The following is a 144,179-nucleotide window of genomic DNA, read 5'->3' as shown; positions in this document are numbered from 1 at the left end:
CTTGGTTTGGGCGGAAAAGGTCGGCATTCGCCGTTTGCAGAAAGACGAGGACCACAAGGTAGAAGGTGTAGATGGTAGACCACTCAGCTCGGGTCTAATCACCCATACCACACCTCCGATGCAGATGAAGATCCTACATCACAACGAAACCATTCAATTCGACCTCATCCGAGCAGCTCATTTTCCAGTAATCCTGGGGATCTCTTGGCTTCGGAAGCATAACCCGACCATGATTGGACAAAGAACCAATTGTCATTTACCTCAACTTTTTGTCGTCAGTCATGTTCTTCACAGACCCTGCATATGTCTGTCCACATTTTACCAGATATAACCTCCAGTTTAGATGTGTTGAAGGTAAACAGCATCCCTAAAGAATATCTCCGCTACCAGGAGGTGTTTACGGACGATGGCCCGCAGGAGTTACCTCCTCATAGACCAGAGGATTGTCAGATCATTCTCCAACCCAATGCTGTTGTTCCTTTTGGACAAATGTTTTCTCTTTCCCTCAAGGAAAAGAAGGCTCTCAAGGAATATCTGGATTCTAATTCACATCATGGCCTGATCCGACCTTCATTCTCCCCTGCAGGGGCTTCACTTTTTTTTGTTCCAAAGAAGGGTTCCAATGAGCTTCGTCCTTGCATCGATTATAGGGGCCTAAACCAAGTCACGCTTAGGGATAGGTATCCCATGCCACTTATCGGAGACATTCTGGAAGCAGTAAAAGGAGCAAAAATCTTTTCTAAAATCGATTTAAGAAGAGCCTACCACCTTTTGCGGATACGATCCGGTGATGAATGGAAGACTGCTTTTCGCACTCCCTTCGGACACTACGAATACTGTGTCATGCCCTTTGGCCTAGTCAACGCTCCAGCAATATTTCAAAGATTCATGGATCGCATCTTTTCTGATCTACTTTTTCATTGTGCCGTCGTCTATCTTGACGACATACCGGTCTATTCTAAAGACGCCCAACTCCATTCGGATCACCTCCAACAAGTCCTTCAAAGACTGCAAGACAATCTACTTAAAGCCAATGCTGATAAGTGCATTTTTCAAGCCTCCGAGGTCAACTATCTTGGCTTTATCCTGTCTTCGGAAGGAATCCGCATGGATCCCGCTAAGATCGGCGCCATATTGCAATGGCCTACACCCCATTCCATCAAAGACGTCCAAAGGTTTCTAGGGCTAGCCAATTTTTATCGCAAATTCATCCAAGGTTTCTCGGATCGAGTTCTTCCCATTACAAAGCTGTTAAAAAAGTCTTGAATGCCCTTAATCTGGTCTTCTGAGGCAGACCAAGCTTTCCAACAACTTAAGGAGGAATTCTGCTCTGCCCCGGTACTTCATCAACCAGATCAGAATCTAAGATTCATTGTGGAGACTGATGCCTCCTCTGCGGCGATAGGTGCCGCTCTTCTACAGGAACATGAAGGTTTGGAACATCCAGTTGCCTACATGTCCAAGACACTGAATGACAGCCAGACACACTATTCAGTGATAGAAAAAGAACTCCTGGCCATGAAATCTGCATGCGAAGAATGGAGACATCTTCTACAAGGGGCTAACCATCCCTTTGAAATCAGAACTGACCACAAGAATCTTAAAGTACTGCAAAAGATGGAATGTGTCAACTCCCGTCAGGCTCGTTGGGCGCATTTTTTCTCCCAATATGATTTCACATTGACCTACTTACCAGGTTCCAAGAACATACTGGCTGATGCTCTTTCTAGAAGGCCTTATTCAGACATGCCTCAGAAAGAATTTCCCAGTCTCATGCTTCCTGAAGTCAAAGTAATCTGTTCGGTGGAGTCTTTCTTATAAAGGGTCCGCAAGGCCACGCGGTCCACCTCTCCTCTCTCAAAGGATCTATCCCTTAAAGATGGTTTATGTTTTAAGCAACAGCGATTGTTTCTGCCAGACAGATTCACCCGTCAATCGGCTTTAAGGTGGTGCCATGATGATCCAACGGCAGGACACAGAGGTGTTAAGAACACTTTGGAATTACTTCATCGCAGGTTCTGGTGGACCGGTATGGCCAAAGATGTTTCAACCTACGTCAAGTCATGTCCGGTATGCTGTCGATCCAAACATTGCACTCAAAGTCGATTGGTTTTCTCCAACAACAGGACCTTCCCAAGAGACCCTGGAGCCTTATTTCCACAGATTTTATTGTGGATCTGCCACCCTCGGAAGGTTGTTCATGCATCATGGTAACTGTCGACTGCTTCACTAAGATGGCGCATTTCACTCCCTTGGCTGGTCTTCCCACTGCCGCTGAGATGGCGGCTGTATTTGCCAGAGAAATATTTCGCTTACATGGTACTCCGGACAAGATTATTTCTGACAGAGGTTCTCAGTATACTTCAAGGTTCTGGAAGGAGCTTTGTGAGAGACTGGGAATGGAACGGGCCTTATCATCTGGCTTCCACCCTCAGACTAACGGGCAGACTGAAAGAACCAATGCCACGCTGGAGCAGTATCTTCGATGCTTCACAAATGCCCAACAGGATAATTGGGTTAGTCTGCTGGTCACCGCGGAATTTGCCTATAACAATGCCGAGCATAGTGCCACTGGTCTCAGTCCTTTCTTTTGTTCCTATGGTTTCCATCCCAGCTTTATTCCTTCTCTCTCCTTTCCTCCTTCTACCACTCCATCTGTGGATGCCTTACTTACCAGTATCTCGGAGGCTCACAAGACCGCCACGGGAAGTTTGCGGGCGAGCAGTCTTCGGTATCGATCATACTGCAATCTTAAGCGCCAGCCCGTTCCAGCTTGGCGAAGGGGCACCAAGGTCTGGTTGTCTACTAGGTTTCTGCCTCGCTGGCTTCGCCCCTCTAAACTGTCTCCCCGGTACCTTGGTCCTTTCCCTATACTTCACCAGATCAACCCCGTGGCCTTCCGCCTTCGGTAACCCAAACACATGCACCGTCTCCATCCTGTATTCCATTCCTCTCTCCTGAGGGAATGCAAGGGTGATCCCTACCATCGCCCTTTGCCACAGGACCCGGTCCCCAAGGCAGTTCCTTCCGATGAGTATGAGGTGGCCTCCGTTCGTGACTCCCGCTATCGGCGGGGTTGCTTGGAGTATCTCATCCACTGGAAAGGGTATCCACACTCGGAGGACTCCTGGGAACCGGTGTCTCATGTTCACGCTCCAGCGTTGATTCAGCGGTTTCACCGTCTGTTCCCGGGGAAGCCGGGGGGGTGTCCCTTGGGAGGGGGCATACTGTCATGCCGCCGTCTTTTGGTGGTCGCTGGCGGTTATGGAAGGCTTGGCGTTGGCGGCGCCATTAGCATGTTCCGTGTTTTTTCTCTTCACTTCCTGGTTTGACGGTCTAGTCTTTTTCTCTTGTTCCTGTATTTAACAACGCCCTCCACTGGGCTCTGTGCGTTGCAACTTTGTTTTCCTGTGCCTTACTCCTGTTGCCATTTACCGCGACCTCTATCGCGGTATCCTTTCGCTCTATTTCACTCCTCTCCTTCCTTTCTCCCGTTTCTGGTTCTTGGCGGTATCTCCACTCCGGTCTCTCGCACTGCTCCTTGTTCAGTATCAGCTTCACCGGATTCTCCAGCCTACTGCTGCACCGAGAAAACTTACCTTGATATCCTGCTCCGGTTTTTTCTGCATTCCCGGGCTCACAGTCAACTCTTCCTGCTCAGCATTGGTACCAACTACATCCGTAGAGAGGTTTTTTTAAGCGGCTGCTTTTTTCCTCTCATCTTGGTTTCTGCGGGACGGGGGCCGGCTGCTTCCCTGTTTATCAGGGGATCAGGGTGGCTTCTTCCCGCGGACGGCCGTACCTCTTCACAAAGAAGAAGAAGCCCCAGACCAAGACCTTCAGACGAAACCCCGTTCCGGAAGAGACAGGTGAGGAGAAAGGGGAGGTAGACATTGATTTATCAGATTTGGAGGATAATACACTGGTTCCCAACACTCGTGACAGAGGTGTACACCACAATTGACCTGGGAAATTGGGGTGAAGGGGGTGGGAAGCAAGATGTTAACAGCCCCCCTGCACCTGCAAGGCTGTATGTGATCCCGGTGATGTAGTGACGGGTCACGCAATGCTCAGGCACCCCAAAACTGCAGTAAAACCGTGCACGCAACCCTGCAGCCTGCGTGCGTGGATTCAACCTCCCGCAGTACGCGGTGGCACCCAGTAACACGAATAACGCGTACGCGTGGGACACGCAGGCTACTATGACATCGAAAATGGGTGCGATACACAGGGGCACCCGCAGTGGGAAAAAGAGTGTGTGCGACTCACCGTCTGACTAGCGCGATGCAGAAAAACACGCGTAGCCAATACCCCCGCCAAAAGAAGAAATACGTCCTTGATAGCTGTGAAGTTGTGATGGCGCGCGAAACAACAGGAAGCAGCAACACATGTCGGTCTCCACGAAAGGCACGTACAGCGAACTGCTGGGCCCGCTCACCTTTAACCCGTGCTGAGGGAAACGCCCGTGCGCATCACGTCACTTACGCGCATGGGCCCTTTCCTCGGATTACACGCGGACGTGCAGTTTTTCACGCGCGCTGAAATGCCCATGCACGCCTGTGCGCGTCACGTCACAGGGGTGCTTGCGCTTGAGGGGCCTTCTGTCCAATGAAATTGCGTATGCGTGCAGACGCGCTTACGCGCTAAGGGCCTTTCCTCGAATTACACGCTGACGTGCAGAATTTTCACGTGCCAAATCACTCCGTATCAAGCTGGCCACGCGTAAGCACACGGAAGACCACGCTCCTGCCCAGAAGGCCGAATTACTGCCCCCCAGAGCCCCGAGCACGCTCCCAGCCCAGCCCCAGGACCCAGTTGCCCACCCACTCCTGCCTCTGGGGTTGTCATGTCGGGCACTGCAACATCTGGCACCACTGACAACCCCCGGCCAGAGAGGCAGAGGGGCACCAGCTTCAGTGCCAGGGAAGTTGGTGTCCTGGTGGAGCAAGTCCTGGGGCAGTATGATGCCCTCTTCGGAAGTTCCCACGCCTACAAGGAAGGACGGACTCGGATCTGGACTGACATCGTGACTGCCATCAACGCGGAGGGGGTGGCAGTCAGCGACTTACAACATGTCAAGAAGCGCTGGGAGGACTTCAGGTCCAGGACCCTGAACAAGGCCCGGCGCCTCTTGAAGGCAGCGGATGCTAAGGGGCGCCGGGGCCACTTGTCGGAAGATCAGATGAGGGTCCTGGAACGCATATCCCCAGCGCTCCACGTCCAGGTCCTTGAGAGGCAGACCCGTCTGGAGTCGAGCGGTAAGTGTACATGCATCCTGATTGTGAGCTGTGCATGTGGTGATGTTTCAGTAGTGTGCATGTTGCACATCTGTTTGTATGGGTCGAGTATGGGTGGGGGTGTACAGGGCCGTGAGGCTAACACATGCGAGAGCTGTAATGTGTGAGACATGGATGGTGCTTGTGTGTGTAGGCTTGCATGCCAAATGCAGTTGTGTGGGCACACATGTTTGGATGAATGTGTATGTAAGTAGACATGTTCGTGATGTCACGCATGTATGTTGTTTTCAGCTGCATGTATCAGCACTGTGTACATGTGCATTTGTGTGTATTTGACAAGGGTGCAACAGTGATGCAACATGGATGCATGTGACAGCGGGATGTGGAAGCCTGATTGGCAGATGTGACATGGATGCCCATCTGAACACTACGACACTTGGCAGAGGTGTACACATGCATGCAAGTGTGGTGGTGTGTGTACATGTGTAGTGCACTTCCTGTGTTGCATGTGATGTCTGGCTTAGCTTTGCCTGCTCATGCTGTTGTATGTGTATGGATGGTGCTGGCAGTTGCGATATGGCTGTGGTATGGCTCATGTGTGCGAGTTGAAATGACATGTGTGTGGGGATTGTGATGGCATGTCTGAAGTTTGCCAATTCCACTCATGTACAACTGTCATGTGTGTATGTGTCCATTGTACAGTGCCCTGATGCCTGTGTTTTATTTCTCCCTGTCTGCAGCGTCAACTGATGAAGAGGGCGGAGAAGGTGCTGTGGAGCACAGCGGCGGGGATCCCACCGCCAGCCGGAGATGCAAGGCCCGGCTCCCCTCCCAGGTTGTGATCTCGTCGGGGAGTGAGGAGTCTGGTGCCGCGTCCCAGGCCCAGCTGCCGGGGGGATGTCCAAGAGGCGGAGGTTGGAGTTGGACTCCTCGGCAGCAGAAGGGGCAGCTGGGACCCCACAGGGCCCAATGGGGGAAGATGGCACAGAGTCATCCAGGTTGGTGGGGGGTTTGGTGGAGGAGGAGGCCGTGCAAGCAACAGAGACAGGGTCTGGAGGTGGGGATTCCACTGGTGCTAGTGGTGCAGTGCAGGACCAGGGACAGGAGGCAGCACAGGCCGCCGCGGAGGTGCCTGTGTGCAATCCTGACCCTGATCCTGTCCCTGCATCATCTTGCACCAGCAGGGATGCCTACGTCCAGACCCGTTTTCAGGCAGGGGATGAGCTCACGACAACTGGCCTTCCTCTGCCTGCGGACATGGCTATCCGGGTCCGGGTTGAGCCTGTCCTGACTGGTGTGGCGTTGCGTCAACGGGCCATGCGAGGTGACCTGCAGTCTTTTCATGAGGAGACTGCACGTCATCTCGAATGGCTCGTTGACCGCGTCGGCCTACTGGGACAGGTCACCCAGGCCGGATTCCTCCGTTTGATGGGGCTTGCTGCGACCCCCTCCTCAACTGAACCCCCTATGCGCCAGTCGTCCTCCGTGCCATCTTCCCACCCATCAGTCACCTGTGTGCCCTGTGGAGCTGCCTCTGACGGTGCGGCCAGGCTGGTGGAGGAGGCATCCCTGCCACAGTCGGGAGTCGGACGTCCAGCAGGGGTGGCCACATCAATGACTGCACCCCAGCCAGCGGAGGATGTGAGGGCAGCAGGAGGCAGTGCACGGGCAGAGGCACAGCAGCAGCAGCAACGTGGTGGGAGCCATGGAGGCTTGGGGCCTTCGACATCGGAGGGGCAGGCATCGGCCCGAGGGCAGGAGGACCCAGGACAGAAAGTGTCTTCCGTGTGGCAGCGGTTGGGCCACGCCATAGATGCGGAGCGGCAGCGGGCGGAAGAGGCACGGCTCACAATGGTCAGGGCGGAGAACTCCATGCGGAGGGCCCTGAGGCGGGCCGAGTGCCTCGAGGCAATCCGCAGGGGGTTGGAGGTGGACACGTCGACGGCCCTGCGGACCCTCGGGGCCATGGAGGAGGACCGCCTCCGGGACATTGAGCAGGAGTTCGATGATGCCCTGGCCCGGGACATCCAAAAGTGAGCCGTCGGACTAGCCCGCTGCCCTTGTACATAGTTCTGTAGTTAGTGTTAGGTTTCCTTTGTTTTTGCATTTGTTTTGGACCTTTTGGACAATGGGCCACATTTTTGTATATAGTTTATTTTATTAGGTAGTGTTGTTAGATAGGTTTCATTTCTTTTGTTGGGATAATGGACCCTGGCTTGTTCATCTGTACATAGTTCACTGTTGGATTTTCTTTTTATTTTACAATTTACCCATGGAGCAATGGCTTTCAATTATAATTTTCCATTGGATTTTCTTTTGTGTACTGTGACTTTGGACACCATTCCTTTGGATTATGATTTTTGGTTTTGCATTTTTTCACAGACATGCTTCTTTTCATTTTTTTACATTCCCATTTCTGTTTGTTTATTTTTGATTCAATTTATGTTTCCTTTAATACATATTTTTTGATCAAACTTAAATGTGTAGTATCATCTCATTGGTTTCATGCATATCATGATATGGGTTTTGAGATTCACTGACACCCATTGGGTGTATGTGAGGGACATGTGTTCTATCATGTTATTGCCATTTCTAAGTGGGTGGATGCAATACTCGGGTGGGTGTTTTGCATTTGGAGGCTGACCATAGGGACCTATGAGATCTAGATTGTGATGACATGTTGGCTGAGGAACATGAGTTGGGGCCTGGTGGAGGGTGCACCACAGTGCTGGGGGGTGGGGGTGCAGGGGAACATGAGTTGGACATGAGTTGGTGCCTGCTGGCAGGTGCCCCACAGTGCTGGGGGTGGGGGTGCGGGGGAACATGAGTTGGGGCCTGGTGGAGGGTGCACCACAGTGCTGGGGGGTGGGGGTGCAGGGGAACATGAGTTGGACATGAGTGGCAGGTGCCCCCACAGTGCTGGGGGGTGGGGGTGCAGGGGAACATGAGTTGGACATGAGTTGGGGCCTGCTGGCAGGTGCCCCACAGTGCTGGGGGGTGGGGGCGCAGGGGAACATGAGTTGGACATGAGTTGGGGCCTGCAGGCAGGTGCCCCACAGTGCTGGGGGGTGGGGGTGGTGGTAGACATGGGTGGGGTGGAGGCTGCCCCTGCACTGCTGGGGGGTGGGGGTGATAGGGGACATGAGTGGGGGCCTGGTGGAGGCTGCCCCTGGTGGCTGGGGGGTGGGGGTGATGGGAGACATGAGTGGGGGCCTGGTGGAGGCTGCCCCTGGTGGCTGGGGGGTGGGGGTGATGGGAGACATGAGTGGGGGCCTGGTGGAGGCTACCCCTGCACTGCTGGGGGGTGGGGGTGGTGGTAGACATGGGTGGGGGCCTGGTGGAGGCTGCCCCTGCACTGCTGAGCGGTGGGGGTGATAGGGGACATGAGTGGGGGCCTGGTGGAGGCTGCCCCTGGTGGCTGGGGGGTGGGGTGATGGGAGACATGAGTGGGGGCCTGGTGGAGGCTGCCCCTGGTGGCTGGGGGGTGGGGGTAATAGGGGACATGAGTGGGGGCCTGGTGGAGGCTGCCCCTGCACTGCTGGGGGGTGGGGGTGGTGGTAGACATGGGTGGGGGCCTGGTGGAGGCTGCCCCTGCACTGCTGGGGGGTGGGGGTGCAGGGAGACATGAGTTGGACATGAGTGGGGGCCTGGTGGAGGCTGCCCCTGGTGGCTGGGGGGTGGGGGTGATTGGAGACATGAGTGGGGGCCTGGTGGAGGCTGCCCCTGGTGGCTGGGGGGTAGGGGTAATGGGAGACATGGGTGGGGGCCTGGTGGAGGCTGCCCCTGGTGGCTGGGGGTGCAGGGGGACATGCGTTGGTGGGCAGTAGTGCAAGGTGACTTGTGGGTTGGCTGGGGGGCATGGCCATGGTGGATGGGGTGCCTGCAGGACATGTGCATGGTAGGCCCCTGTGGTGTGGTCCACCTGCAGGGGCCGTGGAGGGTGTAGAGGGAACACCTGGGAGGACCCACACGCGCACCCCTGTAATACACGTACCCTGATGGAATCGCGTGTGATACATCCCGCGCACCCCTGAAATACACGTACCCTGCTGATTTTTCGTGTGATCCTTCCTGTGCACCCCTGGAATACACATACCCTGCTGTTTTTGCGTGTGATACTTCCCGCGCACCCCTGGAATACACGTACCCTGATGGAATTGCGTGTGATACTTCCCGCGCACCCCTGGAATACACGTACCCTGCTGATATCGCGTGTGAAACTTCCCGCGCACCCCAAAATACACGTAGCCAGGACATTCGCCTGTGGAACTTCCTGCGCACCCCTGATATACACGTACCCTGCTGATATCGCATGTGAAACTTCCCGCGCACCCCAAGATACATGTAGCCAGGACATTCGCGTGTGGAACTTCCCGCGCACCCCTGATATACACGTACCCTGCTGATATTGCGTGTGAAACTTCCAGCGCACCCCAAGATACACGTAGCCAGGACATTCGCGTGTGGAACTTCCAGCGCGCCCCTGGAATACATGTACCCTGCTGATATCGCGTGTGAAACTTCCCGCGCACCCCGAAATACACATAGCCAGGACATTTGCGTGTGGAACTTCCCGCGCACCCCTGATATACACGTACCCTGCTGATATCGCGTGTGAAACTTCCTGCGCACCCCAAGATACACGTAGCCAGGAAATTCGCGTGTGCAACTTCCAGCGCACCCCTGGAATACACGTACCCTGCTGATATCGCGTGTGAAACTTCCCGGGCACCCCGAAATACACGTAGCCAGGACATTCGCGTGTGGAACTTCCCGCACACCCCTGATATACACGTACCCTGCTGAATTCACGTGTGAAACTTCCCGCGCACTCCTGATGTACACGTACCCTGATGGAATCGCATGTGGAACTTCCAGCGCACCCCTGAAATACACGTACCCAGCTGAAATGACGTGAGGTACTTCCCGCGCACCCCAGTGATACACGTAGCCCGCTTGCCGTGCTGGTACAGGGTTAGCGCAGCCCTTTGCGCTGGATTGGGGGTTTTGATGGCTTTTCCCTGCGCGAGAGGTGTTCTTGGGGGCGTAACTGGCGCTGCTGCAGGGTTGCTGCGCCACTGTGCGCCACGGCTGGTTTTGGTAGCTGGAATCCATGAATACGCTGTGCGCGGAAATGGATTTTAGCGCACGCAGCTGGCGCAGGGATTCGCACGCGCACACTGTGCGCCAGCCGCGTGCGCCACTTGTGTGCTAAATTCTATGAATTACTCCCTCAATATGAAGACCTGGACAACCGCTCAAGGTGATCGACTATTTGAATAAAAAACCTCTCAGAAACGGTGGACTACAAGGAGCTGAAAGATAAAGCCCAACAACTATTTGCAGAAATCTAAGAAATGGACAATGAAGAAATAATCCAGGTGGACTGAATACATTGAGTGGGCCCGCAAAGAGCAGGTGAGCCAGACACACGTCCAAGAGATGTATTAGTGGCAGTTACATCATACGGCCAGAAGGAGCAAATCTTGCGTAAAGCGAGACAAGCAGGGCAAGTGCGAATAAACTGAGAAGAGGTGCAACTGTATCAAGATATGGCACAATCCACACTCCAAAAAAGAAGGCAGATGGCTCCTGTGGTTAAGTTCCTGTCATTAAAACAAATAAGGTATAAGTGGACATTACTGTTTAGTCTACTCTTCACATGGGAAAGACAGCAACACAAGATCACGACCTGTGAGGAGGGCAAACAGATATTGAACCCACAAGGAGAACATGGAGAGAATAATGGAGAGCAAAGGAGGGTGAATGAAAGACACAACCATGGGAATGGAAAACAATGCAGAAAAAGGGCAAAGGCGGAAGCAATACCTGAAAGATGAAAAAGAGTGAAGGAGGAGGAGATTGAAAACATCGGAAGGGAGGTGACCTAGAACAGAAGAAGACATGATCATAAAACAAAACCCGGAGAATGGGGTAAGGCGATGGCTCATAACATAATATTGCAGCCCACTGGACTGGGAAGGGAGGGTGCATCCTGGAGTTCTCGGTGGGGCTTAGTAATCCCCATAATGTTATCCCTGGGATGGTACGAGGGCCAGACGCAGCAGACACTTAGTCCGAGCGGTCATAGGAACCTGGACTCTCCTCAGGGGAAGAGAGGGAGGGAGGGGGGTGTTTAAGTTAGTGCACTCACAGGCTCGCCCGAATACAACTATATCCATTTGTAAAGACGGGTAGCTATTCTGCCACCTCTAAGTCACGCCACTAGCGTCCTAAAATATCTACGTTACCTGCCCCTAACGGCTAGCATACTCCAACTTGCCCATCCTACATTACCGGATATATTTGCCATTAGGCCTACCCACTATATTGTAATTATTACCATTGTGCCCCAATTTGCTAATGCTTTAATCTTCCTAGTGTATGCAACTGCTTGTATTTGAAATAGGCCCATCCACCCTAAATGCGAGTATTACCAGAGTGCCTTGTTTGCTAGTACTGTCAATCTGACCATTCTATGCAACTGCCTGCATATGAAATAGGCCTAATTGGCCCAACCATTGTAATTGCGCATGTATTTGAAATAGGCCCATCCACTGTAATTGCGAGTATTACCAGTGTGCCTTGTTTGCTAGTACTGTTAATCTGACCATTCTATGCAACGGCCTGTATTTGAAATAGGTCTAATTGGCCCACCCACTGCAATTGCTATACATGCTACTGTGTTTTAACCTGCTCTATCCATGTGCAGCATACACCGCTGGACCAGGACATTGCTCCAGGCACCCCCACCCTCTCTCCCATACTGCCCTGCTCACAGAGGATCCCACCCACACCCTTCCTCCCCGCACCTATCATAGGTGCCCCCAACTCAACCACCACAAAGGCCACCCTAGCACCAATCTTAGCCACCTCCTCACCCAAACCAACACCTGGAGCACAGGCTCATACGCTCCTTTTACCCCTACACCTGAGGAACCAAAGACTAGGAACTTGATCGGTCCATTTATCCTCCACTCTCAACATGCACCCAGTAGCACAACCTCATCATCTGCCCTCTCCTGCAACTACTGTTAGGCCTAGAACCCTAGACGCAAACACTAAGCATCCCATTGTTACAACCAAACCGAAAACAAGTGACAACACCACCACTCAAATCCAACTTGCACTCATTAACGCAAGGTCCATGCAAGCCCACGCCACAGAGATCCATGACCTTATCACTGACCTGGATCTTGACGCACTAGCCATCACAGAAACCTGGCTACACAAAGCCTCTGGACCAGTCATTTGTCAATCCTTACCTCCAGGCTACACAATCCTCCGTCAGGATAGAATTGCCTACAAGGGACGTGGGGTCGCCCTCATTGTCAAAGAAACTCTCAAGGCCAGACAAATTAAGTCTGCTACTGTAGTTAACTTTGACGCTCTTTCTGTAATAATGTCCTTTTCCCTAACAACACCATGACACTACATTTAGTCTACCGTCCTCCAGGCCCCCTTCTTGATTTCCAAGCCAATATCTTACACCTCTTAGGCAGTAACCTTAAAACCAACACCAGAGCTATTCTCCTAGGAGATTTGAATCTGGGATTCAAAGACGCAAAAGACAAAAGACAAAAAAGCAAAATCCCAGTCCAAGGAACTTTTTGCCATCTTCAACGAATTGGTAGTCCCTCCCACGTCTACACAACAGACCGTGAAAGACGAGAAATTGTGTAATGACATCCAACACGCTATGCTAGACAAGATTAACCTACTTCAGGAGAAGATTAAGTCTAACTTCAACAACCTGCCTAAGGCTGCTCTCCCAACACACACTGGCTCTGAGCCTGGTCTGTGTGACCCTCCTGACTCAAAGGCCCCAATACCTTTTGCCTTCAAGGAAGTAACCATACCTGAGGTCTTACTAATTGTGAAGCATATCAAACTGTCGCTGTGCAAGGGTGACATCTGCCCAGGAAGCTTAATCAAGGATTGTGCGGTAACACTAGCTCCCTTTGTCACAGCTTTTATTAATGCATCGTTCGTCTCAGGCACTGTAACCTCCTCCCTCAAGGAAGCCTGGGTTCCGCCTTTGCTAAAAAAGCCCACACTCGACCCAGACTCCCCAAACAACTACAGGCCTATTATCACTGTGCCATTCTTGCTGAAAATTCTAAATAAAGCTGCGTATTTATAGATCCAGGCCTACCTGGAAACACACAACATCTTGGGGAAGAGGCAGTCGGGCTTTCGCCCTCGACATGGCACAGAGTCAGCTCTGCTAGACTTAAAAAATCAGCTACTAGAAAACATGGACAAGGGTATGTCTGCACTTCTTCTGCTCCTTTACTTGTCGGCCGCATTCGACTTGGTTGACCACAAGGTCCAAGGCAAACATCTCACAGACTCTGCTCACTTCTCTCGTGAAGCCTCCACTTGGATAACATCCTTTCTGGAGGGACGAGCCATGAGGGTCTTCTCAGACTAGGCATCAGCCACTGCATCCCGCATCGGCTGTGGAGTGCCACAAGGCTCATGCACATCCCCTACCCTCTATAATCTTTTCACCTTACCCTTATTCAAGGACGTAGAATAATTCAGCATAACCTTCACCAATTATGCCGACGATACACACATTCTTCTCCCACTATCTGGTGACTATGAGCAGGACCTCAAAACCTTACAGAAGACATATGCACTCATCCAGGCTGTGGATGGCGGCCAATGGCCTGTGTCTCAATGGGGACAAAACGGAAATCCTACTCGTAGGTCCCATGGAGACCTTGAACAAACTAGACATTAAATACAGCAATTTCAGCATAGAGGACACTGTAATCAAAGTCTCTGCTGCAGTAAAAACCTTGGGAGTATACCTTGACTCTACCCTGTCCATGGATCTCCTGCAAAAACGATCTCAACATTCCTAGAGCCACCATACGTGCAACATTGGATTACTGCAATGTCCTCCTCCTAGTCACCTCCTCCAAAATTAATGCAATATAATGCTCTCCGAGCTGCTCTTAGTATCCCTAGGAGAGAGCATATCTCTCAGGCCAGACAAGATGCCCACTGGCTCCCGATCAAAGAACGTATACTGTTCAAGACACTCACCATCACACACAGATGTATATCTCAGTCTGCGCCCTCATACCTAACAGAACGTATACATCAAGCACAATCCCACAGACCTAAACGTGACCAATACTCACACCAACTCACAATCCCTGCCTTTAACAGAGCCAAAGCTGGGGGGTCCAGCTTTGAAGTGTTAGCACCAAAATCCTGGAACTCATTACCACTCAAACTCAGAAAAGAAACCTCTCTTATGGCCTTCAGAAAAGCCCTGAAAACCAAACTATTCAAGTAGGCTTCACTTTACTGCCGTTCCCCTATAACCATGGAAGACAAATACTGTTTTGTCTCATAACATCTGTATCACTCCGTGAGAGCTGTATTTATGTAACATGTACATAAGTGAATATTATGTAACAGCGTCAAGATGCCTGAGGGCAGTTGTGCGCTTTATACATGGAAATCAATAAATAAATAAGTTGGGAGTTCATGTTAACAGTTGGGGGGAGGGGTATGGGTAGGGAGGGAGAAGGGGAGAGCCAGAGGAAGGGAGTCGAGAAAGTAAGGACCCGAGAGTCCGGGAGGACAGAAAAAACAGACACCAAGATGAAGGATCTTAAGGTACTAATGTTCAATGTAAGGGGACTAAATACCCCATGGAAAAGAAAAAAAGTGCAGCAATATTTGAGGGGAGAGCAGGTAGACATTCTCATGTATCAAGAAACACATATACACAAATTAGACAAGTGGAAACTCAAAATTAAAGGATATGCACAAATATATCAAGCAAATGCGAGAGAAAAGAAAGCAGGGGTACTGATTGCATTGCAGAATAGGGTGGGAGCATGAGTGAAAGACTCCATATCGGATATCGAAGGAAGGTAAATATTCCAAAATACATCCATCGGAGGCCCAACGGTCACATTGGCGTCGATATACGCACCAAACGTGGGACAGGACGGCTTCCTGAGGGATACTTTGGCGAAACTAGAGAACTTTGCAAAAGGGGAAATCATCATAGCGGGAGACTTTAACATGGCGTGGGTTCCCTGATATGGATGAATATTAAGGTGGGAGACAGGAAGGGAGAGTTATGGAACTGGAAGTTCCCCACAAACTTATTACAAGACCCGGTACAGGTCGAAAGAATCAGGGAAAAGATAGAGCAATATTTCAGTGATAATGCGACCAAGCACACGTCGTAAGAAATGGTTTGGGACGCTTTTAAAGCAGTAATGCAGGGACATCTTATAGCACTAAAGACAGAGAGGGATAGACAGAGACAGCAGTGGGAAAAAGAATTGAAAGGGAAGTTAAGGGATATACAGGGGGAGATTCTAAAAAACCTGAACAATAAGCTAAAAAGGATGTGAAGACACGTTCAAGGACAATTGGAGACCCTTAGAACAAAAAAGGCTGAAACGGCACTGCTATACCTGAAACAACGGCATTATGTGAAGGCCAATAATACAGACCGACACCTGGCAAGACAATTAAAACAAAAGAAGGGGTCCTGAACAATCATTAAACTCCAAAATAGACAAGGCCAGGACAGGACAGAGACAGAGACGATCCGTACTGGAATATATCAAAAACTTAGAAGTTTACAGAAAGGATGAAAGAAGGGGAGAAACAAGAGCCTCCAAAACCTTCATCAGGGATGGGAGGAGAGAGATGGGATGAAAGTTTCCAAGCACGACCGGATCAAGAGAGGGCTTCTTCAAAAGAGGAAGCACACAGGTATGCTTCAAGGGGCTGGAAATGAGCCCCTCTTGAAATTACAGGTTCACTGCCATTGTAATATGGGCAATAAAGTCTCCAGAGATATCTTTGAGCACAGCCAGTGGGATAGCATCGGCTGGCAAAGCCGATTTAAGGCAGTGAATGGCTTCAGAGATATCTTGCTCAGAGAAGACAGGAAAAGAAAGCCATGAGGCATTAGGGGTCGGCAGTTCAAAGGCAGTCTGCTCGGTCATAGTCCCATCAGAGTAGTCTCTAATACCTTTACGAATAGATTTGATTTTTGGAGTGAAAGAAGGAATAAAGAGAGTCACACAGAGCTTGTGAGGGATCAATGGAGGCACCAGCCTTAGTTGGAGTGGAGAGGGATTGAACTAACTCAAATAGTGCTTTAGGTCTATTAACAGCATGTTCGACTTTTTCACTAAAAAAATATGTTTTGGCAGCCAGAATTACCTTTTGGTATACTGTCAGAGCGAGACGAAAAACAGCTCTATTTGCAGTCATGTAGCCTGTCCGCCATTTTCTTTTGGCCTGTTGGCAACAGAGCTTTAAAGCTCTAAGTTTATCAGAAAATCAGGTTTGGATACATGGGCTCTTTCCTTACAGAGCCTGGCCGGCGCCAGCAGGTCAAGGTGGGGAAGAATGACAATGGTAAAAATGGTGGTACTCCCGAGACTATTATATTACTTTCAGGCACTACCCATCAGGATCCCAAAAACATACTTTAGATCACTTAATAAAGCTGTATTACCATACATCTGGAAAAAAAGGCCCCCAAGGGTAGCGATGTCCACTTTCTTCCCCAAAAATAAGGGAGGCCAGCCACCAGAGGGCACAGAGATGGACTAACACATCTCCGTCGGTCTCTGCCCCACCTAAGCCCTTTAAGATAGAGAATTGGACCCCCCAGGTGCAGCTGCTTTGTCTGGTGCCCCGATTGTGCCAAGTCTGGCATTGCTGCGCCGCCGGAGCCCGGAGACCCGGCAACGCCACTGGTGAGGCAATGTTCCCGCGTCTATACAGCCGCGCCGAGGGGACGCCTCTCTGCTGTGGCGGTGTTTGATAGGAGACCCCTGTCACAGCAACCTAGGCAGTGAGATCCTGCCTTGGCCCCCTGCTCCGAAGGGCCAGAGTGGGGGCTTCGCTTGATTTAGGGACCCAGGCCGCGGCCCCGGGATGCCAAGGACCCAGTGAAGATCCGGTCCCCCCTTGCAACGGTGCTGGCGCAGAGAGGGGGAGGGGCACCCGATGCTGGGATTGGGGGAGGCTGCCCCTGGGGGCCCCTCCTGGACTCTTCCTGCCGGATATCAGGCACCCCCTGAGTGCCCAAGGACATGGCAGAGTCAAGAGCGGCAGCAGAATCAAACCAGTCATGAGGAGCCTGAGGAGTAAGGGAGCCCGAGTCCATCTCAGAGGCACCGGGGCCTCTGGGTCCTGCTGGGTGAACGAGGCCTAGTCGCTGGGGTGCGCGGTTCGGGGGATTGCCGGCGCCTGAAGATTTCACTCTCCTTGTGCTGTGTCGGAGAATGGCTGGTGTGTAGTATTCATCCCCGCACCCGCGGGTGATCCACGACCAGGAGCTTCGTCCTCTAAATGAAGTGCCGGCAGTGGGAGGAGGGCAGCGAGGGGCGCAAGAGAGGACAGTGGGGGGAGCCCCAGGTACAAGGCCCCCCTCCCTAGGCAAGTCACCCCTGGAAATTCATGTCCCCAACTGCCCCCGCGCCCCACCTGTGAAGACTCTGATTTGAGGCAAGCTGGCACCCGTCAGCCTTGCGCAGCCTCCACCAGCGCTTTTTTTCTGAGACGCAAAGTCTCTCTGTACACCTGCCCCTGGGGGGCTCACCCTTGCATTAGCCTGTGGGGCCTTTTCGCAGTGATCCCAGGCTGCTATCATGGTCTGGATTAAGCTTCTGCAGCCTCCTGCTCTTCTGTTACTGTAACGCTCACCTGGCTGCCACGGAGGCGCTGGTCTGGTCTGGGTTGCTGTGGCCTCTTCAAGCATGATGAGCAGAATTCGGACCACCGATTGAACAGGACCCCCAAATCTTGCTTGTCTGGCCCATAGGAATATCCTTCTGCAGATGAGAAAGGGGATTAACTGTCTGCTGAATGATGTGCTTGCTCCCCTCTTTCCCCCTTCGTTCTCCTCTGAATTCCTCCAAAACCCCCGGTTTAAGCTCACCTTATGGTTTGGAAGGATGAACTCTCCATCCTGCTTCTGGTGCAGGGGCGCGCGTTCATCCAGTTACTTCACTGGTTTTCAGAATGGCGCTGGCAAATCCACTTGACTTTACTGAGCGATACGCCGTAAGTATGAAGATGCAAAAGTTCAAGTGTGAGCCTCCTTTTATGTTGTCTTTTTCTGTCCTTTATTTCAGGTGCAGAACAAAGGCGATGCGTTGAGGGGTTAAATTGCCGGGGTAAAATCAGGTGAGTCAGTGATGCGGGTGACCCCTCTAAATGTCTTTTTAATTCCCCAGTAATGTCTTTTGTCCTTTCCCCATAGGGGCCGGGGTGCGGTACCTGCCAAAGATGCGGCGCCGACCCGAGATGTGGAATGGTTCACCAAGAAAAGCCGGTAAGTAATATGGCTGAAAATTCGGCTTTCCTCTTGTGTTCCCTTGCTCACCTTTTGTTTCTTCTTCTCTCCCCTAGGTGCAGAGATGTGGCGACCGGTGCTGAGAGCCGCAATGGAGCCGGGCGGCATCTCGGGAACAGGTAAGTAAAGCGCGGCGCTGCAGCGAGCAACGCAGTGCTTTTAAATGGAAGTCTTCTTTCAGGAATGCTGGCGTGAAGATTCCAGATGCAGGTAAGAAGGTTGAATAAGTTCTTGGTTTTCACCTTTCTCTTCTCTTCTTTCCTTACAGGAGTTACAGGTTCGAGGCGGGCGTGGCTGGAGTCCAGGTGCAGGAGCAGACACGGTGAGCGTTCAGCTGCTGGGATGCAGAACAACGCAAAGCACGTGTGGCTGTCCGGGCGTGGCTTAAATAGCCTTGGAAGAAGTTCCAGGTGAGTATTCTTCCACAGCCCCACCCAAGTAACAAAATAGTTCCTTCAGAAAAATAGTCCCTCCTAAGCCTCATTTGGCTTGGTTCTTCATGCAGCATGGTCTGCATCAGGTGAGTGTGCAGCATGGTCTGCTTCAGTTAAGTGCACCAAACACTTCCCCTTATGAGCCTGGCGCCTATGGCGCCAGGAATGATGTCCAACATGAGCCTGGCGCCAACGGCGCCAGGACAGAGTCCAAAGAGCCCCTATAAAGGCTCGCTGGGCTTTTACCCGGGGGCGTGATGCCTGCTCCCGGGGGTGCTGGGCCTGGCCTGGTGCTCCGGGGGTAGGCATCATGACAGTTACCTTGCTTTTGCGCCTGCAGCTCGCTTTCCTGTTCCTCCCCCCCCTGTGGTTTTGAGCTGTCTGACCCTCCAGTTACCCAGGACAAGATCACATACCGGCATCAGTCTGCAAAGATCCCACTGTAGTGACTGGTCTCGCCGCCCTCCGAGCCTTAGACAAGAGGTCTCTCTCGGTCATAGTGTTGCTCCCCGATCCAGCCTGAGTGCTCCCCCTTTCTTGTGGTCGGTCAACTCCGAGGTCTCCTATCCGTGGGTGTGTCGTAGACCTCGCCTACCATACCAGCGGATTGGCCTACTCTGCTGGAATCAGGGGGACGTCCGGACTTCCTTCTCTTCCTCCCCATCGCGGCTGGGGATGAGGCTCTGCCGGATACCTCCTCAGATGGACTGGGCCCATTCCCTTCAGAGGTTCCGCCACATCCCATTCCCCAGCATAGAGGGAAATAGCATGCCTTCTCCAGCTCAGTCTGAAACAATGGATGCTCAGGCAGTGAACAGGAATATGATGGCGCTGCTGGAGGAGATCCAGGGCTTTAGGGCTGATATCAGCAAGCGCTTGGACTCCCTTGACAAAAAAGTGGACGCGGTGGATGACCGGGTGCAAGCCCTGGAGGCCAACTAGTCTTCAATTGACCTCCTGGAGACCCAGTTTGACATGCGCTTATCTGAATTGGAGAGGAGGGAGGAGAAGTGTGCCCTGAAGCTTGATGACTTGGAGAATAGGGAGCGTTGTGGTAACCTGAGGTTCCTGGGGATCCCGGATAGGGATGGAGAAACGCAGACAGACATCCTAAGAACCGTCAACGGGGTAGTCAGCAAGCTATTTGACGGATCCAATACTAGCAAGCCCACCATAGACAGGGCCCACAGAGCGGGGGCGCCCAGCAAAGGTCCTCGATCCATCCTTGTGAGATTTCACTACTTTTCGTAAAAGAGCAAAATTTTGGAGTTAGCACGGAAGAAGGGCCCAATAGACTGGGAAGGTGCGCAAGTCACAATTTATCAGGACCTTTCAGCCCTCACTCTGGCTCGTCGTTGGCTATGTGGTCCTCTAATGAAGTGGCTTCAGTCCAAGGGTGTCAGGTACAGATGGGGTCATCCGTTTTTGCTCTCCTTTGAACATGATGTCTACAAGTACTCTTTGGTCACGGAGGACGACATCCGTAGGGTGTCCCTGGAACTGCTGGGGGATCCCCGCCCGAGAACGATCGAAGTGGCCCTGGGGGAGATGCCTTGGAGGCCTGTAAAACCGCTGGTTTCTCAGAAAGGCGACAAGTCTGTGGCAACAGGAAATTCAGGAGGGTGGCCCCTGCCTCCCCCAGGCCATTGGTTGACTGATTCTCCCCTTGCGGCTCTCTAGACAATATGCCGTGGTGGGAGTTCTCAGTTGTTGGGTTGTACTTCACGATCCGGATGTCTGGCTCGGGTCTCGGGGTCCAGGCCGACCCAGTCTGGGGGGTTGTCTAGGTGCCTTGGTACTGGATTTCGGGGGGGGAATTGATTTGTACTGGTGTTCACTGTGTTGGGGGGGCTCAGAGATGGGAGTGTTTATCTTAATCTCTATCCCATTGGAGGGAGGTATTGGTGGCCTGGTTAGGCGGCATTTCCAATGTCGCAGGCTTTCCAGGTGCTCAGAGGGTGTGTGGGGGGTGGGGGTTTGGTTTTGGGTTGGGTTGTGGGATTGGTTTGGGTGTTTCAGAGGGGTTTGCTGTTTGTTGAGGTCATTGCTGAGTTGGTACTTTGTCCCTTTGAGGGTTATTCTCATGGAATGGGATTTTGCTAGATTGAATTGCCAGGGGGTCGAAGATGACACTAGCTCTCCTGGAGGGAATGGGAGAATACTCAGTTCCCCTGATGGCTGACTCATTTCAAGCTCTGACGCTGGGTTCTTTGAATGTTTGAGGTTTGAATTCCCCCTATAAGAGGTCTCTCATGGTTAAGGAATTCAACCGGTTGAAGCTTCACTTTCTATTCCTCCAAGAAACGCACTGGGCAAGGGGTAGGGAAATATCTCTCAGGTCCAAGGCTATTCAGGAGGAGTTCCATGCCTCATGTCAGGCCAAGAAGAAGGAAGTAGCATTGGTAGTGTCTCCCAAGGCTCACTTCGTAGCTCGTGCCCAGCGTAAGGACCCAGAAGGCCATTTTATTATGGTCAAGGGTGAGATCAGGGGATCCAAAATTACTTTGGTGTCGATTTATGGCCCCAACGAAGCGCAAGACCTTTTCTGGGAGGAGACAAAATCAAAAATCATGGCATCGGAGGGGGTCCTTGTAGTGGGCAGGGATTTTAATATGGTTCTCTTTCCCGATCAAGATAGGAAGTCTGATCGCCCTTGTACTGATGGGCGAACCCAGAAGAAAATGGCAGCCTCCTTTCGTAGTACAAATGAAGCTCTGGGCCTTTTTGACTCGCACTCTACACGACAGGGATTTAATACCTTATTCACCTTTTTTTCTAGCCCTCACTCCTCGTTCTCCAGGATTGATTATGTTCTAGTTGATAGTACACTCCGTGAGAGTGTATCCGACTTCGGGGTAGAACTGATCCTGAGTCCAAATAGGGATCCCCCTGGCCTCTCCGGGGAGTTCGGGATGGACATGCAACGACCTCTTGTTGCGCGACAAGGAGCTATCCCAAGACGTATTGGCAGCCATAAATGAGTATTTTACAATCAATGACAATGATGACAATGAGGAGGTGGGGGAGGCTAGTATCTGGGAAGCTTTTAAGGCTACAATTCGAGGCGTCCTTATCGAGATGGGGCAAGAAGGAAGCATGAGAGAGATGGGGAGGAGAAGCTCCTTAGGGGTAGAATAGAGGCCATCCAGCCTGGGGGAAAAATAAGATCCCAGATGCTCCCGGGGAAGGGGGCGGGAAATCCAACAGCTCAAGGCGAAATTGTCCACGCTCGTGGTGGGTCAAACCGAGAGGAAGCTCGCTTTCCTAAAGCAAAAGTATATGCAGAAGGGGGAAAAGGCAGATAAGATCCTGCCGTGGAAATGAAGGGAGCTTAGAAATAGTAGGAGAGTTCACTCACTGCTCACTCACGGGGATGTCAAATGTTTAGATGACCCAGGGATAGCAGAGCTGTTTCGTCAGTATTATGAATAGCTCTATACTACGGAATATTCAGGGGATCGCTCGGATGCTGATGTATTTATGGGGTCGTTACCAATCCCTCGCCTCCCTCGGAAGTGTCGAGCACCCTGGAAAATCCCATAACATCCCAGGAGGTTGTTGATACGATAAGCTCCATGAAAAGTGGCTCTATCCCGGGTGATGGTGGTTTTACAGTCTCCTTCTATAAGTCCATCCGCTCCACTCTCGCTCCATTTTTGGCTAAGTTGTTTAATTCAACCCTTGATTCGGGAGCCCTCCTCCAATCCATGCTTTCTGCCCGTATAGTCGTGATTCCCAAGGAGGGGAACGATTAAACCCTATGTTCATCCTACCGGCCTATTTCTTTGCTCAATACTGATGTTAAGATTCTGGCGAAACTCCTTGCCAACAGGTTGGCTGTTTTCATGCCATCTCTGGTCCATGGTGACCAAGTTGGTTTCATTCATGGTAGGCAGGGGTCAGACAACATTAGAAAGACGCTGGACCTTATCCACGAAACCTTCGAGCAACAATGTCGAAGCGCACCTTTTGTCAGTTGACTCGGAAAAGGCCTTTGATCGGGTCGAGTGGCCATACATGGGCAAGGTCTTGCGAAGGATGGGTCTTGGTGAGAAATTCTGTGGGTGGATTGCTTCCTTGTACAACGGCCCTATGGGAAGGATAGCGTGAATGGTGTAGTTTCTGCCCCATTCCACCTCTCTAGGGGTCCCGTCAGGGATGCCCGACCTCCCCCCTCCTGTACGCCCTAGCAATGGAACCCCTTGCTGTTGCCATTCGACAACACCAGGGGATCACGGGGATCAGGGTCAGGGAACTAAATTTTAAACTCTAGCTTTTTGCAGACGACATCCTGGCCTATCTAACTAACCTGAGCGTATTGCCCCCCAATCCCCTGGGCTTGATCCACGGCTTTGGCCCCTTCTCAGGGCTAAAGATTAACCTGTCAAAATCCTGTATTATGCCAATGGGGAGATGGGACCGGGACAACGGGGGGAGGGATGCTGTCTAGGGGATGAGAGTCGAGCGGAAGGCAACTCTATATCTTGGAGTCCTCGTCCCTAGGGACTTGGGTACCCTTTTTGAGTTACACTTTTCTCCGATCCTTGCCAAAATTAAGTTAGACCTTGATCATTGGGCGCCTTTAACCCTATTGTGGTTCAGTCGCATGCTATCCGTTAAAATGAATATCCTTCCTCGTCTTTTCTGTCTCTTTACGTCTCTCCCGGTCATGATCCCTGAATGTTTTTTTAGATCGCTACAGTCTTGATCCAACGGTTTATATGGAAGGGCAAAAGACCTAGAATTAAGCACTCAACCTTGACACTCCCGAGGTCCCTGGGGGGGTTTGGGCTTCCGGACATCCCCCTATACCATAAGGCCTTCCAGCTTAGAGTTATGTTGGAATATATGAAGGATCACTCACCCGAGGAAAGTCAGAGATTTTTTATGGTCGTCATTCAATGACCTCCCCAGTTGTGTGAAAACTCACCCGACATTGTCAGTTTTGTGGGCATTATTGAAAAACACCAAAGCGAACTGGGCCCTCTCGTCCTGGCCTTCCCCTCTGTCCTCTTTTTGGGGTCCTCCCCTTGATTTGGGTAATAAAGGCTTTCATAACACGCAACTATGGTCAGATGCTGGCCTCGAGCTTGTGGCCCAACTCTACTGCCAGGATAGATTAATTGACTATACAGTATTAGTAGAGACCTTGGGAGATGCCTCAATGTCTGTTTTTGATTACCTCCGGGTTAAGGATTTTCTCACTAGCCCCCATTCCAGGAACATCTCCCCTGTCCCCTTAAACCCCTTGAAAAGGTAATTGCTAAATCCTCCATGAGAAAGGGATCCCTGTCTAGACTCTATTATGTCTTAAATTCGATGCACTTGTCAGGAAGACAGGGCTTTAAGAAACAATAAGCTTGGGAGGTCGTTAAACGACTCCACTTGGGCTAAACTCTTTGGGGCTCTCTTCTCTGGGACGCTGTACACAGCGGCAATGGAACACAGTTGTAAGATTCTTCACATGTGGCACCTCCCCCCGGTGGGTTTGTCTAAAATGTTTCCTGAGGTTTCTCCTTTTTGCCCCAGGGAGTGTGGTCAGTGGGGTACTTGGTACCACTTGTGGTGAGAATGTCCTTATGTGCAAGTCTTTTGGGCAGAACTGTTGAGTTGGAGTAAGGATATTATGGGCATCGCTCTTGAACAGTGCCCCCTCGAGCTTCTCTTTGGTATCCCGTCCCCGTATACAGACTCGGAAGCTCTCCCGGGAGTGATCCAAAGCATGTTGAGAGCGGGTAGACTGGCCATAGCTCAGAACTGGAAGAGGGGCGCAGTACCTTCAAAATCAGAATGGCTTGCCAAATTGTGTGCAATTTTCACCTACGAGAAGTTGTCGGCTCTAGCTCGTGATACAACGGAATCCTTCCTGCTGGACTGGACCTTAGTACTCCTCCATGAGGACTGTGGTGCTCTGAGACTTTGATCGTTTCCTCAGTGTGAAACCCTAGCCCTCCAGCCTACGTTGAACTATGTGCATTTTCTCCCGGCCCGATGGTATCTCCTGAACCCTTGGCGTCAGTCGACAGCTGTCTCTCAATCCCCAAGTTTTGTTTTCTTTGGTTGCATTCCCTTATGTGAACTTGGCAGTCCTCATGTGGGGGGGGGGGGGTTGGGTGAGGGGATTTTTGTTTTTTCTCTTCTATTGTTCTGTTTGTCTTTTGGTACTGATGTGGTTTTTGTCAAAATGTTTAATAAATTCTAAATAGAAAATAAAATAAAATAAGGGAGGCCTAGCTTTCCCCCACTTCCATAGATATTATGAGGCAGGCCATTTGCGGGTCTTGAGGGAATGGCAGTCCAGGGATCAAATTAAAATATGGGCACAGCAAAATAGGATAGGGCGGTAGCAGGTACTTCTTTTGCAGGTCTGCTGTGGCTAAATAAATTAAACAGACACCCAAATGTCAGGATCAGCAAGATATTAGGGGTTGGGGTGGAAATATGGGACAGGGCAATAGAGAGGGGCTCACTGACGGTTGAGCCATCTCCGTTCTACACGATGTTCGGGAACTCTGAGTTCCAACCAGAGATGGAAAAAGACGCATTCAGAAAATAGGAAAGGGAGGGGTGCCAAAAGATACGGGACATGTTCCAGGGCTAAACCACTAAATCATTTGAGGATTGTGTCTAGGACATAGGTTTGTTGGGAAGTGACCGATTTAAATACAACCAACTCAAACACTGGTTAAACACCCCAGCCATCAAGGGGGCTGCTACAAGACAATTAACACCCTTCAAACAATACATCACTACCCACACAGGCTCAAAAAGCCTGGCTCAACGCTCTATAGATTCTTGAACGATCAAGTAGTTCAAGTCTAATGGAATTGCATGAGGAAATGGGAGAAAGCTCTGGGGGAGGACATCTCAAAAAGACAATGGGAAAACCTATGGGGAGCAATCCCAAAACGAATGTGCTCCATTCAGATAAGGGAAATGTGGATCAAAGTTCTTCTAAAATGGCACTATACATCACAAAAGATCAACGGAATGTATCCCCAGCCCTCGGACCAGTGTTGGAGAGGATGCAACGCAGTGGGAGACTGGCTACACATTACAGGACAATGCCCGGTTATAAAACCATTCTGGGGGGAAGTAAAGAACCAAATACAAGGAATGTAACAGGGTAATAATCAAATGGGGGACACGATTTGGTTGTGTAGGATGTTGGAGCCAGGTTCGGAATCTCCTACAAAAACACACAAAAACGAGGACTGATGATCCTGGTGATAGCAGCATGACTGCTAATAGCACAAAAGTGGGAACAATCCTCAGCACCAATGATCCAAGACTGGCTGCAAAAAGTCTGGAATTTAGGAGCACTAAAATGGGTGACTTGTAAAATCTAGGGGGATCAGGATGCCTTCAAACAAGACTAGGGCACAGTAATGACCTACCTACAAAGTGACTATATGGCACAATGGTGCCTACACAAAATCAGAATATTGGACTTAATGTAAGCGGGAAAGGTCCGGACCAAAGGAAGTCTAAACTTGCTTCTGGTCAGGGAAGGGGGAGAAGAGAGGGAGGGGGAAGTTGGACTGTTAAACTTTCTTGATATATTTCTGATGAATGCTGTAATTACAAATGCTAATAAAAAGAGTATAAAAAAATACTTGGGCTCTCACAGAATGCTACACAAAAAAATGGATGCCGATTTCGGAACAAGTGGAAACTATTTCTGTACAGTGGGCCTCATTACAAGTTTGCCGGTCCGGTAGCAACGGTACTGGTAAGCTTGCTGGTACCGTTACTACCGGACCAGCAAACTACGAGTTCTGTTCGCGGGTGCCTTCCCGCCCGCCAGGTCTGACCTGGTGGGCATACCAGCACTCGCGAGCAGACACTGCTGGTGCTACCGGCCTCCCCATTCCCTATGAGGCTCAAATGGGAATGGGGAGTTAAAGTTTCCGGCCCCTGGCAATGGGGCAATACAGGGTATGCCAGGGTTGTAATGGCCCTGTATTTCCCCATTGCCAGGGTCCGGAAAAACTCGCAAGTTTGGCGGCAGCCTGTCATTCAGGGGCCTCAAATCCCAGATCATCCTCCAACTGCCCCTGTTGCCTTCTTAATGGGGTATATAGCCGTATTGCATGGTGAGGCACCGTTCACGAATGGGGAGCAATATTTTCCGGTGCCCGGGAATGGGCAATAACCAGCTCCGCCGGGCCCGTAATGCGTAATGCCATGGTAATTGCCCATTCCTTGGTGCCGGAAAAAAATGATTCCGGTTTACCGGCACGGCTACCGCTGGTCTCATAATGAGGCCCAATGTGTTCTCATCTATTTCTGTTTGCCTGCAAGCTCGCTGTCACCTTGTCTCAGCATGAAGATATCTCTCCCAGCTCTCGAAGGTGTCTGACCCAGCTACACCCACTCCAAGCCCTTTAAATAGCTCCAACTGTCACTCAAGACAAACCTTGCCCTTGCAGATTATCCCACATCACCTGATCCCCTCTGTGTTTTTCCCCATTGTACTAACTGCATTTCTGAAAATAAAGGTAACATTTCTGTTTGCTTCCTGATTCACAAGCTTCGCCTCAGCAGAGCGGAACTTCATATTTGTTCAACTTACTGCACAAAGCTCAGTCTGCATGAAACTCCATTTTAAAAAGCACCATGCATTTTCCAAAACTTTCCAGGTTATTTCCACATAGACTAATTTGCATTCAATTCTACTAAGGGACATGTTACATGTTACTGGGATTGGATTAGTATGTTAATATATATTAGTATTAGTTTCAATGCAATTCAGTCAATTGAAATAACATCCTGAAATAATATGCACTTTTAAGCATGTGCTCTGCATTTCTGTGCTCTGTACATTTCCATCATGCCCCTTATGCATTGGCAACCATGTGCCTTGCGCATTTCTGCATTTCTGCATCTCTGTCTAAGACCCACACTAAGACCCACACTACAGCTACATGCGCATGCTAAACGAATAAGCTCCTGCAATTCAGAGCCCCTACTCCTACAGGTGGCAAAAGGGTGTCTGTTCTCCGTGACCCGCGGGTTAGGGCGTGGCTGGTGTGGCTGCATGGCCTGTTGTTGATGTGGTGGGTGGTAAGGGCCTGCGATTTGAGGAGGTAATTGTGTATAAGCCTGGTGGATCTCGTATGGAATCGATGACATTCCCTGAGCGGGCCCTTGGGTGCTACCTGGGTGGGGGTACCCAGAGGGTTGTTGATTGTAGTTATAGTCCCCTCCTTGCCTGCTTAGACATTCTCTCGAAAAGTGTCCCCACCTCCCACATGACCAGCACTGCCCTGGACCTCCACCCCTTGGCCCTTGTCCTCCAAATACCCCTGCCCTTGATCCTCGGAACCCACCTTGTCCTCGTTGTTGTTGCCCTCCGAGCCATTGGGATCCTGAAAAATGCTGGTTTCCTCCCCACTGTCTTTGTCCACCATCAGCCCATACTGCTGCTATTCTCACCTGTGTTGCAATGGAGACACACCCTTCCTCTCCCGTCTGCTCTGGGGGCAGCACTGTTGATACCGCTGCTACCTTCACACGTTTATTTTGAACTAGTTTTGCTTCGTCTGCCTGCTGCCTCTGAACAGTTTCTTTCTCCTGCTCTTTAATCCTCCTACAATGGTGCACTATGATACTTTGAATCTCAGGCTACCCTTTTGCTTCCACCCCAGCTATTTTATCGAGCATCTTCTGCACTTCCTTTGGTAGCTCTCTTTTCACAATGAAATAAAAGGATATTGATTGATACCAGGCACTGTCAGTTTCTGCTCTCCACATCTCGTGATCCCTGAGGGTATATTGCACAGTTTCTTCCTCACCCCATATTGTGCATTGCATTATTGATTGTAAGTCTGAGGTGTCTGGGAACATGCGTCGCAGCGCATCCCTACGCGTGCTCTAATCTTGTTAAATGATGCTCCATCATGGGCATCGTTACTCAGCGTTACTCCTGGGTCCCCAGCTTTAATCCACACTGTCTCTGCCTGATCTCCCACTGCTGCTACTAACAAGCTCTTAATGTCCCCTATTAATGTCCCCTATAGCCAGGGGTACCCCTGCTGTGTTTTTCTCGAATGCATAGATCCATTTCCCCGCCACCGCCGTCAGTGGCGGAGGTGCCTTGAGGAGGTTATTCTTATCTATTTGGGCCCCGGGTACATAGTGTGGTCGCCCGGGCCCTATAAGTGGCATTTGCATTTTTTGCGTCCCTTTCCCGCCCTTAGTTACACTTCCCTTTTTCTGTGCTAGTGCTATCCTGCCGAATCTTTCCCTTAATCTTCCATCCCATAGACTCTACTCTAGACATAGTCAGGGGTGCTTGCTCGGCCCCTACCTCTGTATCTTCTTCCATGTCATCAAAGTCACTCCAATACTCCTCATCCCCTCTCCGGGACCCCACATTCTCATACCCCAAACTGTCTGCCCCCCTGTTAGGCAGAATTATATGCAGTACCCTTTGGGAACACTACACACAATTAAGACTACAAGTGACAGTACAATTTCACCTTTGGTACAAGCCTGTACTACACAGTTATAGTGGTAGCAGTAGCGGAGCAGCCAGACTTATCTCAAGAGTAAGTGACCAGTACAAATAGCTACACAAAGTACAGCAATTACTATGATTCAGGAAAACACGTACTCAAGGTTTATAAGTAAAAGAAAACATATTTATTTACTCAACAGTTGTATAACATTTCACTATTCTAAGCAAGTTCAAAATCACAATCATAAATACACCACACCACTTCCCTTAAATTCCAGACAAGTGAAGCTCACAAAATGAAGTGGGAGCAAAATGGCACTGCAGCAATTTAAAAGGGAGGGAAAGACAAAGATATTAGCAATTAGGCTAAACCAACAGGTAAGTGCTCAGGGCAATTGAACACGAGAAACTACAGTGAGGAGATCAGCTAAAAAAAGGCTTAAGGCCAAAGTCATTAGGTCAAAGGTCTTTTGCTCAAGATCACATAGTTCAGGGTAGTTCGCGATAAAGTTCGTGGCACCGATTCCGGACGAGGTTGGTTGGTAGAAAAGTTAGTTCAAAGCGAAGAGAAGGACAAGCCCTCGGATTGGAGAAAGATTTCAAACACTTTCACCGCGGCTGAACGAAACAGACAACCAGATTTGCACATTACCTTAAAACGGAGAGGGAGCTGTAGCTGAGGTGGACGTTCCTGGTGGTTCCTGCAGGCTCCCGGTTCCTGAAGCGACTGTCGGACTGACACGAAGTAGGAAGACTGGAGGGTCCTGCGCCACCCAGGGAAGAAACCCACAGCAGAGCAAAACAACAAATAAAAGGTGCGCTCCTTAAAACCCAAGCAGGGTCCGACCTTCCTGGCTATCCGGCCCACTGTAGCTCTGTTCCGCGAATTCAACCAGAGGAGGCGTCCTGGTTTGTAGTTCGGCGAACTGGTTGGTCCCCCAGCTCAAGGGAAGAAGTTTCCTGGAGGATCTTCTCTGTCCTCGGATTCGGCGATTCGGACCTGCAGCAGGGCTTCACCGGGCGGTTCAGTCGTGGTAGGGATCCTCTTCTTCCAGTTCCTCATTAGTTCTTTCGTTCCAGTGGCGACTCTGCCTTTCCAGTCCCAGAGACCTGCTTTTTGTGCAGTTTTCCCCCATTCATACAGCCTGGCTGTCAATCACACAGCAGGGTGGCTGGCCTGGCACGGCCAGTCCCCTTAGCCAATCAGACAAGAGTGCGACTTGCGTTACTAAGGGAACCCATGGCAGGGGTCTGAAGATCCATCCCTCACATCCTGCCTACCGAGACTATCAGGCGCCTTAAGGAGGGCTTCTGTGCAGAAGCCAGCAAAAAGACAGTGAACAAAGGAGTCATTCCCCGGTTTGGCACGCAGAGAAAAACACGAGAAAGACTTTAACAAAAAGAAATGGCAAATAAACCCAGCCGGAACCAAAATAAAATGGATTTGGTCAAGCAGGTTTATGTTCGAGGCTAATATAATAGCCTAAAACATTACCACGTTTATATAAGATAATCGTAGTAGAAAAGTTAGGGTAGATACCACTGCCACCAGCCAAGTCTTAATGTTAAGGGAGCGAAACAAGGCTCCAAGAGGCACAGACAAAAAGGGATAAGAGTTAACCCTTTCCAATACTCCATGTAAGATGGGGTGTACTGGGTCTGTGGTTTAAAGTGACTATATAAAGGTAATGGCAACTTTACCTGTTTCTGGGGGACAGTAGTCAGCCGCAGAAAAATGGAGTCAGTGGGAAGTCTGTAAGACAACCCTGTGTCACTGCACTGAAGGTGCTGTGTAACACACACAAAAAGTGGTGCTCCTGGAGTAGGTGAGGCTCCAGAGCCCAAGATCACACACAAAGTGAAAACACACACAGCAAAACACATGTAAGAGTGGGGAAAAGGCTCACACTCTTACCAGGTGAAAAAAATAAATCCTAGAAATCCAGCTAAGCTGCTGAGGGACTCAGTAGGTAAGGGAAATTAGCCATATGAGAAATCTCCCTAACATCTCACGTCTCGCTCTACATGTACTGTCCTTATGGGTGCACGGTCGATTCTGAACAGGGAGACTTCCATTCGTCCCTGGGTGGGTGTGAGAGCGCTCCCGCAGGCAACATTGGGACCTCTGTCACCCTTGTGGCTTCACAAGACCTCGGGGGGTGAGACATATGGTGGGGGTGGGGCCGTACCTGGGGTGGCCACCATAGTGCCTGCTGACACATAGGTCGGGTTGGTGTACCCTTCTGCTGGGTGTGTGGCTAACAGATAGATTCCCTTTTTTGTCTCCCCTTTTCCCCCATCCTCCTCTCTACTCTTCTTTTTGTCACTGTCAGAGGTCGCCCCCGCTCCTGTCAGGGCTTCTGTTTCTTCAAACATTCTCCAGAGGTCCAATGTAGTATATGATGCAGAAGAGGAACCGAAGATATCGTGACCGTCCATACTATTTCGCACCAATTCCTAGTGCCCCAATCATCATTGACAAGTATGCTGAAAGTTATTCACTCAACCAAACTTACAGACCCTACCAAGAGTGGATGAAGACTCTCAGGTGGCAACTAAGGAGACTTCAATCGACAGTATTGATTAAAGCGGCAAGAAGCCATGTTACTGACATCGTTAGAGACACCATGACCTAGGAGCGTTAGACAAAAAGCACACGTACCATCCACACACAAACAATTACACAAAGAACACGGATGCGCAGCTCTATAGTTAGAGGACAAAAACATATACATACTGTCATTGATTTATTATTTTGGCACTAGCTTAAACGCAGCAACACAGAAACCGCAAGAAGCAAGAGATCCTGACTGAATGGTTGCAGAAGCTTACATGCAAATTAACCTTATGGAACTGCAGGAGCACCCATGGGACCTGACAGTCCAGTGTGACTAACATATGTAGAATATAGAGTAGCAAGAATGTACAGAAGCCAAGCTTAAGAAATCAAAACAGACCACAGACCCTCGCCGAGGGCTGGGCTGAGCTGAATTCACGCAGCACAGGAGAGCAAACGTGTGAAACGAAGCTGACTGCCAAGGCCAGAGATATGAATGACATTCCATTACCTGAACAACAGTAGCACCAGCTGCAGTAAAATTAATAATTCTCCAATATTCAGAACTCAGAAGGGGCTCAAACACGGTCTCTAGACACGTGACTCGCCAAGCCTGGATGATGAATCAAAAGCGGCGCTGGGAAGGGAAGAAAAGCGATCTCACGCCACCAGACAGAAGCTTGCAACAAAGTTGTTATAGCAAGAAGACAAGAGTTGCATTATATGAACGGCACTCTCATAGGCCATGGTGGTGCACATGAGTTACAATGCAGACACATAGGGCCTCATTACGAGGCTGGCGCTCCCGTAATGAAGGGTGCCGGTACGGGAACGGCACCCTTCATTACGGGACGCCCTATTATGAGGTTCCCTGGCGGGACCCGGTAAGGACGCCTGTTAAAACCAGGTGTCCTTAGCGGGTCCCGCGAGGGGACCAGGGAGCTAATAACGGGCCCGTTATTAACGGGCCCGTTATTAACTCCCTCCCCATTCCCATTGATCCCTATGGGGGCTCAAATGGGAATGGGGATGGGTTTTTCCAATGAGGACTTACCGGGTCCTCCAGGGTTGGAATGGCTTGGTAAGTCCTCATTGGAGGAACCCAGTACTGGAACCCGGTTTGGAGGCAGCCATGCCCTTTTTAAGGGCATGGCTGCCTCCATACTCGTAATGAGGCCCATAGTTACACTTACTACCTTAAAAAGGTACATCTCGAGCTGAGAACCATTTCATATCCCAGACATGGAGACGGCAGCTCTAGCCAATCACAGTTCAGGACCCTAGGGGCGGGTAGCAATGGGCAAGAGCCAATGGTAAGACCCTCACACTGTAACATTGTGTAGTTTTAGATAATTGGGGATGGGCCAAGCCAGCCACCTGACATGCAATAGCCAGTGAACTAAAATGTATAGGGTCCACTATAGGTGGGCTACCACTCAATGCCCAATCCCAGGTGACAATAGGTTTTCTGGAGAAGGGCCCAAGTTGTAGTATCTCTCTGAAGCCAGGAAGGGACAAAACTGGCCTGCGAGCCAGGGAACACTGAGACATCCTCGGATTGCTCTTCTTTCCTTGTACTGATCGCTGTTGGTTTTGGCAGTAATAAACCACAGTTCAACTTACTGTCTGTGTGGCCCTGCGTTCCTTTTGGGGAGGGAATGTGTGTTTGTGAACTTCTAGTAACCCTCAAACCTACATGGGAGTTTGTCCCAACAAGCTGGTAGCCAGAGGAAGGTTACCTGCATCAGCCCGGCACTAAGCTGACTCCTTCGCCGCCGAACCTGAGAGGCTGTGGTACCCTCGCATATTTTGAGAAGACAGGAATATGTGTGCCCGTTTAAAGGTCATCGGGAGCCATTTGGAAATCATCCCACCCAAGATCAGCGAGTTGTCCAATCAGACCAGGACGGGGAAGCGAGCACCTTGACGGGGCGTCGGCAGCCAAGCAGTGTCAGCCTAACATGGAATGTAAGTATTGGTCCACACCAACTGCAATTGTGGCTGTGAAATGCAGTGAGTATCGTGGGATATCGTTTAACAGTGTTAAGCATTGACAAAGCATGGTCTAGTAGTGTGAAGGTATTGTCTAGTGCTGTTGTAGTGAGTAGGGACAAGGAGCGGAGGTAGAAGTCCGTTTTCTGTGTCTAGGGTATATTCGGTCTTTAAGGTAAAAGGTCCTGATGAGCAGTATGGACTAAGTAGCTGAGAGGATTAGGATGACAAGAGTTTTGTAACAAAGTATTCCTGTGGGTTGGGCGTTTTAGCTCAGGTCATAGATTATGGTATTCCCATGAGGGTTAGCCGGAGCTATCCTAGATTGCGGAAGGCAAATTGACTGGTTAAGTGTCCTGGAGATAGGCTTTTCACACGTTAGGTGATGTAACGGGTGCAGTTCAATCACAAGAGAATTGTAGTATACTCTGCCTGGAAAACAGGAAGACAGCTGTGGGGTTTGTGAGGGGTTGGAGTAACGGGTTGTTGTGTGTGCACGATCGTCCATTTACCTGTATTGTAAATTTGGCTTGGTGAAGTCACCCATAGGTTGGGGCATAGGACAGAGACTTTTAACGGCGAGGAGCTAGTATTGTGAACTTGGGATTGGCAGATGAGGTGAACCAGTGGCAGTGCGCGGAAGGCGCATTTGCAGGATTGTGGTTGTGTGCCTGTGGAGGCAGCGATTGTGAAGGCGGGGTGGTGCACAGAGCATGCCTGATAAGGTGCAGAGCCAGAGAGGCTTGTAGAAATTGAAACGTATTATTGGTGTTTTGTAACCCCTTTATTTTTCAACAGCGGACTATTGAAATCCTACATGAGATGTACCAGGGCACTTGCGGGAGAGTGACCCCCCTTCAGCACTTGTGTAAAATGTTACCACCTTACAAAGAAAAGCTTTGTAAGTATAGTATACAATGGTCCAAGAGTACAGAAGGTAAATTAACAAAGCCATGGCCACCTTGCAGTAGTTTCTCCAAAGACGTGCAGCAATCGCTATTGACACACATACAGGGCGCTTACAAATGGAAGAAATTGACTACGAACATGGCCATATTTGAGTTGTGGAACATGTTTCAGGAGGGAGAGGGAGAGGGGAGCACCGCAAGACATTAGTGGATGCTAAGCCAGCAGGAGGTGAAGGGCAACGAGACCCATCCCTCTGCACCTCTCCCTGCCCCTCCAAGTGTAGTATCTGATGACACAGATGGTGAACAGGGGATGTATCCGATGAGAGAACTGAGGGCAGCAGAGGGGTATTCAAATCTGACATACAAGCCACCACCATACACTAAAGAGGATAAGCAGAAGGATTATGTGACAGCCAGTCAGTAGCGAAGAGGCGAGCAGTGAGGCAGAGCAGCACGCAAAGGAAGAGTTTGGGAACTTAAGCACGAGCAAATGGATAGCTGCGCACGTGCTCTTAAAGCTTAAGGGGAAGACAGATGAGGAGGCAGTAGGGGTGACTAAGGCCATACAGAAACTGGAGAGGGAAAGCAGAGCGACTGACTGGGCAGAATTGATGGAAGAGGAAGACAGGAAGGAGAGGGATAAGGAGGTAAGACTAGAGCGGGAGAACAGAGAATGAAGGAGAGAGAAGAAGCTGTAGCAGGAGGACATGGAGCGGAAAAGGGAAGAGGAGCGGGAGCACTTGGAAAAGGATCAAGAAGAAAGGATAGAAAGGGATCTCAAGGAAAGGAAGAGAGCTGAAAGAGAGATGAGGGAGAAAAGGGAGAGAGAACTGGAGAAGGCAGAGTGGCGAAGAGAGATAACAAAGCAAGAAAAACGCAAGTTAGCAGAGAGGGAACAGAGGAAGTTGCAGTTGGATAGACTGGCAAGGGAACAAGCACGTAAGGAGGAAGATGAACAAGCAATAAGAGCAGTAAAGACGCAGATAGCACTAGAGCTTGAAAAGACTAGGACCGCGGAAGATGGAAGGACGGAACCAGACACCACGTGTTCACGAGGCAGGAGCACAACAGAGGGAAGTGGGACAAGTTTAGGGGGCTGGACGGGAGGCAGTAGGTATAAATTAGTGGATATCGATCTCTGCACAAAACATAGTGCAGACTTGACCTTGAGGAGATTGACCTTTTCTGACAGATTTTGCAGCCACATGGACACAGAATCTGACAATTACGACAAGCACAGTGGAGATGAGGGGGAGGACCACAGCGAGTCACAGCCTACAGGGACAGACAAATGGACGTCATGGGAAGCTCGGCTGACAGACAGAGAGAAGGGGGGGGTCGGCTCAGTGGAACGAGCGCAGCAGGGGGACAACATGTGCACCACACACAACACATATGTTAATCAACTAAGGGATCTCCGAGGACGTAGGAGGGGGGGAGACTGCACCAGCCTGCCCATGAGGACGATTGACTAGGGCCTATGACGACAGTAAAAGTGTAGCCCCAATAGAACCAGTAGATGTATGCACGGACACTGAAGACCAGAGAGGGTATCGACAAATTAGACTGTACTGAACGACACCGGAAGAGAGGGCGACTTATTCACAGATGCCCTTATTAGAGCGTGGGGGTCAAGACCTCAGTATGTTCCTTGGAAGCACACTGACAAGGAGAATGTGAAGTGTAGGTTACCATCATTGAGCACAACATCGGGGAAATGGATTTATGAGATGGAATCAATGACAGCGGGTCACCGGCTAGTAGTAGGTGCCGTAAAGGGGCTCTTAGTACCAATCGAAGAGGGCGGGGTTCCCAGGGTTGACGACACAGAACACAGAGCACGATGGTGCACCAATCGCAAGGTGCAGGGCAGTGGTGTGGCAAGCATTGCGAACACAATACCTGGACACGTCAGATATTGGGGCAATTACGTCATGCAAAATGAGGGATGACAAAGACCCTGTGAAATACATTCATCAGATTCAAGAGCTTTGGCTTCTCGAAACTCAAGAGCCTTGGAACAAAACCGTAGCTATATTGTATCACATTTTTGTGCAGGGACTACCAGAACCAGTACAGAAGAGCTTGAAGAAATTGGTAGGGATGGAAGCGAAGGGATGGCCGGAAATACAACTCACAATAGTGCACCATGGTAGATTGTGGCAAGAGAAGGTTAAACAAAAGGCAAAAGACAGGAAAGCAGATGAGGCTAAGTTAGTGCAGTGGAGGCTATCGAAATATGCAATGGAAGGGGCGGTGATAACGAGCCCCACCCCACCAGCGCAGACACAGCAACAATATTAACAGCCACCACAATTCTCTCCGCCCATGGGAGGAGGTTATATGGGGCGGGGCAATCCACAGTAGGGATTTCGGGGAAGGAGAGGTCTACCGAGGGGGCGTGGCTTTGGGCCACAGATGCATCACAACCAAGGGGGATTTCGGGGTTATGGGCAACAGATGCAGCAAGGCCCAGGAGATATGTCGAGGGGGTTTCCAGGACAGCGGAGGGAGCCACCACAGTGCTGGACATGTGGACAGCTAAGACACATTTTAAGAGCATGCCGGTTCAGGGGGACACAACAGAATTGGGGAGACCAAGGCAAGCAGGTGTATGAAGGGCCAAGGAGATTATTATAAGCCAGATCAACAACCACAAGAACCGATGCAAGGTACATATCAGCAAATGCCACAAGCCGAAACCACGAGCACAGCTGCAAGCACACGCACAACTGCAGGTGCAGACACACGCACCACAGATGGCAGCACCAATCCCACAGTATTTACAAGCACCACAGATCAAGGGAAGCACCCATGGTCATAATGGCTACAGTACCAGTTCGAATGGTAGGAGGAGTTACCATGTGGGGAACAACCCCTTCACAGGAAACGGACTATCTATTTACCCTCAACAGGACAGCCCACAAAGGAACTTGATGTGTCCCATCCTGTCGATCACATCCAACCCTGTGAAGGAACCACGCATGGGGGTGGCGATAGGTGACAAAAGCGATTTCCTTTCCTGTAGACACTGGGGCGACTAGGTCATGCATCAGGGAGGAGTATTTAAGTTGTCAGGCGATGCCATGTACACTCAAGGATGCTTTGGGGCTCTGGAAGTGGTTCCTTTCACTGATAACATCTCTTTATCTATAGGAGATCACAACTTATCACTACCTTTGCTTTACTCTCCACAGACACCTGTAAACATATTGGGGCGAGACATCATGAGCAGACTGAACATGACCATTGCATTCACAGACAAAGGCATAATATGCTCAACACCAGGCATACACATATTGAATGTGACACAGATTGTTCAGGGATATTGTGGATGCACAGTATAGAGGGGGAGCCAGTGGACCCCGAAATGTTCCAGTATGGGAAAGACATTGCCATTGCCTGGATGCCAGGCATTGCAGGGAAGGTGTGGCGAGTGCCGAATGAAAACCTGTTCAGGCCAAAGAGACACCATTGGATGAACCAGAAGGAACCATAGCGTCCATTGAAATTGAGGCAGTGTTGGCACGAGAGGATTGGATTGCAGTGCATGCAGTGGATGACACAGGAAGGGCATGCAGAGCAATAATTGCAGTTGCAGAAGGGTGCAGGCTTACAACAGTGACAGATGATGAGCTATTCGGAGAGAGACTGGAATTGGAGATGGTGTTCGAAATGAGTGTAACATTTTGGTTGCAAATCAACTATTGAGAAGTACCACAGAGAATGGCGATGGCGCTGGAGGCGCCGCCCCCATTCTGGGAGGAGGACATGGCCAAGGTACCAGACAGATTATGGACCACAAGCCCTTATGATGTGGGATACATAAAGAGCATAGGGGGAGTGAAGATTAAACTGAAACCAGGAGCATTCTTACCAAGAGTAAAGCAGTACCCCTAAACAAGGAGGCAGATGAGGGCATCTATGAGACAATCAACGAGAGAGGCATTTTGGTACCATCAGAATCTCTATGCAACCCAGCAGTGTACCCTGTGTGCAAGGCCAATGGGAGGTCATAGCGTTTTATCCAGGATCTAAGCCCTCTTAACTGTATTGTAGAAGCAGAGTATCCAGTAGCAGCAAACCCGGCGAAAATGTTGTGTGGCATTCCAGCGGAAGCCACCTGTTTCGCGGTCATTTGGCCTCATTACAAGGTTGCTGGTAAAAAAAAGAAATTACCGGCATGCCGGGGCTACCGTGTCCGTGTAGCACTGCTGCCGGAATTTACGGTAGATTCCGAGTCAGTGTGCACGTGCATTCTGGCATGCTGGAAACGAGAGCACCGGCATGCTGGAAACGAGAGCACCGGCATGCCGGTAACGGAAACCAAACCCCTGATACCGGCATCCTTGATGCCGCAAGCACCGACTCCGGCACCGATGATGCCGTAATTACCGGTAGAGGGATGCATTTCCATTACTAATGCCCTGCCTCACTGTCCCCCACAGGCACAGCAACTGATAGCGAGGGTGAACTTGCCACCACACCCCAGTCTTCCGCTGCACTTCGACGCTGCCACAAAGACCACGCCTCAAGCCAGGAGCCATCTACCTCCAACTGCCAGCAAGGCCCCCTGTGCCACCAGTACACTTGCCAGGAAGGCCCCCGTGCCACCAGTACACCTGTCAGCAGGGCCCCCCATGCCACCAGTACACCTGCCAGCACGGACCCCAGTGCCACAAGTACACCTGCCAGCAAGGCCCCCTTTGCCACCAGTACACCTGCCAGCAAGGCCGCCTGTGCCACCAGTACACCTGCCAGTAAGGTCCCCCAGTACTCTTCAACATCTGCGGCCAGCAGGCACATCAGCTGGAAGAGCCAGAGTTACTAGTGTGCAGCCAGCAGGAGGAGGCCCAATCCCCCTTGCACATCCAGCAGGATGAGCCTGAGTCACCAGTCTACAGCCAGCAGGAGGAGGCCCAATCCCGCTTGCACATCCTGCAGGATGAGCCTGAGTCACCAGTCCACTGCCAGTAGGAGGAGGTCCAATCCCTCTTGCATATCCAGCAGGATGAGCCTGAGTCACCAGTCTACAGCCAGCGAGAGGATGCCCAATCCCCTTGCACATCCAGCAGAATGAGCCTGAGTCACCAGTCTACAACCAGCAGGATGAGGGAGACTCCACAGTGTACAGCCAGCATGAGGAGGCAGATTCCACGCCACCCAGGCAGGCAAGCATACATGGAAGACAAACAGATGGCCCCGGAGCTAACAGCACAGCAGAGGCCAGTGGGCCAGAGACACATAGCGACAGTGGACTCGACAACCAAGCTGTGTTCACACCATCAGGCCCTCGGAGCCCACCTCCCTTGCCACTACCAGGTCTGTGCCACATCAGAGACATCGAGGGGCGCCTCACTCGCGCTGAAGGGCAGCAGCAGGCAATGCACGCCTTGGTGACCCAATACATCACAGAAGCACAACTCACAAGGCAGACAATGCAGGACTCGATGCGCAACATGCGTGGAATGCTTGGCAGAGCCACGGAGGGCATCTACCACTTGGCTAGACGCGTGCAAGAGGGTAACAGGGTCATGTCAAATATGGCAGAATCAATTGACAGGTTGGTAACCGCTATCGCTGCACAACGTAACATCACCACAACACACGGCCCATCCTCAAGCCCAACACCCAGCAGCTCAATCCACAGTAGCCCTGTGCATCGATCGTAGCGACTGCATCGCCTGCAAGAGCCTCAGCCCCATCGCCCAAAAAGGGGGCATAAATAGGACAATAGACTACTTAATGTGTGGAGGGATTGGGTGTGGGGCTAGTGTGGGAAGGGCTGTTGGGGCATTGGGTGTGGGGGTAGTGGGAGAGGAGGTGTTGGGGCATTGGGTGAGGGGGTAGTGGGTGAGGTGTTGGGGCATTGGGTGCGGGGGTAGTGGGAGAGGGGTTTGTGGGGTAAAATCAAGGGGATAGTTGGGTTAGGTAAAGAATGCCAATCTGTACATAGTTTTTCCTTTGTAAATACACTTGGTGTAGCAAAAGAGAAATGACTGGACATTGCTTCTTGAGTGTGTGTCCCTTTAATCATGTACAGTGTCCAGTCTGACCCATGGCCAGTGCCGTGTATCTTACAGTCCATCAAAAGTATTGGTCAATTAAATCCTGCCGTGTTGCACGTCCATCATTGACATTGTGGTGCAGAGGAATTGCAGCATCTTCCTCATCCTCATCCTCAGGTGGCATCATGTCTATGTCAGGGATAGGGGGATGTTGTGCCGGATGCACATGTTGTGCAGCATGGCACATAGTAGCACAACTTTGCCCACCTTCTCAGGTCTGTACATCAGGGTACCCCCCGAACTGCTGAGGCAGCGGAACCGGGCCTTCAACAGGCCAAATGTCTGTTCGATGGTGACACAAGTGCATATATGTGCACGGTTGTAAGCCTCTTGGAGCAAGTTGTGTGGTTTCCTGATGGCGGTCATGAGCCAACCCATCAGGGGATACCCGGCATCACCTGCATGGGAGCAAGAGAAAGGGTACTTGTGAATTATTTAGTCATTCCATGTTGGCACTGGCTGTACATTGTACACACGGAAATGCAACTGAGCACATGGATTCAAAACTGTACATGGCATTTGTCATTCTGTATGTACACGGTAAATGAATTTAGGGCTGATCCACGGGGGGGTGGGTGGGTACAGTTGCTGTCACATGGCCCATTGAATGTGGACCTGCACACCCACAAATCAAGTGCAACAGACCACAGTGGTGTCAGATTTAATTGATGCGTTACCCATGCAAATGGACTGTGCATATTCAGTGAGAACTCACACATATGCCAAATTTGATTCATGTAATACAGTGGTATCCCCAGTATGCATTCCACATATACAGGTCTCCATGTACACATCCATCTACACCTTCCCCCATTGGACTAGGTCATATATCCATTGGTGGTATGTTTCACGGGTGAATGGTTGTGTTACTGTAATACGGCTGGGTGGGTGTCAGCATGGTGGAATGGAGCTACATTGGATGAGTCCTGCACCTCTGATTCATATCTTGGTGGTAGTCAATCATGGTCGATTTCTCAATGTTCATACTTGAACCATTGTACTTGGAGGTGTCCTTTATGGTGTCATGACAGGCATACTGATCTGCGGTATACCTGTGTATTGAGTGCAGTGACTGATTTAGTCTGGGTTGCAGATTTTATTCTCTCTGGCAGGGCCGCATGACTCGTGAATAGCTTTGCTGAGATCATGTATTTCATGCATTCACGCTACGGAGTGGTGCATTGTGGTACATTTGGTTCGTGTTTTGTGATGTCCCTGATACATGTGCTGGTGTGTGCACTGTTTGTGTTGATTGCATGTAGACACGGCTGTGAAGGCCTTACACATCTGCATGCATCAGTTGTGTAGCACATTCTGTTTAATTTACAATGGTCACAGTTGAAGGCACCCAGTACGCTGTGTATGGCGTAGTTCCATTGCATTTGTGTGGTTTCATGTTGTGCTGTTTGTGAATGATGTGGTTGCTAGGTCGAATTCCTCATCTGACTTAGCCTTCTGTTGCCCTACCCAGTCTCTCTGCAATTCAATGCATACATGGTAATGTTTCCAGGTTATTCCAGGAGTTATTTATTTTTATTTTTTATTTTTTACATTTGTATAGCGCACAAAACAGCCCCTAGGCACCGCAGCGCTGTTATGATGGATGTATGCATGCAGTGTGCACCCGTGTTAATCATTAATGTAATCCTATGCTATGTTCCGACAACCCTCATGGCCCTGTGGTCAGACCCACCCAGCAGTCAGGTTGCCTATGCTGTTAACAGCCACCCCAATCAACACCCCTCATGGCCCACCCAGCAGACAGGTTGCCTATGCTGTTAACAGCCCCCCCCAATCAACACCCCTCATGGCCCACCCAGCAGACAGGTTGCCTATGCTGTTAACAGCACCCCCCAATCAACACCCCTAATGGCCCACCCAGCAGACAGGTTGGCTGTGCTGTTAACAGCCCCCCCCAAGCAACGCCCCTCAGGCCCCTGTGGTTAGACACACCCAACACCCAGGTACCAGGTCCAGCATGTCGTGCCATAAAGCGGGGCAGCGTGGAGTTCCGCAGCACCATGGAGTCATGTGTGGAGCCAGGGATTCTTGCACAGCAATGGGTTATTATTTTGCGCACACCATCTGTACATTCAGGGAATGGTACAGCTTCCTGTTGCGGTACACTACCTCCACAGCATGCCGGACAACCAGCTCAACATGTGTACAGTAGAGTGCACCAATGACTTTGGGCATGCCTGCAAGTGCATAGAATGCTACTTTGGTGGCATTCACCTCCTCACATGCAGTCCGTGGCAGGCTTATGTGGTCGCGTACATGGGACAGGAGTGCATCTAGCACCTGGGTGAGCACACGGGGAGAAACAGGGTTTGGATATTTCATGTAGCCGCCCCACTGCGTGCTGATAGGTGCCTGTAGCAAGGAAGTGTAGCACACACACTACCTTCAGCAAGGGGTGGGGGGTGGCTGTCCGAATGTTGATAAGGCTCACCAGGTCATCATGTATGAGGCCCACTACTGTGGTGATGGTGTCCCTGTCCAGCCGGTACAGGGTGTGGATCTGGACAGGGGTTAGATTGAAAGGGCTGGCCCTTAGGCAAGGGATTGATGGCTGCCTGTGGGTTACAACTGCCTGCACAATGGTATCTGCTGGCCTATTCTCGCCCTTCTCCTCCTCCTGCGCCTCCGCTGCATACTCTGGCTCAGTGCCTCCTCAATGAGTAGCTGTGCAGGCATGTCCTCCAGCTCCAGTACTGCTAGTGCTAATGGTAGCATTGTGGATTTGGGAGTGGTGTGGTGTGTGGGAGTGCCCCTTTTGTGCTGTGCCAGACTCCATTGCCTCCACCTGTGCTGATTGTGTGCACCTTTGGCAGGTTTCTACACTCCAGAACACTATTAACGGTTGTTACATGATGCCAGTGTTTACAGCATCATTGTATCTGTTATTACTGGCATGGCCATGCCGGTAATTGCATGTCATGCACCTCTTGATGTGGCCCTAATTGCGGCATGCCGGTGTCACTGGCATGGCTGCTGCATGTCAATGCTGATAGCGGTACCGGTGTGGCCGGCCACGGCAGGTCCTTGCCGATGCCGGTGACACCGGCATCGTGGCTCCTGATACTCCGGTCTGGTAAACGATGCCGGTACGGTAATACCTGCATCGATTTTACTGGACCGGCAACCTTGTAATGAGGCCCATTGACTTAAAAAATGCATTCTTCTCAGTACCATTGCACCCAGAATCACAGGACTTAACCAGCTTAATGTAGCGAAACCAGAAGTGGAAACATACTTGTTTGCCACAGGGGTCCTGCGAGTCACGATCCATCTTTAACAGGGTGATACAGATGGATATAAGCAACATACAGACAGAAAGCACTGTTTTGCAGTATGTAGATGACATTTTGATTTGCAGCGAGACAGAAAAGCAGTTCAGAGAGGACTCACTACACATGTTAACAGTGTTAGCTGACAAAGGATACAAGGTGGACAAGGCCAAACTACAGTATTGTCAGAAGGAGGTACTCTATATATGACAGGTGATATCTAAAGATGGTCGACACATTGCCCCAAAGAGAGCAGAGACAATACGCAATACACCCCTGCCCAAGACAGTAAAGGAAATGCAGACATTTTTGGGGTTGTGCAATTACTGCAGGGCATGGGTTTTCGGTTATAGCACATACACAAGGCCACTACTGACTGCACTAAAGGAAGCCCAGAAGGGACCAAAGATACTAACATGGACCACAGACATGACTGAAGCCTTCGAAGAACTGAAAGAAGACATAGGTACAGCTCCTGTGTAATGGACCGCAGACTACAAAAAGGAGTTTTTCCTGTTTTCCCACACTGACAGGGTAGTGATGAAGGCGCTACTGACTCAGAAGACAAGCATGGGCCATAACCAAATTGCTTACTACTGTGGACAGCTTGACCCAGTGATGAGAGGGCATTGCCCATGCGAGCAATCATTGGCTGCAGCAGCCTTCGCAGTGGGTCAGCAGTGACAATGGGGTGCACCAACACTCTTTACGAGGAGCACGTCCTTTTTGCAATCCTACATAAACCAAAGAGCACACTGACCACACAAAGACAATCAGGATACAAAGTAATACTATCAAAGGTAGGACTGAAGATAGTAAGATGCAGGACAGTTAACCCAGCACTATTCTTGCCAGATTTCCACCAACCAGGGGACGTTAGACACATAAGATGGAGCAAGATGCACTTGAGGGGGTAGACGTACTGTATATTGATAGTTCATTGACAATTGACCAGACAGATGGGATCAGAAGGACTGGGTCTGCAGTGGTAAGACTGAAGGAGGACGGACAAGTGAGGTAGTAGTGAGTGCACGACTACCATCCCATTATTCAGCACAGGCAGCAGAACTAGTGGCTCTCATATTAGCACTAGAACACAGCGTAGAGAGGCATGTGACAATATATTCTGACAGCGCTTATGTCACCTAAAAATAAACAGTACATTCAGGGCTGGTACGATGGCTCAGGAGAAGGTTCAGGAGAGCAGATGGGACCCCAGTGCAGGATGCACTACTCTTAGGCAAGTTGATTGAGGTGATTGTATATCCACAGGAGGGGGCACTAGTGAAATGCCAGGCCCATACAAAAGGGGTGGATCCTATTTCAAGATGGAACGAAGCAGCAGATTTTGAGGCAAAGTGTGCAGCGTACTTTGGGCAATTATGGGAACTGGAAGAACGGCCAAAAGCCCAGGGATGGGTGAGAAACATGGAGATGAGGGAACGCTACAATGCACTACCAGAGATACAGATTATGGAGTTGCAGGGAGCTGCACCACTGGAGGAAAAGGAGCTATGGGTAAAGAGAGGGTGCTCAATGTCTTCGACAGACGACTTATGGCGACAGAACAACACAGGCAAGGTGGTTATGCCACTAGCATTGTTGAAAGCAGCACTAGCAAAATTGCATTACCCAGCGCACGCAGGGAAGGAGGTCATTGCTACACGCATTGGAGAAACATGGTTTTGCCCAAACATGAATAAACATGTAGCTGAATTCATTAGTGGCTGCTTGACCTGTCAGCAATTCACAGCAGGTCACACCGTGAGAGTTGTCAGAGGAGCCATACCAAGACCTGTAGGGCCATTTCTACACCTCCACGTAGACTACGTGGACATGATCCAAGACTGTCAGGGGTACCACTATGTGATAATGGTGGTTTGTTCATTTTCCAAGTGGATAGAGGCGGGCCATGTTCCCACGCCGATGCACTAAGAGCAGCAACGTTTCTGATCCGGGAAGTCTTCCCAGGGTGGGGCGTGTGTGAGGTCCTGCTGTCTGACAATGGTCCTCACTTTGCCAATGAACTGTTCCAACACATTATAGCCTTGCTAGGCATCAAACACACATTTGCATGTGCGTACCACCCACAAGCAAATGGAGTGTGGAACACCGGAATGGACTCCTGAAGGCGTGCATTGCCAAAATTCAGTAGAGCACCAAGAAAAACTGGCTTCACTGTTTGCCTTTGTCACTGTTTGAATTGCGCAACAAGCCAGGGTCCGACCACCATTTAACGCCCCACAAGGTGATAACAGGACGGCACATGCATCTTCCCCTGGCTCCCCGCACAAGGGCATTGAAAGATTGTGAGAAAGGTGCAGATGTGTTAGGGCAAGAAATGTATGCATATATTACTTCCTTGGTTTCTATCGCTTCCTTTATCTCTAGCCAGATACAGCAGACCCAGGACAGGCCTGAAGACAACGAAGAGATTGACTACGATGATACAGAACCAGAGCAAAGACAAAACACTCAGTGAAGGTGGGGGACACTGTGCTCCTCTGCAATTTTCAGAGGCGCTGGAACGCGCCCAGATTCACGGGCCCACACATAGTTGAGGCTGTAGCGGATCGAACAGTATAGTTTGCAGGAAGGACTGTTTGGAACCATATCCAGGACATCAAGCCCTACAAAGCAGTGGCCTCACCTGGCAATGAAAGTGCAGCGGCAGATAGGGCCAACTGTCAAAGGTTTCCCCCTGGCTCACCTGAGTTCTCTTCTTGTGGCGTTCTGCGAAGGACTCCTTCTCCCGGCCGTACCGGGACTTGTATAAGTGCGCGCGAGTCGAGTCGGACTCCAGCGCGAGGGATCAAAGTTCCAGGAAGTCGAGTGTTCCAGGACGTCCAGGAAGAGGACCGAAGAAAGGTAAGAGATACTAGAAACAGAGGAAAAGGGAAGAAGAATAAGGGAGTTGGCCAGGAACTTGGAAGGGTAACGCTGAGCAGCACACACACGTTGAGACACTACCTAGAGATAGCGTTGAGATGCGCGGAGGTGCGGGGGCGTGGCCCATTTATAGAACGTGCCGTGCCGTGTCTGACGTACAGGCTAGTACGGAACACGGCACTGGGCACGGCCATGTTGGAAGTATCAAGGAGCACACTCTCCGTCTGGACCAGGACCAGGAAGACCAGAAGGGGCTATGTCCATGGTTCATGACAGCATGCCTCCTCCGAAACCCCGTCCCACCAGGCTTGCCAGTGTGTATGAGATGGAATCTTCTCAGCAATCGAGGGGTGTTTAGGTTGGATAGTGGTTCCCATGTTCTCTCGCTAGGAGGATAGCCTTTCCACTCGACCAGGTATTGAAGCCGACCCCATTTGTACCTGGAGTCACATATTCTGGATATTTCATATTCCAGCTGATTGTCCACAATCACAGGACTGGGTCTGCCAGTTTTCCGGGTGGAGTGGATGTAGGGTTTGAGTAGAGAAGTGTGAAAAACTGGATGTATTCTCTTCCAGGAGTCTGGTAGCTTGAGCCGATAAGAAACAGGATTGATGATTTCTTTTATGGAAAATGGTCCATAATATCGGGGGGCTAACTTGTTAGGGCGTAGATGTCGTGGTAATAGTTTCGAGGACAACCAGACCTGGTCACCAATATAATAGGAGGGTGCTGGTCTTCTTTTGGAATCAGCATATCGCTTAGTGCGAATCTGGGCCTTTCCCAATTGTTCCTTGGCTTCCTTGTGGATGTTGAGGAGAGTTTCAATCCAGGAATCAAGTGAAGGTACTGGAGTTGGATGTGGTAGAACTGAAGGTAACACGGAGGGATGAAAACCTTGACTGCAATAGAAGGGGCTAACGTTGATCGCTGAGTGATCTGAATTGTTATAGGCAAATTCGGCCAAGGGTATAAGGAGGGACCAATCATCCTGTACTTTGGTTGTGAAACAACGAAGATATTGCTCCAGGGTTTGATTAACATGTTCTGTGGCCCCGTTGGTCTGTGGGTGATATCCAGATGAAAGAGTGCGTTGAATCCCTAGAACACGACAGAGATGTTTCCAGAATTGTGAAATATATTGCGGTCCTCGGTCCGATATGATCTTGGAAGGGAGTCCATGAAGACGGAAAATGTGTTCTAGGAAAATTCCTGCGAGCTCTGAAGAGGAAGGAAGTTTATAGAGAGGCGTGAAATGTGCCATATGAGTAAACAGGTCTATGGTTACCATGATGGTCGTGTAACCCCGGGAAGGTGGTAATTCCACGATGAAGTCTGTAGCTATACATTCCCATGGTCTTGTTGGCAGTGTAGGTTGCAATAGAAGGCCCGCCAGTCTCTTATTGTCGTGCTTATTCTGACTGCAGACAGTACAGGTCTTGATGTACTCTTGTACCTTGCATTTCATTTCCGGCCACCAAAACTGTCTTTGTATAAGACGGAGCGTGTTGATTACACCACGATGTTTTCCAGAATGAAAAGTATCATGGCAGAGAGTTATTATTTTATGTTGAAGTTTCGGTGTGGGAATGACCAAGGCATTGTCCTTGAATAAGTATCCTTCCTTGATTCTTAAGTTCCAGGGATTCTTCCTAGAGACGTCCTTCCAGAGGTCAGAGGACTGGGTTTTGGCTCGAATCTCTTCCAAGAGGTTGATTGCTTGAGCTATAAAGATTGTGTTGGGAAACATTGTAGGATAGGTCCTATCTTCAGTGGTTAAATAGTCAGGACGTCGGGACAAGGCTTCCGCAATCACGTTTTGTGATCCAGGAACATGAGTGATTTGGAATTGGTACTGGGCGAAGAAGTAGGCCCAACGCGCCTGACAACTGTTGCTGCACTCCATAGATTGGAGAATTTGTAGTTTTCGATGGTCCGTACGGACCTGGACTGGATATCTAGCACCCAGGAGTAAATGTTGCCATTCTGTGAAGGCTTGGCGGATTGCCAACAGCTCCTTTTCCAGGATGGAGTAATGGGTTTCGCTGGTTGTTAGGGTTCTAGAGAGGTAAGCCACTGGGTGGTCCATCTTGTCCTCAAGCACCTGTTTCAAGACTGCTCCTACGGCATGGTTGGAGGCATCCGTTTCCACTATGAAAGGGCGATCTAAGTCAGGCTGAGCCAGAACGGGGGCCTGCGTGAATCTTGTCTTCAAGCGTTGAAAAGCCTTCTCTTGCGAGGAAGACCAGATGAAGGGAACATCCTTCTTCAACAGAGCAACGATCGGTTGGACGAGCTCAGAAAAGGTAGGAATGAACTTTCGATAAAAGTTAGCAAGTCCCAAGAAAGACTGAACCTGTTTCACCGATGTAGGAGCAGGCCAGGCCAGTATGGCCTTTACCTTTGAAGGGTCCATTCCAACTCCTTCTGGGCTGAGGATGAATCCAAGGTAATGAACTGAAGTCACGTGAAAAAGACATTTCTCAGGTTTGACCAAGAGCTTGTTTTCATGGAGCCGTTGTAGTACCGCCATGACATGTTCTTCATGTTTCAAGGGATCCTTGAAATAAATCAAAATGTTGTCTAGATAGACAATGACAAAGAGAAAAAGCATGTTAGAAAACACCCTATCCATGAAACGTTGAAAAACTGCAGGGGCATTAGCTAATCCAAAGGGCATGACTAGATATTCAAAGTGACCAAAGGGCGTTCTAAAGGCGGTCTTCCATTCGTCCCCTTCTCGGATACGGATTAAGTGATAGGCACCCCGGAGGTCCAACTTTGTGAATATTACGGCGCCTCTGACAGCTTCCAGGATATCTGAAATCAGAGGCAGAGGGTACCGATCTTTGAGGGTGCATTGATTTAGACCACGGTAGTCGAGGCAGGGTCTGAGTTCCTCGGAATCCTTCTTAGGAACGAAGAACAATGAGGCAACCGCTGGAGATTTTGAGGGTCTTATGGTGCCATTTTCCAAATTGATGTCCAGGTATTCTCGGAGGGCCTTTTTCTCAGGTTCTGAAAGGATAAACATTCTGCCAAAGGGAATTACTGCCGAGGGATCTGTCTCAATGGCACAATCTTCGGGTCTGTGAGGGGGTAAGGCCTGGACTATGGCAGTCGAAAAGACATCAGTATATCCTTGGTAGACCTCTGGGACTTGTACAATGTTGGAAACCATGAGTGAGGTTTTTTGCTCTCCTGAATGTTCGATAGCTGGTGTTAAGGAGAGATCCAGGGATAAACAGTGGGACATACAAAACTCAGAGCCCAGAAACAATAACCCTGCTGTCCAATTAATGTACGGATTATGTCTTTGAAGCCAGGGCATACCCAGAACCATTGGGTAATGGGCTGATTTGATGATGTCGAATGTAATCTGCTCTTGGTGGTGGTTTATGGAGAGACAGACCTCTTTTGTCTGTAGGGTTATGGGTCCTGAAGAGAGAGGTCTCCCATCAATTGCTTCTACCGGCTGTTTAATGTTCCAAGACTCATATGGTATTTTATGTCTGATAACCCAGTCTTGATCAATGAAAATTCCCATAGCTCCACAGTCCACCAGGGCCAGTATGGGATAGGTCTTGTGCATGGAGGGCGATAGAAAGGCCTGTAGCACCACCAGGTTATTCTGTCCAGGAGAGTTCAAGGATGTGATTGATGTGGAGCAGACATCTTTCTCCCGAAACCTCGCTCCATCTAGGGCCGGGAGCTGGCGTTTCCCGAACGCTGTGGAGGGGCTAAAGGACATTCGAGATGCTTGTCTGAGGCACAATACATACACAGGCCGGTGTGAATTCTTCTCATCCTTTCTTGTGGAGTAATTGGCCCACGAAAGGCGTCTATTTGCATTGGTTCGGAGTCGTTATCAGGGGTTGAGACAGGATCGATTTCACAGTCGACTCCGGAGGGGTTCGTTGAAAGGCAGTCTTAGCCTTTTTCCTTTCAGCCCTTCTTTCCTGGATACGAAAGTCTATTTGTAAGGCTAGATCTACCAAAGCCTGAAACGAACTGGGGCGAGCCACTCTGGCTAATTCATCCTTGATATCGTCATTTAGACCCCTGCGAAATAAGGTGAAACTCGCTTCAGGGCCCCAATCAGCCTCCTTTACCAGCTGTTTGAATCTGGTAATGAACGTTAGCATATCCTGGGATCCTTGCCGAAAATCAAGTAGGCGTTCCTGGGCGCTGAACACTTGTTGGGGGCGGTCAAACAGACTTGAGCGCCTGGATAAATGCATCATAATCGTCCAGGAGGACGTCTCCAGAGTTCACTAGGGGAGTGGCCCAAGATAACGCATTCCCTGTAAGATGGGAGATTATGAAGCCCACCTTGGCCCTGGAAGTTGAAAAATAATAGGGCTTGAATATAAAATGCACCAAGCAGGAATCCAGAAATCCACGTAAGGATTTTTGGCGAGCCATCGTATTTGTCTACCACTCCACCCAGTATCACGCTTTCCTTATTGGCAGAGTCACGTGACAGCACTAATTGTTTCAAGGCTGCGTTCTCTGCCTTTAAGTTCTGTACCTCAGTTGTTAGCTCCTGCATGCCGCGCATGAGGTCCTGGACCGCTTTCTCCATAGCGGTATCAGTGTTGATCGTTTGGCGTCTCAATCTGTCAAAGGTTTCCCCCCGGCTCACCTGAGTTCTCTTCTTGTGGCGTTCTGCGGAGGACTCCTTCTCCCGGCCGGACCGGGACTTGTATAAGTGCGCGCGAGTCAAGTCGGACTCCAGCGCGAGCGTTCAAAGTTCCAGGAAGTCGAGTGTTCCAGGACGTCCAGAAAGAGGACCGAAGAAAGGTAAGAGATACTGGAAACAGGGGAAAAGGGAAGAAGAATAAGGGAGTTGGCCAGGAACTTGGAAGGGTAACGCCGAGCAGCACACACTTGCGAGACACTACCTAGAGATAGCGTTGAGATGCGCGGAGGCGCGGGGGCGTGGCCCATTTATAGAACGTGCCGTATCCGACGTACAGGCTAGTACAGAACACGGCACTGGGCACGGCCATGTTGGAAGTATCAAGGAGCACACTCTCCGTCTGGACCAGGACCAGGAAGACCAGAAGGGGCTATGTCCATGGTTCATGACACCAACGTTCAAAATCTCGACGATCGACAAGAGCAAACGGATTTCACAAAGTTAGGGAAGCCAGGTCACCCAATGGCTTGACAATCCCAAGTAGCAGAAGTTGCAACTGGCATACTTGTCCAAATAGATAGCCAGAAACACTGTTGTTGCTACTTTTGTCTGTTATTTTCCTTTCCGCACACACAGGTTTACATGAATGTAGTGAGGGCTGTATAGATTGTCCTTCTAATGTTACCTCCCATTGATCACCCTGAAGCATTCTCCAACCAGTTTGTGCACTATATAAGTAGACCCAGAAGATTCCGAGCTCGATCCCCTAGAGTATATTTCCTTGTGTTTATAGAATATTTGGCCCAAGCATACCCACAACTTGAACACAGTTCATACCCGGTGCTGCCCACACTAAGAGACCCCTCAGTAGATCCTCCTCATTGGCACACCTTCACCATCCTTTCCCCTCACTCTCTGGCCAGCCTCCCTTGGCCCTCCTCCTACCCCCACCTGCGAGGCTAAGAACCTCAGGGTCATCTTTGACTCCACCCTTTCCTTCTCTGCCCACATCTCTGAGGTCTCTAAAAAGTCAAATTTCCAACTGGAACTCCTCAGAGGTACTCTGCCTTTTCTCTCCTTCCCCCAGAAGCTCATGGTATCCCAAGCTCTGGTTCTCTCTAGCTTGGACTATTGTAACAGCCTCTTTCTAAATCTACCTGCCTCTACTCTCCGCCCTCTGTAACTAATCCAGAACAGGACTGCGAGACTTGTCCTTGGCCTCAAGCCCTGGGATCGTATCTCTCCAGCTCTGAAATCTCTCCACTGGCTCCCAGTGGATGCAAGGATTACATTCAAAACCCTCTGCATTGTCCACAAGGCTTTCTGGGGCCTGGGTCCAAAATAGCTTCAGCTATCCCTCCGCAAATACCTCCCCTCTCGAGCTCTTCGCTCCTCTACCTCCAACTCCCTCAGGGTCAGTCGTTTTTCAAAGAAACAAGCTGGGGGTAGATCTCTGTCTTCGGCTGGGGCCTCCCTCTGGAACAACCTCCCTGCCACTCTAAAACTTGAGGAGTACCATCTCTGTTTCCGGAAGCACCTCAAGACCTTCCTCTTTTCTTCTGCCTTCGCTCCCCCTCTCCCCTGCTGATCTGTTCTCTCTTGGCATTGTGCACCTGGTCACCCTCTGTCCTTCGGGCCCAGGTACCTGCTCACCCTGCCACCCTCCCGCACTGCCTCCGGGCCAGCCCTTGGACTGGGGTCTGTATCTGTACCCATACAGTCCCCCGTTTTTCTTCCTGCACTTATCAGACCTACCCTGTCTGCTGTCTTAAACCTAGCACTTGAAAATTGCTGGCTGCATTACCACTGTTTGTTGCCTTTATTATTTATTTATTGTTATTTATCTGTGTCTCCTCTGCTTCGCACTTTCCACTTCTCCCTCCTTCCATGCACTTTTCCCCTCCCCCTCTCTGAAGCACTTGCACGTTCTCAATGTCACTGGGCCTAGTAAGATCGCTGTTTTGTTCTCCTCTGTTCCCCTCCCTTGCCTTGTCGCGCTCTGAAACACTTGTGTATGAGCTCAATAGAAATAAAATATCAATCAATCAATCAAGCATGTGGAATTAAAATATGAATTGGAAGGTGCAATAAAATGGCAGAAGAGGCAATGAGGATGCAGATCCTGATGGATGTGAACATAGGAGGAACAAAAGATGAGATTGTTGCAGAACGGGACAAGTTGAGATAGAGGATTTTGCAGTGTGAATTATTTCCAGCAGGAGTGACAAAGCTGGACAACCCCCATGATCCAAAGTTCTATGAAGGGAAGTGGGTTTGGTGCAACCCCGAAGGAGTATGCTGTTACATGCGCTGGTCGTTCGATCACCACACAAACTATTATGGGCATCTCAGAGGAATAACAAAGATATAGCAGCCCAGAGCAGGAGGCCAGCCATACACGGATGTGTTCGACAAGTCGACCAGAGGGGGGACTGAAGAGAGAGGGCCAAAATCACCCCCTCCTGCCCCACTGATAAAGTATATGATGCGGAAAAGGAACTGAAGGTATTGTGACCGTCCATACCATTTCGCACCAATTCCCAGTGCTCCAATCATTGACAAGTACGCCGAACAGTACCCACTCAGCCAACCTTATAGAACAGGAGCGGTACAGACCCTACCCAGAGTGGATGAAGACCCTCAGGCGGCAACTAAAGAGACTTCAATTGACAGTATCGAAAAGCCACGTTACTGACGTCGTTAGAGACACCATGGGCCTCATTACCTGGTAGGCGTTAAGTTACGGTCATTACCGGCATGGCACAAATAACGTGTGCGGGTTGGTACCTGCCCGCTAATAGCGTGGTATCACGAGTACGCGGGCACGAGCTTAGCGCCATGCCGGTAATGTCCATAGCGCCATACCGCTAAAGCCCCCGAAAAGTCCCTTAGCGGCATCCTGGAAAGCGCTGTTAGCACTTCCGCAGTCCTACAAAACGGCATTAGCGGTAATCGCTAAAAGCAATGACCGCTAATAGCAGTCACCGCTAAATAAGTCGACCCTAAATAAGCGGAACCGGAAGTAGCGTCATTGCACAAGAACGGGAAATAGCACGGCGGCCATCTTTAAAAACACAATCCATTGCCATCCTCTGCCCCCAGGACCTGCATCCACACCAGAGCCTTACTAAATCCTTCAGAGACCCACTGACAATGCCCAAGGCAATTAAAAAGACAGCAGACCGGCAGCGTAAGGAGCGTTTCACTAATGAAGAGTTGACAATGCTCACAGACACGCTTGCTGCCAACGCAGAGGTGGTATTCGCAAATGACATGCGGCGTGTTACCCTGATTAAAAAAAGGAAATCTGGGCAGAGGTGGCCCATAAAGTCAGTGCGGTGGGCACCACCCCCCGCACTGTGAAAGAATGCAGGAAGCGGTGGGACGATCTCCGCCTCTGTGTACGCAGCATCTTGGCTGCCAACCGGAACCTGGCCATGGCCACAGGAGGCGGTGGAGAATCGCCAATTAAACTTATGGAGTGGGAGGAGACCTGCACGAGCACCGTAGGGGTTGAATCCATCGAGGGAGTCAGCAATATGGAGCGTGGTGCGCCCACATCGTCAGATGGAGGTGAGTGTCTACACCAAACACTGCACTGTGAAAGATGAGGTACCTCCCCATATATGAGCCCTACATCATCTCATGGATGTGGCCATCAAACATACATGCACACAACCCTGCCCATATGCGAATCACATCCCAACACACACACATGCATGCATCACCACAGACACGTGTCACCCAGACTCATGAATGAATGACCCACTCAACAGTGTTACAACCTGTATCCCCAACCATGAAGTCCGAATGCATAGAACAGCATGAACAACATCTGCATGAAGCACCTATACCAATCACCAATGCCATCCCCCTCTTTGTCCCCCACAGGCTCACAAAGTAACAGCGATGAGCAGGACACTGCGACGCAGGCTCCCCCTGCCAAGAAACAACCCAGGGCAAAAGAGTCAGACAACATTGCCACCACGTTTAGGGGCACAGGGAAGAGTGCCCTCCAGCAGAGGTCAAAACCCACCAAGCCACCCACGCCACCAAGACGTGAACCCACGCCAGACCCAATTGCTGCACCCACTGTAGTAACCCCCCCACGCACGATCCTCCTGCGGAAGGGACACTGTCTGCTGCCAATAGTTCTATTGGCGAGGCAGCAGCCACAGCACCAATGTCCGATGTGGAGGACACCTGTGACTTGTCCATACAAGAACACACACCCAGCCCACCGCAGTCAAAAGAACCGAGCCTACGCCCCGCATCGCATTCCAACAGCCATGGCCAGACTGGTGATGAAATAGTGGCAGGGTGCTGGAGTCCACCAGGGCCATCACCTGATGCTGGACCAATAGAACAAGGCGTGGCACCCACCCCACGAGCAAGACACAGTGCCCATGACATGGCCATCATCAGACAGCGGCAGGAGGACATCACTGTGCTGGTTGGCCAGCATGTGGATGAGGCGGCACGTTTGAGGGAGGAGTGCAGGGAGCATGCAAGGGACATCAGGTAGTCCATGGAAGCCACCACCAACAGGCTATGTGATGAGATGTCACTTGTGAGGCAGGTCCTCACACGCATAGCTGCCGCAATGGACAGACAGAACCCACCACCGGCCCCGGAACAACCGTGCACCTCCTCCACTGCCAGCTCAAGGCAGACCAGCCCCCGGCGCAGGTCATTGCGGGCTAGGCGCCGCAAAACCCCTCAACCCCCCAATGATGGCAGTGGGGATGGGAACTAGGGGGAGCCAGTTGTTGCTGACATATGTACAGCTGGACAGCACTGTTGTAGAAGCCATTCATGGGAGTGTTGTGGGGGGAGGGTGGTAAGGGTGTTTTGGGAGTGTCGTGGGGGGAGGGGGTTAAGGGTGTTTTGGGTTTGTTGTGGGGGAGGGGGTAAGGGTGTTTTGGGAGTGTTGTGGGGGGAGGGGTTAAAGGTGTTTTGGGTGTGTTGTGGGGGAAAGGGGAAAGGGTGTTTGTGTAGGTGTTCTATGCACTACTTTAACTATTAATACATTAAACACACTGGTGACAAGATAAATCACTGGAGTGGACATTATCATTGTGTATGTGTGCTTTATTGGTGGACAGGGCCCAGTGTGCACTTAACAACATAACCCAGTGGCCAAATACCCACATCCATTCCACAGTGTTCAAACATGGTATTTAGACATTTTGGTCAATCAGATGCTGGCGCAAAGTACGTGCCTCCTGGGCATCGCCACCTGCATGACCTGCAGCCCCCTCTCCTCCATCCTCATCCCGTCATCATCCTCAGCAGGTGGTTGTAGTTCAATGTCAGGGGGCATCGGCACATTCCGTCTGATACACATATTGTGCAGCATGACACATGCCATGGTGATCTTGGCCACCTTCTCATGCCCGTACAGGAGTGCCCCGCCCAACCTGCTGAGGCACCGGAAGCGTGTCTTCAAAAGGCCAAAGGTTTGCTCAATTACCACACGGGTACGGGTATGTGCACGATTGTAGTCCTCTTCGTTCTGTGGGTTCCGTACAGGGGTAAGGAGCCACCTCTTCAGGGGATATCCAGCATCACCTGCATGGGTGCAACAATGGGTATGTGTAAGTGTTTACTTCAAGTGGAACCTGTACATATCACACATACCAACATAGCATTGTGAATGACATCCACAAATCCAAGCATGCATGGCAATCAGAGTATCTGCAATGTGGGAAGAAGAGGTTCTGCTTGCAATTGGACATGCACCATGCATGCCTACGGCAGTCATTGCCATGTTCTGGGTGAGTTTAAGTCATTTGTGTTTCTTGGCCCTGGCAACGTTTGTACCACACTGCTAGTATACTGCCATTCCGTAGTTGATGCCCCCATGCTGTTAAATGGCAATTCAGTAGTGGTGTACGGGTGTTGCTCACTACAATGGCTACAGGAGATCCATTTGCATGCACTCAAGGGCGCAGATCATTTCTGATGTTGTTCAGCGTACAGTTCCTATGTGATTTTTGGATGTATGTTGCTGGTTTGTGTTATAGAGGGAATGGTATGTTGTGCAATGTGCATGTGGATGAAAATGGCATGTTTTGCGTAATGGATTAATTTCGTTGTTGTGCAACTTACTACTTGCATGTGGTTTTGTGTCAGGTCCATTGTGGGCTGCCTCGGTGGACAGTGGTGTGAATTAGTATGTCCATTTTTCTCCTGACAACAGTTCCCACCCAGTTGGAGTATGCATCCCCCCCACTCACACCCAGTTGGAGTATGCATCCCCCCCACTCACACCCATTTGGAGTATGCATCTCCCCCCCCACTCACACCCAGTTGGAGTATGCATCCCCCCACTCACACCCAGTTGGAGTATGCATCCCCCCACTCACACCCATTTGGAGTATGCATCTCCCCCCACTCACACCCAGTTGGAGTATGCATCTCCCCCCCACCCACTCACAATCTACATCACACTGCCATGTGCATGCCCTGCTACTCACCAATAGCCACAAACGTTGTCCAGCATGTCGCTCCATGTAGCGTGGTATCGTGGAGTTCCGCAAGACCATTGAATCATGGGTTGATCCGGGATATTGGGCACAACAATGTGTGATGATCTTGTTGGAGTCACATACCATTTGGACGTTGATGGAGTGGTATTGCTTTCTGTTTCGGTAGACTGCCTCATTGGCATGTGGGACCACCAGTTCTACATGGGTACAGTTGATGGCCCCAATGCAACTTGGGATGCCTGCCAGTGAATAGAAGCCAACGTTGGTGTTGGAGATCTCCTGGGCAGTCCGTGGCAGGGATATGTGTTCACTTGTGTGCTTCAGGAGGGCATCAAGCACCTGGTTCAGCGTGCGTGAGAATACTGGTTGTGATATGCCATGCATCTGACCTACCGTATGCTGGTAGGTGCCTGTGGCCAAGAAGTGGAGCACAGTTACCACCTTCAGTAGAGGGGGGATGGCAGTACGGATGTCAGTGAGACTCACAATGTCGTTGTATATCATGTCTACAATGGTGGTGATGGTATCCCGGTCCAGACTGTACAGGGTGTGTATCTGCTCAGGGGTTAGGTTGAATGGACTGGCTCTAATCCTGGGGATTGGTGGCTGCCTCTGTGGTATCACTAGGTGCACTGGTGGGGCTTGCTGGGCCTGTCTCGCCCTCCTCCTCCTCCTCCTGCGTCTCCTCTGTGCTGCCTGTTGTTGTTGGTGCTGCAATGCAATCATGTCCTCCAGGCCATGTAATGCTGCTAGTATTGCAATCATCTTGGTGTGGGAATGGGTGTGGGAAGGGGTGTGGTTTGCTCATTTTGTGCTGCCCCAGTCTCCATTGCCTCCACCTGTTCTGATTGTGGCCACCTGTGGTACTTTGGAGCACTGCACATGTCCCTTAACGGGTGGTTCGCGATGCCGGTATTTCCGCCTTGCCGGTATGGCCTTTTTGGCCCGAGCCCATGTCGCTATTAGCATGTCCACTTGCCTTGTGATGGACTCCTATTTCCGCCATGCTGTTAATGCCGTCATGGGGGGTCGCGCGCCCGCAAGCTTGCCGCTATTAGTGGCACCGTTCTTAGCGGTGCCGCTAATGGCGGATAGACAGTTCGTAATTGTCAGGAGCTGTTAGCGATACCGGTAATCCTTTACCGGCATCGCTTTTCCTTCACCGCCATCCGTGTAATGAGGCCCCATGACTTAGCAAGGTTAGACAAGAAGCACACGTGCCATCTGCACAATAAAACATACACACACCCAAGTACACGAAGAACACAGATATACTGTCATCCCTTTATTATTTTGGCACTAGCTTAAAAGTAGCAAGGCAGAAACCGCAAGAAGCAAGAGACCCTGACTGAATGCTTGCAGATGCTTACATGCAAATTAACCTTATGGAACTGCAGGAGCACCCATGGCGCCTGACAGTCCAGTGTGACTAGCATATGGAGAATATAAAGTAGCACAAACGTACAGAAGCCATGATATGGCTTAGTAAATCACAAGAGGCCACAGACCCTCGCTGAGGGCTGAGCTGAGCTGAATTCAGGCAGCACAGGAGAGCAAACATGTGAAACAAAGCTGACTGCCAAGGCCAGAGATATGAATGACATTCCATTCCCTGAACGACAGTAACACCAACTACAGTAAAATGAATAATTCTCCAATATTCAGAACAATTCAGAGGTCAGAAAGGGCTAAAACATGGTCTCTAGACAGGTGACTCGCCAAGCCTGGATGATGAATGGAAACCAGCACTGGAAAGAGAAGCGATCTCACGCCACCAGACAGAAGCTTGCAACAAAGATGTTACAGCAAGACAAGAGTTGCAAGATATGAATGGCATTCTCATAGACTATGGTGGTGCACACGAGTTACAATGCAGACACATAGTTATACTTATTACCTTGAAATGGTACACATGGAGCTGAGAACCATTTCAGATCGCAGGCCCGGGGACGACAGCTCTCGCCAATCACAGTTCAGGACCCCAGGGGCGGGTGGCAACAGGCAAGAGCCAATGGTAAGACCCTCACATTGCAACATTGTGTAGTATTAGATAATTGGGGATGGGCCAGGCCAGCCATCTGACATGCGAGAGCCAGTGAACTAGCATGTATAGGGTCCACTATAGGTGGGCTACCACTCAATGCCCAATCCCAGGTGACAATATGTTTTCTGGAGAAGGGCCCAAGTTGTAGCATCTCTCTGACATCAGCAGGGACAAAACTGGCCTGCGAGCCAGGGAACAACGAGACTTCCTTGGATTGCTCTTCTTTCCTTGTACTGATTCCTGTTGGTTTTGGCTGTAATAAACCGCAGTTCAACTTGTAGTCTGTGTGGCCCTGTGTTCCTTTTGGAGAGGGAAGGTGTTGGGCCTTGCATGAGTTTGCAAACTCCTAGTAGCCCTCGAATCTACCTGGGAGTTTGTCCCAACACTTCGGTTTTGCAATGGCCTCCCCTTATATATCGCAGTCAAGTACATGGAAATATGGTCCAGGGCACTTCGGTCGAAAGACCCATGCTCTGGCTAGTAGTGGGGCATTCCTTCCCCTTTTGTCTCAGTCACCCATTGATTGTGATACTTTTGGATTTTCTCACAGTGCAGGGGCAAGGCTTTACGTATATGATCTATGGGTATGTCCACCCCGATGGGCGTGTCCAGAGGGTGGCGGGCGCTGGTGTTCAGCTTATACTACTATGTCACAGTCAAAACAGAAATGTGTCCAAGCTAGTTAAAACATATATACCTAAATTGTGTCCTTAACACCAGTCAATGTTATCGGTAACTTCACAAAACAAATCAGCAATTTACTTTCCCCCTCTCTCTCTCGTCCCCATTAGAGGTCTTTCTTACACTCCCTACATTCTGTCCTCATGCCGTCACACACGTCTTACACACCCCTCGGGGCCTCCTGCGTACACGTTAAAATACACCAACATAACAAACTAAAATAACAAGCTAAAATAACAACTACTTCTTCCAAGCTCTCAATTTATATGGAGCTCCTATATTTCTTCTATTTTTCTCCTGCACTGGTCAGGACAGTGCATATGTGGTGCCACCTTCTCCCCTCACTCGGGGAAGCTCCCGTATTCCTTTTTCCTTATCCTTAACCTCCTTAAAAAGTATAAAAAATTGCCATAAGAAACGTCCACAATCTACGTATCACAATTGACTCTCGCTTTCAGTCACTGCATGTTCATCCTTTTCACACTGTTCTATACACCCAACTCTACTGCTATCTCTTGCAAGCAATACTCACTTGTTCATATTCTTCCAAAAGCCTCCATTCACAGGGAATCCACAACCGACCTAGGCCTCTCCTTGGGGTCGTACCCCACTCCAACGAGCTGGTGGGAGTTCTGCAAAGACGGCAGCCACAAGGCCACTCAGCGTACGCGTTTGGGGACTGGTCAACATAGGTGGGCACGGCCCTTCCGGAGACACCACCTATGGTGTGATGGAATCATGTCGCAAGGGTCACCAAATGAAGGCAAGTCCCTTTTTACGCACACTTCAGAATAAAGACAACCTGCTAGGAAAATATGCCAGGAGATAGCGTTGCAAGGATAACAAGGTTTAATGATACAGAATACAAATATCAGCAAAGGAATCTGCTGCTTGAGAGCGCTCTGACCCGTCCTGTTACAAACAAGGGCTCAAAAGCCTGAAAAACGTCATCCCATACAGTACTAAATGGTGCAACTGATAGGAGGCACCCTACACATGGGCCTGCTCCATAGAGGGTGCCAGGCTGTAATTGGTTGGTTATTTCCCGTCGATCCATGTGGGTCCACCGGGCTCATCCTCGCGTTGAAGGACAGGGCACACATTACTACATTGTTTCACTCTAAACTACACATGCTAAGCCTGGTTACTATATCATTGTGGCAGGCACCTGGGCGGCACGGGAAATGGTGCCAAGGGGAAGGGAGGATAAAATACAGTCACACTGACCTACACATTCAGGGTTTCGTCGATAGCGCATTTCGCGCACTGAAGGTCTCCACCCGGGGTTTTGATATTTAATTTATCCCTCCCTGTACCTCGTGTTACAACAGATGTGTTTTCATGCTCGAAGAAATACGGCAGTGTATGCTTAGATCTTCTAGGGGCACTTGATTTGTGTTGGGACAGGGGGGTCTCTTGTTGGGACAGGGGGGTCACTTGCAGGGAATGCAGAGGTGTGGGGGTCAGGTCAGTGGTGTGGAGCTGGCTCTGGACTCTCGGGGTGGGGGTGAGAGGCCTAGTGGCAGTTTAGTGGAGATGAATGGACACAGCGTAGAGCCTGGTGTTGTCTCACACTCTTGCAAGGCACATTCCTTTGGCTGAGACTAAATATTCGCAACACTCGAGGGACGAGGGGGAAGTGTACTTCCGTGGGAATGGGGCTCTGCGGATTCATTCTGTTTTCATGAGATTGGTCGTAGTGAACTGGGTCCATGAACAGCGAAATCATGCAAGCCTTTGCTTTTGGGCCTAATACAAAATTTAGTTGTGTACTATGTGTTTTCTTAGTATCGCAAATCTACTGTAGACGCTACAGTGCCTCTACATGATGCCTAGTAGTGCGAATTACTCCCCTTTTATACAATACATCACCTCATATTGTGTTCTCCTCACCTGAAAGCGCATGGGGGGGTGGGACAGGCTCATTTCCATACCAACAATGGAGCTCACTGAATGGCTCAGGCTCTCTTTACTGACCTTGTGGTGTTTCTTTGATTGAATTCTTTGCAAACTACAGTTTCCTATGAATCTACTTACATGTTCGCCAAGGTTTGGTATAAACCATTCCTCTTGAAGCTGTGCTGCAATTTGTCGCCGAGAAGTGTACGATGATTAATGTAGTTGCTCTACAGCTACAAGGAGCAGCACTACAGGCATTACAACCTTCTCCGTCAACTTCTGTCTCCACAGCAAATCCATGGACGAGAGGGCAAATCCTCTCTTTTTCCAAAGCTCCTGTTCTTCTCTATGGGCTTTTCCTTGCATCTCTATGATTTGAAGCACTGGGACTGTGGTTCATGCGGCTGGCAACTGTACCTGCAGGGACACGGTTTGCATTTTCTGAGAATCTGTAAATGGTAAATACACAGCTTCCTTTGCAGCATTGTCTGCGGCATCATTCCCAAGGGCTATTGGATTAGTACAGTTAGTGTGCGCAGTGCGTTGAACTATACCTATCTCTACAGACAAAGTTAACGCTTTGATTAGTCTGGATGGCAGCACAGTATGTTGAACAGGGGTCCCATCTTTTCTCCAGCATGGGGTCTGGCATGGATTCACATGCTCATGAATATTCCCCGTCGTCAGGCTGGGAATCCTCGGTAAAGAAAAAACCAGTATCAGTTTCGTTTCTGATCTGTCTTTCGTAGCAATAACCAATCACTGGTCTCTGCGTCATACTGACCACAGCCAATGACTGCCCTCTACCTAAGCACCGCCTCTGGCAGCCATCTTCAGATTTTTACCGCACGTTCATGTGTTGGGATCCTCGTGCTATTGCTCTCGAGCGTTAGTGCTATTTTTTCGCGCTTTTTTCACAAAAACTTCGATTCTTCGGTCAAAGAGCCTCAAGCTCCACCGATCCTACATCCGATCTACGGGGACCCGTGTCGGATTCATCTGTGCCCCTCAAGGGTGAAGATTTCGTCGAGCTACGCTTCGGAGGACTCCAGAAGCTTCTCAGGCCCGGCCTCGGAGATGGCCCAGGAGAAGGGAAGCTCGACGCCCGGAAAGCTGTTCAGGGTCTGCCCTGGATGCCAGCTGCAGAACGTCTTTAAGGAGGACGAACACTCTTTCTGCCTTTACTGCCTTCATGAGGACAAAACGCACGTGGAGAAGGACTGTGCGTTTTGCGGCAACATGTCGGAACGGACCATGAAGGACCGTCATCAACGTCTCGCCAACTGGCTGCAGGGTAAGAGCCCGTCTGGCGAGAAGAAGAAGAAATCCGAGCGGTCTTCTAAGACCTTTGAGGGCGCCCCGGCGACGGGGGCCCAACATAAGGCCAAGCACCGCGAGTCCGCTGGCACCGGGAGCGCCGAACGGTCGGGCTCTACGGGCGCCAGGCAGGGCGCACCCTCCCCGGCACCATCAACCACGAGCCAACGCTCTGGGTCGGGTAAGAGGAAGGCCGAGCACCCGGCGAAGCTCCTGGAGAGGCCCCGGTCGAGCTCGAAGGCAGAGGAGGAGCGTGGCAGTGCCCCCTCCCTCAAGGACAAGGCGGTGAGCGCACCTAGGGTGGTGAAGGCCTTGATCCATCCGACCAAGCCCTCTATCGAAACGGTCGCGGCGGCCCTGGCCCAGCCTGTGGAGGCTACTCCAGTGGTGGCGACCTCAGGGCCCAGAATCTCCCTGCCTCCTCGGAGGGAGTCTTCTTTTATGCCCATCGATAGGACCCCCGTGAAACCCTCCGTGGAGAAGAAGGGGGGGCAGGGCGTCGTCGTAGATTCGGCCTCAACCTCAGAAGAAGAGCTGGTCGAGGTCTTAAGCCACGGCCTAGGCGTGGAACAAGACCAGCCCGTCGGAATGGGTCCCGACGCAGGCGACGACGACGACATCGTCGAGGATGCCGACGGGGCCCCTGCTCGCCCGTCGGATTCCCCTCTGCCAGCGCCGCGAGACAACTCGGCGGCCATTTTGTTGGCCATACAGTCCTTATGCACTGAGATAAGGACGAGGCTACCGTTACCGACGGAGGAACCTCTCCCGTCGGGGGATCCAGAACCGGGACCTTCTTTTGTTCCCCCTGCCAAGAAAAGAAGGATCCATCCTCCACCTCCTTTTCAACCGTCGCGCCCCGTCCAGCCCTCCTCCCCGTCCACCCGAGGGGATGATACGGGGACTGACACGGCAGCGACGGGTACGGACGACGAGGCATACGACGAGGATTTTCCGTCGTCGCCCCCCACCAGGGCTTCTCCGCCCGACGAGATCGGATCTTTCCATTCCATGATCTCCAGGGCTTCCGAGCTTTTTCAACTCTGCCCCGAGGAGAAGAAAAAGGAAGGCTTCCTTTATCAGCGGCGCGAGGCCAAGAGGAAGACGGTCCTCGCAGTGCCTCTGTTGGACGACATTTGGGATGAGGGCCTTTCCCTCCTCAAGAACCCTTCCACGACGCCAGCTAGAAGAGACCGGTACGAGAAGAAGTACCGGGTCCCGGACACGGCCCCCCTATGCCTCCGGGCGCAGCCTACCCCGGACTCCGTCGTCTCCGCGGCGGCCAGGAAGAAAGCGGGGGGGGGTGCGGCCTCCACATCGACTTCCCCGCCGGACGGCGAGGGAAAGAAATTGGATGCTATGGGACGTAGAGTCATCTCGTCGGCAGCGACGACGATTAAAGCGGCCAACGCCTTGGCTATCGTGGCCCGCTACGACAGGGAGCTCTGGTACAAGATGGCTCCCCTGCTGGATTTTCTGCCGGACGACAAGAGGGCTGAGGCCCTTGAGATCCTCCAGGAAGGTGAAGTGGCTTCGGACCACGCCATCACCGTGGCGACGGACATCGCCGACGCTGGGTTCCGCCAGCTAGGCAACGGCGTTTGCCTTCGACGTCGTGGATGGCTCAAAGCTACGGATTTTCGGCAGGACGTCCAGACCAGAGTCCTGGACATGCCCTTCGACGGGAACAACCTGTTTGGGAAGACGGTGGACGATTCCCTCCAGGCCATCAAGGCGGATACTGAGACGGCCCGGGCCCTGGGAGTCCTGCAGCAACGACGGACGCCCTTTCGGAGCGGCGGAGGCAAGGGCGCCTCCAAAGGTTCCGGTGGCGGTTTCGCTTCCTACCGTCAAGCGGCCCGCTCGTCGTCGCAAGAGGCCTACAGAGGACGAGGCAAGTCTAGCGGACCCCGCCGTCGTCGCCAAGGAGGTCAAGGCGGCAAGGCCGCGTCCAAGCAGGATTGAACCGGCCGTGGGGTCGGGCCCCCACCGAAGCACCCCGGTGGGAGGCCGGCTGGCGGGCTTCGTCAGCGTGTGGGAGTCCATCTCCACCGACCGTTGGGTGCTGGACGCCCTGGCCCGGGGCCACGCGCTCGAGTTTCAAAGAAGGTGCCCGCGCGTCCCCCCCGTGGCCAGGAGAGAACTTCACGTCCCTCAACTTCTCCTGGAGGTAAAGGCGATGCTCAGAAAGGGCGCCATCGAACTCGTCCCAAAGAGGCTTCGGGGCTCCGGAGTCTACTCGCGATACTTCCTCGTGAAGAAGAAGACGGGAGGATGGCGCCCCATCCTAGACCTGCGACGGCTGAACAAGTTCATCAAGGCGCAGAAGTTCCGGATGGTCACCTTACAGCACGTCCTGGGTCAACTGGAGGAAGGAGACTTCCTGTCGTCGTTGGATTTGGAGGATGCCTACTTCCACATTCCAATCCTAAAGGGGCACCGAAAATTCCTCAGGTTCGTGGTCCAAGGGCGTCATTACCAGTTCAAAGCCCTTCCCTTCGGACTGCGGTCGGCACCCAGGGTATTCACCAAGTGCCTCGCACCGGTGGCGGCGCAGCTGCGCCGCGAGGGGATTCACGTCTACCCCTACCTGGACGACTGGCTCATCCGCGCCAAGACGAAGGAGCTCGCCGTGGTCCACACGGCAAGGACCGTCCAACTCCTCACGGACCTGGGATTCTCCGTGAACTACACCAAATCCCACCTGGTGCCCGCGCAAGTCGCACTGTTTCTGGGAGCGAGGCTCGACACAGTGTCCCTTCTGGCCTCCCCGTCGGAGGAGAGGACCAGGACCATCTTGGGCAAGGTGCAACGGATGCTGGTGGCCGACGCGGCCAAAGTGAGATCCATCAAGTCCCTCCTCGGGATGATGTCTTCCTGCATCTACCTCATTCCCATGTGCAGGCTCCGGATGCGCCCGTTGCAAGAATTCCTGGATGCGCGCTGGATCCAGACGACGGGCAGCTTCGAAGAAAGGATCAAGCTCGTCGAGAGTTTCCGGCGAGCGATACGGTGGTGGGGCACCCGCGCGCATCTGACGGCGGGCATGGACTTCCAGACCCCAGCCCACCAGGAGACTGTGACCACGGATGCCTCCCTGGAAGGGTGGGGAGCGCACACCGAAAATCTGCACGCGAGGGGACTCTGGCTCCCGACGGAGAAGTCCCTGCATATCAACGTCCTGGAGCTCCGTGCAGTGTTTTGGGCCCTCAGGTCCTTCCTTCCGTCCCTGAAGGGCAAGGTGGTGAGGATCTTCACCGACAACACCACCACCATGTTTTACATCAGGAAACAGGGCGGAACCAGGTCCCCAGCGCTGTCCAAGGAGGCGCAGGACCTGTGGCATTGGGCCGTCGCCCAAGGGATTTTTCTGGTGCCGTTTCATCTGGCAGGGATAAAAAACACCATCGCCGACTCACTCAGCAGGGAGCTGCGCTCGTGCCACGAGTGGGAACTACGGCAGGATCTGGTGGATCGCCTCTTCCGACGGTGGGGCACACCCCAGATCGACCTGTTCGCGACGGCGACGAACACCAAGTGCCGGAGGTTCGCCAGCAGGTTTCCCCAGACGAGGAGCATGGGCGATGCTTTCTCGTTCCCCTGGGAGGGCCTGTTCCTCTACGCGTTCCCTCCCTTGCCTCTGCTAATCCGGCTCGTCAACCAGCTCAAGAGGTCACGGTGCAGGATGATCCTCGTCGCACCTGCGTGGCCGAGGCAGATATGGTTCCCGGACCTTCTGGACTTGTCAGCGTCCCCGCCGATCAAGCTGCCGGCGGACGCAGACCTACTCTCCAGGGAAGGAGGCGCCATCCTCCACCACGACCCGAAGTCGCTGAACTTGCAGGCCTGGCTCCTGCAGCGCTAGAGTTTGGAGGATACGACATACCGGCCGATTGCAGAGAGGTTCTTGCAAAGGCCAGGGCGTCCTCGACTCTTAAATGCTACGGACACAAATGGAAGAGGTTCTCTGTCTGGTGCCACGCACAGAAGATTAACCCTCTACGGATTACGGCCCCCCAAGTACTGCCGTACCTGCTGACGCTGGCCAAAGCTGGACTGGCACACGCGTCCATCAAGATTCATCTTGCTGCGATCTCCCGATACACCAGAACCACGGGGCGGACGTCCTTGTGGTCTCATCGTCTGGTGAAAGAGTTCATGAAGGGACTATTCAGATCGTTCCCGCCGGTGAAGGCTCCGGCCCCGGCGTGGGAGCTCAACGTGGTGCTGACCAAGCTCATGGGACCTCCGTTCGAGCCTCTGCACTCGGCCCCGTTGAAGTTTCTATCGTGGAAGACAGCTTTTCTCGTGGCCATCACCTCCGCACGACGAGTGGGAGAGATCCAGGCCCTTTCCTGCAAGGCCCCGTACTTGACTTTCCACGACACGAGGGTAGTGCTCAGGACGCACCCCTCCTTCATGCCCAAGGTACCGTCGGACTTCCATCTCAACGAACCCTTGGTGTTACCTGTGTTCTTCCCGTCGCCTTCGTCGCCGGCTGAGAGGACTTTGCACTCGCTGGATGTAGCTAGAGCGCTGAAGTTCTACGTGGATCGCACGAAGGGTTTTCGGAAGACGTCACAACTCTTTGTGAACTTTGGACCTGTCAATCAGGGGAAGGCTCTCTCGAAGGCTTCCATCTCCAGATGGCTCTCCGGCTGTATCATGTACTGTCACCGGTTGGCAAACCGACCGCTGCCTGGCCGTCCGAGAGCCCATTCCACCAGAGCGATCGCAGCTACCACGGCGTTCCTATCTGGTGTGCCCCTGTTGGACATATGCAGGGCTGCTACGTGGAGGTCGACGCACACCTTCACGAAATTCTACTGCGTCGACCGGGATTCCAGGGAGGAGTCCAGGGTCGGCCAAGCAGTGCTGCGCAACCTGTTCGCCTGAGGTGAGCCTGGTGAGGAGGTAAGATGCTTAATGTTGAGTTGATGTGATGCTTAATGTTGAGCCTTTGCCACCTCCCGTGGTTGTGCATGTGTGTACTGCTATGTATTCTTTATTCATGAGCATGTGAATCCATGCCAGACCCCATGCTGGAGAAGGAACAAGTTACTTACCTGTAACTGTTGTTCTCCAGCATGGGTCTGGCATGGATTCACATGCGAACCCTCCCGCCTACCCCTCTGCGGCTCTTCACTTGGTCATACTGCCACTTCACGTGCTTCCAAATCTGAAGATGGCTGCCAGAGGCGGTGCTTAGGTAGAGGGCAGTCATTGGCTGTGGTCAGTATGACGCAGAGACCAGTGATTGGTTATTGCTACGAAAGACAGATCAGAAACGAAACTGATACTGGTTTTTTCTTTACCGAGGATTCCCAGCCTGACGACGGGGAATATTCATGAGCATGTGAATCCATGCCAGACCCATGCTGGAGAACAACAGTTACAGGTAAGTAACTTGTTCCCTCTGCCACCTTGATAACCCTGAATGCCCAGTGGCAGGGGACATACATGGAGTCAGAATAAATACTGACTGCCTTCCCTTTGCTCATTTCTAGCACATCTATAAGTGCCACTAGTTCCACCACTTGCGCAGAGAAATGCGAAGGCAACCGTCCTGATTAATTATTGAAGACTTATCAACAAAAAGTACCTCACCTCCCTCCAAGGCATCCTCTAACATTCATCTTCTCTTCCTCTTCTCCCTCATAAGTAGCACAATCATGAACAATGTCATCAGGTTGCACTGGCTCTGCTACAAATGTTGCAGGATTGACTAGGTGACACCACATAGCATGTATCAATGCATTTGACAGAATTACCTCGTATGCCGAAAATCTTTGGGCCATCAAAGTCGACAGATTTTTCTAATATCTCGAAGACCACATGCTTTACGTTAAGTGTCACCAGGCAACCCATGGTAATTGTAATTGCAAAAGCCTCTGCCGCTAAAGCTTGCTCACAAGGGAATTGTCCCTGCATCACTGGGTCTAGGAGTACGCTATAGTGCGTTAAAGGTTTGTGGCCTAGCGTTGTTTGCTGGGTCACGACCACTGTCATCAATTTCCCGTTCAAATGAGAAAAGAAATAAAATGGTTTCTCGTAATTCGGGGACAACAAGATTGGAACCTTACTGATCACCACCTTGAGTTCCCGAAACCAAGTTACCATTTCTTCAGACCACTCTATCGGACCTTTCACCTTCTGCGTGTCCTTAAGTCCCTGCAATAAGGGCCTCGCATTACGAGAGTAGTCAAATATCCACAATCTACAATAGTTACAGAGGCCTAAAAACTGCTGCATTTGTTTCCCCGTGACTGGCTGAGGCCTATTCTGAACTGCAGTGGCTCTCTCTGGCATTATGATATCACTTTCCCCAAATACAATACATCTGTCTGCCAGTATTGCAATTTTTCTTTGTCCACTTTGTACCCCTTCTCTGCGAGTAGGGTGAGGAGCATTATTGAATCTCGACACTACAAATGAGCAAATCATCCACAGTACTGGACACATGTAAATTTCCCAAATCCATTTGAACCACACTGTTAAAGACTCTCAGAGATTCACACTACCCCTGTAGCAAACCTGTGTGCATAAATCTCTGACCACTATATGTAAACACCTTGGGTTACTGAGAATCGAGGTGTTAGGTGACTGTGAAAAATCTATGTTTTTAAATCAATTACGGTGAAGTGGGTCGACCCAGTAGGGATGTTACCAAGAATGTTGAGAGGATTCGGTAGCGCTGGAAATTCTTCCTCAAAAATATTATTGTGGGGTGAAAATGCTGGACCATCCACAACTGGACCATCCACCAACTTGACCCCTTCATTTTCTTTGCAGGGTAGATGGCTGTGTTACATGGGGACACAGAAGGTTGTATTATGCCTTGCTCCAACAACACCATAATGGTCTCGTAAATCCCTTCGTCCACCTTTCTAGACATAGGGTACTGCTTAATCCATGGTAATATCGCACCAGGTTTCAATTTTATTTGCACTGATCCAACACTCTTTTGCAGCTCCATATCATGAGGATTGCTTGTCCACAAATGGTCTGGCACCTTTTCCAAATCCTCCTTCCAATGTGATGATGTATTTTAAACGATGAGCATGGTCTGTGGTACCTGCGTTTGTTCAATCGCTATCTGGCAGGGCACCCAAATCTCAAAGACCATCTCTCCTGTGTCTTCGTTGTCATCGAAAAATTGCTTGTCAGACACGTCCCTTGGTGATAAGATTGGATCGATGGACAGAACTGTGCACCACTCTTCGCCTTCCTCATTTGTGCCTGAGAGAACCACCCTGTTCTTTTTGATCACTACTAAGAATCGTAACAATGGTGCCTGGTGTTACCTCCTGTGGCAAAGCAGGCCGAACTCAATTGGTCCCCGCCATGTCTGATTTTTGATCCCTGGGACCCAACTGAACAAAACCATTACCCCATAAAGAAACACATTTGAATGTACAGGTACCCCCCTAATCGCACTGTCACTACAAAATGCATGCAAATGCGCTCCTTCTCTTACCGGATGCAAACCTGGGGAGTCATTACGAGGTTGGAGGTAATGGAAAAACGATGCCGGTAAAGGATTACCGGTATCGCATACTGCTCCGGGCTATTCCGACCTAAGAACCCGGTATTAGAGGCACCGCTAATAACGGTGCCTCTAAAAGCGGCAAGGGCGCGGGCACGCGGGCCTTCAGGCCGGCAATATCGGGATGCCGCTAACAGGAGGATATCACAAGTCGGGTGGACATGCAAATACCGGCATCATGAAGGCGCTAATAGGGGATATATCGGCATGCCGGCAATACCGGCATCGCAAGCATCCATAAACTGCTATGTGTAGTGTTCCCAACTGCCACAGGTGCACACAATCAGCACAGGTGGAGGCAATGGAGTCTGGGCCAGCACAAAAGGAGCACACCCACACACCACACCCCTTCCCACACCAAAATGACTACACTAGTAGTAGCAATACTGGGGATGGAGGACATGCTTGCATTGCTACACCAGCAACAACAACAACAACAACAACAGCAGGCACGACAGAGGAGACGCAGGAGGAGAAGGAGGGTGAGACAGGCCCAGCATTCCCCATCAGTGCAGCCAGTGGTACCACGCAAGCAGCCCCCATTCCCTTGCATCAGAGCCAGTCCATTCAACCTAACCCCTGAGCAGATCCACACCTTGTACCGTTTGGACCGGGACACCATCACCACCATCGTGGACATGATACACGACGACATTGTCAGCCTCATAGAAATACGCACCGCCATCCCCCCTCCACTGAAGGTAGTGTAGGTGCTCCACTTCCTTGCCACAGGCACCTACCAGCACACAGTGGGGCACATGCATGGCATATCACAACCCTTATTTTCACGCGTGCTGAACCAAGTGCTGGATGCCCTCCCGAAGCACACAAGGGCCCACATATCCCTACCACGGACTCCCCAGGAGATTTTTGACACAAGAGTTGGCTTCCATGCACTGGCAGGCATGCCAAATTTTATAGGTGTCCTCGACTGCACCCAGGTGGAGTTGGTGATCCTGCATGCCATGGAGGTGGTGTACCGCAACCGCAAGCAATACCACTCCATCACAGGGCCGCCACCACGACAGAAGTGCAGCATGTCACCATCGTAATAATCAGCGCTGAATGCCTAATATTGCATAGCCTACTGCCAACGCTGCCAGTTAGAAAATCAGACAGAACACTACACATCACAAATTTGACACAAACACAGCGGTATGCGTCCACAATGGATGAGCAACATCAAGGCAGTGTACACTGTTTATCAACTTGGAGATGCAACCCACATCAGCAGTCCATGGCACACAACACACTGAGGGCATGAAAATTGTGTGCATACAACCAAGGACATGTGCATGTGACCAACGATAATCTGCAGGCATGTGTTACTAGTACAGCTGTCCACCATAAATCGACTGACATATACCTTTTATTGCCTCCCATGCAGAATATAGTGGCTATCCCTTGAAGCCGTGGCTCCTCACCCCTTGTTACGCTCACCTGGCTCCCACAGGGGCATCGGTCGGACCCGGACAGCTGCGGTCTCCACCCACGTGATGCGTAGTGCAGTGATGACTGACTGGATCTGCCCTCCTAATCTTGTCTGCTTAACCCATAGAAATATTCTCCTGCAAGTGGAGAGATGGATTTAGCCACTTGTGGATTCAAGTGATGGCACCCCCACAGTCCTCCCCAACTAATCACCTCCGAAATGCCCTCACAGCAATCTCACCTTATATTCTTGAAAGATGAGCTCTCCATCCTGCGTGGATTTGCAGGGGCGCGTCGATTCCAGTTACTTCACTGGTTTGAAGGCTCGGGAGAGTTCCGGAGAGTATTGACTCTGAGGTTCCTGGTGAGGACCAGTAAGTATTAAGTTCATAGAGTTCAATATGACCGATGTTCACTCTTGTTCCCCCCTTCTTTTCTTGTCTTGCAGCTGGCTCGTGAAAAGATGCTCTTGAGGCAGCTGGTGGCGCTCAGGTAAGAGTCTGTATTACCCGGCGCTGTCTGGTAAATGTTGCATGGGGAAAACGTGTTGTTTTGTCTCTCTTTACAGATGCGGCATGTGAAAATATGGAGAGTCACAAAAGGATGCCTCCGGTGGTAAATCAGGTAAGTCTATGGTGGTAAGAATTATATTTGTTGGTTCCCTCGGCTCACCTTGTGGTTTTCTTTTGTCTCCTAGGTGCCGAAGTTCGGTGAAGAAATGATGGCGGCAGCGCGGACCCGAAGGATGCTGTGAAGACTGGTGAGTATGGCGCGGCGCTGCAGGTGGAGGTGCGGCGCGTGCAGAAATGATGTTCTTTACAGGTCCGGAGACAAGATGGATCCAGAATCAGGTGTGGAAAAGAAATAAGTTTATTTTCTAACCTTGTCCTTTTCTTTCCTCTTTGTTTTAGTAGCTCCGGATTTGAGGCGGGCGTGGCAGAAGACTGGATGCGCCAGGACTGATTCCTACTATGAGCATGGCGCCTAAGGTGCCAGGACTGAACCCAGATAGCCCCTAGCCAGGGCTGCTGAGGTTTTACTAAATGCCTAGATGCCTGCTCCCGGTGCTGATGGGCTTGGTCCGGATGCCTGGGGTAGGCATCATGACACCCCTATCCGAAACCCACAGAATAGGCACGAGGAGGACTACAATCGTTCCCATAACCGTACCCGTGTGGTCATCGAGCAGACCTTTGGCCTGTTGAAGGCACGGTTTCGCTGCCTTAGCCGGTCGAGTAGGGCACTCCTCTACAGGCATGAGAAAGTGGCCAAGATCATCATGGTATGTGTCATGCTGCACAACATGTGTATCCAACGGAACGTGCCCCTGCCCCCTGACATTGAACTGCAACCACCTGGTGCTGATGAAGGGTATGAAGAAGATGTGGCTGCGCATCATCACGGTGCCGATGCACAGGAGGGACGTGCTGTGCGTCAGTCAGTGATTGCACAATATTTCTAACACACATGGGTGCAGAGGCTGACATGAAAGTTGGACAGAGGGCACTGGGTGTGGGAGTACATGAACACTATGCACTGTATATGAATAAATTACACATATGCAATAAGGAATGTCCACTCAAGATTTTTTTTCCCACAACGGGTGTACTTAACTGTCCAATAAATATTAAAGTGCTCAAACCCTCCACCAAACATACCCTCTCCTCCCCCCTACCCCCACAACTCCCCCACACACCCTCACCCCCTCCCCCTCCGCCCACAACTCCCCCACAAACCCTCACCCCCCTCCCACTCCCCCCACATCTCCCCCACACACCCTCACCCCCTTCCTCCCACAACTCCCGCACACATGGTGTCCAAGCAATTGTCTATTGCCTTCCTCAGGCTGCCCCGTCTACATCCTGCCACTCCCTGCACCTGGTGGTGGCATGTCCGAGCGGCGCAGGGTGCGCGCCCACCTGCGTAGGGGCTGGTTTGCGTGGAGCTTGAGGAAGATGGGGTGGCCACCTGCTCCATTCTGGGGGCTTGACCCTCAGCCTCCATTGAATCTGCAATGCGGGTGAGGACCTGCCTCAGGGCAGACACCTCCTCACACAATCTATTGGTGCTTTCCACGATGATCTGCCTCAGGGAGGCGGTGTTGTCGCGCCCCTCCTGCCTTGCTTGGGCACTGTCTGTGACGAACTGTCTCACCAGGGCAGTGAGTTCCTCCTGCCGCTGCTCAGCGTGTCCTGCCTGCTGCACCCCCACCGGTACACCAGTGCAGGGTGCAAGTGTGACATGGGCAAATGCATTTGGGTCCTCTGTGGGACTCATGCTTCCTTGTATGGACTCCCCCCAGACTGCTCCGGGCTGGTGTTGTGGTATGAGTCGACAGGTGTGAGCTGGGGGGATGTGGCCGGACTTGGTGTAGCAGGTAGGTCGGAGGAGTAGTCCTCGACAGGCAAACACACCTGTCCCTGCACGTCGTCATCTGTGAGGGGTGCTGTAGCTGCCGCCTCCCCAACAGAGCTTATCTCTGCAGATTGTGGCAATTCGACTGTCTCCTGTGCAGGTGTCACAGGTGTTGTGGTGATGGGCCTTGGCGGCACCAGTGCCGTGGCATCCAGGGCTGGTTTGGTCTTCGGTGCCTGTCATGGCTTATGTGGGGCTTTGGAAGTGGAAGGCCTGTTGCTTTCATCCCTAGCCCTCTTCTGGGGTGTATTCGTCTGTGGCGGTGAGTCCCGGGCCTCGCTGGCAGGATCTGAGCCTGTGGGGGACGAAGAGAGGGACGGCATGAGTGATGGTTTGACAAGCATCATGCATACATTTGTATTATTGCTCATCTATACATTAGAGGCAAATAGGCAGTGCAGTTTTGATGATCACGTTGCCTGCTATATGGGTGGATCATGCAGGCATCCGTCGGGCTCACTCATGTTGGGGCGGGCGTATGCTATGTGACATGCATTTCTGTTGTGGCCTGCGTGAAGTGTGACTTATGCCATTTTCATATTTGTGTGGTGTGTGTCAGGTATGGCATTGCCATGCTGCAGGCATGTGCATGTGTCTGTGCTGCGGACGACAATGTTAGGCAGAATCCTGTGCAGTTCCTTTAGGGAGCACTACAGAAGATTAAGACTACAGGTATGAGCAATAAATCCCCTTTGGTATCAGTCCATACCACAAACATTTAGTTGGTAGCTGTGGCTGAGCAGTCAGACTTATCTCAAGAGGGAGATGAGCAGTATTCAGGGTTTACACAATAGGGCTACAGTACTATGGTACAAGGAAACACTGACCAAAGCTTGGTATTAAAAATAATATATATTTATTTTACACACTTCTAATTCAACACATTAATCACAGTTATTAAAGTAAGTTAAGATCAGTCAAGAAAAGTATACACAACTCCCTGGTTAAATTGTAGACAAGTTTGAGCAAGAGTGAAAACTGAGTAAAACGGCACAGTGAAAACCAAACACAAATGACACTAGCAATTTCTCACAAGGGAGGGAAAGAACAAGTTATACAGGAATATACTCTTAGGCACCATAGCAACACTTCCCAATAAGTTTGTGAACAAGTTTAGGCAAGGCAGTACTTTAGCATGTATGATATTTAGGTGAAAACCAAGCAAAATGGCACTTCACAAGTTTTAAAAGCGGGAAGGAAAAGGTGGTTATAAGAGTTAGGTGCACCAACACAGTTCTAGTTGAGAAGCAATCTAGAGAATGCAGTTCTAACAGATTCAGCCAGAGTCAATAGGCCTGTTCCAGAGTCAGTGGTACAGGGCAAAGAGCCCAGGAGCAAAATGTTCTTGTAGCTGCAGTCAAGTCTTTGTTAAACGATTCGAAAAGGTGGTTGCTGAATGTTAGATGATAGGGGCGGTCAACCCAGCAGGTAGGTAAAGGATTTAGAACACCTTTAGCGCTACCAAACGAAAAGGAAGGCCTGGCAGAACATAGTACCTTAAAATGTAGAAGAGGCTCCTGCGGTGGCAGTTGTTCCTGGCAGTTCCTGCAGTTCGGGAGATCCAGCAGAGGAAGAGAGACTCTCGCCGTGGAGGAAGGTTCGAGTTACTGCACTGCCCAGGGATGAAACCAGCCGCGGTGCTGCCAAACAAAATAAAAGGTACGCTCTGTTAAATCGCCGTCTGGGTGGACGGGTGCCTGGCTATCCAGTCTCCGAGGGCAGGGCACTGGCAATTCGATCAAGGCAGGTCCTGGAAGGCGATTGGCAAACTGGTTGGCCCCACCAGCTCAAGGGAAGAAGGCTCTTGCAGATGAAGATCTACTCTCGTAGTGTGGAGAAAAGTGGTGAGACGCTGCAGCAGGGCTTCACCGGTGGTTCAGTTGGTGCAGATGTCTTTGGCTTCTTTCCTCTTTGGCTTCTTAGTTCCAGTGGCGACATCTTGCTCTTCCAATCCTCAGGACCCTGCTTTTAAGCAAAAAGATCCCCATTCATACAGCCTAGCTGTCACTCACACAGTGGAGTGGTCATCCTGGCGGGAGACCCTCCAGCCTATCAGGGCAGAGTGCGACATGGGTTGCTAAGGCAATCCTGTCCAGGGGTCCTACTCCCCCTCCCACACAATAGGTCCACCCAAGACTCAGTGGTGCCGAAAGGAGGGCTTCTTGGCAGAAGCCCGCCAAAAGGACGAACAAAGGATCCCCGTCCTGGGTTAGGATCTTAGAGAAAGACACAAGAAAGAATTTATATAAAGTTCTGGCAAATAAAACCTACCGGAGTAAAGTTAATATAAGAATAAACCAGTGGTATGTTAGAGGCTGTCAGTAAATGTGGTAGCCTCGAACAATGGGAAAATCCCATAGGGAAATATTCCCGGTCGAATATTTTTGGTAGTAACCACTGCCACCAGCCAGAAACTTTTGAGAGAGGGACTGTCAGGTACCCTCTCGAAGATGAACATACGGGAAAAACTATAAACCCTTGCCAGTACCTCCATAGTAAGATGGGTTGTACTGGTTCTGGTCATAAAGATTGACTAGTAAAGTCAATGGGGACTTTACATGCCCTGGGAGACAGTAGTCAGTCCCAGGTTATGGAGTCTATTTTTGGGGGTCGCTACGACACCCCTGTGTTACTGAACGGAGGGTGCTGTGTAACTCATGTGGATAAAGATGGTTCCCCTGAGGGTGAGATAAACCCTATAGACATTAAACACAAAAAAAGCCTAGAACACACATAGCAAATATGCCTAAGAGTGGGAAAAAGAGTCACACTCTTAGCAGGAGAAAAAAACAAACCCTTCAAATCCAGCAAAGCTGCTGGGGGACTCTATAAGTAAGGGAAATTAGCCATAGAATGAGAATTCTCCCTAACACAACTAGGCTGGGAATGTGTATTCATTGGGCCATGCCTTGCCTCTTTAGACAGACAAATTGGTGGACTATCATCAGACTTTGCATTACAGTGTTTTCTTAGGACACTCACCTCTTTCCGCCGATGAGGTTTTGCCACGCTCCATATCGCCCACGCCTTCAATGGCCTCTATGCCAATCTTGCTGGCACAGATGTCCTCTCACCAGCTCAGCTTTATTGGTGAGCTTGCTCCTCCACCAGTAGCCATAGCCTGGCTCCTGTTTGCAGACAGGATGTTCCTGACTTGCAGGCGCAGGTCATCCCATCTCTTCCGGACATCCTTTGTGGTGCGGGGGGTGTTGCCTACCGCGTTGACTCTTTGGGTAACAAGTTCCCAGATTTCCTTTTTCTTGCTCACTGCCTTCCTCTTGAGGCTGTTTGCGAATACGACCTCGGCATTGTCAGCCAGGGTCTCAGCCAGCATGGTGAGCTCATCCTCATTAAAGCGCTCCTTGCGCTGGCGGGAGGCGCCTTTTTTAACTGCCTTGGGCATGATATAGTTGTTGGAGGTTGATCTATGTACTCAGCAATATGCTCCAGGTCCTGGGTGCTGAGGATGTCAATGGATTGCGTTCCTGTGCGATGACGCTACTTCCGGTTTTGCTTATTTATGGTGACCGCTAGCGGACACCGCTCATAGCGGTGACCGCTGGTAGCGGTCACTGCTAATGCCGTTTCAATTGATGCCGGTAGTGCTGTCTGTGCTTTCCATGATGCTGCTAAGGGCCATTTTTTTGACTTTACCGGCATGCCGGTAATGTCGTTACCGGCATGGCGCAAAGCTTGTGCACGCATACTCGTAATGGCCCTCTATTAGCGGGCTCTATACTGCATGGACAAAGTATTTGCTCCATGCCGGTAAGGACAGTTACTTACCTCCACACTCGTAATGAGGCCCCTGGAGTTGAGCATACTATACCTTCCTCTGTGAAAGCAATCAACATCTGCAACTTGCTCAAGAGCTCTCTTCCCAGAAGATTCGACGGGGTGTCCGTACAATACAACAAAGAGGCAGATACAAGATACATTTTGAGTACCTACCTTAATACATAGATCTTTAGAATAAGGAACGACTGGATAGCCCCAGAGAATCCCTGTGTGTCCATCGTTTTGTCTGACAAGGGGAACTCACCTTGCTTAATGCAAGATTTTGTAGCCTCTGTGTCGACCTTAAATGAGAACCTTCGGTCACCTACCTGCACACCTACCCGGGGTTCCCCTTCTGGATCAGTTGTAATGGACAGGACAGGACACATCAGACCCCCCTGTGGGCTGGTACATTTTGCGACCAGGGAGCGAAAAAGGACTCCCTCCAAAAACACTTGCTCCTGTGCAATGACTAACCGTTCCTTGGGGTAAAGGATTTTTCTCCCATGTCTCTATCTGTGTCTGTGCTTGGATGGTCGGTGGGATCCCATATGTCTATGCAGCCTGTGTGGAACCTGAGGGCACCCTCCCATCCACTCCCCTTGTATCCTCTTCTCATGTGGCCACGGAAAGGCAATTGCTTTTTGACTCTGACCCTGGGGGTGGATATGCTTGGGAGGATAACCTGGGTGGAGGGTCCTTGGGAAGCAGATGTCTTCAGATGAGAAATGGTATCCCCCTTTCCCTTGTCCAAATGCCCCCTGCCCTCCCCTACCTTTGTAGGTTATTTTCAGTCTGCCCGTCTTTCTCACACACACACACACACATGGTCCAACATTCATGTGCCTCTGGGACTGGGACAAAGAAGAGGCAACTAGGAGTAATGCACACTTTTATTGGTGCGCACCGCTTTGGTACTGAGACAAAGAAGAAGACTGTAAAACACTACTACCCTGGTTAGGCATGTCCCACTAATTGGTATCAGGCAAAGGACTTACACCTGCAGCCAGTTGAAAGCTACAGGTGTATATAAAAAGAAATCAGCAAATGGCAAGGAGAGATCTGCCCGGGGCGAGAGAGGTGCCTGAGCGAGAGACCCTGGGGAAAAGGACACAACAACCCGGTACTGAGCAGGCTGTAGAGGCACTGGTGGAGAGCTTGCTGAGTGCTGCAGGGGAGCAAGAAGGACGCTGCAGCCAGAGCGGGCTGTGAGGAGGTCAGGAGCCCTGCAGAACCCAGTGCTGTGTCCCCGGCTGTAGCTGGGGGACATTGATGACTCCAGAGAGCCATCAAAAGCAGCAGGATGGTTTGGACGTGATGTGCGCTGCTCGTCGGAGCTCCCGGTGAGTGAAAACCCCAAAAGCACCCAGAGGAGCTGCCAGATGCCGGTGAGTGACGGAAAGGGAATAGTCATGCCGGGGTGCTCCACAGGCTGGGCTTGGGCGCGAAGAGATGCTGATCAGATGAAAACTCATGATAATAGGGTTGGGAGACCAAATGAAAGTGTTGTGAATGCCTAACAAACTATAAAGTGTTTCATGCATTATTGAGTACCGAGCTATGGAAAAGTTGTGAAAAATACATGAAAGCACTGCACAAGTGAAGTGAAAGTAAGGTGCATTTTCGAACACAGCAAAAGCAAGTAAAAAGGCATTGATGGACAATGTGAAAGTATAAACTGAATGAAAGCCAGCAATAAGGGCTGATGAAACAAGTGAAAAGGCAAATCATAAGCACTGTTGTGAAGTGTAAAAGCAAGGTTGTGGCAAGGAAAGCACCCCACAGATAGAATGGTGAGAAAGTCAAGTTGTGGGAGAGGACAAGAAGCGTCCAATGATAAAAAGAACTGCAAGTGGACAATTGACACAGGTCCAAAGAGGGAGCCTGTGTTGGCAAGGAAGTCCAATGAAAACAGGGAATAACACCAAGGGCCAAGGGTGATCGGTTGTGTGACCTGTAGTTGTTGGCCTGTGTGGTGTGACAACTGCGCCTATACCGAATAGCTCCTACATGGAGTGTATCAAAGAAAGCTAAGTTACTAAAACTGTTGTGCCTATCAAGGATTGAAAAGAACAAGCTATGTGAACCGTTGAAAAGCCTGAAAGGATGCAAAGTTGGTTTGCAACATTTATTGAAAGTCACGACAACTGACTTGTTGAACTTGGGGAAGGGAACCCTGAGACTCTTTGGAACTGTGTTAAATTTTGGGAAGGGAACCCCAAGCTTTTTTGTGTGGAACTGTCTTTAACTTGGGGAAGGGGCTGAAACGCAAGCCAAGATCTGGAAGAAGTTCAGAACTTTATATTAGAACACTATTTCTTTTGGTGCTGACATCCCTACACATTGGGCCTCATTACAAGTTTGCTGGTCCGGAACCAATAGTGCCGGTAAGCTTACCAGCACCGTTGTTTCCGGATCAGCAAACTACAAGTCTGCTGGCAGGTGCCGTTTCGCCCACCACGTCTGACCCTGGCGGGCGGAACGGCACCCGCCAGCAGACTTTGACAGAAGCACCTGCACTGTTGCACACAGTGCCGGTGCTTCCGTCCTCCCCATTCCCATTGAGTCCTATGGGACTCGAATGGGAATGGGGAGTTACAATTGCTGCCGCCTAACTGACCGGACCGTCAGGGCTGTAATGCCCCGGTTATTCCGGCAAATCAGGTGGCTGTAATTCATCACGAGTCCGGCGGCAGCCTGCCGGTTTTACCGTCACGGCTAACGCCGGACTTGTAATGATGCCCAATGTTTCGTTTTAGTTGTAAGGGCAAGTATAGGTTTTAGACACAGGCAGGCTTTTAAGTTGAACTTACTGACTCTGACTATCCTTAGTTTCTTTAGGTAGGGAAATCCCACCTTAGCATAAGGCAAGTTAGGCCTCACACCATCCTGACATTTAAGTTAATAAACATGTTTGGTTCGAACATTTAATCTGGTGTCTGTGTCTTGCTTCATGATGCCTTCACAAGCCCCAGTCGAGGGGTTCAGTTCCACCCATGCCTACTGCCATTGGACAGAGCCTGGGGCATATGGCAGGGTCTGGGATTGCATCTGCTGAGCTTCCATGTTCAAATACTGGGACCTGTCTTGACAATCTCGTGACACGTGTCCCAACCTTCCACGCGACCAACACTGAATCCCATAGAACCCCCATAATTATTTCCCATTGGCCCATTAAACTAGGCAACCATTCCTCTGAACCTACCAAATGACCCACTTCCCCATGGAAATCTTCCCCTACCCCTTGGAAACCCTCTTATTTGCCTTGGACTTGGAACACACCCGTCCATCCACCCCTGTGTCATACGCGATTCACCATGTCCCTGTTGTCCTAATTGCCCCTGCATCCCTCCATAGAGTTAGTAATTACTGCCCCTTCTAAACAGATCTTTGCCATTTTTTTCTGAACAAGCTTAGCCTCTGCATTTTGTGCCCGTTTTATACTCTCCTTTTCTTTTTCTTGCATGCTTTTACAAAAACGCACAATGTATGTTTGAATTTCTGGCCAACTCTTGGCCTCCATCCATACCACCTTATCTACATTGTGCGGAACTTCCTTGGAAAGTCTCTTCTTTACCATTGGGTAAGAAATCACCACACTCTTGTCCCACGTTTCTCCTGTCTCTGCCCTCCAGATCTCTTGAATTAACTGCATGTGTGCAGCAGGATCATCATCCAATTTCACCGTTTTTGTTAAGATCGAATTTATATCCGGTGTATCGGGATACATAATCTACAGGGCGCCCCATACCTGTGACCTGTAATATTAAAAGCTGCTCCATCGTGGCTATTCATATCTAATTGAACTTCCGGATACCCTGCTCTTCTCCAAAGCTTGTCTCTACTGCTCACCCATCAAAGCCGTGAATAAGCTTTTCATATCCCCTGTGGCCAACATGACATCGGCAGTATGTTTCTCCAATGCATAAATCCACTTCCCCACCGCTGCAGTGAGCGAAGGGAGTCTCTTCAAGTTATTCCACTCCATGTTTGACCACAGGACACAATACGCCCTTTCCTGACCCTTCTGGAGTAACAGAAACGGAGTTACACCCTCTCTTGCTGGGGCTTAGCCCATCTCTCCATTGCTACCTACTACGCCCATGTGAGCACCACAGCACGTCCTATGACCCCATGGTGTACTTTCTATCGCTGCTAATGGAGTGGGAGGTGGGGTGGCTACACCATGCTCAACATCTGATTCCCATTCCTCTTCATCGCCTGCAACTACATCCCCTAACACTTCTATAGGCGTGGAGACATACTCAGCACTACCGTAGGGTGCTAGCTTCTGTCTTCCCTGCTTGAACCCTGTACCTGTAGCAGTATCCCTGTTCTCCATGTCCACATTGACCGTCTTGATAACCGATTTACCCAACCTTACAAGAACCTGCCCAAGCCTCCACCTTTCTTCTACATCCCCTACCCGTCTACTCCCTTCCTCCTGCTCTTCATTTCACTGCCACCTTTTCCTCTGCTAGCCTCAGCGCTTCTTTCATGTTTTCCCGCTCTTGTGCCTCTACCGCTGTTCGCAACCTATCCTCTATCCTAGCAGGAAAAGACTTAATCTCCTCGTTCTCAATCATTCATCCTCTCCTCTGACCGACGGCCTCGCTCTCTTTCGTTCTTCCACTCTTACTCTGTCTGCTAACCTAGCAGTCGGGGGAGTTATTCTCTTACCGCTCTCCATTCTCAACCTTTCTGCCACCCTAACCATTGAAGGAGTTACCCTTCCATTTTCCTCAATATCCCAATTTCTAGAAACCGTAACCAATAGATAAAATAAATAACCAATATGGCGCCCGCAACCTCTCTTTTTCACCATGCATAGACGACTGGTCTCTGCAGAGAGGTTGCAGCAGCTGAGTTGTGTGGACAGGAGACCCGCAATGTCTTGGAAAGCCAGGGGTCCCTTCGTGGTTGCCAGATTTGTAGCGGTGGGCCCCTAATCACCTTAACCCAAAGTGGACCCACGACCTAAGGAACAAGTGCACGTTTTGTACATAAAGCAAGTTTATTGTACAATCGTCCGGGAGCGGCTAGATGGCGCTGTGGGGACAAACTTACCCAAGTCTCATCGAACCACATAAGTTGACACACATATATTTTTTGCAACAGTTAAAATACTCCCATTTCTATTATTACAATTCACCCCTCTACACATGATTCGACAAAATCCATAAAAAGAAATCCCATCTTTCTCCAATTCTTCCATTCTCTTTTTTTTGGTACAAATGTATTCAAAAGATTTCCATAAAGAGTGAACACACGGAAATGCCCAATCACAAATACAAAAGTCAACCGTCCCCTCCCCACGGCTCCCTCCTGGAGTTAACAACAACCTTGAAAAAAAAGAAAAGCCCCCTTTCAAAAACATGTATTTACAAAATAATTAATATGTCAAAACGAAAAGGGAAGGAAAGGGGGGAGGGAGGAAAAAAAACAAAAAAAACCCAACCTATATATTCATCTTCAGCCCATCAGTAAAGAACAAGCACAACACAGGGCTTTATATTACACAAAAAGCAGCAGTAACAGAACAGGTGAAATGACACGGCTATATCATATAGATATTAAATAAAAGAAGAAGTGACTTATCTTAGCAGCAAGCTTCTCCAAAAGAGGCATGATTAAGCCAGGTCCAAGTTCAGGAATGCCCCCCAAATATTTTGCAATTGCGATTCCTTCTTTTGCATAGAGAAACCCACCCTTTCAATATTGCAAATGTAATACATTTCCTCTGGCCAACTGCTCCAGTTCAAAACATTTGCAGATTTCCAGTCACATAAAATCAGTTTCTTTGCAGCTGATGCCCCTCTCAAGGCCCATGTTAACTGATGTGTATTCAAGTCCTCCAATAAGGTAGTTTCCCCCAGAATCAGTGTCTCAAAGTCGTATTCCAGGTTTTCTTGCAACACTCTGTTCATCACACCAGCAATACCGTGCCAGAAGTCTTTCAACACTGGCACTCCCAGAACATGTGTTCCATCGTACCACAATCAATACCACATCTCCAACAAGTATCCAAATCAATTAGGCCTTGCTTGAACATGCGAACTGGCGTCCAAAATACTCGGTTGAGGATCTTTGCTTGACGATCCCACTCACCTATGTTCAAAGACATCGTTTTGATGTTACCACAAAGATCTATCCATCTTTCTATAGTCATTTCGTCCTTCATACTCGCCGACCAGGCAACTAAGATCTTTGTGTTCACTTCAGAGAACCCACTTAATAGGTTGTACATACTAGAAGCCATATGAGCACTATTGCTTAACCTCCTGAGGCTGGTCAATAGATTGGATCTATCTAATGATGGCATGTTCACAGCTCCTTTCAATCTCCTGTATTCACCATACGAGCAATCAGAGTTTTCTACCTCAGCACCTCAAATAAATCTCCAACTTTCTTAACACCAACAGTGAACCAACTACACCAGAATAAGACTTTATTATCTATCTTAATCTATGGATTCAACCAAATTGAAGAAGTATCTGTCTTTCCTGGATACAGTTTTGTCATCATCTCATAAGCCTTCCAGGTGGATCTTTAAAAATCTGTTCATTCAGAACTGGCATCTTGTTTTGCATTGATTGTGGAGAGGATAGCCCAAGTGTCCAAAGGCCCTGCCCCATTCGCTTCTGCGGTTGCCCATTCATCATCCTCACCTGATATGAATGTCATGATATGTTGAAGTATGAAGGCCTGGTGATATCTTTCGAAGTGTGGGATATTCAAACCTCCTCTGTCAGATTGGATCTGCAGTTTCCATAGTTTCAGTCTAGGGATCTTTTTATTCCATATGAAAGACTGAAGCATGATGTCCAACCTCTTCCAAACAGACTTCCTCACTGGGAGAGGAATCATGCTTAACACATATGTAATTTTCGGTGTCAGCATCATCTTTACGGCATTAACTTTGCCTCCCAACAATGAGTTGAGTGAATCCCAATAGTCTATTTCACATTTCATTTTTTGAACACACATGTCCATGTTTAGACTCATCATTTCATTCAAGTCCTTAGTGACCCAGATATTTCATTTTTTAAGCACACCATCTGAAGCCAAAGTCCTTAATTATTGCACTGTTCGTAAAATGTGTACAGGGCAGAGCCTCCGTTTTGGACCAGTTGATCTTATAGTTTGATAGTCAGTCAAAATCCTCAACTTCATCAGTTCCCTGATGGATGCCGTAAGATCTTGCACTACCACCAACAAGTCATCCGCATATAGCCAAAGCTTTTGACATGTCCCTTTATAACTGACTCCCAGAATCTTAACATCAGATCTTTTTGCTTCGGCCAGGGGTTCCAAAGAAATCACGAATAGTAAAGGAGACAAAGGACACCCCTGACTTGTCCCACACTGCAACACAAATTTCTCAGATATTCCATTCTCATTGTTCATTGATTAACTTAACTACCATCTTGAGATCGTATTCATGGCACCCAGTCTTGGGATTCGACCGTGGCAGGTTGTGACATCATGATATAATAAAACATTCACATGCAAACATAATTCATTACTAGTAACAACTGGCTTGAGCCCTTTATCCTTAGACATAATTGCACATGGTGCACTCATCCTGATTTGATCCTTTATGTCATATGAGGAAAGCTGAATAAACATGTTCTCTTTGAACTTGTGATAGCCATCTCATCTGCCCGGCATACTGGCTCCATTGAAACATTCTAATCTAAATGACTACCATTTTAACACGCACAGCCTCAAGGCTGAGAAGCATGAGAAAACAATTGAGTATTGGACACCACTTCACTCCATATTTATTGCAAGCCAAAGAAAGTGGCTGGATCCCTCTGCAAGACTTCAATGTACTAAAAGAGATTACATCTGTTACCTGCAGAACTACTAAGCCATAAACATTGTGTCCCGTTCAACAGCTGACCCATCTGCTTGGTTGATCATTGTTCCCCTTCCAGCTCTCAATCCTGCAGAAGTAGATTTTTCCAGCCACCTGAAATTCACTGCACTGCCCGCTGCAAAGTCTGAATGAATTCAAAAAAGCCCACTACATGGAGATTTATAAATTCCCTTTGTATGTTGCTCAGTGTGCATGCATGTTTAATAAATATCTCTCCTTTACAGTGGGTTCTTCAGGACAGGCCCCTTTTCTGTAAGTGCATTAAAGAACTCCCTGTCCCTCAGTTTCTTTTTTTTTTTAAATGACAGCTTTATTGAGTTTTCAAGAAAAATGACAAGATACGTAATCGAACATTAGGATCCCCCGTTACAACAAAAACACGTAAAAAGTGTCATTTATTCAACTCCCCAGCTCCCCATGCACACCTCCTGCTCCTTACCCCCTCTCCCAATTCACATTAACAAAGAAACGGTTCACACATGTCCACCTGAGCTCCGTTACACTTCTTGAGGGGTCAATATTCTCTTGGACAGGTGTCAATTCCGGTCTGTTTATGGTAACCAAGGTGTTGAGAAGGTCGAGGGGTCATGACTCCCCTACCCACTGAGAAATAGGACAGTCGCTCGATCTACTTATCAGATGTATTTGTCACGAATATCAGACCATTCTATTTCCACAGACCAAGGTTCGCCATGTATTGCCGCCGTTATGCGTACTATCGGGTATAAGTTCAGAGCTGTGTTGATGCATTCTTTCTTTCCAGGAGGGAGCTCTCTCTTCCAGTGTGCAGCCAGACAAGCCCTCCCCACCAAAAGCAGGCTATGTACCATTTTCAGCAGCCTTATGTATTCCCCCTCTTAATCTTGTAAACTAAACAATACCAACATCAGTGTCTTCACCCTCGGGATCCCATCCAGATCCCTAATCCAACTAAGGACCTCATCCCAGTAGGAATGGACCACTTAGCATCCCCACCACATATGCTAGTAGTCGGCCCTCGATACACACTCATGCCAGCACATGGGGCTCACACTTTGGAACATTCGGGAAAGCCTAACCGGGTCATACTGCCATTGGTGCAGCAATTTGATGACATTAGTTTATACTAGCAGGAAATTGATGTTTGGGCGGCTCCCCGGCATATCCTTTGCCATGTCTGAGGTGGAAGTTACATCTCCAGATCTCCCTCCCACTGCTGTCTCAACCTGTCTGAGGGTCCCCTTCTCGTCTCCACCTAATGCGCAACCCTTTGGAACCAGATGCAGTCTCTAGGATCTTCTCAAAGGATATGAGTTCCCTCTGGATTTTCCCTCTGGATTTCCCCTTTCCAAACCTCTCTCATCAACACTCCCTTCAATTGTAGGTACAACAAGACAGAGAGCGTGCCCATACCAAGTACTTCTTCCAGCTAAAGTATCGTTATGAACCTACCATCCCTCCATAATTGACCGACCCTTTCGAGACCCGCCTTGTACCAGCCCTGAAACCACTCCGGATTTGGAACGGCATCCCTGACCCCCGGCACCCACAAATGACCCAGTGGTGAAGTCCACGTTGTAACGCCCCCCAGTACAGCTAATTGTCGCCAGATGCTCCAAATGGAACCCAGAATGGGATGGCTCCTTATCCTCTGCAGTAGCTTCGACCTAGGAACCCACAACCATTCCCAAACAGTAGCTGGCCGTAAGTGGTAGTTGTTAAGACCCACCCATTGCAAATCTTCCCGCTGTCTGAGATGTGGCATCACGATCATAAGCTGAGTAGCTTTATACTACAATTATATGTTCAGTCATCAAGGTATGATATGATATGATATGGTATTTGTAACGCGCCTATACACAAGTGTTTCAAGGTAGGGAAATTTGCCTCATAGAGATCCTTCAAGTATCTAGTGACTGTAAGTCCAAGTTACCTCAGCGTCCCCATACTGATCCTCATGCCGAGGGATGAGAACCGCTCAACATGACTGTCCCTGCTACTATCCAAGGGGAAAAGGACTGACTTGCCTGTGTTTATTTTGAACTCTGCCATGCAGCCATATTCTTCAGTCACAGCTACTACCGCCGGCACAGAAGTCAGTGGGTTTATCACATGCAGCAGCATGTCATCTGCGTACAGTCCCAATTTGTAAGTCTTCCCCCTACAACAAACCCTTTTACTTGCGGGTCCCGTATCAGCCTATGGGCCAGAGGTTCTAGTGAGAGCACGAAAAGAGCGGGGGAAAGCAGGCAACCCTGCCTTGTCCCCCTCCCCGAGTTAAACCACCTTCAGTGTCCCCCATTAACCACCACACATGCCCTAGGGGAGGATAAATCACCATGATACCACTGAGAAATCTCTTGCCCACCCCTATTTTTGTAAGGACCTCCTCTAGGAAATCCCACTCCACCCTATCGAAGGCCTTCTCTGCATCCACAGAGAGGAGAGTGGGGTCACCCTGCATGCCCTGAGCTTCGTTAATCAGATAGAATGTCTTTCTCATAGTGTCCGCACCCTGTCGCCCAGGTACAAACCCCACTTGGTCAGAGTGGAAAAGCTTCGGTAAGTGCACCTCCAGCCTAGCTGCCAGGACCTTAGCCTAAATCTTGGCATCTATGTTTAGGAGTGAAATTGGACGATATGAGCCGCAGGACCCAGGGTTAGGTATCAACGTGATGAGGGCCTGGGAGAATGAATCCGGTGCTCTCCCCGTTTCCATAATATTGTTAAAGAGTAGGGTCAAGAAGGGGAGCAGGGCCGACGAAAAGCTTTTATAGAAACCTGGGGAGACATTGTTGTCTCCCGGTGCTTTCCCAAGCTGCAGGCGCCCTATAGCGTTCTTAATTTCCTCACCGGCAATTGGGGCATCAATGGCCCACGATTCGCCACTCAACAGGGACGATAGAGAAGCCCCTTCGAGATACTCATCGACCTCCCCGGCGATGGCCCCCTCTTCACTTCTGTATAGGTCCTAGTAGAATGAGGCAAATGTCTCTTGGATCCCTTCCACTGTACCCTCCATAGTCCCTTCGCTTCCTTCGACCTCAGAGTCTCATCGCCCTGCCTGTTGTCCCTGTAATCTCTCGGCCATGAGAGCGTCTGCCTTATCACCTTTCTCATAGAAATTCTGATTCGGAGACTGTAGATTGCAGATTATCTTCTTCTCCTCAAGCAATTTCAGCTTCTCTCTCATGCCCCTCGCCTCCAGAATGCAGTTCTCCCTATTAGTGGGGGAGGACTGAGCGAGCCTTTCCAGGGCTCCTAATTTGTCCCTGAGCCCTTTCTCTACAAGTGTGCGTTCCCTCTTATTGCGGTCCCCCTCCCATATCAACAAACCCCTCCATGTGGCCTTTGCCGCGTCCCATGACGTCCCCTTTCCCACTTTCCCCGTCTCGTTGATGATGAACAATTCCTTGATGTCATTCTCAAATTCTTCTTTTGAAGACCTGGTCCTTCCACAGCATCTCATTACACCTCCATTTGGGGTTTCTAGGGCACAGACCTCCCCAGTTAATGTATACTGACACCATGTCATGGTCCGACCATGAGACAGGGAGAACACCTGAGTCCCCCGCTACGTCCCATAAGTCCCTGGATATATACAGGTAATCTATTCTCGTGAGAGTGCCGTGTGGAGCAGAATACAAAGTGAATCCCCTCTCCTGTGGGTGGCAATACCGCCATATGTCCCTCAGCCCGTACATTCCCATAGCCGTTCCCAGCTCACCATCTCCTTGTTTCTGAGGTTCCCGTTCACCTTTTTTTTTTTTTTTTTTAATTTTTACCCTCGCCTTGTATTCTATCTGTGCTATCTCTGTTGTCAGTGCATGCGTGACAAACACATGGTCTAATCTAGTGTGTAGATTCTGGGATGCTGAATAATGTGAGTATTGTCGATCTTGCGGATAGTGCATTCTCCATGCATCCTCCAACCCGAAGTCTGTTATCATGGACCTCAGTATTCTGGCTGCTGGGGTCGGTCTATCTATTTTGGAGTCTGATCTATCTATCTTCGGGTCTATTACACAATTAAAATCGCCTCCCCAAATCACTGCCTCTCCCAGGCCTGCGCAGAGTTTACTATATAGTGTCCTGAAATATGCCGCCGTGTCTTGATTTGGGGCATAGGTGTTTATCACACATATATCCTTGTTTTCCACCAATCCCTTCAATATTACCATCCTCCCATCTGCCTCCACCGTAGATTGCAATAGTTGGAACGATGCAGTGCCACCCACGTGATTACCCCACTAGCATACGCCGAGTATGTTGCTCCCACCACAGTCCCTCTCCATTTTTTCCGTACCACCTCCAGTTTTTCTTGCGTCAGGTGGGTCTCTTGCAATAAGGCTATATCAATTTTTTGCCGTCGCAAATACATCATAACCTTATTTCTTTTCAGATAGCTATTGAGCCCTCTCACATTCCAGGTGACTACTTTAAGGTCTCTCATTGCATATCCGGGTCTCTCCCCTCCTCCCCAGGTACCCTCCAGTACCATCAGATCTCAGATCTTCCCTTGTTTTATACAGGCTTGTTCCCAAATACAAACGTCTTCCAACTACTAGCTCTACCCCAACTCCCTCCTCTCCCATACACCCAAACTTCCTTCCCTCCCACCTCCCTTCCCTGCCCCAACTCGCCCCCCTGTATCCCCCCCCTCAACACCCTCCCCAGCTGTTGCCCAGCTCCATCCCTGGATCTCAGGCACCCCAGCATCTAGCCCTTTTCTGGCAATAGCCTGTACTCGCGGCTCAGCAGGGTAAAGTCGCCCTAGTGGCTGTCCTACTACTACTACTTCCGGGGGGTAGGTCCCATCCATCCCGCTGCTCCTGTTTGCTTTAAATTCAGCGCGCTTCTTGCTGCACAATTTACTTGCGCATCTTATATTCTAGTCCAACAAGTCCAACAAATTCAAAAGTCCCATGTTTCAATTTGCAATATTATCAGTCTTCGCCCCTCCTCTGTTATCCATACCACTGTCTTTTGAAGCCCCCCCCTATCGTGTTGTTATGCATGCCGTATCCCCATCACTTATCGTGCTTCTCGCGATCTTGCTCCTCATCTTGTTCTGGGCAGCCCTGCGCATCCAGCCATGTCGCTGCTTCCTCCGGAGTGTCAAAAAAGAACGCCCTACTTTTGTGCAGGACTTTGAGTTTCGCAGGATACAAGAGCATGTCCTTAATCCCAGCCGTGCGTAGTCTCCTCTTGACCGCCACATAACTGTATCGCTGCCTTTGCACCAGCATGGTGTAATCAGGATATGCTGTGATGTTTGCAGATGCTCTCTTTATCGTTCCACCTTTGCGAAAGTACTCCAAGATCTTCTCTCTGTCTTTGTAGTTTAGGATCTTAGCTATTATCGCTCGGGGAGGCGGGGGGGCTCCAGGACGTGGTTTTCTCATCAGGGCCCTATGCGCTCGTTCAACAGTAAAACCTTGTGAAAGCTTGTCGGCTCCTATCTCCTGCAGGATCATATTCTCCACATAGTCCATGGGGTCTTGGCCTTCCTCTCCCTCTAGCAGGCCGACCACTCGTATGTTGTTACGTTTTGCCCTTCCCTCAGCCTCCTCTGCACGGTTCTCGAGGTTAGTCACCTGTTGCTTCAATATGTGGACCTCCTTAACATTACTTGCGCTGGTTTCTGTGTTGGTCTTCACCGCACTCTCCAGGCCACTTGTCCTTTCCGCCAGCGCTCTCACATCTTGGCGCAGCAAGGCGACCTCTATTCCCACTGCATCTATTTTGCTCTCTAGTGCAGTCCTTAGATCCGCCATTGTCGTCCCCCATGAGGCTTTTAACTATTGATGGCTGTTAGGATCAGACGGTCCTCTTTTACCGGGGTACCTTCTGCAGACGCGGCCCCTGCACCTTGCACCAGGCCAGTAGGAGTCTGTTGCATCTTAGCAAAAACGTCCATCTTAGGCTGCTTGCTCTTGGCCTTGACTCCTCTCGGTGACATTGCACAGCCCTGTTTATATGTCAGGGACTAGCTCTTCAGTGGCGGACGTGTCCTGTTTCCCCGTTCTTCTATGGCGCCCCAGGAATAGTTGATGCTTACGTGTGTCTTCCGCAGGGGCTGCGGCAAGCGTTAATATGCCCTCTCTGTTCGGTGCCCTGAGTGGATTGTGTCTCCCCACGTCTCTGCCCGCTGCAATTTCTGCAGTTTGACACTCTCTAGCTCCTGGCAGGACCCCTTGTCGCCTGCGTGTTCTGTGGTCAATGAGCACTTATTAATGTCCACACAGGTCCTGCTAGCGTGGTTTTATAAATCAGGCCTTATGGCATGGGTCCTAGCAGAGTGGACAGATCCTCTCCCATTCACTTACTTGAAGTGCTGGCATTCGTGTCCTCGGGACAGCGATACGGTGTGTAGTTCGTGTGGGATCTCCTTCCCTCTCAGCAGAGTGGCAGGGAAGGTTTGTTGACACCCGCACTATTCTGCAAGTGTGAATGTTTCATGTGAGCCTCATCGGCCCTCATGCTCGCCCAGTTCGGCTTTCTCACCATTGCTCTCAAGCCCTTCCATTGCAATCCGTGCTAGGGACACTATTATGTAACACGGCTTTCTGCCAACTGCAGAAAGCCTTCAACGTTCGCAGGCCCACAGGAGTAAAGTCTGAGCGCCTTGTGTGCGCTTAATGCCAGTCCTTTATGCAAATTTCGCCTCCCGGACCTCCTGGGGGGGGCTGTTTATTTATATCCGAGTGTCTGCTTGTTTCATTACATGCGGCTCACTTTTCTTGTGCTCTATATGGAACATTGTTACAGCCGTACCCGCTGCGCGAGCTTTGCCCACGGGGCCTTCCAGTCCTCAGATCCTTATTGATTGATGTTTCAGCTGGGCTCCTCGGACCACTGAAAACCACTCACTTCCTGATAATATCACGGCAGCTTCCCTTCATCCGTAATGCAGCCTCGCCGCTCTATTAATGATGCTCGCCTTGTACTGCCTCAGACTGCTCCGTCCAATGCTCTGCCCCCGCAGTACCCGCGTCGCTGAGGAACACACCACAGCTGTCAGTTTACAGTGCCTCCGCCGCAGTTCGTTCCCTGTGTCTCCGCTTCCCCCAGGGGGCCAATGCCGCTTGTTAGCGCTGGTGCTAACCTTTCACAGTTTCTCCACTCCGTATGGACCAATAGAGCTTTTTACTCCCCGATCGCTGCAGCCAGAGCGCTGGGGAGACCGTAGTGTCCTGCAATCACTGTTTCTCCGCTTCGCTCTTCAAGGTTCCTTTGTTCAGGGATCGCCGGTCATTTTGGTTTCGGTTCCTCAGTCATCAACCGGAGCTTCTGTCTTCTGTAACTTCAGTTGTATATGTCCGAGCTGCATAGAACCACTCTCTTTCAGATGTGCTCAATCTTATACAGCAGCTTGTATATTTTCCTCATTGGTTCGCAAGGTTTAAAGGCTTGCGCTTTCCTCAGATCAGTTGACGGATGCTGGAGCTCAGGATGCGTGCAGCCTACTCCATGGCTGCCAAGCCACGCCCCCCCGTTCCCCTTCATGTCTGACCTGCCTGTCCAAACTCACATCCATCCAAACATTTAAATCACTTCCAAAGATAAGATGGCCCTGGCCCTCACCCACCACTTTCTCTAGGGCTCTTTGCAGGATTTTCTGACCCTGGTTTGGAGTGTATATCGTTGCAAAGGTAAACCTTATTCTCTTGATCAGGCCTGAGATCAGCACAGCCCTCCCTTCTGCATCAGACCATACCTTCATCACTTTCATTCGGAGCCCTTTCCGGACCAGAATCCCAACCCATGCCTTTCTGGATATTCCTGACCCCCAATATTCGCCTCCTATAGGGCCACAAGGGATCCTCCGCTCGACCCCTCTCTGATATCTAGTTTCCTGGAGGAATAAGACATCGATCCCAGCCCTTCTGAATTCCCTGGCAAACAAGGACCTCTTGGTGGGATTGTTGATCCCCTTAACATACAATGTGCATACACGCAGACTGTCACCCATCATGACTCGACCTCTCTCAGCCATGACCAATCTTCATGCCCGAAGTGAATCTCATAACAAAAGCGGATGCCCATAAAACAAAAAGCACAATTCTCCAGGTGAACAGAACACGAGCCAACATGTGTAATCCAAAACCTCTCCGCCTTCCCTTGCCCTCCCCCCCTTTCCACTGCCCTGTGGCGCTAGAACCCTCCCAGTTACCATCACTAGGTGAGTCTGAAGCAGCAAACAAGCCCGAAACCCAGGCCTCCCTTTAGGCACCTCGAACTTGGTTGCCCCCACCCTAGCCCACAAACCTAAACAAACACATTGCAAACCTAATGTCCTAAGACATTTCTTAGGCCCCCTGACCAAACCTTAGAGCACACTTACACCCCTCATAGTGCAAACTGTGGCCACCCCTCAGATGATTGCCATCGATCCAGACCATAAGTAAAAGGTTTGCATAGGCCACCTTCGTGCCACCTCTGGGAGGGTACTCAGAATGTATTGGGGGGGATCAACTTCATGAATTTCCTTGAGCCTCGAATTCTTCTCCTCTTTGGTCCCTTAATGCGCCATTGTCTGTCTCCTTCAATCTCACCCTGAGGACCCAGGGCCAGCTCCCCCTCAGCAAGTAGTTCCTTTGTAACTCTGTGTATTTCTTCCTCCATCACAAGCCTGTGCCTCAATCCCTCGAGCTCGAAGGGAATAGAGAACGGGAATCCCCATCTGTACCGCACCCATGTCCTGTTCTGTCAATTTGCCAGGGGTAGACAAAGCCTTCTCTTCGTGAGGGTCAGAGAGGACAGGTCCTGAAAGATAGCAATTCTCCCTCAACCAAGCAGAACGGACCCCTGGCCTTTGCCTTCTCCAAGATCTTGAGCCTATCTGGGTAGTTGTAGAGCATGCCAGAACTGATGTCGGACCTCCGGACGGACCACCAGCCCTATGGACCCTCTCGATTTTTGTTTCATCAACCGAATCGTCTTCAAAGAGGCGTTTTGTAATCTCATGTATCATTCTCCTGAGGTCTCTTTCCATCTCCTTGTCTTTCTTGGACCCCAAAACCCTGGAGGTTATTTCTTCTCTCGCAATTCTCAAAATTGGCCTTTTTCGTAAAACAACTTTATTTAGATCCGGTTACAGCATGTACAAGATAAACATATATGCAGACAGACAGTTATAACACAGTGAATAGATCTCCCCGACCCACCACCCCCAAGGCCCCCATGTCGTCGAAGTCTTCGGATCCCTCGCGGCCCTAGGGCCTCTCTGGCTGTATGACGGGAAGTCAGAGCAAAGAAGGGAGGGGGACTTTATGTCCTCAAGAAGCGTCTCGCCAGTTGTGGCTGGAAATTCAGTGCCGAAAACCGGCTGTTATATTCCAGGACCGGAGCCCAACAGTCCGTAAAGCAATTCTTTTGCTGCAGTAACTTTTTCAGCGACCAGGATCTCCCAAATCTTTACCCACCATAGGGTACTGAGGGGCCCTCCTGAGTATTCCATTTATGGGCCAAGGTTATCTTGGCCGCCAGGAGCAAATGCGTGAGTAGTTTGGCGGTACGACCCGCTTTAGGGTAGCACTCCGGCCAAGGCAACCCCAGCAGGACCACCTCCAGGTTCATGGGCAGTTTGCGGTAGGTTATGTCTTCAATGATCTGTATGACCTCCTCCCAGAAAGTTTGGGCCTTCGGGCATTCCCACCACATGTGGAGGAAGGTTCCGCGGGTGCCAAAAAGCCTCCAACAGCTCGGGTCTCTGGATTCTTGAAAGTGGTGCAAATGATCCAGGGGTAATACCAGCGCATTCTTTATTGGTAATGCATCTTGAGGTGGAATTGATTCTGGTCCAGATGTCCAGCCATGTTTCATCTTCTATGGGGTGCCCCAGGTCTGCTTCCTATCTGGCCATGTACGTTGACTTTACTGTTAACATGTCCTCTTGTAGCACTTTGTAAAGCTTAGTAATCAGGCCCCGGCGCTGCCCCTCCTTTATCGCGTGTTCCAGGGGGTGGAGGTCTCTTGTAGCCCTCTGCCGGACAGCTGGCTGGGAGATAAAATGTCTGATCTGGGCGTATGTGAACCTATCAGTTTCCGCCGGGTGGAAGCGACTCTTAAATTCCTCAAAGGCGAGCAGGGATCCATTCACAAACAGCTGCACAAGGGTATTGAGACCCCCCCGGGCCCATTGGCTAAAGTTTGCTCCATCCATGCCGATATATGTAACAGGGAATTCAGCGGGGGGAGCATTTTGCTTGTTCGATGCATGTCCATTTAGTGGGGTGCGTCTGCTCAGCCCAGGCAGCAGCCGACATTAGTTGGGCCGCTTTGTAGTAGTTAGAGAGGTTTGGTAGGCCCATGCCTCCCCATTTGGCCGCTCCTGTCATTACCTTCAGTAGGATTCTCGCTCTACATCCCTTCCAGATGAATTTGGATAGCTGTTTCTGTAGCTGGAGCAGGGGTTGTCTAGGTAGTTGAACGGGTACAGACGAGCACAGGGATAGGAACCTGGGAAGAAGGTTCATTTTACTCGCAGTGATTCTGCCCAACATGGAGATTTCCTGACCCTGCCATCTCCTCAGATCGGCCTCCAGTTCCTTGAATAGGGGGGTGGAGGGGAATTCGCTGAGTATATATGTTTGGGGTCTGCAATTATATGTTTTCCTAGGTAAGGTGAGGATGTAGTGTTCCATTTCAGCGGGCAAGCTGTTCGGAGGCTCTGTATGAGATCTTTGGATATGTTCACCCCAAGTGCTTTGGATTTGGTATACTTAACCACAAACCCAGCTACCTGGTCAAAGGCTTTCAGTTCCGTTAGGGCCTCCGGGAGGGAGGTTTGGCAGTTGGTGAGGATGAGCAGCACATCATCTGCGTACAGTGAAATCTTGAACTGTTCATCTTTCAGGTCCATACCAGTTATCTTCTTATTCAGGCGAATTCTCTGGATGAATGGCTCCATTACTAGGGCAAAGATCAGAGGGGAGAGCGGGCAGCCTTGTCTCGTCCCACAAGAGAGAGCAATAGGGGTCGAGAGCTTCTGGTTCATCTGGAGGGACGTCTTCGGGGCTTGGTAGTTGGCCTGGAGCATCTTTCAGTATATGGGGCCAAACTGGGAGGCCTCCAGGGTGAGTCTCATGAAAGTCCAATCCACCCTGTCAAAGACTTTTGTGGCGTCCAGGGTTAATACTGCTAATTCCAGCTGACCCTGGGCGGCCACTTCGAGGAGGTTGAGGGCACGCCGGATGTTGTCACCTGTGCCCCTCCCTATGATGAAACCTGTCTGGTCCTGGTTTATGATGGACGGAAGTACCAAAGCGAGTCGGTTCGCCAGGATTTTAGAGTAAATGTTCACGTCTACGTTGAGAAGGGATATGGGGCAATAAGATGCGCATTCCTAGGGGTCTTTACTTGGTTTCAGGAGCATGATCATGGTGGACTCTTGCATAGAGGGAATGATAGTATCCGTCACTCGGAATGAGTTGTAAAGTTCCGACATCGTGCCCAGTAGGAGAGGGCAAAAGAGTTTGAAATACTTTGGTGGAAATCCACGGGGCCCGGCGCCCTTGGTTTTAAGGCTTTTATTACCTATTCAACTTCCTCGGGTGTGATTGGCCATACTAATGTGGACCCGTCAGCTTCCGTGATGTGAGGGAACCTGGCTTGCGCTATGTATCGCTCCTGCTGTGGTTGCGGCCGAGGAGAGACCGCCAACATGTCAGCGAGATGGGAGGTTGCCAACTGCAGTTTCACCTCTTCCTCCTATTGGGTCATGACCTCCTGGTTCCTAAGGGCTGTGATAAGGTTCCTTCATTGAGTTTTGGCCAGTTTGCCTACCAGGAACTTGTTGGCCTTGTTGCCGTATGCGTAGTAGCTTTGCTTCATCTTGATCAAAGCCTGGGCAGTGTCTTCCGCATAATGCACCTCTAGTTTGCTGCGAGCGAGTTGCAGGAGTTTGCCCGCTTTAGGTGACCATCCCGTCTCTGGATTTTCTCTGCTACTTCGACTTCCCCTTCCAGTTGCTCTTTCATTTAACTCCGCCTTTTCCTATATGCTGCGGCCTGGGCGATGAGTTCCCCTCTGATAATTGCTTTCAGAACCTCCCATCTAGTTGCCGTGGAGGTGAGGTCCGGGGGGTTCCCTTTGAGGTAGTAATGAATTGCCTTGGTTACCTCATATCGGACTACCATATTGTGTAGAATTGGTTCGAAGAGAGCCCAGCGTCGTCTTGTGGGGGGGGTCGTGGTCGAAGATCCGGGCTGTTAGCAATACTGGAGCATGGTCCGAGAGGATCCTTGTGCTTATTTCTACATCATCTGTAAATGTGAGGAGTTGGGGACTGGCCAGCATCAGGTCTATCCTCGAGGAGGAGTTGTGGATGTGGGAAAAGAACAAAAAGTCTGAGGCCTCTGGGTGGAGTACCCTCCAGGTATCCATGACCCCCATTGATGTGAAGAGATGACAGAGACTCAGGGCGGTTTTAAAGTCCTTAGCCGAGGGGGGACCCGATTTGTCAGTCAGAGGATTAGGGACGCCATTGAAGTCACCGCCGATGACCACCTGTCCTTCGAGGAAGAGGAGAAGCCTTGTTTTCAGTTCCACGTAGAATGTTTCCTGGCCCTCGTTCAGGACGTAGATTGCGATCAAGGTGTGCAGTTGGTCGAAAAGCAACCCTTTTATTGCTATGAATCTGCCTTCTGGGCATCGTAGGACCTCCCACTCTCTGAATGGTATCCATTTAGCTAGGAGGATCGCTGTGCCACCTTTCTTGCTACCTCCTGATGCCATGTACTGTTTAGGGAAGGCTCTGTGACATAATCATAGAAGGTCTGCTGGGAGTAGGTGCGTCTCTTGGAGGAATACCGAGCTATGAAGGTCTGTAAGGCATTTGCATGTCGATTTCTGCTTCTCCAGGGAGTTCAGGCCTCTAATGATCAGCGAGAGATATCACAGCTTCAGGTGCAGTGGGGCGGCCTCTTGTGATATCGCCTCAGCAATCAGGGAATGCAGGGAGGGGAGGGGGGAGTGATATATGTGCAAGTCTGTCTGCCAGTGATGGGCTGCCAGTCTTGTTCTACTGCGACCAGTTTTTATATTTCTTAAACTGGGTCTGAACGTGACCCGAGAACCAAGTGAACCAGCGGTGAACCAAACTAAGAACTTAATCCAAACCAAACTGGGCCCCAAGGGCCTTGAGCCAGAGTATGGGTCCATTCACCCGGCAGGGCATATCATGGGACGCCCGAGAGCCGAGAGAGTTTTCAGGCACAGAGAGCAGGTTACTTTATGGTCCTATCCCCTCTTATAGGGGAGGGACTGGACTGGTGTCAGGAGGCAGGCGGTTTCCCCCCATTGGGAACCTTCATCGAGCGGCTTTGCTGTGACTTTGGTGTAGTTCCTCGTTCTTTCTCTGGGGATGGATTCAATAGGTCTTCCTCCGCGGTCGCCGGTTCTCCTGCCATGATCCCCCCCGCTTCATCCAGCGAGTGGATTATGCGTGTTTGCCCCTCAAAGAAAATTTGGAGCGCAGCAGGGAAGATCCACCTGTACTTGATTTTTTGGTCCTAGAGGAAGGTGGTCAGTGGTCTGAGGGCTCTGTGCCTCTGAAGTGTTGTGGGCGCAAGGTCCTGGAAGATCTGAAGAGAGGCACCATGGTATGTCAGGTACCTCTGGGTACGGCTTGCTGACATAATTTCTTGTTTCGTGGTAAAGAAGTGAACCCTTGTGATTACTTCTGGTATGCTGGTAGTTGGAGAGCCTCTGCGGCTTCACAGCCTATTTGTACGGGCCAGTAGAAGTAGTGATTTGTCACACTTGGGGAGAAGTGTTTGGAAGAGGTTGTTAACGTACGTTGGCAGAGCCTGATCTGAAATCGAGGAAGGTACCTCCTTCTTGTGTTTTATGTCCTCGTCATCTTCTTCGAGGTGTTGGATTCTGTAATGCAGATCTGCAATTTGCGTCTAATGGTCAAGGAGCCGGTCCTCTGATTCACCAATCCTGTGCTCAACCTCCTCCATTCGGTTGTCTAGGCCATCTATTTTGGCAGCCACTTCTGTCATGCAGTTTTGGTACTCTGACTTGATGTCCGCTAAGAGGGCTTGAATATCGTCCTTAGTGGCCCATTGGCCTGGAGCTCTCTCGGGCAAAGCAATGTGGGCGCGGCCAGAGTCTGCTTTTTTGGACTTTTCTTGCAGCTGCAACATGCTGTCTATGTCTGCTGCTCAGGGGAGTAAGTAGGGCAGCTGGGGGTTTCGGGACTGTGGCTTAGCCTCCTTTCTGCTCCTTTAGTGGCTTCCCAGTGAGTGCGGTAGGCCTGTATGGCTTTGTATTCAAATGTCCTTTTTTCTGGTTCCCCAGCCCCCGGGAGGCCCGGTTGCGGGTGACTGCTTCCTGTGGCTGTGCTGCTGGGGACCCTAAGATCTGGCAAGTAGACCCGCAAAGTTTTGTTGCCAGGGCTGGGAGGTGGGTCCCCCCAACTCGCTTCCTTGTAGAATGTTAGCTGGGCTCCATGTGTGGGGGGGCTCTGCAGGTTGGTTGGGCCCTGTCCTTCTTCCATCGCTATAGCAGGGTGTGCTGATATTGTGGCTAATGCAGCGGGGATCTCTTCCAATGGTTCCCGCTGCTGAAAGAGCTTTGGTATGCCGTAAGGGGCGCTTGTAGGGGCCGCTAGTCCCTGCTACTAGTTTGGGCCGTGCGTGAGGGTTCTCTTGCAGAATTGCTTCCCCTTCGGGGGCTATTTCACGGGGCACTGCACCCCTCCTCTCCCTGGGCCCCGGGCAGTGCAATGTATGTTCTGCAGGGGAAACGGGGTCTGATCTGCCACCAAAGCCCCCCGACCTATCTATGCGCTGGGAGGTGGGGAGGAGGAAGGAGCACCCTACCGTCTGCTGGCGGTGATCGCTGGGCGCCTTTGAGGGGCTGGTTTCCTCACTTTCCCTCACGGCTGCCTTTGCCTGGGAGATGCAGCTGTGTGTGGGCAGGTTCTCCCGGAGTATGCGCTGGCTCCTGCTTCAGCTCCGGCTCCTGCTGTGCTGCGTGAGGTGGGGGGGCACCTGCAGCCCACTACAAGGAACTCTGCCTGTTGCTTGCGTCTTCACCTTCGGTCCCCCTCGTCGAGCCAGTGACGGCCAGGGTGCACTTCCCCCTTGGGCTGGGGCTGTGGGGGCTCGGCCGCAGGGCACCGACTCCCAGCGCTTGATGAGTCTCTAGGGTAAAGTGCTCCAGTTCTGCCGACTCCACGCAGCTGAAATGATCCAGGGAAGGGCTTTAGCGCCGCAGCGGACAGCTCCTCCTCTTCCCCTCTGAATTGCCGCCATCTTGGATTCAGTGAGTCTCGCCCGGGCTTACTTTGTCTGCAAAATTCTGCAGCTATCCCTCGTTGACTCTCCCCACAGGTCTGACGAGCTGCTGCAGAGGGGGTTCTGCTCGCAGCTAAATGTCTCTGTACCAAATAATCTGCGTTACAGCAGGTGTATGGTGGCTAATTCTCGGGCATCCCACAGAGATCTCAGAGAGGCGACCGCATTGCCGGCGCCCCAAGCCACGCCCCCAAAATGGTCAATTTCTAACACTATTTCATCCTACTTTTTTTCCAGTTCACCCATCCTTACATTTATTTTGGTCTCCAAAGTGTCCAGGGAGGATTGGTTATGTTTCACCTCTTGCATCCTCTCCTCTATTTTATCCAGTTTGACGTTGATCTTGTTGATTTTGCCTCCAATATCTGCCCTCATACCCCTAATTTCCTCCATTAGTGAGGCAACGTCCCTCTTTGTCGCCATTGAGTCCTCACTTCTGGCCGCCATTGCCTTCTCTTTGCTGTTGTCCGCCCCTTCAGTCCTTCTCAGGCATGCAAATTCAGCAAGCCGGGATCTGGGCTCCATGCAGGGCCGCGTCTGGATAGTAAACCACTGCATAGCTGGCCCTCCTCGAGCACCAGGTCTCCCGAGGGGGAAGGGTCAGAGAGAGGGTCACACCTGTGCAACGCCCAACAGCCTGTCCGATCTCAGGAAAAGCAATGGGGGGAGGCGAGTCTCTATTCTGCCCCCAGTCGGGTTGCCTTGGGCCTGTTCGAGTTCATCTGGGCCAAGCGGCTCTCCAAATAATTGTCCCAAGCCTGTGGTCTCAGGTAACCCTCTTCCTCCAGTATGTCACTCCGCTTGCCACGGGGTCTGGGCAGACGCCACATGCCCGAGTATGGGGGCCACACACCACCACTCCAGCCCCCGACTGGGGTCTCAGGGCCTACAGGGTTTCAATGAGTCTTAGTATGCCTCCTCAGTTTCCGCAGGTCCCCTGTATCCGGATCCGGTGAGGCAGGCACACACCCCAGTCCAGGGGGCCCTCACCTCAAACTCCACTCCTCTGTGTGGCCCAGAGATTGGCTCCGGACCCTGGCTCGGGCCACCCACCCAGCAGGAGGACCCAAGGTATTTTGCAGCACTCTGGTGCTCTATCCTCATTACCACCTCCACACAAAAGTCAGATGGGCCCTGGGGCCAGGGTAGGTGAAGCGGGCACCAACCCCAGGTCTGGGGTGCCCCCCTTGCAGCCCCTTTGTAGTCCCTCCTCAGACCTTTGTCCTCACAAAGGTCTGAGGAGGTCTGGCCTCACACACACCGCAGCTCGAGACCGTCCCTCACGGCCAGGCTTCCACCACCGAGGGCGGCCGGGGGCCCTGGATTCAAGTCTCCACTGTGCAAGGGGCTAGGTGGCACGCAGACTCCGCTGTCTGCACCGGTGACCCAGGTTAAACCCTGATGCCTCCCTTGAAGACCCCGATTGGGGCTGGGTCTCTTTAGTGCAGATGGGGGGAGGGTGGAACGCCACAAACAGTCCCATGTATCTGGGGTACACATGGTCCTCGGTCTCACCTTTGGCACCCTCCTGTCCTAGGAGGGGGGCGGTGTGATGCTGGAAATGCATTGTAGGGACAGGGCCTTCCTGTCCTTGTCCTATAGTCCTTTTTCATGTGTGTTCTGTATTTTATTCTGCCCAGGAGTCCATGTGGGACTCCTGGCAGTGCAGCTCTTCCTGTTTTTGGTTTGGTGTAAAGACCCATGGGATACCCATGGGATACCCTTATGGCACCCATGGGTGGGGGTGCAACCCTGTGACCTTTGTGTATGTATTTGAGATGGCATTCTCAACACCTGAGGGACTCTACCAGTTTAGGGTCATGCCTTTTGGGTTGAAGAATGCCCCTGCCACCTTCCAGAGATTGGTCAATCATGCGCTCAGTGGGCTGAAGGCCTTCTGTGAGGCGTACTTAGATGACATTACCGTCTACAGTTCCACCTGGGAAGTGCATTTGACACATCTGGATAAGGTGTTGCAGGCCTTGAAAAGGGCTAACCTCACTATCAAGGCCACCAAGTGCCAGATAGCTCAGGGGAAAGTCACATATCTTGGTCATGAGGTAGGAGGGGGTCAAATTCAACCTCTCCCTAGTAAAGTACAGGATGTACATGACTGGGAGACTCCCACTGCTCAAACCCAGGTGAGAGCCTTTTTGGGCCTCACTGGGAACTATCGCAATTTCATGGCAGACTATGGAACCATAGCTGCACCACCGACAGCTCTGACTTCACCCAAACAGCCTAGGAAGGTTAATTGGACCGAAGACTGTCAGAGGGCCTTTGATGGCTTCAAAGAAAGCCTTTGTAGGGCACCTGTGTTGTGTGCGCTTGACTACAGCAAACCCTTTATCGTCCAGACGGATTCCTGCGATACCGGAATTGGAGCTGTCTTGTCCCAGTTAGATGACAAAGGGAGAGAACATCCGATCATCTTCATCAGTAGAAAACTCAAGGGTAGAGAACTTAGGTGGGCTACCGTTGAAAAGGAATTTTTCAGTATAGTTTGGAGCCTTAGGCGTTTTAGGCCCTACCTTACATGGTCTACCTTCAAGGTCCAAACAGATCATAAGCCCCTGAAGTGGCTTATGCCAATGAAGGGTTAAAACCCGAAACTGCTCAGGTGGTCCATTAGCCTGCAAGGGCTAGACTTCACCATAGAGCATAGACCAGGAAAGAGTCACAATAATGCAGATGGCCTTTCCAGAAGGTATGTTGACCGTCTGGATGAGGGTGTCTATCTCGTGGGAGATTAGGCGCCCTAACCTCAGTCTGGGGGGCGGGGGCGACTGTGATGCTGGAAATGCATTGGAGGGACAGGGCCTCCCTGTCCTTGTCCTGTAGTCCTTTTTCATTTGTGTTCTGTATTGTTTTCTGCCCAGGAGTCCATGTGGGATTCCTGGCAGTGCAGCTATTCCTGTTTTTGGTTTGGTGTACAGACCCATGGGATAACCTTGGGTGGGGATGCAACCCTGTGCCCCTAGTGTATGTTTTTGGGCACCTGTGTGTGGCCCACAGAGCAGGGTATGGGCTGGTGGCAGCTCCATGCTGAATTTGACAGGTGCTCTGAGTATCCTCCATTTTGGGATACCCAGGCCCTGCCATTGGAATCAGTTGATTCCTGGTAGGAAACAAGATGGCCCCTGTGGCCTCTTGCTTTCTATTGCCTTTTACCTTGTTTTCCCAAAGTCCTGGGAAGCCCTGACTCTGTCCCTTGCCCCTGACTGGCTGTTGGGTGGAAGTTCCATATATGGTGTTGTTGTGAAGTCCAGGCCAGACTGGCTGGAGTCTTCCCAGTGACTGTATGTTGTGGGTACACCCTGTGGGTGGGACCTGGGTGAATGGAGTGTGTGACCAATATGAACGTCTTGTTGTGGATGTCTGGCTTCTGGTGTTTGACACAATGACTGAGACAGCTCTGCCGGAAACTGGTATGAATGCAGTGTGTAGTGTTGAATGGCTGGGTACTTGTCCCAATACACATTCCTTGTTGTGAGTGTCTGAGAGCGAGGAGTATGGCCTGAATGCATTGTATGCCTGATTGGCTGACTGACTGCATGAATGCCCTTCTGTATGATTGGCTGCTGAGTGTGACCCAGCAGTGTGGATGAGAGACAGAATAGTATATCTGGGGACCTCTCACCACTGGAAATTGTTCAGAAGTTGAGTTGACACTTGAAGAGTAACTGGAACTGCTTATCCTCGACGCCCAGCTGGAAGAAGAAGAACTGCTGCTGCATTTGCTTAGACCCAATCCGAAAGCTGTCGAGTTTGTCGAGGACTGATCCGAGAGAAGACCTGGTTAGTCGCCCTCTTTCCGTACTCTGAGGGACCATCGAGAACCGCTAACCTTCGCCGAAGCTCCCTGGAAGTCAGACCCTCGAAACGCTGCTGCCTGGAGACGGGGACCGCCGAGGAGAACGAAGTGAAGCACCCGGACATCAATGCTGTCAAAGTCCATTGCCATCGACCGGGGTTTGGAGTATCGCCGTAACCGCTGGAGGCCCATCGAAGCCGTGTTGCCCAGAAGAGGGGACCGCTTGGCGCCGTGCCGCTGATGAGCGGAGCCGCGCGCTACTTTGCCTAAGACTGTTGAATCGAAGGACCGTGTCCGCACCGTTGACCGCTTTATCCCGCCGGAGAAAGTCGAGGACGCTGACGCGCCGAGGAGAATCCGCCGGTGGGTTTCCCGCCACCCAAAGACCACAAAGACTTCGACGACTCAACGCCCTTGTCGGGCCACAGTTCTTCCGAAACTCTTTGCGGTCCTGAACTATCAATCGCCGAGGTGCCCCGCACACCTCATCCTCGCAGGATGTCGCCAACGGGCACCGCCTGGTTCGACGCCGTGGTCTCGGCAACCTCGAACTTTTCATCGACGCCTTTGACACCAAGTTCACCTTCTTCGACGCCTCTCGATGATCCGTGGCTTCTGCTTTAAAGGGAGTCACTCAAGAAGGATCCATCGACGCCTCTTCGAAGAACTCTGCTCCACCAGGTACATTGGGGGGGTAGAAACATTATAGAAGGAAATAAGACTCTTAGAACAATATATGGACTGGGCTTGTGATATATCTTTACTTTACAGGTTGCCCAGGTTGGGGGATCTCCACACAGAACTGTGTCTAGTTGGTAGCGGCCAGTATTCTGCCAATTGTTCTAACCAACTGCTTTCCTCCTATGTCTATTGTTGGTTGCCTTTATTAAGTGATCTGTGGGACATTTAACCGGAGTACAGTTGATGCACTTTAATGAGATCTTCTAATAATTGTGGTACCACTTAGAACTGTATATATTTGCCATTGTTGATTTTCTGAGCACAAAGTGAGTTATTGTGATATTGTACATAACTTTGAATATTAATTATATAAAGACTGTGTTTTAACTAATACAGTGTGTGGACATTCCTTTGTGGGGGCTTGGGGACTACACTGGATTTAAGAACTAGCCTGCATCACCTCCTGAGAATCTAGGCCTTGATTGCTCGACCAGCGCTACCCTATAGAGAATCTTGGCTGGGGTCCTCTGTGCCTCTCCTCTGCCATATAGAGAGCAGAAGTACAGACCCCTCCCCTCCAGTCTTTACACTGGTGGAAGCGGTGGGATGCTTATGGTTTTAAGAATCAGGGCCTCATCACGAGTTGGGCGGTAACGCCGGCGCTATGAGCCCTACCGCCAAACCCCCTAATAGCGCCGGATCACGGGTTTGGCGGAACGGGTATTGCCCATTCCCCACTGAGCCCATTCGGGAATTCCCCATTCCCCATTGGGCTCAATGGGAAATGTTCACGCTCTTACCGCCGGCAGATTTCCCGCCGGCAGTATGAGCACGCAATTTAGGCGGATTTCCCCCCAGCTCAGAGCTGAGGGGAAATCTGACAAACCCGTGATTTGGCGGACCCTTAAATGCAGCAGTAATAGTGCTACCGCCGCATTTAAGGGTTACCGCCAAACTCGTGATGAGGCCCTCAGTGTATAACCGTGCCACTTACAAAATATCTGCACCTTATTAAAATGAGGTTTAGTTGTTGTCAGGGATGGCACTCTGTCAAGAGTGGCACAGGGCACCCAGGTAAGGTCTGGGTGGCTGTGCTGATGTAAGGTGACAGGTAAGCACACACACAGCAGGAAGCTCAACAAGAACGGAGAGTAGGCAACTGTAGCAGGAAATACAAAGGTACAAACAAACTGGATTCCCTCTTGGGGTGTATGCAGAAATGGGAAAGAGTGTTCCACGGAATTTAGGAAACTCCAGCCTTCTGCACAGATTGCTATTACAGGGGCCCACGCTGTATGCTCATGGCTGGGAACAACAGCAGTGGGTGTCTGTAACACTGAAACGCGATAAAGGAAGGGGCAGAGGTTGCCTGCCGGAAACCAACAGTCAAGCTCTGTACAAAGGGATCTACATACAATACAAGAGAAGACAAGAACAGACATATCCAGGGAAAAGGAAGTCAATGAGCAATCTAGCAGAAGGAAATGAAGTAAAAGCAGTATAACTGAAATGGGTAACCTAAGGGAAGGACAGAGGACTCAAGGAAGAGAAGGATAGGGGTCAAGAACATGGGGTTGCAAACAAGGAAGAGAGCAAGGGAGCAGCAGCCAGGAAACAGGGGGGCTGCAAACAGGGAAGCAGGGCTGCAGTAACGGATGGCACAAGGTACAGGTAAACTGTTGTGGACTGCAGAGGACTGTAGTAGGCTGCAAGGCAGGGAGCCCAGAGGAGCAGGGCAGAGAGCTGTAGTAGACGGCAGACAGAGAGCTCAGAGGAGCAGGGCAGCAAGGAGCGAGCCCAAAGGAGCAGGGCTGCAAGGCAGGGAGCCCCGAGGACAAGGGCTGTAGGCAAGGAGCCCAGAGGACAAGGGCTGAAGGCAGAGGAGTGTAGCAAGCTGCAAGGCAGGGGGCGAAGAGGACAAGTGCTGTAGGCAGCGGAGTGAAGCAGGCTGCAAGGCAAGGAGCCCAGATGAGCAGGGCAGCAAGGAGTGAGCCCAGAGGAGCAGGGCCGCTGACTGTAGAGGGCTGCAGAGGACTGTAGTAGGCTGCAAGGCAGGGAGCCCGGAAAGGGCACTGGAACAAAAGCAGGAACAGCATACAAATTCGTGGTTCAAGGCAATAGAAAGGGGCTGGGAGACTCTTGATGCAAGAGACTGAGCTCCTGCAGGCAGCTACTTAAATACAGCCCTGCCCTGTACTGAGGCAGGCTAATTGGCAGCACCTGGAGCAGCACACCGGAAGATAATCTGCTTCCTCCCTCTCTGGTCCTGAGATGGTGGAAGCAGCACAGATCGCTAGGGCTTCTAGGGATTGTGGTTCCAATACTGACGAATGGGAATGGCCAGGAATTGATAGCTGTAGCAAGGTGCATTATGGTACATGTAGTTAGTTGAATTAAATAGGAAAGTACCAATGTTGCGCAAATGGGAATTAAGGACCAAAGTGGGAATAGGGGTTGTTCAAAGAGTATTATGAAGATGAATGAATAACAATTAGTCCATGATGGTGGCCAATGAGTGCGCCCGTGGCGCAGACATGACAGTTGTATACAAGATAACTGCATTACAAGCAATGGAGTCTATTGCAAATGGTAAATTGACTAGGATGAGCTTAAAGGCTTTACAGAGGGCTTGTGAAGTCAGCGAGTTAGACTTTGTGGATAAGTCTAGGGCTGAGCTGATAGCTGCCCTGGTGGAAAACCAGACTGATGGTGAAACTCTTGAAGGGGGGGGTGCAACCAATGAGGACTCTGCCCCTAGGGTTTTTGCTGAATCTGTCTCTGGGAATGCCACCATTCCTGCTGCCTCTGTTCCCTGTTCCAAACCCCAGCAATTCTTGGAGCTTGAGTTAAGGATGAAATTGGCCTTTGAATACCACAAGTTGGAAATAGAAGTTGAGCTTAAGAAAGAGGAGCTGGCACAGCAAGTGGAACTCAAGAATAGGGATCTTGAATTCAAAGACAAGGACACTGAATGTCAGAGAATCCAGCTAGAGAAAGCTAAAGTGGAGACTTCAGCTAAACCCAGTGAGAGTGTCAGGTCCCCAGCCACCAAGTTTATGAAAGATTTGGTTGGTGTTTGTGGAAGGTTCAGATATCCTCCAATGGATTGAAGCGTTTGAAATGGCTTGTGCAATTCATGATGTTGATAAGAGAGATTGGGCTAAGTGTTTGTTAAGCAGAGTGCCTCAAACTGGATATGACTGTATTCTGAAATTGAGTGTGGCAGAAAGGGGTCAGTATGAGTGCATGAAGTCTGCTTTGATTGCCAAGTGTGGCAAGACACCTACCCAATACCTTAAAAGGTTCAGGGAATTTAAGAAAAGAGAGAATGTGTGTTGGGTTGTCTGGGTGAGTGCTGCGCACATGAACATGATGGGGTGGATTGATGGTTACAAAGTGAAAACGTTTGTTGAATTGTCTCACCTTTTGTTTTTTGAGCATTTTTCTGAAGCCTGTTCACCAGAGCTGCATCGGTATGCTGCTGACCAGAACATTTTGGATCCCTTTAAGCTGGCTAGGTTGGCTGACAAGTGGGTCTCCCACTGGGTGTCCCCTAAGGACTCCAGTGGGAAGGACAAGGACAAAGAAAAGGGGACCTCTCAGAAAGCTGAGGAGTCCCAAAAGCAGTCACAGTCGGGTAAACCAAAACCTTCCTCTCCTAAGACCCAAAATTCTAGTGGGGATAAGTCATCTGTGGGTGGGAATAAGAGTAGTGGTCTACCTTCTGCAAAGCAGGCTCCCAGTGGTTACAGTACCGTACCCCGCATTCCTGGCACCTGTTGTGAATGTGGGGCTCTGGATCAGAAGAAGGGTAAGTCCAAGTGTAAAGGTAAGGCACTTGGAGTACAGGCTGTCAGCCTGACCTGCCCTTACCCCATGTCTGAGGTGGAGGCCACTGTCCTCCCCTCCTCTACAGGGATCACATTTGGTGCTCCTGTAGAGATTTCCTTAGTGTCCCTTGGGGCCTGGGACCATTGCGCAGAAATACTGACGACTATCCCACAGAACACCCATAGATTTTTGAGAAGTGTCCTCTTGAATGGCCAGCCTTCTACTGGCTTCAGAGACACTGGGGCAAGCATGACAGTGGTGGACAGGACCCTGCTCAAGCCAGAGGACTATGTAGGTGCTCCTCTGAGAACCACCAGGTTAGCTGGTGGGCCTCCCAACTTATCGCCTGTAGCCTTAGTCACACTCATGATTGGAGACAAGACAGCAAAGCTTCCTGATCTGGTTCAGGACAATGTCCCTGCTAACATTCTGTTAGGCAATGATCTAGTAGAGTTGGGGTTGATCTCGGATGGTCTTCCCATGACTGCTGCTGCAGTCACTAGGTCACAGGTGACACCAGGTCTGGCTGTGAGTCAGGTACCCGAGCCAAAGGCGAGGCCTAAGGCAAGAAGAAGGAAGACCAAGAAGGCCACCTCTGCGCGGGGGGCTCCTTCTCTTCCTGCTGTTCCTACAGCACCCATTGGGATCCATGCTTCAGACGTGCTGGGTCCAGTGGAAAACCCAAACTCAACTCCTGAGGGAGAAGAGACAGAAGACTCTCCTGTGGGAGAGGTTCTCAACCCGGAGGATCATCCGACCTTCAGTGCTTGTTAGCTGAAGGGGGACCCTCCCGGGCAGACTTCTGTAAGGGACAGAGAGAGGGCCACTCCCTCGAGGGTCTGAGGAAACAGGCCCTGTCCCAGGCACAAGGAGAAGTGCCTAGGACATTCCGGATCTATTAGGAGGGTGAGCTCCTTGTTAGTGAGCCCACTAAGCCTGAACCTAGTGCCCTCAAGAGGTTAGTGGTACCCCAGGTTTACAGGCCCTTCCTGCTGCAGTTGGCGCATGAGGCGCCCCTAGCTGGTCATCTTGGGACCAAGAAGACTAAGTAGAGGCTCTCTGCCCATTTCTACTGGCCACGGATGGGAGTAGAAGTGGAGTCCCACTGCAGGACCTGCCCAACTGGTCTTTTTTTTTTTATTTTTTTTTTTTATTATTTATTTGTTTATGGTTTTACAAAGAAAACCTTTACAAAGTATAAAAGGGAATGAATAAAAGGGAATGAATAAAAGAGCAAGCAAAAAGAGAAAGAAAAAAAGCCGATCAGGAGAAAAGAAGTGGAAAGGGCCCCCCAGGGCAATGAGGTAACAGTTCAGGGTTTCGATTAGACAAGCACACCCATCGGCATTTTAGCTGTGTTTTGTTAGGATCAAGCAATTTTCCAGGACCCTAACGACAGCCGTAGTGAGCATGACTTCTTGACCAGAAATCAATCTGTCCCAGAAGGAGTCCTGTGTTAAGGTCTCCTCTCTAGAGACGAATCTTCCAAGCAGCTGCAATCTTGCCATCCAGGTACCCTCGCATTCTAACAACAAATGTCTCAATGATTGTGAGTTCGGTAGGGCGCAAGACCTGCAGAGCTTTATGGCCTTATCGCCCTGGTTTCTTTTGGCCAAGATTTCTCCAGTGTGAGCCAAATTCAATCTTAATCTAAGAAAATTATTTCAAATGTTCTGATCAGGAAATTTTTGGAGATAACGTGGTAATGTGCCTACTTTTCTCTCAACTTTCAGAAAAAGGTTCGGTGGATTCAAAAGTCTGACTCCCTCGATCGTGCGGATCCAGTCACATATTTCAAGTTGTTTTTTGATTTTCAGGGGGTTAACGAGGAGTATTTCTGTTGTTAGGTTCAACCTCAATAAAATATCGCACACTTTTCTCTCCAGACCAAGAAGTTGTTTCGATTTGCCCTTTTTATGATGTTCATTTACGTCGAAGAAGAGGGTAGAAGGTCTGGCAATGATAATGTCCCGATAAAGCGACAAGAGCTTCCAGTCCACACGACAACCCAGGGAGATCAGACCCAATTCAAATCTCAGACTGGTGAGGGGGGTGCATGCAGGTAGGTGTAATACCGCTTTCCACAGCCTACCCTCAATTTTGTTCCATTCGAAGTTCCAAAGCAAAGGTTTCGCTTCTAAACCGTAGAGGAGGACTGGTACCGCTTTACCAATATAGAATTTAACAAGTGGGGATAATGAAAATCTACAAAACTTCCCTTTTAAATTCTTCATCTGAGCCATGATTTTACAGGTCTTTCCGAGGATGACTGGAAGCAGCTTGCTCAGGGATGGAGATGCGAGAATTTCGTAGCCCAGGTAGATGAGCTCTTCAACTCTGGGAATTTCCATATCATCTAGAGACCACTTCCTAGACGGGAGGTTTTTCCTCGGATGTTTAAATATCAAGATTTTAGATTTTGAAGGATTGATTAATAGGCCATTTAACTTGGCATAGTCACCTAGTTTGAGGAGGAGCCGTTGCAACCCCAATGCCGAGCCATCTAATAAGACGATATCGTCTGCATAGGCCAGCCAATGTATGCTTCTCCCATTAATCCTGGGTGAAATCATAGATGCCGAGGCCAAAAAGTTTCCAAGGTCTGCCAGGAAGAGATTGAAAAACAGGGGGGCACCTAGGCACCCCTGCCGGACTCCCTTGAGAACCTATATTACCTCAGAGAGGTTGCCTACATCGTCCAGCCTTACCCTGATGGTGGTGTTCCTGTGTAGTTCCATGAGCATGGCCAGTAGGGGTGCTGGAATCCCCCAATTATGAAGCTTCTGCCAGAGGAGTGACCTGTCCACCAGGTCGAATGCTTTGGACAGGTCTACCCAGGCCCCAAAGAGTGGAACGCCCTCCTTCTCGTTAGAGCCTTCACTGAGTAAATTCAGGATAAGGCCATTTAAACTGGTGGAGAGGCCCTTCCTGAAACCCGTTTGATGCCGGAAAAGAATGTGGTTGGTGTCGACCCAGTGTGTAATTTCTTTCAGAAGGAGCCGCATGAAAAGCTTACTGTCAATATCCAGGAGGGCGATAGGACGATAACTTGCAGGGCTAAGCCTGTCGCCCCCTTGAAGAATGGAATAATTAATGCATTCTTCCATGATGGTGGGAAAATCTCGTTCTCTAGGATTTCCTGAAAAAGGTGATACAGAAGCTTTGCCCACAGAGAGGGCTGATTTTTTAGAACCTGGTAAGTGAGTCCGTTAGGCCCTGCAGCCTTTGATGTAGAGGCAGAGAGGATAAGCTCTTTAATATCTTGTTGGTTGAATGACAGTGTCCAACTAGTCGAAGGTCCAATGAAATCTCTGGAACCCGGATGTTCAAAATTCTTGGACAGATAGTCGATCCAAGTTTGCTCTGAGACCAGGTTGCAGAGTGAGCTATTACGACCTGTTTCCAACTGATTGAGAGCTGCCCAAAAGCTTCTGCAATTGTTTGCGTTAAGTAGGTAAAGGATCTTTTCCCCGTCTTCTTGTTTTAGTTGGTGTTTGTGGTTGCGGGACCAGTTTCTATAAGATTGTTTAACTTTCCTGATTTTTTGCAAATTTTCTTGTAGGTCTCCTCTTCCTTTTTTCTTTATGATGCGTATAGATTGACGAAGTGATCTCTTTTGCATGTATATTTCTTCATCAAAATGATGAATATGTGTTTGTTTCCCTATGGCTTTTATTTCATTTGGTGGACAAATTGACCACACAAATTTCCCAAATTTTTCTGGGTGGAATTCCTCGATCCACAATGGAGCAGGAACTGCTTCTAGCAGTTGGTTCAATTTTTTCCCTCCAAATTTATATTTGGACACTCTCAGTTTGCCCTTGAATGCAGCTAGTTCCTCCGGGCGAAGTAGATTTGAGGCTCTCTGTTGGACTGGAAACCGAAGTTCCAGACAGGCATGATCACTACCTCCTTCCCAGTTGAGGGTAAGGGTCGGGCAGAGCAGTGAAAGGCCTGGTGTCACAAAAATATAATCTAATGTGGATTGCCAGGAACCCTGGCGCCATGTATGAGTTCCTGTTTCCTTGCCCCCATTTTGCTCGAGAATCCTTTCAAAGTCCCAGGAGGAGAGGAAGTCCCGCCATAGTTTACCCTTTTGTAACGTGGCCAGCTTGTGATGTGCGACCTGACTATTTCTTGGGGAAATGAGGTCTGCGTTCAAGTCTCCTGCAATGAGGATGAGAGCTCTCTCGAATTCGGTCTTCACCACTGTTAATATATTGTGTAGGATTTCTGTGAACTCTTGAAGGTTTATGGTGGCTTGGTTCCAGTAGATGTTGATAACCACTAAGGTTGTTATTGAGTTGTCTAAATCAAGCTCCACTTTGCAGGCCTGAATGCCTGCTGCATTATTGCATAGCGGGACAATGTGTTTAATACTTGAGTTTTAAGGACCATTAATAGTCCGCCCGCAGGTCTCCCTTTAGATTTTTGTGAGGCTCCGAGATTTAGGACTGTAAAGCCCTCTATCTCTATGGGGTTAACAAGCCAGGTCTCCTGGAATAATAAGATATCAAAATTTTGTAACAGCTTATTTTTTAGTAGTTTTTTTTTTAGAAAGCTAGAGCCTCTTGTATTCCAGGAGATTAGTCCCAGGCCATTTTGCCTAAAGACTATTTTGTTCCTCACCTAACTTCAGGAGAATTTGAGAAATGATCTCAGGAAGTTTTGTAATTAGGTTTTCATTTAGTTTGAGACCAGGGGTCGGGATCCTTAAGTGTTCTGTCACTGGACCAGCTGGTCCTCCGAGGCTTGGACTGTCTTCTCAGTTGTCTGGCAAGACTGGAGGCAGTGTCATTGCCCCACTGCAACCATTGCCAGTGGTTGGCACACCGTTTGAGAGGGTGGGCATCGACATTGTCGGTCCCCTTGACCCTCACACTTCAGGTGGACATCGATTCATCCTGGTCTTGGTTGATCATGTCACCAGGTACCCTGAGGCTATACCCCTTCGCACTGTTTCTGCCACGGTGGTTGCCAGGGCTCTCCTGGGCATTTTCACCCGTGTTGGATTCCCTAAGGAGGTTGTCTCTGACAGAGGATCCAACATCATGTCTAGTTACATGAAAACCATGTGGAAAGAGTGTGGGGTAACCTACAAGTTCTCTACCTCTTACCATCCCCAGACCAATGGTCTGGTTGAGAGGTTTAATAAAACTCTCAAGGGCATGCTAGGCGCTTTGGAAGAGCCCCTAAGGAGGACATGGCATCTGCTCCTGCCATGCCTGCTGTTTGCTTACAGAGAGGTACCTCAAGAGGGTGTTGGTTTCAGCCCCTTTGAGTTACTCTTTGGACATCCCATGAGGGGGCCCCTTGCCTTGATCAGAGAAGGTTGGGAGGCCATCCCTCCAGGTCCCGCCAAGCAAGTGGGGGACTATGTGTTAGGCCTCAGATGGAAGATGACACTGATGATGGGTCAAGCAATCGCGAATCTCAGGGCCAGCAAGGAATTGAACAAGTACTGGCATGACCTTAAAGCCTTGCAAGTGGATTGGATTCCGGGGCAGGAAATCCTTCTGATGGAGCCTACCAAGCCTAGAGCTTTGGCAGACAAGTGGACTGGACCCTTCAGGATCGTCTCCAAGATGGGCAAAGTCAATTATCTGGTTGACATGGGACTCCCTGGGGTAGCCCCTCAGGTATTCCATGTTGACAGGCTCAAGCCTGTCCACAAGCAAGCAGAATTCTCATGTGTCTTGCTAGCTTCAGAGCAAGAAGAGGATGAGAGTGAGCCCCTTCCTGATTTGCTGCATAGCAACCCTCAGGATGGCTCAGTGGAGGGAGTACATCTTTCTCCAGATCTGACGACAGAGCAGCAGAGGGCCTGCAGGGCTTTGCTACGCCAGTATGCCTCTCTGTTTTCACTGACACCAGGCCTCACACTGTGGTGTAGGCACGAAATTGACACTGGTGACAGTGTGCCTGTCAAAAGCAGGTGCTACTGTATGTCAGATACAGTTAAGAACCACATCCAGGCTGAGGTCGGCAAGATGTTGGATCTGGGTATTATTGAAACCTCAACCAGTCCCTGGTCCAGTCCTGTGGTCCTTGTCCCCAAGGCAAGTTCCTAGGCAGGTACCAAGGATTGGAGGTTCTGTGTGGACTACCGAGGAGTCAATGCCGTCACCAAAAGTGACGCGCACCCATTGCCCAGGGCTGATGAGCTCGTGGACACCATAGGTGCTGCCAAATTTGTGAGCACCTTTGACCTTACCTCAGGCTATTGGCAAATAGCTCTGATGGACCATGCCAAGGAAAAGACGGCATTCTCAACACCTGAAGGACTCTACCAGTTTAGGGTCATGCCTTTTGGGTTAAAGAATGCCCCTGCCACCTTCCAGAGATTGGTCAATCATGCGCTCAGTGGGCTGAAGGCCTTCTGTGAGGCCTACTTAGACGACATTGCCGTCTACAGTTCCACCTGGGAAGTGCATTTGACACATACGGATAAGGTGTTGCAGGCCTTGAAAAGGGCTAACCTCACTATCAAGGCCACCAAGTGCCAGATAGCTCAGGGGAAAGTCACGTATCTTGGTCATGAGGTAGGAGGGGGTCAAATCCAACCTCTCCCTAGTAAAGTACAGGATGTACATGGCTGAGAGACTCCCACTACTCAAACCCAGGTGAGAGCCTTTTTGGGCCTCACTGGGTACTATCGCAATTTCATGGCAGACTATGGAACCATAGCTGCACCACTGACAGCTCTGACATCACCCAAACAGCCTAGGAAGGTTAATTGGACTGAAGACTGTCAGAGGGCCTTTGATGGCTTGAAAGAAAGTCTTTGTAGGGCACCTGTGTTGTGTGCGCCTGACTACAGCAAACCCTTTATCGTCCAAACGGATGCCTGTGATACCGGAATTGGAGCTGTCTTGTCCCAGTTAGATGACAAAGGGAGAGAACATCCGATCATCTTCATCAGTAGACAACTCAAGGGTAGAGAACTTAGGTGGGCCACCATTGAAAAGGAATGTTTCAGTATAGTTTGGAGCCTTAGGCGTTTTAGGCCCTACCTTACATGGTCTACCTTCAAGGTCCAAACAGATCATAAGCCCCTGAAGTGGTTTATGCCAATGAAGGGTGAAAACCCGAAACTGCTCAGTTGGTCCATTAGCCTGCAAGGGCTAGACTTCACCATAGAGCATAGACCAGGGAAGAGTCACAATAATGCAGATGGCCTTTCCAGAAGGTATGTTGACCGTCTGGATGAGGGCGTCTATCTCGTGGGAGATTAGGCACCCTAACCTAAGTCTGGGGGGCGGGGGCGAATGTGATGGTGGAAATGCATTGGAGGGACAGGGCCTCGCTGTCCTTGTCCTATAGTCCTTTTTCACTTGTGTTCTGTATTGTTTTCTGCCCAGGAGTCCATGTGGGACTCCTGGCAGTGCAGCTATTCCTGTTTTTGGTTTGGTGTACAGACCCATGGGATACCCTTGGTAGCGGCCAGTATTCTGCCAATTGTTCTAACCAACTGCTTTCCTCCTATGTCTATTGTTGGTTGCATTTATTAAGTGATCTGTGGGACATTTAACCGGAGTACAGTTGATGCACTTTAATGAGATCTGCTAATAATTGTGGTACCACTTAGAACTTTATATATTTGCCATTGTTGATTTTCTGAGCACAATGTGAGTTATTGTGATAGTGTCAAAGGTTTCCCCCGGCTCACCTGAGTTCTCTTCTTGTGGCGTTCCGCGGAGGACTCCTTCTCCCGGCCGGACCGGGACTTGTATAAGTGCGCGCGAGTCGAGTCGGACTCCAGCGTGAGCGTTCAAAGTTCCAGGAAGTCGAGTGTTCCAGGACGTCCAGGAAGAGGACCGAAGAAAGGTAAGAGATACTGGAAACAGGGGAAAAGGGAGGAAGAATAAGGGAGTTGGCCAGGAACTTGGAAGGGTAACGCCGAGCAGCACACACACGTCGAGACACTACCTAGAGATAGCGTTGAGACGCGCAGAGGCGCGGGGGCGTGGCCCATTTATAGAACGTGCCGTGTCCGATGTACAGGCTAGTACGGAACACGGCACTGGGCACGGCCATGTTGGAAGTATCAAGGAGCACACTCTCCGTCTGGACCAGGACCAGGAAGACCAGAAGGGGCTATGTCCATGGTTCATGACAGCATGCCTCCTCCGAAACCCCGTCCCACCAGGCTTGCCTGGCTGTATGAGATGGAATCTTCTCAGCAATCGAGGGGTGTTTAGGTTGGATAGTGGTTCCCATGTTCTCTCGCTAGGAGGATAGCCTTTCCACTCGACCAGGTATTGAAGCCAACCCTGTTTGTACCTGGAGTCACATATTCTGGATACTTCATATTCCAGCTGATTGTCCACAATCACAGGACTGGGTCTGCCGGTTTTCCGGGTGGAGTGGATGTAGGGTTTGAGCAGAGAAGTGTGAAAAACTGGATGTATTCTCTTCCAGGAGTCTGGTAGCTTGAGCCGATAAGAAACAGGATTGATGATTTCTTTTATGGAAAATGGACCATAATATCGGGGGGCTAACTTGTTAGGGCGTAGATGTCGTGGTAATAGTTTCGAGGACAACCAGACCTGGTCACCAATAGAATAGGAGGGTGCTGGTCTTCTTTTGGAATCAGCATATCGCTTAGTGCGAATCTGGGCCTTTCCCAATTGTTCCTTGGCTTCCTTGTGGATGTTGAGGAGAGTTTCAATCCAGGAATCAAGTGAAGGTACTGGAGTTGGATGTGGTAGAACTGAAGGTAACACGGAGGGATGAAAACCTTGACTGCAATAGAAGGGGCTAACGTTGATCGCTGAGTGATCTGAATTGTTATAGGCAAATTCAGCTAAGGATATAAGGAGGGACCAATCATCCTGTACCTTGGTTGCGAAACAACGAAGATATTGCTCCAGGGTTTGATTAACACGTTCTGTGGCCCCGTTGGTCTGTGGGTGATATCCAGATGAAAGAGCGTGTTGAATCCCTAAAACACGACAGAGATGTTTCCAGAATTGTGAAATATATTGCGGTCCTCGGTCCGATATGATCTTGAAGATGGAAAATGTGTTCTAGGAAAATTCCTGCGAGCTCTGAAGAGGAAGGAAGTTTATAGAGAGGCGTGAAATGTGCCATATGAGTAAACAAGTCTATGGTTACCATGATGGTCGTGTAACCCCGGGAAGGTGGTAATTCCACGATGGAGTCTGTAGCTATACATTCCCATGGTCTTGTTGGCAGTGTAGGTTGCAATAGAAGGCCCGCCAGTCTCTTATTGTCGTGCTTATTCTGACTGCAGACAGTACAGGTCTTGATGTACTCTTGTACCTTGCATTTCATTTCCGGCCACCAAAACTGTCTTTGTATAAGACGGAGCGTGTTGGTTACACCACGATGTCCAGAATGAAAAGTATCATGGCAGAGAGTTGTTATTTTATGTTGAAGTTTCGGTGTGGGAATGACCAAGGCATTTTCCTTGAATAAGTATCCTTCCTTGATTCTTAAGTTCCAGGGATTCTTCCTAGAGTCGTCCTTCCAGAGGTCAGAGGACTGGGTTTTGGCTCGAATCTCTTCCAAGAGGTTGATCGCTTGAGCTATAAAGATTGTGTTGGGAAACATTGTAGGATAGGTCCTATCTTCAGTGGTTAAGTAGTCAGGACGTCGGGACAAGGTGTCCGCAATCACGTTTTGTGATCCAGGAACATGAGTGATTTGGAATTGGTACTGGGTGAAGAAGTAGGCCCAACGCGCCTGACGACTGTTCCTGCACTCCATAGATTGGAGAATTTGTAGATTTCGATGGTCCGTATGGACCTGGACTGGATATCTAGCACCCAGGAGTAAATGTTGCCATTCTGTGAAGGCTTGGCGGATTGCCAACAGCTCCTTTTCCAGAACGGAGTAATGGGTTTCACTGGTTGTTAGGGTTCTAGAGAGGTAAGCCACTGGGTGGTCCATCTTGTCCTCAAGCACCTGTTTCAAGACTGTTCCTATGGCATGGTTGGAGGCATCCGTTTCCACTATGAAAGGGTGATCTAAGTCAGGCTGAGCCAGGACGGGGGCCTGCGTGAATCTTGTCTTCAAGCGTTGAAAAGCCTTCTCTTGCGAGGAAGACCAGATGAAGGGAACATCCTTCTTCAACAGAGCAACGATCGGTTGGACGAGCTCAGAAAAGGTAGGAATGAACTTTCGATAAAAGTTAGCAAGTCTCAAGAAAGACTGAACCTGTTTCACCGATGTAGGAGCAGGCCAGGCCAGTATGGCCTTTACCTTTGAAGGGTCCATTCCAACTCCTTCTGGGCTGAGGATGAATCCAAGGTAATGAACTGAAGTCACGTGAAAAAGACATTTCTCAGGTTTGACCAAGAGCTTGTTTTCATGGAGCCGTTGTAGTACCGCCATGACATGTTCTTCATGTTTCAAGGGATCCTTGGAATAAATCAAAATGTCGTCTAGATAGACAATGACAAAGAGAAAAAGCATGTCAGAAAACACCCTATCCATGAAACGTTGAAAAACTGCAGGGGCATTAGCTAATCCAAAGGGCATGACTAGATATTCAAAGTGACCAAAGGGCGTTCTAAAGGTAGTCTTCCATTCGTCCCCTTCCCGGATAGGGATTAAGTGATAGGCACCCCGGAGGTCCAACTTCGTGAATATTACGGCGCCTCTGACAGCTTCCAGGATATCTGAAATCAGAGGCAGAGGGTACCGATCTTTGAGGGTGCATTGATTTAGACCATGGTAGTCGAGGCAGGGTCTGAGTTCCTTGGAATCCTTCTTAGGAACGAAGAACAATGAGGCACCCGCTGGAGATTTTGAGGGTCTTATGGTGCCATTTTCCAAATTGATGTCCAGGTATTCTCGGAGGGCCTTTTTCTCAGGTTCTGAAAGGATAAACATTCTGCCAAAGGGAATTACTGCGAGGGATTTGTCTCAATGGCACAATCTTCGGGTCTGTGAGGGGGTAAGGCCTGGACTATGGCAGTCGAAAAGACATCAGTATATCCTTGGTAGACCTCTGGGACTTGTACAATGTTGGAAACCATGAGTGAGGTTTTTTGCTCTCCTGAATGTTCGATAGCTGGTGTTAAGGAGAGATCCAGGGATAAACAGTGGGACATACAAAACTCAGAGCCCAGAAACAATGACCCTGCTGTCCAATTAATGTACGGATTATGTCTTTGAAGCCAGGGCATACCCAGAACCATTGGGTAATGGGCTGATTTGATGATGTCAAATGTAATCTGCTCTTGGTGGTGGTTTATGGAGAGACGGACCTCTTTTGTCTGTAGGGTTATGGGTCCTGAAGAGAGAGGTCTCCCATCAATTGCTTCTACCGGCTGTTTAATGTTCCGAGACTCATATGGTATTTTATGTCTGATAACCCAGTCTTGATCAATGAAAATTCCCATACCTCCACAGTCCACCAGGGCCAGTATGGGATAGGTCTTGTGCTTGGAGGGCGATAGAAAGGCCTGTAGCACCACCAGGTTATTCTGTCCAGGAGAGTTCAAGGATGTGATTGATGTGGAGCAGACATCTTTCTCCCGAAACTTCGCTCCATCTAGGGCCGGGAGCTGGCGTTTCTCGAACGCTGTGGAGGGGCTAAAGGACATTCTCTAACGAGATGCTTGTCTGAGGCACAATACATACACAGGCCGGTGTGAATTCTTCTCATCCTTTATTGTGGAGTAATTGGCCCATGAAAGGCGCCTATTTGCATTGGTTAGGAGTCGTTATCAGGGGTTGAGACAGGATCGGATTTCACAGTTGACTCCGGAGGGGTTCGTTGAATGGCAGTTTTAGCCTTTTTCCATTCAGCCCTTCTTTCTTGGATACGAAAGTCTATTTGTAAGGCTAGATCTACCAAAGCCTGAAACGAACTGGGGCGAGCCACTCTGGCTAATTCATCCTTGATATCGTCATTTAGACCCCTGCAAAATAAGGTGAAACTCGCTTCAGGGCCCCAATCAGCCTCCTTTACCAGCTGTTTGAATCTGGTAACGAACGTTAGCATATCCTGGGATCCTTTCCGAAAATCAAGTAGGCATTCCTGGGCGCTGAACACTTGTTCGGGGCGGTCAAACAATGACTTGAGCGCCTGGATAAATGCATCATAATAGTCCAGGAGGACGTCTCCAGAGTTCACTAGGGGAGTGGCCCAAGATAACGCATTCCCTGTAAGATGGGAGATTATGAAGCCCACCTTGGCCCTGGAAGTTGAAAAATAATAGGGCTTGAAAGTAAAATGCACCAAGCAGGAATCCATAAATCCACGTAAGGATTTTGGCGAGCCATCGTATTTGTCTACCACTCCACCCAGTATCACGCTTTCCTTATTGGCAGAGTCACGTGACAGCACTAATTGTTTCAAGGCTGCGTTCTCTGCCTTTAAGTTCTGTACCTCAGTTGTTAGCTCCTGCATGCCGCGCATGAGGTCCTGGACCGCTTTCTCCATAGTGGTATCAGTGTTGATCGTTTGGCGTCTCAATTTGTCAAAGGTTTCCCCTCGGCTCACCTGAGTTCTCTTCTTATGGTGTTCCGCGGAGGACTCCTTCTCCCGGCCGGACCAGGACTTGTATAAGTGCGCGCGAGTCGAGTCGGACTCCAGCGCGAGCGTTCAAAGTTCCAGGAAGTCGAGTGTTCCAGGACGTCCAGGAAGAGGACCGAAGAAAGGTAAGAGATACTGGAAACAGGGGAAAAGGGAAGAAGAATAAGGGAGTTGGCCAGGAACTTGGAAGGGTAACGCCGAGCAGCACACACACGTCGAGACACTACCTAGAGATAGCGTTGAGATGCGCGGAGGCACGGGGGTGTGGCCCATTTATAGAACGTGCCGTGTCCGACGTACAGGCCAGTACGGAACACGGCACTGGGCACGGCCATGTTGGAAGTATCAAGGAGCACACTCTCCGTCTGGACCAGGACCAGGAAGACCAGAAAGGGCTATGTCCATGGTTCATGACAGATAGTGTACATAACCTTGAATATTAATTATATAAAGACTGTGTTTTAACTAATACAGTGGGTGGACATTCCTTTTTTGGCGCTTGCGGACTACACTGTACATAAGAACCAGCCTGCATCACCACCTGAGAAGCTAGGCCTTGACTGTTCGACCAGCACTACCCTATAGAGAATCTTGGCTGCGGTCTTCTGTGTCTCTCCTCTGCCATATAAAGAGCAGAAGTACAGACCCCCCTCCAGTCTTTACAGGCAGGAGCTGGGCAGCCCACCTACATCAAGGTCAGCAGAGTCAGAAACACCCGGTGTCTCTACGCCTTCTCTCTTCAGTTTCAGTTTCATGCCGTTCGGAAGGGGAGCTGGATTTCCTCTCTACAGGCGCCAATTTCTACAGGACTTCGAGCAGAATGAAGCACACTTGTTTAAACGTCTACCGTAGGGGTCACCTTAGCACTGTGGGGGCTATAGGTGGGGGAAAGTTCACTTTATAGGGCCTGGGTGACGGAAGAGTGCAGTCAGGCGACTATCATCCGCGTGGTGGCCTCCCTGTCCCTCACTTTCTAAGAACTTCGTAGCACACCATGTGTGAATCGGTTCATATTTCATTTGGCGGTAGTAGCATTGTAACTACATGTGTGCAAATTGAATATGTATCAACATTAAACAAAAAGTAACACTTTAGTAACATGTCCCATTCACAGTTAACTACAGTGTACACATATGAAAGTGTAACATTGCACCCAGTTCACTACATCCCTGTCTCAAATATGGCACGTGCAACATGAACCCCTCTTCATCATGGGGACCTTTCTTGACCACCCCAACATTATATCTCGATTCTACTGGCCTGGAGTGTTTGAAGACATCAAGACCTATGTCTGAAGCTATGAGATCTGTCAAAAAATTGCAGCTACTCCAGATCCCCAGGCGCAGTTACAACCCCATCCCATAATTGATATCCCGTTTTCCCGTATAGCTATGGATATTGTTGGTCCATTGGAAACATCCAAGCTCGGGAACAAGTTCACATTAGTCATTGTAGACTATGCAACTCAATACCCTGAAGCCTTTCCCCTCAAAAACAACACAAGTCAGCAGATACCAAAACATCTTCTGACCTTCCTGTCACAGGTTGGATTTCCCAGAAAAATCCTTACTGTTCAAGTTATGACTTATGTTGAAAATCATGCAAGTCTTAACAGAAGTACTAAATATCAAGACCCTTTGGACCTCTCTGTACCACCCACAAACAGATGGTCTTGTGGAGAGGCTTAATCAAACTCTGAAGAGAATCCTCTACAAGCTTGTAGAGGCAGACGGGAGGAACTGGGATGTTATGATTCCCTGGGCTCCTTGCAGTACGGAAAACACCTCCAACATTTAGTACTGTACATGTTAAGAGAAACCTGGGAAAAGAGAGAAGAGGCCCTCCTACCCATTTCCCAAACAACCAAGAAACTAAAATCGCATATGGCTACTATTAGTTAAATTCTAAAAACACTGGTTTGGACGGGCCCAACAACACCAAAAGGGCTTATATGATAGCTAAACGGTAGCCCACTACTTTTCCGTTACAGATTCCGTTTTAGTTCTCCTTCCGACATCTGAGAACAAAATGATCTCCAAGTGGTTTTGGAACCTACACAATCTTAGAACAAAAGGGTCTGTTAAATTATCTGGTCACCCAACCTAATAGAAGACAGAAAACACAGATTTATCATGTTAATTTGCTGAAATAGCTGAAGGTATACCTGATGGCGGAAGCTACTGTCACCTTGGCTACCCTCCTTATTGACTGTCCTAGAACATCACTTAATCTCTCGAGATTCACCACCTTCACAACAGGAAGACCTGCAGGATCTATTAGATCAGTTACCAGATGTCTTCTCAGAACAACCAAGGAAAGTGAAAACGTCTTTCATTACATCGGGACTCCACACGGGCAAACAGTGAATCTAAAACCGTACCTGATCCCGAAAGGTAGGAGGAAGAACTATTATTCTGACAGAACTTGAGGAAGTGCTCAAGGCTAACATTCTTGAGCTCTCAGAGTCTCCGTGGTCTTCACCTATCCAATTAGTAGCAAAACTGGACAATAGTTGGAGGTTTTGTTTTGATTTTAGAAGATTAAACTTCATCTATTCATACAACGACTACCCAATTCCCCGAATTGATGAACTGACTGAGAAAAGTGGGTTGTCCAAAATCATTTGTACTTTAGATATAACCAAAGGATACTGGCATGTGCCCCTTAACCCCACCGATAGATTCCAACGTCCGAGTTATGAGGTGGGTTTTAGACCCTCAACAGTTTGGTTTCTCAGTGGAACATCGGAAAGGAAAAGATCAAGGCAACGTGGACTTTCTAAGTTGCTTCCCACTTTCAAATCAAGGGGGAGCCTCTCACTTAAACGGAGGGGTGTGCGATGAATCTGGTGAATGTGTCCCTTCTCCCCAGAGGGGAGCATCCCCTGTGAGGCTAGGGAGGTGAGCCCGCACTGCAAAACCCTCCCTAGGAGTTTGGCCAAGTGGGACCTCACTGGGAGTTACTCCCCTTTGTAGGACAAGGACTCCTGATCCGAGAAATACCTCCTGGATCAGACCACCATGTCAGCCTACAGGATGCGAAAAAGACTGTTGTTACTGCAGACTTAATACCATTGACCAGGTACACTTCTTGTTTTTCCTTCAGGGTAACAGGATTTTCATTTGAATGACACAGTCAATGAAGAACACACCCCTTTTTACTCTGATGGTGTATTTTAATTAAGAAAGAACGGTGAGCACTGAGAGATCTCCTTTGAAGGGAGAAGATGGAGTCCCACGCAGAGACGCACTTCTGCAGAAGAGACATTGTGGAGAGGTGCAGCCATGCCAGACCGCAGAGCTGGTAGTGGTATGGACAGCGAGCTAAACGCTAAAACAATGCAGGAAGGTTGGCATACCATTCGATTAAGCAATCAGGGTTGAAGGGAGGGACAGGAAGGTCCTTGTTTCCACTGATGGCATGACCACAAACAGGAAGTGGTAGGCCAGAGGCCTGTCAACCAATGGCTAAACCAGATCATCGGGGTCGATACTATTTCCTGACATCCACATGCAACGAACATCAGCTGTTAAGGGGCACAGTATGAGGAAAGCGAACGCTCCCACCGAGCAAGTACCGTCGAGAGGAACTGACACTTTGAACTAAGGATCAGAAAACCTGTGAGGTCACAGGAACCTGAGAATCCTCAAAGAGCAGACACCCAGTATATAGATGGAAGAAGAGAGTACGAACACTTTCAATTGGAAGAACATACATGGTTACGAGAGCCGGATGGGCTTGAACAAGCAATCGTTCAATGTAAAGGATCATATGAGAAACATAGAAAGAAACATTATATACAGGTCGGAAGAGCTGCTAAGGCTGAGGGAGCCAGAGAAACCCAAATGGGCAAGTACCCTTGTGAATCTGGGTGACAGAGAGACACCCTCTTTGTATCCAAGTTGGAAAAGTCAACAGGATTGCGAAAGCCTGAGAAGTCGAACGGGGCAACGGCCCTGTATGAACCAAGTTGACTTGAATATTACCTCTGTACATCCAAATTATGGAAACCAACTCGTTTATACAAATCTAAGATACGAAAAGGGGCAAGAACGTGGTGTAAATCAAAGCGAATTGAAGAATACTTTGCAACCAAGCCAGGAAACTTAGCGAGATTATGGGAACCTGAGGAACCCAAGTGAGCAAATAGCCTATCCAGAGCTATTACCAAACCAGGAGCAAGTCTCCCAGAGAGCTACAAGACTTTTGGGAGTCTGAGTGCCAGGGAATCATTGCCACGATACTTGGCAAAGAAGCAACTGTCTAAAAGAAGCAGCACAGTATACACCACTTTGATATAGTTGTTAGAGAACTATAGGAAATATGATAAAGGGTTTAGAGATGATAGATAGTATATAGAGGTGCAGGGGAGAAAACGCAGTCCTGACACATGGTCTGTACAGTTACAGATTAGAAAGTAAGGTTCCCAATGGTGTGGGAACTCCTGTCCCTTGCACACTTTCTTAGGCTGGAAAAACCCAAACAATTCTATAGAATGTGTACATATAAGATTTCATAGAGATACATGCGGAGTACACGGTTAGTCATTAATCATTCATGAATTAAATTCTTCTTGGAATCAATTGTTTTTGTTTCCATAAACCCAACAAGCTTTAATATAAAACCAAACCCAACGCGTTTTGGGAAATGATTCTCTTCTTCAGGGGTATATTCCTTAATAATTGCTGAAAGCAATCAGAAAACAAATAGTATGAGTAACTAATTACAGTAATCATTCAGTTATCACAGTAATTGTATATAGAGCACACAATAGCACATATGTGGATACACCATAGGCTTGATAACTCACCCCATATATGTGAAGTTCCAAAAGCGAGCCTGGCAGTGGGTATGAGACCAATGGTACATTTTTCTATATTTCTTGAAAGAAACAAATAAGGATCTATAGAAGGAGGAACCAATAAGTAGTTTAAGGCCCCTGCCTGCTTCCTGTCCGTTGCCAGTTCTGGGCGTGAGGTCTCCCTCGACCCCTTTCAAGAACCTTGAGGATGGCGCTCTCACATTTTCCTGGAAACCCGAACTATCATGACACTATCACTTCTGCAATCATGGGTTAGTCACCCCTATCTCAACATTCTAAACCCCTGACTTTCCACCTTCACCCCTTCTCATTCTTGTCCCCACACGTACTGCCTGTGACCGCATTTTGTACCATTTTCTGCTGTTTCAAAGTTAGCTTTTAATACCGTTTGCTGCTATTTCAAAGTAAGCTGTTAGTACCATCTGTTGCTATTTCAAAGCTAGCTGTTAGTACCATTTGCTGCTTTTTTTAAGGTTAGCTGTTAGTACCATTTGCTGATTTTGTGACCTTGGCTGTGCCCAGTGACTACCCTGTGCTAACCCATCCTGCCTTTCCCCCATCCTGTCTCCCCCACCCTCCCTCCACTACTCTCTCTTTTCTCCCCCCTCCTCCACGACACCTATGGCACTCTCTGTCTCTCCTATTTTTTCTAACTGTTTCTCCATTGACTATCCTACCCTTCTCACTAAGTCTGGTAGGAAGAAGTTCAAAAAGGGAGACCGCTTCTAACCATGGTCTCCTTATCGCTGACACCAATTCCGGTCCTTCCTCCAGACAAACCCTCACCGACACCCTCTTGGTCGTTCCTTCGCCAGACATTCGGACTCCTCATATGGTCTCTGTGCTCTCTCCATTCTCTTCCTCACCCATTAATGGTGGCACCTGGTGGGAGGCACTCCTGGACCCCTTCCACTCCTCTAAGGTAATCATCAATGTCTACTTTAATGGCACTGTCATGGTCCATTGCCCTCAGGCCAACCTTCTCCTCTTTGATAGACGCTTCCCGCGCCTCATCAATTTCCTTTCTTCTCCTGCTATCCCATCTCTCTCTTCTTTAGCTTCCTTGCCTCACCCCTCTGCCTCCTCCTTGGATACCTTGCCCTCTCCTCCTTCCTCTTCTGCCCCCCTCAGGCTCCTTCTACACCTCCACAGGGCGTACCTCTGATTTGTACCCCTCTCCGGAAGTCCTTCAAGGATGGCAACCTTCTCCATATTGCCACTCTCAACTCTCGCTCAGCTGTCAAACACTCCTTTGACATCTGTTGCCTCCCGGAAGAAGTTGACCTTAATGTCCTCGGTCTCACCGAGACATGGTTCATGGCTAACTCTGTCACAAGTTTTGACACTCTCCTCCCTGATGGCTACAAGATCCGCTCCGCGACCAGATCCAACTGTTCCGGAGGGGGTCTAGCCTTGATCTTCGCGGAGTGGATTCCTGCCTCTGTCATTCCTATGCAGGCCTACTCCTCTTCCGAATGCCTTGTCTGCAAACTTTCTTTCTCTCCTGGACACTCCTGGACACTCCCTTACTGTGGCTACTATCTATTGGCCACTTGATCAGATCACCTCCTTCCCCTCTGAGTGGACGGACCTCTCTCTCTCTCTCTTTCTATTCTCCCCTCTGGCCCGACCCACTCTGCAGGGTACACTCTGGATGCTCTGATCTCTTCAGACCCCCCCTCTCTATCCCTCTGATCACTCCTCTCTCCTGGAGTGATCGCTCTCTCATTTCCTCCCATCTCTCCCTCCCTACACCTCAGGCCAAGCCAACTCCAACACTGCCATCTACCTTTGCGGTCATCCGACCCATGAAGCGTGTGTCAGTTGAGGCTTTTGCTACCACTTTTTCTCCCCCTCCTCCCCTTCTGGCTGACTCACATCCTGACACAGCCCTTTCCATGGTCTACACTTGTATCTCTGATACTCTTGATGTGCTTGTCCCAGTCATGAGGATCTGCTTGAAGCCCAAAGCCAAGTACAAATCTTGGGATGACTCTGACCTAGTTACCCTTACAAGCAAGTGTAGGGTGGATGAGAGGAAATGGCAGGATTCTTGTGCATCCTATGACAAACTGGCCTGCCGCCTGCTCCACAGGCAATACCGGCTCCTTGTCCGCACTAAGAAGAGAGCCCATATCCAACCCTGCGTCTCTGCAGCATCTAACACCTCGGCCGAACTCTTTAAAATCTGCAAGGAGCTGGCCAACCCTGCTGCCGTTTCTACCTCTCCTGTCGCCTCCCAGGCCCTCTGCACGGCCCTTGCCTCTCGTGTCATCTAAAAAACCCAGGACATCCTGTTTACCCTCTCGTCCTCTCCTCCTCCCCAGATTTTCTCTCTGCTACTACTGGCCCCCCTGCAGTCCCCTCTCCTCCCTCTTTCTCATATTTTCCTCTGTTCTCCCCTGAAGTGATTTCCAGACAAGTCTGATCTATCAAAGTCTCGTCAAAACAGGTTCCTCCCTGTTCGTCCAAAACCATTAAGGACCACATTGACACCCTTGCTCCTGCTCTGGCTGACTTCTGCAACCACTCCTCTGGAGCCTTCCCCTCCCATCTGAAGCACTTCCTTGTGCACCCTCTTCTCAAGAAACCCACAGCTGACCCCTCCTGCCCGGCCAACTATCGCCTGACCTCTATCACTCCTTTCCTGGGCAAACTCCTGGAAAAGCTGACCATCTCCCAGCTTAATCTTCACACCGATTCTGTTGGTTGTCTCCATGGCCATCAGTCTGGTTTCAAAGCTGCCAGAAGCACGGAAAATGCTCTCCTAAATATCTGTGAAGACCTTCTCTCCAACCTTGATTCTAATATCCCATCTGTCCTCATCCTACTCGATATTTCTTCTGCCTTTGACACAGTCAACCATGTCATCGTGCTCAATCGCCTGTGTGATAATCTGGGTATCACTGATCAGGCCCTGGCCTGACTGACCGCTTTCCTCTCCAACTGACCCTCCGAGGTCCAACTTGGGTCCTTCCTTTCCTCTATCTCACTTTCAACCTGTGGTGTGCCCCAGGGGCCTAACCTCTCTCCCTGGCTTTTCAACAAATACCTGGCACCGCTCGCCCACTGCATTGCTGCTCTCTGCTCAAACTTTCAGTGCTATGCGGATGAGACACAACTTAGTTTCAGGCTCCCCTCTGCCACCTCTTCTCCCTCTCTCATCTCTGACTGTCTGTCTGCAATCCAGGAGTGGTGCGCCGCCAATGACCTCAGCCTTAATGCCAGTAAGACAGAGATCCTCCTCATCGGCACACCTGCACCTTCATTTCCTGTCACTCTCTGGCCGGCCTCCCTTGACCCCTTCCCTGCTCCCACTTGCGAGGTTAAGAACCTCGGGTCATCTTCAACTCCACGTTTTCCTTTTCTCCACACATCTCTGATGTCTAAAAAAAGTCTAACTACCAACTGCATATCCTCAGCGGTATTCTTCCTTTCCTCTCCTTCCCCCAGAAGCTCACTGTCTCCAGAGCTCTTGTTCTCTCTAGGCTGGCCTATTGCAACAGCCTCTTTCTAAATCTGCCTGCAACCACTCTCCACCTTCTGCAACTCATCCAGAACAGGACTGTGAGACTTGTTCTTGGCCTCAAGCTCTGGGATCGTATCTCTCCAGCTCTGACATCTCTTCATTGGCTCCCAGTGGCTGCAAGGATTAACTTCAAGACCCTTTGCATTGTCCACAAGGCTTTCTGGGGACTGGGGCCGCAATACCTTCAACTCTCCCTCTGCAAATACCTTCCTACTCGAGCACTTTGCTCCTTCACCTTCAAATCCCTCAGGGTCAGTCGCTTCTCCAAGCAACAAGTTGGGGGTAGATCCCTTTCCTCAGCTGGGGCCTCCCTCTGGAACAGCCTCCCTGCCTCTCTGAAACTTGAGGAGAACCATCTTCGGTTCCGGAAGCACCTCAAGATCTTCCTCTTTGTTTCTGCCTTCGCTCTTCCTTTCCCCTGCTAATCTGCCTGCTTTGGCACTGGGCACCTGGTTACCCTCTGATTTCGGGCCCAGATCCCTGCCCTACCAGTCACACACCCGCACTGCCTCCTGGCAACCCCTGCACTTGGGTCGGGATCTGCTACCCTACAGTCCCCCTCCAGCACTTATCAGACACCCGTTGTCTACACCTTATTCTCGCACTTACCACCTACTGGCCACACTACCTGTTGTTGCTCTGTCATGTGTTCAGCACTTTGCACTCCTCTCCTGCCCATTGCACTTTTCCCCTTCCCTCTCCCCTGCACTTGCACGTTCTCAATGTCACTGGGCCTAGTAAGATCATTGTTTTTGTCCTCCTTTGTTTCCCCCCTTGCCTTGTCGCGGCTCTGAAATACTTGTGTATGGACACGATAAAAATAAAATATCATATCATATCATAGTTACCGTCCAGACAAATACAACTAATCACAGGAAAAGTGCTACAAGATAACAAGCATTCTTCTTACCACTACACAGATCTTTGAGTCTCAGCCAAAATTATGGGCCTCATTACGAGTCCGCCGGTAACCGTGCCGGAAAAAACAGCAGGCTACCGCCGGACCCTTATTACCATTTCGCCTCCGTGATTCCCGGAATCACCGGGGCATTATGACCCCGGTGACCCGGTAATTCCGGAGGCAGAATTCTGTAAATCCCCATTCCCATGGAGTCCTATAGGACTCCATGGGGATGGGGACCATGGAAACACTGGTTCCGTCTATGACAGAGCCAGTGTTTCCATGTCCGCCTGCAGGCGGGCGGTGTTAAACCCGCCAGGTCAGACCTGGCGGAAGTGACACCTCCCGCCTGCAGGACTCTGAATCAGCCGGTCCGGAAACAACAGTGGCAGTGGTTTTACCGCCACCGTTCTTTCCGGACCGGCAGGGTCGTAATGAGGACCAATGTCACTCTGTCACTTTACCACGTGGTTACTTCAATGCATAAATAACAACATCCCTAAGGGGGTAGACAAAGTAGTTAATAACTAAGACATAATATAAGCACAACTGAAGTTGCCAATAAGAATTAGCATTCAATTAGAATAAGACCTCACCAAAGTATTTGTCCTGAGAAGGTGATTAAATGAAGATGAAGCATCTAAAGTACTCTGAGTTAAGGTAGGCAAGTAGCATCAAGCACCTGAATCCTGACAAATGAAATAATAAAAAAACGGGGTCCTTAATGGGCAAAATAAGTCAATTGTATCAGGGAAGATGTAATTTCTGTATTTCTATCGTATGAACTAGGATACTCACTGTGGTGCTGAGCCTTTAAGGGCTTCGGCACGCGGTAGAGTGACGTTGCACTCAGCCGCATGCCTTTAAATAAAGGGGGTGTGCCCGCATCGTCATTGCAACCGGGCAGCCTGAACCGAGCAAACGTCTCTGTGTGAGTCTATGACCAGGGGAGCTGGGGGCTCACGGAACATCACTGGGGGTATGGAAAGCCCCACAACAGTGGTGACGAGGCGGGTAACACACTCGGGCCCGGCAGTGACAAATGATTTAAGTTTTGTCTCAGAAGGAGGGACGGAATCCACTCGTTCCACGCCTGGGGGAGGATGGGCTCCACGCGGCGGAGGCGGCCATTTTGTCTCCAAGGCACAGAATGTTCGCGGCGCTCCGGAGGGACCCACATATGCCATCCAAGCCTACTTTTTGGATACTTGACTAGCGGACATCTAATTTTGGTTATTTTTCCATTTTCTAGGTGAATCTTGTCGAGTGAAGGTGAGGTGCTGGGGGGATACTGGCTGTTCTAAGTATGTCCCCATGACCTCCCTGGCTCCATTTTTGGATACTCCTCACTGGACTTTGGGCCTAGTTACACCTTCTGTGGACATCTACTCTGTTTTTGGACTTTCTGCTGTATGCTCTATGCCCTGGATTTGTACTGGTGTGGACATCTGAAGATCAAGAAGGCCTGCAGGGGTATTCCTATGTGTGTCCTGGTGTGGAAGTTTTGAAGATCAAGGTGGCCTCAGTAGGCCTGTCTGGCTGGATGAGTTGCGGCCCATGTGTAATCTGAGTGGGGTGCTCGTGCACTTGACCCATGAGTGATCCAGCTAACCAGGACGGAGGGCAGCCAGCAGTGCAACAACCGCAGCCTCAAGGACAGCCCCCACCTCTACTTCCAGCCATGGCCCAGATGAGGCCCCCAGCGGCTCTTCACCCCATCCCCGAGTTTGATGTGTCTGGCCCTCCATCCAGCCTTGGGCCTAGGTGGAGGCGATGTGTTGATCGATTGGACATATATTTTCAAGCAACAATGGAAACCAACGACAACAGCAAGTTGGCCACGTTGTTGTACGCCACAGGGCCTGCGTTGCATGATATTTTTCATTCCTTCCAGCCTGCAGATGCTTTCCATGGCGCAGCAAAGACTGCTCTCAACAATTACTTCCTTCCCCTAGCCAATGCTGACTATGAGCGCCTTGTCATGCTCTCCACCCGCCAGAAGGAGGATGAGTCGCTGGGCACTTTCTATGGCTGTCTCAGGAGGCTGTCGGTGGCATGTGCATGGGACAATCCTGATGACATGGTCAGGAACCAACACATCCAAGGGTGTTCATCAGGAAAGTTACAGAGGCAGGTGCTGATAGAACCTGGGATCACCTTACCCCGCATCCTAGAGCTGGGTTGCTGCCAGGAAATATCAGAGGTATGGGCATCAAGAATGGAAACGGGTGCACGTCCTTTCAGGACGGAGGAGGTCTGCGCAGTGGGGCATGGCGGCAGGGGTGCCAGGAGGCCGGCTGGAAATTTCCGCGACAGGGGCAGAAAGCCGGTGGATGCATGCCTAAAGTGTGGGTACAACCTGCCCCACCCTGCAGAGTGCCCCGCACCAGGATGAACATGTTGGCGGTGCGGCCTGGCAGACCACTACGCCCAGGTGTGCAGAGCGTCCCTGCCGGTGATGGTGCCCAGGGGCCCAGTCCGGTCTGGGTTCTTTAGACAGTCTCGCTCTCCCAATGTTTCCCAGGTTGACCAGGGGAAGGAGGGCGCACAACCTGACGAGGAGGAGGAGGAAGAGGAAGAGAACATTTTCTTCGTGTCAAGCATAGAGCCGAAGACAGCCGCAGTGCATCGTGGCAGTTAATGACTCTCCCATTCCTGTGCTGGTGGACACGGGGTTGTCTGTGATGGCCAGAGAGCACTATGATGCCATGGACTGCCCCCCGAAGCTCTCTGCCCCCGAAGGCTTGAATCTTCACATTCGGGGATGCAAATCCAATTCACCTGGACGGTGCGTTTATGGCTCAGGTGGGGCTCCAAAATAAAAGCACGGTTCTATGTGACGCCCGTCAGCACCAACACACTGCTAAGATGCGCGACGGCTGAAGCCCTGGGAATCGTAAGTTTTGCATACTCGGTGTACGTGGAGGACATACAGACATTACTTGACAAATATGCCAAACTATTCCAAGGGATTGGACAGATGGCTGGCGACCCAGTGAAGTTGCACATCGACGAATCAGTGCAACCCATTGCCCTCAAGCACTGGAGGGTGCCCTTTCACCTGAGGGAATTGGTGGACAAGGAACTGGACAATCTGGTGAACCTCGATATCATCGAGAAAGTGGATGGCCGACACCCTGGTTGTCCCCTATTGTGGTTGCCAGAAAACCCAAGCAACCTGGCTCATTGAGGATCTGTGTAGATATGAGACTCCCCAAAAAGGCGATCCGGAGAGAGCGACATCTCACACCGACTACAGACGATATTATCACTGAGCTGCAAGGGGCTTGCTTCTTCTCGAAGCTTGATCTCAGGGCCGGATACCATCAAGTCCTCTTGCATCCAGAGTCAAGGTACATCACAACATTCACGACTCACCAGGGCCTGTACCGGTATAAGAGACTCAGCTTCGGGGTGTCCTCGGCGGCTGAGGTTTTTCAAAACATAATCAGGGGTGCACTGGCGGGTCTTGACGGTGTGCTGAACATCAGCAACGACATTCTTCGATTCGCCAAATCTGAAGTGGACGACCTACACAAACTGGCCAAGACATTTGAACGACTGCAGTCCTTGGGCCTGACGCTCCATCGGGAGAAATGTGAATTTCTGAAGACAAACATAAAATTCTTCGGCTTCATGTTTAAGGAGGGAGGAGTGTCTCCCGATCCCCGAAAGGTAAAGGACATTAAAGATGTACGCCCACCCGAAAATGTGTCAGAAGTCAGAAGCTTCTTGGGCATGGTAACCTATTGTGGCCGCTTCATCAAAAACTTGCCGTCCAGGTCCGAGCCCCTACGGGCCCTCACTAAGAAAGAGACAGTGTGGCAGTGCGGACCACTTGAGCAAGCGGCTTTCGAGGACATTAGGAGTGCCCTCACGGCAGAAGATACAATGGCGTACTTTGACAATGCCCTCCAGTCTGAGATAATCGTGGACGCTAGCCCTTTTGGCATAGGGGCCGTGCTGACACAAATTGGACCTGACTCCAGCGTCCGCCCGGTGGCCTATGCCAGCAAGGCACTGTCTGAGACTGAACAGCGCTACTCTCAGATAGAACGGGAGGCCCTGGCTGTCTTGTGGGGGTGCAGGCACTTCCGGCTGTACATTCTGGGTAGGCCAGTGACGGTGGTTACCGACCATAAGCCCCTGCTCCCAATCCTGGCCAGATCATCATCAAAACTACTGGCGAGGATCGAAAGGCGGATGCTTGCACATCTGGACTATGGGGTCTCGCTGGTGTACCGGCCTGGCTCCAACAACACGGCCGACTATCTGTCTCACCATCTGAGGGGATACAACGACGGCGAGATGGATGCCTGTGCAGAAGAAGCCGATGATCACATTCAACTGGTGATCGAGGCGGCGACCCCAAATGCCCTGCAATGGAGGAACTGGAGGCCGTGGCCACACAGGACGAGTGCTTCCGCATCCTGAGAGCGGCCATGCAGCAAGGGTCGTGGAGGAGCGTGTTGGAGTCGTTGGCAGGGCGCACGCAAGAGGCAAAGGTGGTGCTCGAGCAGCTGTGGAAGGTGCGGGAAGAGCTGTTGTTCTCAGCAAACGGGCTGCTATTGAGAGGAGATCGGATTGTGGTCCCTCAGTCAAAGTCCAAGACGTAATTGGCTTGGACCATCAAGGCCATCAAGGGGCCGCCAAGACCAAGGCCTGCCTACGCCTCAATGTATGGTTCCCTGAGCTCGAGCAACGTGTTGACGAGTATGTAGCCTCATGCGTGTGGTGCCAGGACGCATCTCCTGCACAGATAGAGCCCGCCATTGAGGCCATGCCCCGTAGCACGCACCCCTGGGAGGTCGTCCATGCGGACTTTGGTTCCACCTCGCAAGGTACTCACTTCTTAGTGGTTGTTGATGAGTACTCCAGGTACACAGAAGTCGAATTCATTGAATCAGTGGCGTTCGAGCATGTGGTGGTGGCAATGGAGAAAGTATTTGCTGCTCATGGACTCCCCACAACCCTGTGCTCGGACAATGGGGCCCCATTCCAAGGTGAGCGATTTGCAGTTCTGATGGATGATTATGGAGTGCAGCATCGGAAAGTCACCCCACTCTGGCTTAGAGCAAATGGGGAGGTGGAGAGACTAATGCGCACATTGAAAAAGTGTTCCACATCGCACAAGGGCAAGGGCGCTATATCAGTTGCTGCGGTTCTATCGGACAACGCCACACACCTCCACGGGGGTGGCCCCGGCGGAAGCACTATTCAAGCGATGCCCGAGGGGGGCTACTGCCCGAGGTCGGAGAGAAGGAACCGGGAGTCATCAATGACCAGCAGGTGGAACAGGACCGAAAGCTGAGGATCAAGCAGGAGAATGTGGGGAAAGGCCTCAGACCTCAGCAACTTGTGTCCGGGGACGAGGTGCTAATTCGAAACAGGCACCCCCGTGGGAAGTTATTTCTGACATATGAACCTGAGCCGCTGGATGTAGTTGCGGTAAAAGGGTCCATGGTGACTGCCTCGGATGGCCAGGCATCGGTCGTGAGGAATGTCAGCTTCTTTAAGAAACTGGGGGAGCCCAGGACTGAGGAACCCCAGGACCAGGATGTTGTGGACGTACCCGATGAGGGTGGGGTGCCGGACCCTCCCTCGATCTCCTGTCAGTGTGCTGGCTACCAGCAGAACTCCTCTCCCCGAGGCGAGCAGGAGGTACCTCCTGAGGACAGGGCGAGGGAAACCTGTTCGCCTCAGTGACTATGTTTTGGAGCAATGACTGTGTGCGACCCTGGTGGGGTCTGCCATGCATGGGGGCTGGAGGACCCTGGGGCGGCTGTGAATAAAGGGGTTTGCAGAGTACAATTGTGTGGTTTGAAATTGTTAATGTGCTTAGTGAGTTTAGTTTGATTGTGCAAGTTAACGTGTTTATCGTTTGTCCTCATGGAAAAGGAGGAGTGTGGTGCTGCCCCTTTAAGGGCTTCGGCAGGCGGCGGAGTGACGTTGCACTCCGCTGCGTGCCTTTAAATAAAGGGGGCGTGCCCGCGTCGTCATTGGGACCGGGAAGCCCGAACCGAGCAGACGTCTCTTTGTGAATCTGTAACCAGGGGGCGTGGGGGCTCACGGAACATCGCTGGCGGTATGGAAAGCCCCACAACACTCACCAAATCTGGGTATTGGGAACCCTAAGAAAGTCTCTGCTGTCTCTGGCAAAAAAGGAGAATGCTGATTCACAGGAGCTAAAATGGCTGCCATTTAAATAAATGTTCACAGCAACGGGATGATGTCATCACGTCACATGCGATATTGTAAATATAGCAGGGATATACCAAAGCCGTAACCACACTAAATAGAAATGTAGTTGTAAAACTCAAAAATTGTATAAGTGTCAAAGGACACCAATAGAAGATAAGCATCTCTGAGTAAACCAGCGAAACAGATAGGCAACACTGTGAACATTGGGTAGTTTGGTCTACCGTTTAACTCGGCACATTGACAATTAAGCAATCAAAGTGTCTGCAAGAATAATAAGTTGTCTTAGATACAATATGATATTTTATTTATATCACGCTCATACACAAGTGTTTCAGAGGGCGAGGAGGCAAGGGAGGACAAAAACAACAATCTTACCAGGCCCAGTGACAATGAGAACACACAAGTGCAGGGGAGACGGAAGGGGAAAGTGCAAGGGACAGGGGAGGAGTGGTAAGTGCTAAACACATGATCAAACAACAAAAGGTAGTGCAAGAATAAGGCGAAGACAACGGGTGTGTAATAAGTGTAGGAAGGGGACTGTAGGGTTGCAGATACAGCCACAAGTGCAAGGGTTGCCGGGAGGCAGTGCGGGTATGCGGCTTGGTGGGCAGGGATCTGGCCCGAACTCAGAGGGTCGCCAGTTGCCCAATACCAAAGCAGAAGAGATCAGCAGGGGAGAGGAAGCGCGAAGTCAGAAGCAAAGAGGAAGGTCTTGAGGTGCTTCCGGAACCGAAGATGGTTCTCCTCAAGTTTCAGAGAGGCAGGGAGTCTGTTCCAGAGGGAGGCCCCAGCCGAAGAAAGAGATCTACCCCCAAATCGTTGCATGGAGTAGTGGCTGACACTGAGGGAGTTGGAGGTGGAGGAGCGAAGAGCTCGAGTAGGAAGGTATTTCCGAAGGGAGAGTTGAAGGTATTGCGGACCCAGGCCACAGGAAGCCTTGTGTACAATGCAAAGGATCTTGCACTTAAACTATGTAACCACTGGGAGCCAATGAAGAGATTTCAGGGCTGGAGAGATACGATCTGTTAGGGAGAATTCTCATAAATGGCTAATTTCCCTTACCTAATGAGTCCGTCAGCAGCTTTGCTGGATTTCTAGGGTTTATTTTTTTCACCTGGTAAGAGTGTGAGCCTTTTTCCCACTCTTACATGTGTTTTGCTGTGTGTGTTTTCACTTTTTGTGTGATCTTGGGCACTGGAGCCTCACCTAATCCATGGCCTCATGTTTTTCATGTGTGTTACACAGCACCTTCAGTGCAGTGACACAGTGTTTATTTTAGTCACTTTAAACCACAGACCCAGTACACCCCATCTTACATGGAGTATTGGAAATTGTTAATTCTTATCCCTTTTGGTCTGTGTCTCTTGGAGCATTGTTACGCTCCCTTTACACTAAGACTTGGCTGGTGGCAGTGGTAGCTACCCTATTTTTTATACCGCGGTTATCTTAAATAACCATGGTATTGATTTAGGCTACTATATTAGCCTCAAACATAAACCCGCTTGACCATATATGTTTTATTACGGTTCCGACTGGGTTTATTCGCCATTTCTTTTTGTAAATGTCTTTCTCGTGTTTTAGTCTGCACGCCAGACCAGGTTTGATCCCTTTGTTCATCGTCTTTTCGCAGGCTTCTGCACAGAAGCCCTCCTCAAGGTGCCTGAAAGCCTGGGTAGGCAGCATGTGAGGGAGGGGTTTCAGGACCCCTGCCATGGGTTCCCTTGGCAACCCAAGTCGCACTCCTGTTTGATTGGCTGGGTGACTGTCCTTGCCAGGACAGCCACCCTGCTGTGTGATTGATGCCAGGCTGTATGAATGGGGGAAAACTACATAAAAAGCAGGTCTCTGGGACTGGAAACGGAGAGTCGCCACTGGAACGAAAGAATCAACGAGGAGCTGATGGAAGAGGACCCCTACAATGACTGAACTGCCCGGTGAAGCCCTGCTGCAGGTCCGAATCTTCAGAATCCGACGACAGAGATGATCCTCCAGGAAACCTCTTCCCTTGAGCTGGTGAGACCAACCAGTTCGCCCAAACTGCAAGCCAGGACCCCTCCTCTGGTCGAATTCGCTGTACAGAGCTACAGTGGGCCAGATAGCCAGGAAGGTCGGATGCTGCTTGGGTTTTAAGGAGCGCACCTTTTATTCGTTGCTTTGCTCTGCTGCTGGTTTCTTCCCTGGGTAGTGCAGGACCCTCCAATCTTCCTACTTCTTGTCAGTCCGACAGTCGCTTCAAGAACCGTGAGCCTGCAGGAACTACCAGGAACGTCCGCCTCAGCTACAGCTTCTTCTCCGTTTTAAGGTACTGTGCAAATCCGGTTGCTCATTTCCTTCAACCGCGGTGAAAGTGTTGGAAATCTTTCTCCAAACCGAGGGATTGTCCTTCTCTTCTCTTCTCTTTGATCAAACTTTTCTACCAACCAACCTCATCTGAAATCCGTGGCACGAACTTTACCGCGAAGTACCCTGAACTGTATTATCTTGAGCAAAAGACTTTTGACCCATTGCATTTGGCCCTAAGCCTTTTCTATCTGATTTTATCATTGTAGTTTCTCTTTGTTCAATTGCCCTGAGTACTTACCTGTTGGTGTGATTCAATTTCTGTTAACTTTGTCTTTCTCTCCCTTTTAAATTGCTGGAGTGCCATTTTGCTCCCACTTCATTTTGTGAGCTTAACTTGTCTGGAACTAATTGGGAGTTGTGTGGTGCATTAAGAGTGTGATTTTTAAACTGCTTATAATATTGTAATGTTATACAACTGAAGAGTGAAATAAATGTATATTCTTTTACTTGAAAACCTTGAGTCAGTGTTTGCCTGAATCATAGTAATTGCTGTCCTTTGTGTAACTATTTGATACTGCGCACTTACTCTTGAGATAAGTCTGGCTGCTCAGCCATCGCTACCACTTTAACTGTGTAGTACAGGCTTGTACCAAAGGTGAATTTGTACTGTCACTTGTAGTCTTAATTGTGTGTGGTGTTCCCAAAGGGTACTGCATATAATTCTGCCTAATACTGGTGTACAGCGGTGAGGATCAAAGTATAGTAATTACACTTAGAGTGCTGCTATTGCCTTGGATCAACTAACCACAAGGCTAACATCACTAAAAAGCAATATTAATCATGTCTGATATGGAAAGCTACAGTCAGGAGACCCTCCTTAGCTACACTGCTGATTATTTAAGAAACATGTGTAAAGAAAGGAAACTCTCTGCCAAAGGCAAAAAGTCTGAATTGATTGAAAAGTTGTTAAAGGATCCAAGGCCCTCATTACAACCCAGGGGTTAAGGGGTTAATGGCGCTGTAAAAGGTGGCGGCGCTGTTAAACCCTTAACGCCTGATTACGAGGTCCCTTTGCGGGTTGGAGACTTTAACGCCTGCTTTTTGCAGGCGTTAAAAACCAACCCGCAAAGGGACCTTGGTGCTAAGTACGGTGCCGCAATTTGCGGCACCGTACTTAGCGCCTTCCCCATTCCCATTGAGCCCTATGGGGCAAAAATGGGAATGGGGAAGGGCCATGGCGGCATGGGGAATTATCGCCCTGCCAACCTCGGAATGGGGCGGTAATTCCCCATTCCGCCATGGCGGAGTCGGTAAATTACCGCCATGGACCATGGTGCTATTAGCACCATGGTCCAACGCCAAGGTCGTAATGAGGGCCCAAGTCTAGGGAGTGGGTCTGAAATGCCTGACTCTCTAGCAAATGTGGAAAGTATTAAGGATAACAATGTATCTGTTAATGGTGAGTTGGAAGAGGTAGATGTGTCTCCTAATGTAGGTTTCTCTGCTCCCTTGCCTGCTCAGCAACTTCAACCCTTGTCCACTGGGACCCCCACGGGTCCTACACTCAGTCCTGAATTCATTGCTTTAGAGAAAATGAAGCTTGAACTGGAATTCAAATGTTTAAATGCTCAAACTGAACACAAACACCAAGAACTTAAGCTCAGAGAAATGGAGTTGAATCATGAACTAGAAATGAAAAGATTGTCTCTTGAAAATGCTTCTCTTCCAGAGTCTTCTAGGTCTTCCAGTCCTAAGAGACCCCGTATGCCTAAAGAAATTGTGGGTATGTATGAGGTTAAGCTTGATATTTTGGATTGGTTGGCAATGTTTGAATATAACCATGGTATTCAAGGTCTTACAGGGAATCAATTGGTTCCCTGGCTATTCTCTAGGCTACCCACTGTTGCATCTGATGTTGTGATGGAGTTGGGGGAGGTGGATAGGATGGATTATGAGTGTGTGAAGCTAGCTTTAATTGCTAGATTCGAGAAGACCCCTTCCCAGTACCTTAAGAGGTTTAGGACCCTCAAAAAGCATGATGGTACCCCTTGGGCTACCTGGGTATGTGAATGTTTGAAAACACTTATGAAGGAATGCGAAATCTTGTTATTTTGGAGTCTATTTTTGATGTCTGCTCTCCTGAGCTCAGACAACACTTGGCTGATTCTAAGGAGATAGATCCAAAGAAGGTAGCTAAGGCTGCTGACTTGTGAGTTGCCAACAGGGCCACTCACAAGGATTCTGGGGCTACTCAGAAAAAGGGTGAGGGGAAACAGCCAAAGAAAGATAACAAAGAGAATTCTAATACCTCCAATGCAAAAAAGGGCCACAAACAACAACATAAGGGTAAACCACAAGGGAAACCAAATCAGGCTAGTGCACCCTCTGGACCTAAACCAGATGGAGGTCAGAACAAACCCCCATTCATCCAAACATTTGGGAAATGTTATGTTTGTGGGTCAACTGACCATGTGAAAGGGGATCCCAGATGTAAGGGTAAACCTTCAGGGGACCACACGGTCTCCTTAGCCTTCTCCCCAGAGGAAGAAGTACCTATGGCAAGTGGAAACTTTCACCTACTAGCTGATGAACCCATGAGAGTCTCAGCTAGTGTTTCTTTAGTGTCCCTGGGCTTGTGGGAACAACAGAATTTAGAGTCTATAATTCCATCCCAGATAATACTAAAGAGTATTATAAAGATAGTGTTCTTGTAAATGTTCAGGAAACCCCTGCCATCAGAGACACTGGAGCCAGCATAACTGTGGTGGATGAATCATTTTTTTTCAAGGTGGAGGATGTTGCTTAGGCACCCAAACGCCTCACCAAGTTAGCTGGAGTCCCTGTGCAAATGCTTCCCCAGTTACCAGCTCTCATCCAGTGAAATGATATGACTGTCAAAATACCTGTTAGTTTGCAGAGTGAAGTGCCTGGGAGAGTTCTGTTGGGTAATGACCTGAAAACTCTTGGAGTTGTGTCAAGCACCCCCAGGCC

The sequence above is a fragment of the Ambystoma mexicanum genome, chromosome 7q, assembly GCF_040938575.1.
Source record: "Ambystoma mexicanum isolate Mex_15411 chromosome 7q, UKY_AmexF1_1, whole genome shotgun sequence".
Lineage (NCBI taxonomy): Eukaryota > Metazoa > Chordata > Amphibia > Caudata > Ambystomatidae > Ambystoma > Ambystoma mexicanum.
The sequence above is the reverse complement of the archived record's forward strand: the minus strand, read 5'-3'. Positions refer to the sequence as shown.